At 38.6% G+C, this 121816-nt stretch overlaps 2 protein-coding genes and 1 pseudogene across 2 annotated transcripts; 1 reads left to right on the top strand and 2 right to left on the bottom strand.

Annotated features, from left to right (window-relative positions):
• Nucleotides 1-28351: 28351 nt before the first annotated feature.
• LOC141570810 (small nuclear ribonucleoprotein E-like) lies at nucleotides 28352-29181 on the bottom strand. Its single transcript, XM_074329225.1, is given in 2 exon segments — nucleotides 28352-28671; nucleotides 28673-29181. Coding segments are annotated over 2 exon segments (276 nt in total). The 5' UTR covers nucleotides 28720-29181; the 3' UTR covers nucleotides 28352-28442.
• Nucleotides 29182-30756: 1575 nt separating this feature from the next.
• On the bottom strand, nucleotides 30757-95782 carry CATSPERB (cation channel sperm associated auxiliary subunit beta). Its single transcript, XM_074326742.1, is given in 28 exon segments — nucleotides 30757-30839; nucleotides 30938-31055; nucleotides 31410-31589; nucleotides 34019-34093; nucleotides 34805-34905; nucleotides 36600-36735; nucleotides 37989-38099; nucleotides 41462-41572; nucleotides 42339-42536; nucleotides 44914-45053; nucleotides 50899-51237; nucleotides 53097-53284; nucleotides 56737-56891; nucleotides 59143-59297; nucleotides 63287-63431; nucleotides 65597-65749; nucleotides 67130-67282; nucleotides 68299-68345; nucleotides 68614-68680; nucleotides 71304-71336; nucleotides 72444-72562; nucleotides 72673-72768; nucleotides 77119-77268; nucleotides 80696-80791; nucleotides 84320-84380; nucleotides 87131-87271; nucleotides 89602-89690; nucleotides 95704-95782. Coding segments are annotated over 28 exon segments (3519 nt in total).
• On the top strand, nucleotides 81492-82534 carry LOC141570447 (pyruvate dehydrogenase (acetyl-transferring) kinase isozyme 3, mitochondrial pseudogene; annotated as a pseudogene).
• Nucleotides 95783-121816: the final 26034 nt, after the last annotated feature.

The raw sequence follows: 121816 nt of genomic DNA, 5'->3' as shown, positions 1-121816 counted from the left end.
GCGCGGGGCCACCCAGGCAGCAGCTGCAGGGGCGGCCCGTTGGTCCCACCATTTAAAGAGACAGGAGCGAGGCCGGGAGCCTCAATGCATCGAAAGCCTCAGACCGAGGCGGGTGGCGGGCGCCGAGTTGCCAAGGTGGCGGGAGCGCCGGGTGCGAAGGAGGCGGAACGCTGGTCGCACCGGTGACGGCCCGGGGCTCCCTCGCGCTCCCTGCACGCACTGTCGTGCGAGCGCTGGGCGGTGTGTGCGTCCGTCGCACCCTGTGTTCGTCATCAGCTCAGCTTGGGGATTCGGAAGGGGCGTGGAGCCGGCCTGCGGCCGTCTGTGCCGCCTGCTCCTTCCCCGCCGCGCGCTTAGTCTCTCGGGCTCCGAGTCCGCCCGCGACTCCCCGCGGGGCTCACTGTGCAGCCCCCGGCCACTTCGGCCTGGGGCTCCGGCGGCGCTCCCGACACCCGCCTCCCGACTGTCCTCTCCGGGCCACCCAGAGCGCGCAGTCCTGGGGGCGCTGGACTCGCGCTGACTTCAGCCATTTCTCCTTTGGGAATACATTGAAAAGCTTTCGGCAAAGGCCACCGGTTTGGGGAAAGAGATGAGCCACAGGTCTTGGGAGCTGCTTTGGGCTCGTGCTGGTGTAGCGAGCGAGTCTAGAAACGTGGGACGCTGCATTTTCTGGGCCTGGGACCAAACCTAGGAAGTGCCAAGTCTAAAACCAAGCACCGTACAATCCAGCTGCTACCTCCATTTCTTTATCCTTTTACAGAAGGTATCTTCCAGCTCTCCGTGTTACAAAAAGAACTTGAGGGTCTTACAAAAAACATACGATACTGTAAAATCACGATGAGTAATTCTCGACATTACATGTTAAGCACTGCTAATCTTCAAAAATCACGTTCTCATTCCTCTCATGCAGATAATAGCCACCATTTTGGGGGCTTTTTCCATTTACCAGGCTATCTAGGTCATTGCTGTCCACTAGAAATAAAATTTGAGCCATATATGTAATTTTAAATTTTACAGTAGCCACTTAAAAAAAAAGTATGAAGAAATTTCTGAAATGCAATAACATTTTATTGAATGCAATCTCAATGTAATAAATAAAATATTAAGTATTTTACATTCTTTTTTTTCGTACTAAGTTCAAAATGGGGTATGTGTTTTACCCTTAGTGTAAATTTCTATTTGGATACTAAATTTTCGTTGGAAATACCCGATGTGTAATGAGATTTCATTAAAATTTACTATTGAACAAGTAGATTCACATACTCAAATTATTTCAAACATACTTAAAATGTTTCCAAAAATGAATCAAGTATCAGTTTTTTCCCCATTTAATTAAAATTAAGTAAAGTATAAAATTCATTCCTGTAGCCACATTTCAAGCACTCCACAGCCATGTGTGGCTGGTGGCCACTGTTATGGCATGTTCAGGTGCTTAAGGTTACCAGGAATTTCATATTCAAACTTGCCACGTAGTTGGAGTCATACCCATCTATTCTGAAAGAGGCCTGGATGGCATGACCAGGGCTGAGTGGTTTTCTAGGATGTGGGATTTCAGTTTTAAAGTCAGAAGTTGGGACTTTCCTCCCCTACCATGTCAAATACAAAGAAGTGCTTGAAAGAGCAGCCTGAGACGTTCATCATTTATAAGCAAAATTAGAAATTGTGGGGAAAAAAAGCAATTGTTTTCTTCTAAAAAGTAAAATGCAATAATTTCAAGCATGAGGAGGTAGCAACAATTTTGTACATTTTTGACACAGTAAGACATCATTAAATTTATTCACGTTATTACTTTATTTGATCCCCAAACCAAAAATGAAATAATTTGTGGAAAGATCATGTTTCCTTATAATATACTTTTAAGGTAAATTAAATAGGAATTATTTATTACATGAAAAAAAGATTTAAAATTATATGTAACAAGTAATATTGACAATTATGTTTAAATGAACTGTTTAATATAATTTTAAATAACAGTTGAGTTGTATTAGTCAGGGTTCTACCAGAGAAACAACCAGCAGGATACATCTACCCAGATTTCATGGAATTGTTTATGTGATAGTGGGGTATGGTGAGGCAAATCAGAAATACACAGGCAGGTCAGCAGCAGGGTAGAAACTCTTGGGCAGGAGCTGACACTACAGTCCACAGACAGAATTTCTTCCTCAGGGAAACCTAAGTTTTGATCTGAAGGTCTTTCCACTAAATAGATGAGGCCCGCCCAGATCACCTAGGATAATCTTTACTTAATATCAAAGATGTGAATCACATCTACAAAATACCCTCCCTGCAACACCTAGGTTACTGTTTGAGTAACTGGATACTATTGCCTAGCCAAATTGACACAAAACTATCACAGTGGCAAATAAATTGTTTAAAACCACTTAATCCTATACCATGCACAAATACTGATACAATTTAAGAAAATTCCGAATGGAGTTCAATAATGGGGGTTGCAAAACACAAAAGATTGAGATACACTGTCAGTGGTCAAGTGTGGGTGTTGTATTTTGAGTCTAGATCCTGTCTCTTAGTAGCTGTGTGACATTTGCAAGTTTCTTAACCTTTCCATAAGACAGGAATAATAATAACTTCTAAGGTTGTTGTAAGGATTAAATAAGATCCTGATTCCTCCTGTGCTCTAAACATAAAGCTTTTCCCCTGAACCCTTCATGCAGAACATAAACTTGTAAGGTACGCAGTGGAGCCAATTCATTATGCAATACTTACACCTACTCTTTGTTACTTACCTTTGTCCATGTTGCATTTATCCTTTTATAGTGTTGCCTGCTTTACACTAAAAACCCTGGAAAGGACAGGGACAATGCTGCTGGACTCCTGAATGCCCATCCATACAGATGACCAACGTGTTGGATGTGAAGATAATGGTATGTGTGTGAGGGGAAGGGCATGGCACCAACCGTTAGAAGAGTCGAGCCCTAATAAGAGTTCAGCCACTAAACTGGTGACCTCGTATAAAACACTTAACCCCTTTGGGCCTCAGTTTTCTAATCCCAATGAGATGATCTTTAATGACACTTCTAGCTTTCACATTCTGTAAGTGTGCAGCAGTGAATGTAAGAATAACAGAATCATTAAATTCTCTTCGTAAAGACAGATGCCAATATGATCACACCTTAGCATTTTCATGACATTTGTAAGCATTTTATTACATAGCACTCTGCTATTTTTAAGACACATTTTAAATATTTGCTTAACAGTATCCAAAGCACTCCGTACAAGTTGCTCTACTTACGGATTCTGGCCACTATTGTGCAGCGTATTACTACATATAATGGCAGGGATATCTATTTGTTTAAAAGCCCACGGGGTAGATTTCAATTATTGTGCTGAAGAGTAACTGTTTTCCTGAAAATTATAAAAACATTCTACATTCTAAGAAATGGCTATTATGAATGGGATGAAAAGATGTCGGGCATGTATTTAACCATTTGTATTACACCAACCAGATTCTGATTATGGGTATAATTATCTAATTTCTTTGTGAGCTATGAAGAATTTTGAAACCATGGAGAGGAAAGGAATGGTACTCTCCATAAAAAGAAAAGGGAGTTTTGTCTAACACACTTAACATTATTTGAAGTGAGACCTGGGATGCTGGAATTCACACACTGATGAACTCGGTCAGAAAATTTCATGGTAATTGGGGGATAAAGAATGGCATCTGGGAAGATATAATTTTGGTTCACAGCCTCTCTAGGACTTAGGTTGACTTGAAGTTCAATGTGCTGGTTATTCTCCATTTGGCTGCCCCTCCCAGGCCACATCCATGTTTTGCCCTTCCCTGCCCTGCTGTGGGCCTGGGGACTGATCCCCACGGAGTGTGTTACCGAGGCCCTCTTGCCCTGTGGCTTATGTTTCTGGTCGGGCTCAGTCAGTAAGAGGAATGGCATGAGATTGTTGATGGGGAGGACATGGAAGGAAAAAGTGATTTTCGTTTTTTTGTGGTATTTTTTTGTGTGGTATTTTTTTTCTCTTATTCTCTTTTTGCCTCAGGGCCTCAGTTCTGTCAGGGCCTGACATGCAGGACAAGTAGTTTGATGTGGCTGGAATGCAGGGGTCGGTAGTGGAGTGAGACGGTGCTGGAATTTGGTAGGTGCTGGAATTTGGTAGGAAACGAATCCTGAAAGCCTTTCATTGTTTTGGATTTTATTCTGGAGGGTACAGGGATTCATGACAGGATTTTAAGTAGGGAATGTGATGCCTAGATTTGTTTTTAAAAGCTCACTCTGGGAGCATTATGGAGGAAGGATGGGGAAGAGGTGATATCCAAGTAAGGGAGTCTATTTATGAATTAACTGTCCCAAACCATGCAAGAAATAACTACATTTTGAATTAAAGCAGTTCTATTGAATGTAGAGGAGGAATGGGTTTCAAGTACTCCTGCCCCTCCCAGACAGAAAGGTATCAGTGGAGGCCCACTGGGATGCTGGGACCCCCACCTTCACCCAGCAGTAATGAGCATCCCAGCTTGGATGGCAGAGGAGGCCAAGTGTAAACCTAGACTTTTACCCTCACCTGACAGTAATGAGGCAATGCTCCCTTCCCTGCTGGAGTGGTATCAGAAAAAGCCAGACAAAAAGAGGGTTTCATTAAGATCCAGAGTCTCATAACATATTACCCACAATATCCCAGATTCAACAGAAAAATTATTGTGATTTCAAGAACCGGGTAGAGCTCATATTTAAAGAAAATAAATACAATAAATGGATGCCGACACTGAGATGACAGAGATGTTAGAATTATCTGACAGAGATTACAAAACAATCATCATAAAAATGTTTCAACTAACAACTGTCTTTCCCCAAAAATAAGACATAGCCAGACAATCAGCTCTAATGCGTCTTTTGGAGCATAAATTAATATAAGACCTGGTATCACATTATATTATATTATATTATATCATATTACCCAGTCTTACAGTAAAATAAGACCGGGTCTTATATTAACTTTTGCTCCAAAAGATTCATTAGAGCTGATTGTCCAGCTAGGTCTTATTTTCAGGGAAACACGGAATTATGAATACACTTGAAACAAGTGAAAAAAATAGAAAATCTCAGCAAAGAAATAAAAGCTATAAAGAAGAATCAAACAGAAATTTTTAGAAATGGAAAATACAGTAACTGAAATAAAATAAAATTAAAAAACCCTCAATGGGGGAGCTCTATAGCAGAATCTAGGACCAGCGAACTTGAACATAGAATAGTAAAAATTACCCAATCTGAACAACAGACAAAAATAGGCTGGAAAAAAATGAACAGAGTCTATGAGACCTGTGGGTTTATAACAAAAGATCTAACATTTATATTATTGGAGGCCTAAAAGGAGGGTAGAAAGAAAGCATGGCTGAAAAAGAAATAATGGTTGAAAACTCCCCCAATATGGCAAAATGCACAAAACTTCAGATTCAAGAAGCTGAGTGTATCCAAATAGGATAAATATAAAGAAATCCACACCATTTACATTATAGTCAAACTTCTGAAAACTGAAAACAAGGAAAATGTCTTGAAAGCAGGCAGAGAGAAATACCAGCTTAACTACAGAGGAAAAACAATTTGCATGACAGCAAATTTCTCATCACAAACCACAGAGGCCAGAAGGAAGTGGCAAAACAAATTGCCCACAAAACATACACTAAGATAGACCATATCCTGGGCCATAAAACAAACCTCAACAAGTTTAAAAGAATTGAAATCATACAGAGTGTGTTCTCCAATCACAATAAAATCAAACTAGAAATCAATGACAGAAAGATTTAACAGTGAAGCTTCCAACACTTGGGAAATTATGCAACACATTTATAAATAACCCGTGTGTTAAAGAGGAAGTTCCAAGGGAAATTTTAAAATATTGAACTGAATGAAAATTCAAGCACAAATTTTAATTGTGCATGAAAATTTGTAGGACACAGCTAAGGCGGCACCAAGGGGAAATTTATAGCGACTTAACGCATACATTAGAAAAGAGGTAAAGTCTCATATCAATCATCCAGCCTCTAACCTTTGGGCCTAGAAAAAGAAGAACAAAATAAACCCACAGCATGAAAGAAAGAGGAAATAATAAAGATTAGAGAAGACGTCAATGAAATTGAAAACAGAAAAATAATAGAGAAAAATCAATGAAAAAAAGAGGTGATTTTTTTTTAAAAGATCGATAAAATTGAGAAACCTCTAAAAGGACTTTGAGTATTGCCCTCTGCCCTCTAACCCTCCCCTTGGGGGACGACATCTAATTGTATTTTGATTTTCTTCTTGCCTCTTCTAAGTCTACCATGACTTCTGTATTTCCCATCTTTCTGTCTCTCTAATCTCGTTGACATTCTTTGTTCTTTAACTGGATTGCTTAATTATAACAACCTATGGTCCAATGAACTAACTTTCTCTTTTCCTAGAGAGATTGTCAAACTTGTTTCTTATTTGCTTAAACTTAGTTCTCACAGCTGTTTTATAGCATGTACCTGGTAAATCCAATGCCTGAAGTCTTTGTGGGTCTGTTTCTGCTTGTTATTTCTGCTTCTTCTTGCTCAGAGTCTGATTTGGGGGGCAGGGGAGGGAGTTCCTGATATTCTTTGGCTGCGGTTTGGGCACTGTATTTGAAAAATTATTTGTAGAGATAACTTGAGATCAAGAATGAGAGAAGAGCTGCATTTGCCTCTGCCAGGTTCCTGGGTTCCTACCAATTCAGAATCACTTGAAAGCAAGTTGAAGGCTTGAGATACTCTTGTCAACCTCTGTGATCTGAACACGCTGTGTAATCCGTGAGGGCTGTTCCACCTTTAATCCATCCTGTCCTATTAGACTTCGTCCTAATATCTTGGGAGTCTGTCCTTCTCTCCTATTGGATAATTGGCTCCTCTTCACTTTTGGATTTATAATTTCTTACTGTATTATCATTTTGAAATGCTATTCATATTTTTACAAATGTTTTACTCACCAATGTTACTTGTTTTCACCATATAAATTAGCCTGCCATGATAGAATGACACACGGTATCTTCTTTTATTAGTAGCTACAAAGTTCTACGTAGTCAATGTGATCTGATAAAACAATCCACAACTAAAACCTCATTTGAGAATCCCTGGAAATATTATCACGTGTCATCACAGATTAAAACATCGTTGAATCCAAAATATAATAATCCTTCCTGAAGTGCTCTTTCAAGTTTCTATTCTTAGAACAAATAAATATATGCAACTATGGAAGACCAGAAAATTTTGAAGCAATTGGTGTTCTAGAAATACATCAGAAAGTGGTGTAACTAAGATAATATATTAATTTCCTAGAGGTGCAGTAACAAATTAGCACCAACTGGGTTGCTGAGAACAGATATCCATCTCTGACAGTTCCAGAGGCCAGAAGTGCCACACCGAGGTGTCAGCAGAATCACACTTCCTCCAGAGGCCCCAGGGGAAAGAATTCGTTCCTGGCCTTTTCTATCCCAGCGGCTGCAGTCTACCCCCGCTTGTGGCTACATGCTGCCCTGTCTTCCTCCTCTATTCTGTCTTCTCTTCTGTGTGTCTATCAAATCTCCCTCCGCTTTTCTTTTGCTGATTTACCCAAGTAAATGATTTACCAAGTAAAATGATTTACCCAAGTGAATCATTTTTTCACTTTTATTTCAAGCACATTTGAATTTCCAACTAACATTTGAATAAATGGTACATATAACACAACAGCAGCTGCGGTGGAACTAAGAACAACTATTAACATTTACATGGTAAGATAATGAAAAAGTAACTATACTGAAAAAAAGTTAACATTATACTCAGTGGCAAAATTCTAGAGCAGCGGCCATAAACTGGAAGAACACTTGTGACGACATTTACGGCGCCTTCATATAATCCAGAACAATCCCCTCACCTCAACATCCCTAACTTAACTGCATCTATAAAGGCCATTTTTTCCCCAATAAGGTCACATTTACAGGTTCCAGGGATTAGGACATGGATCTATTTTTTTAAGGGCCACCATGGACCCCATAGAGGTGACGTGATGCAGAACAAAATTAAATAGAACTATTCTTGTGATAATATCTTAAGATGAATAATAACCATTAGAAAATCAATTTGAATATTGTTCTATTATTTTCTGTCTAGTTAAACTGAAAGTCTTAAAAAGTTTCTCTCTGTCCCTGTCTCTCTCTCTCTCTCTCTCTCTCTCTCTCTAATATTATATAATAGTCATAAGGGTTTTAAATATCTGAAAGAAAAGAAACTAAATTAGAGTAGCCTGGCATTTACATCACTAATTTACCTGAATCAAATTTACTTAGATTTCTTGCTAGCAATGTTTTGATCATGTTGAAACCATTAGAGTTTCAGTGTACACCCCAAACCCAATCACTTAAAGGAATAAAATATCTGGGAATGAAATGTCAGGTTTTAATGTAACTACAATGCTTTTCAAGTTTGAGGCAATTGTTGATACAAAGCATTTAGATGATAACATCATGCCACCAAGGCAAGTGATGTTAAATTCTGGGAAATAGTCATAATTGAATTACATTTAATGCCAACTAAGGAAGAGAAAGTTTAATATAAAAAATTTGATTGCAAGGATATCTTTAGGACTGTTTATTATGAAAAAGGTAAGGTCATTCTTTTTTTTTTAGGAAAAAGGATATTGAGTATTAAACATTAGCAAATTGTAAGATAGCAAATTGTAAGATATAGAATATCGATTAACTAGAAACAGGATGCTAAACATTAATTAACTGCTATGATTAAATAGAATCCTGTTTTTATAAACACCATTTTAGAAATCATCTGTTAAACAATGTCATGTCTTTAGCAGTCTAAATTATATAGCCATAGTAATATAAAAACACTAATCCACTGAGAGACCTAATGAAAAACAAAACAAATATAGTGAACAAATGTGTTCAGAAGTTGTCATCCTTTCAGTAGCCTATGAATGACAGAAATTTATATTCAGCAGCTATTTGAATATCTGAAGTTTTTCATATTTAATTTTAAATTGCGCTGTTAATGTGGAGATATTTTACTTAAGAAAAGACCCCTGGAAATATTGTAACTTCTGATGAAGAATTTAATTGATATGTAAAGTTCATAGGATTCTTCCTGTGATGATTGTACTTACATTCTCCGGAGAGATGATGGCTCAGAGGATAAAAAGGTTTTCACAACTTCATATCCCATAGGTCTTCTGCGGAAAAAAAAGATTGGTACTTTATTCTTTTACAGTTTTTATCAATTAGTCTAGCAATATCTAGGAAGCACTCTTAAGAATAAAAATAAATACAAACATATGTAATTACAGTGGGATAGCAACTCAGAAGTCATGAAATGCAAGTGTCTCATTTTACTGATGAAGAAGAGATGGAGAGAAGGTCAGGACTTACCCAAAATTCTTATAGCTGGCAAGACAGAAGGTGAAACTTGAAGGCAGGGCTCTGGACCCCAAATTCAGTGTTCTTTCTACCATGGAAACTGCCTCATCAAAAAGATTTATAGCCTTTCCTCTTCAAATAATAACTACAATATGTCTAAAGTAGCCATTTTGTTCAGAGCATATAATATTACACACAGGAGTGCTAAGTACATTCTGTTTCTTAATTTTTAAAAAGCCATAGTTTGTTATTGCTTGTTAATATGATGTATAAATAGAGGGAATGTGAAAGCTCTATTTTAAAAGTAAAAAAAAAAAAAAAATGTTTGTATCATCCTACCATAGTTTAGCAACAGATTTACACCTTAACAGAATATGGATTCAACACGACAATTTTGCTATCGACCAAGTGTTTAATATTGGGATTCTCCTCGTAGTAGATAAGTAAAAGCTAAAACCTCCCAAAGAGTTCTAAAGAATGCAATTTAAAATTGAAAAAAATCACAGGATTACAAGCATGGCATACTAGTACTTGGGTATCCTTTACTTTACCTTTCTGTCTGGTTTATAATAGAGATTGACAACTAATGGAACACATGCTTAAAAGATTCACAAGATAATTTGCATGACATGGTCCGCGCTGCTCTAGGTCCAATTGGAAAGTGTCCAAGTTATTCTTTACACTTTTTCATTCTTCCATTTTCCCTCCGGGTCTTTTACTTAAACCACGAGTGTTATACCTTCCTTTCAGAACAAGTCACCAAAGAGAGTGATTACATGGTTATTATGTCTGCATGGAAATGGGGCATGTTTTCTCTGAAATGTGAGCGATAATTTCGCTGGGGAGAACTGGATATCCATTCAGAATATGTCGAGGACCCTCCTGTATAGGTTGCCAGAGTGAATCAAATGTCAGTGTCCATCCTCAGAACTTTCTATGTAAGCAGTTAGTCAAAATGTATATGTACTTAACTTCCAACTTTATACTAATTTCGAAAGAATTTCAATCTTTGTTCTGCACCAAGTGGCTCCCTGTACTCTTTCTGTTGCATTTCCTATCTGAGCCAGAAGGTGGCGGTGTTGCTCACTAGAATCGTCCTCCCTCAATACCTACCCTCTGACAACTCCTGACGGAGGAAACTCAACCTTCTCTTTTCCAAATTGGGAGTCACCTTTCTGAAAATTCATAATGAGTTTTAAAACGTTAGATAACAGGAAAATACACTTAAATAGTGTTAGCTCTTTCGATAAACTCTATGTGAAAATGCTTTGCCTAGAGCTGCATTTTTAAGATTTGAAATTGAGAATGTTTCTAAATGTGGAGAAGGGAAGAAAAAAGAACAGTTTATGGGCCAATGCACCACTGGGCCACTAATGTCACTTAAAATTTAATAGTCAACATACTTCTGATTCCTGCGTGCCTAACCGCTTACGTCCGTTACCAAGAGAACCTTTTCATCCTCTGACTAGAGATTGCAAACTACTAATCTGATGGTCAAACCTATCAAATTTGCCTGCGTAGTTTAACAATTGGGAAATTTTATATAAAAGTCTGGATTTCTGACTTCCCTTGAGGGCTTGGGAAATCTGGCCACTTTGCCCATATTCCCACCGGATAACAGTGGGCTGGTGATACAGTAGAAACACTTTGGAAAGGGTATGCCACACCTGTCAGGTTTCACTTGTCCTGTTTCTTTTTTTTTTTTTTTTTTAGAGAATTTTTATAAGAGTTTATTTGAGCCAAAACTGATGATATATGCTGGGGAGCAAGATCTCAAATGCTCTCCTGTTTCCTTATTGATGCCAGGCCCCTGTAGACCTTAAGTTTCTGACTATTCTTAGGAGAATCAGTAAGTGCCTTGCTGCCAAGATGGAAAACTACATTTTAGAGGAGTCAACAGAACACTTTAAAAAAAAAAAATTTTTTTTTTTTTGGTATATCTGCAAGAAAGTAGGTTTCAAAAATTCAGCAAACTCCAAAAGAATGAAAATTTCTTAGGTTGTGTAATTTATATCACTTTCGAAGTTCCTTAATTGTTTTCCTTAATTCATTCATCTATCTGTTTTTCCTTTGCTAAAACCATGAGAAAATCTAACTAAAACTAAGAATCAGACCAAAGTAATCCAAAATCTTTACCAAGGCCATTTTATTCTTTCTAAAGTGATCAATAATCTTTAAAAAAAAAAAAGTTGAACGGTGGTATACCAGATAGATGCATTGCCTGATGGTGGAGTTTACTGGAAGCTATTCTTTCCACTATGTAGCTGTCCATATCATCCAAATCATTTTTTTACTTTTATTTCAAGCACATTTGGATTTCCAACTAACACTTGAATAAATGGTACATATAACACAACAGCAGCTGCGGTGGAACTAAGAACAACTATTACCATTTACATGGTAAGATAATGAAAAAGTAACTATACTAAAAAAAAGTTAATATTATACTCAGTGGCAAAATTCTAGAGCAGAGGCCATAAACTGGCAACCCTATTATTTAAAAAATTCTGGATTAGTTGTAAACAATGATAATTACAGTGTCCCTGGGAGCAGGATGTCTACATTTTAGAAGGGCTGCCAGGGCGGGGAGGAGGGTGTCTTTAGAATCTTTGTTCCACAAATGTTTGTTCATGTTCCTGATTTGCATGGATGTGGCTTCAGTGTTTTGCCATTTAAAGAAATAATATGCTACCAATTTTTCCATAACTATTCCTATTTTTAAAGGAAGAACTCCCAAATTTTATCAGATGCCTTTTAAGGATTAAATATGATTATTTAATTTTTCTTTTTTTAATTAAATTTATTGGAGTGACAATGGGTAGTCAAATTACATAGGTTTCAAGTGTCCATTTCTATAATACATCATCTATATATCCCGTTGTAGGCTCACCACCCAGAGTCAGTTCTCCTTCCATCACCATAATTTTTCTCTTTTAACTTGGTGATGCAATTGTAATGAAATAGCTTCCTGATACTGAATTATTCTTGCATTTCTGGAATCTACTATTGGACCATGTTGCGTTAGTCATTTGTTACACTGATTGATTGTATTTACTAATATTTTATTTGGAATTTTTGCAATTAGTTTCAAAAGTGAATTTGCTCATTTTTATTATTAAAGTTTCAAAAGTTTTATCAAAGGAACTGGGCAGTTTCCACTTTTTTCTATGGTGTGCAAATAACATTGGAATGATCTATTCCTATAAGCTTAAGTAAATCTCAGCTGTTAACCCCTCTTATTTCAGTGGTAGTTGTTTAACATTCTTTCCATTATCTTTTATGATCATTGGTTTATCCAAAGGATCTTTCTTTCTTAGTGCATAGACAATTCTATACAAAGGGTCTATTTTGGTAATTTAAAACTTGTTAGGAAAGTATGCATTTCCTCCAGCTTTAAAATTTTCTTTTTCCATTGAGTTGAACATGAAGTTTCTCACTTAAAAAAAGTATCTTGGTAGTATTTGTGCTTATGTCTTCTTTCACATTTTCATTCTTTATTTTTATCAGCTTTATTGAGGTATAATTGAAAGGTAATATAATGCACATATATAAAGTGTATAATTTGCTAAGTTTTGACAAGTGTACACACCGGTAAAGCATCACCACAATCAAGATCATGAAAACAGCCATTAGCCTTCTGCTGGGGTCCATGGCCTAGTAAACCTTCTGGGAAGATATTTAGTCTCCAATTGGAATTTCAGAATTCTTTGCTCTCCTGAGGGCCTCACCCTCAAGGTCCTTGACTCTGTGCCCGGTACCTTTGCCCTTTAATGACTTTCATTGACCATCTAACTTATTTGTACCAAAACTCCTTTGGCCCCCTTCAGTACAGCTATAGACTGAATGTTTCTATCCCCTCAACATTTATATGTGGAAAATTAACTCCCAATGGGATTTGGGAGTGGGGCCTTTGGGAGGTGATTAGATCATGAGGGCTTTGCTGGGGTCAAAAAGACCCCAGCAAACTCCCTCATCCCTGCCACCATGTTAGGACACAGCCAAAAGATGGCCATCTATGAACCAGCAAGCAGGCTCTCACTAGATACCAAATATGCGCCCACCTTGAGCTTGGCCTTCTCGGCCTGCAGAACTGTGAAAAATAAGCCACCCATCTATGGTACTCCGTTATAGCAGCCCAAATAGAGTAAGGCAAGTACCAACTACGTTAACTAAGATACCTGATTCCCTTTGGACTTGCTCACTCCACTTACAGGCCAAATCTGGGAGGCTGGATCTCTCAGAGTAGAATTAAACCCTTCCATGTCACTTCTAAGATGACCACAGTATCCTTTAAAAGCAGAAGCCCTCCATGGCTTTTAATCTATCACTTCGGGCCGCTTAGTCCCCACCAGCCAGTCCCTGCACTAGCTCCTACTCCCGGTAAAGAAGCTTACCACCATGAGATCCTGGCCAGTGCAAGGCGTATGGACAAGAAACAGACTGTCGAACCCAGGTGTCCTTTAGTTCCTGCCCCATGCCATTCTGGCCTCTATACCACGCACCTACTTCATAGTCACCGACTTATATTCTGCTTTTATCAATATACCTCTTCACCCCAACTCACGATACCTTTTTGCCTTTACATGTGCAAACCAACAATATGCATGGACTGTCTGTCATGCCTCAAGGGTTTACCGATGCCCCGCCTTATTTCTCTAGGACTCTAAGTGAAAACCCATTACCCTTTTCCCTTTATAAACATGAAAGGGAAGGACAGGCTTCAGGCATCCTTACTCAAGAACACAAGCCACCGGCCTGTTGATACTTTATCCTCACTTTAGACCCAGTGGCTCAGGCACTTCCCTTTTATTTATAGTGACCAAAATGATCCACAGCCTGCGTAAGATTACGATGGAGGAAATCTTAAAGGTGTCCTCCATAAATATTGGCAGGAACTCTTCAGCCCTCATATTGAACAGGTAACCGCAATATGTCTCATCTGCCAGAAACATCATCCTGGTAAAAATGTCAAGGAAGAGCCAGGATGACAGCCAGCTCCTTCAGGTCCCTTTCTCGTCTGGCAAATGGATTCAATTAAATTCCTAAAGTCTCATGGGTACACATGTGCTCTAACCATAGTCTCCATTCTAAAAACAGTGGTTGGGAGCTCTTTCCTGCAAACAGGCCATTGCCCTGCTCTCGCTAAGTGGCTGCTAGAAGGAACTGTCCCCACTTGGGAGATAGGTCCCTTTGGTCCTCTCTAGTGATGGAGGAGCTCACTTTCTTGCTAAACTTATTCTAGATACTCAGTGAGCACATCCACTCTCACAAAACTGTGCTGTCCTCACCAACCTCAATTCTCAAAAAATAGAATGGGCCAGCGGTGCTCGTACATCCAAACTAGCCAAGCTCTGAGAAACTCAACCTGCTTTGGCCCAACGTCTTACCATTGACCCTGATGATCCTTCGATCCTCACTGTCCTCTGAATATTTATTATCCCTTTATGGAATAATTGCTATCAGGCCAATGAGGGTGCCATTCTCTTGTTGGGCCATGGGAGATTCAAATCTGATCCAGCCTGATACTCGTAAACACTACCACGATCTTATTCGGTACCACATACTTGTTACCAATAGTTCAAATCTGCCTCTCCCGCAGACATTCCACCTCAGCCGTTATCTTCAGGTTGAAGACCTAGTCTTCTAGAAAAGATACCACCAAAAGACCGATCTTGGACCCAGGTGGGAGGTACCTTTATACTGTCTTTCTAACCACTTACACTGTTGCAAAACAAGAAATACAACCTGTGTTCGTGTTTCACAATTTTAAAAATGGTCTTATTTTGAATTTGGGGAAATTCACCCCAACAGGAGACCTTAAACTGCGACTCTTTTGAGAGCTTCCAGAAGCAGATTATGACAGGAGACAGACTGTTTTCTCATTAATTTTGGAACAAGCAGGTGACATCACAAGAGAGTCAGCTTCTACCCATGACGCTGGAACATAATTCCCTAGGATTCTCTCATCTAGTCTCCTCCATACGCTCCTTTCTGTCCTTTTCATCATTATTTCATTTTTCTGTTGTTCATTAGTTTCAGGACTTTCTTGAGCCACACCTTCCCTTTTCCTTTTTATTTTTGCTCTCCTTATCATGTCCTTCTCTATTTCTCATTTACCTACACACATTCAGGGCCCTCAATTTTTGCATATTTGTTCCCCTAAACTTCTCTGACCTCTACATCATAATCAAGGGCATTTGGGATGCTAACCAAGAAAGTCACTGCCTTGCGACCACAGTCCTAACCCCATCATCAAAGGACTTCTCCACACTAATTTCCTGGAATCCACCTGACGGGTTCCCGCTGGAACCTTGGTTTTACTACTTAATACAACATGTAATCATCATTTTTCTGCTTTATCTTATAAGTATCCTCCTAATTAAATGCTTTGTCTCCAGAACCCTTTCTCAGCTGCTACAGACCACCATCAGAGCTTAACAGATGGTTTAGCTATTGCTTCAGAAGAATGCCAATGAGAAACTGCTAACTCCATGGACAATTTCACTGAGCATTGACCAAAGCCCCACAGAAATTACTCGAATCCCTAAGATTGTTCTAAGACAGATGATGTTTGTCTGGAACAAGAGGGGACACTGACAAGGCCAAACGCAGAACTTTCTGCCTTTGCCGGAACCTACTCACAAGGCCAAACACTGACCTTCCAACTTCCCATTCTTTGTCTCATGATTGATTTGCTCAGATTAAAACTGTTTGTCCCCTGAAACTAGCTAACCACAGAGAAAAAACATTTCCTGTTCACATAACTGACTGAGACTCCTCCTGCTTAAAAAAACAACCCCAACTATAAATCACCCCATCTGCAATTGTTTACTCCTCCCTTTAAAAATCTAAGGCAAAACTACCCTCCTGAGACTCTCTGATATTTGGATCTTGGATGTTCTCCTGATTGCCTGAAAAAAAAAAAAATCAATCTCTTTACTTGTGTAATTTTTATCTTTGATATAAGTCACATGAGAAAGTGACCAAACAATAGAGTACTTGTGCAAAACCAACCAATGGACCAAAAAACAGAAATAAACCTATGTTTTGTGGGAATTTGATATATGATTAATAAGGTACCACAAAGGATGGCAAAAAAAAAAAAAAAGTTGATGGTACTGGGCTAATTGGTTCACTCTACGGAGAAAAATAAAGAAAATAAAATTGAATCCCCACCTTATATTAAATTAAAAAGGTGGGTTTCAACCTGAAGCCCTAAATTCAAAGTTTTGAATTGAATTGAAGAAAATGTAAGAGAATACCTATGTGAACTAGAAGTGGAGGGAAATTTCCTAATCAAGATGTAAATAATGGATGAATTTCAGTACATCAAAATTAAAGATTTCCGATAAACAATGTATCTGTTGGCAAAATTAACAAAGACATGGCAGACTGGGAGATGCCTGCATATCTGTAACTGATCAGGGATTAGATCAAGGACGATCGATTTTAGACTATGATTTGTAGACCATTGTTGGGTGACAAATTCAATTTATTGGATTGCAATCAACATTTAAAAATATAAAGCAGAATGGAATAGTGCATAATAAGTACTCGGGGAATATGCTCATCAACCTTTTGTTTATATAATGTAAATTAAAAATTAAAAATATACATATATACATCCAGTGTATATTGGTTGGAAATATATACATATGTTTAATTATGCATGTAGAATATATAAATACATATTAACATATAATTATATATTTAATTATACAGATGTAATATACATTTAATATATATAATTTATATATTAATATATAATATATATTTTATTTAATATTTATATATTTAACTATATATAATATACAATTACCTATATTTAATATATATAATTAAATATTATTGATATAATCACTACATACATAATTAGTAATCTGTTCAAGTTTAATTTTTATATATTAATGTATTATATAAAGTATATGTTTTGGTTGTGATGTAAAATATATTTCTTACTGTTGATTATGATCAAAACAGTGGAAACCATTCAATATTTAAGAGGCTCAAGCAAATCACTAAGAAATAATGATACTCAGTAGAAACCTGGGCAGGGGACAATAAACACAGAGGGAAGCCTGAATAGCTAACAAGTATATGAAGAAGGGTCTAACTTACGAGTCATCAGGGAGATACATATGAAAACTTTAGGTACCATGTTACCCTCACCAGAACGACAAAAATTTTAAAAAGATGTACGCTGCTAAATGTTGGCGAAGATGGGGTACATGGGAACTCACTTAGTTTTGATGACAACATAAACTGGTAAGGACACTCTAGAAACAATCACTTGGAGATACTTAACAAAATTAAGAATGTGAATTCTCTTTGACCCAGCAACTCCACTTCTAGGTGTATATATCAGGAAAATTTCTACTCTTGCTCTGAAGGTGACATGTACTGAGATGCTTGTGGTAGTGGTGTTTATGGTTGGGGAAATTGGAGGCAATCTAAGTTTTACCATTAGGGAAATAAATGTGGTAAATGTATATTTATAATATGAATTATTATGTATTCGTTAAAAGCAACAGACTAGATGTACACAAAGCCGAATGTTGAATGATAAGAGAAGAAACAGAATAAAATGTATAGTATAATCCTATATAAATTAAGTTAAATATATACACATATATATGCACATACTGCATATTTTAACTGTTAAAAGCAGTTGTCTTTAGGTAGTAGCAATGTGGATTTTTTTCTCTTCTATATTCCCATTTGTATTTTTTTATGTTGTCCACAAGTTTACATTGTTTAATAATAGAGACATGTATAATCAACTTTACTATTAAAAAGTCAACTATGTGAAAGAATGGTCTTTTAACAAATAGACATTTTCCCAAAGAAGATTATCAAAGTGGCCAAAAAGACATGATAAAATTTTCAACATCATAGTCATTAAGGAAATGAAAATGAAAATTACACTGAGATACCAGTTCACACCCACCAGGATGTTTATAATAAAAAAGACAGACAATATAAAGTGTTGGCAAGGATGTGGGGTAACTGGAACTCTGCACTACTGGTGAGAATGTATTAGGTTGGTGCAAAAGTAGTTGCGGTTTAAAAGGTTAAAAATAATTGCAAAAACCGCAATGACTTTTGTACCAACCTAATAAAACAGTGCAACCACTTTGAAAAACAAGTCATCAGATCCTCAAAATGTTAAACCTAGAGTCACTACGTGACTCAGCAATCCTGCTCCCAGGTATCTTCCAAAAAGAAATGAAAGCATATCACCACGAAAAGAATTGGATGTGAATGTTTACAGTCGCATTACTCATTAATAGCCTAAACATTGAAACAACCCAAATATCCAGATGTATGTAATAGAATACTATATGGCATATGTATGTAATAGAATACTATAAAAATAAACGAAGTACTGACTCATGATACAACATGGATGCTAAGTGAAAGAAGCAGGTCTCAAAAGGTTGCATCCTCTGTGACTCAATTTATATGAAATGTCCAGAAATAGCAACTCTACAGAGACAGAAAGTAGAATAGTGGTTGCCTAGGGCAGGAAGTACAAAACGGGGAGCTACTGCCAACGGGCATGAGGTTTCTTTTTGAGGTGATGATATATTCTAAAATTAGATCATGGTGATAGTTGCCTAACTCTCTAAATATGCTAAAAATAATTGAACTATATGCTTTAACAGGTCAATTTTATGGGATATAAATTATATTTTAATAAAGCTGTTTTTCAAATGTCACCTATATATGGAAATAATACTAGCACTTTGATATGAAAAAAAATTTGAAAATTCAAGAGACTAAGAAAAATGTCCTTTCAGAAGGAATTATAACTGCTAGAACTAATCTAAGATCAACTGAATTTCATTGTGTACCTCATAAACATAGTAAATATAATTTTTGGATAAAGTTGGGGTAGGTGTGAAAGATAGGTGACAGGTATCAAGCTCACCTTTAGCAGCTGGGATGGTCTTAAAATCCTGAAATGACTCCAAATCAATATATTTAAGACCACTGCATTCTGTAGAAGATTCTTTTGAATCCAATGCTGACATTTGCTGGAATAAACCAGCTATTTAGTGTCATTTTTACATCCAAAGTCATATAAGAGTCAAGTCTTTGGTGGAAAGCTCTTTGCGTTTGGCACTTTTTAAAGCATTGTGGCAAGTTCCAAAGCTTTCTGCTTACCCTTAATTTCAGTAATAAGGAAACACTGTAATCAGGAATCACCACAATTTCTTTCATCATCAGTGTCTTCAAATAAAGTCTGATTCCCTAAAGAAAAACCAAAACATGAAAAACATCTTTTGTCATAATATTGTTAAATACATTTATCTTTTATAAAATTAAACTAGTTTATTGTAGAAGTCTACAAAACATAAAAAATTAAAAGCAGCTCTTATTCTCTTACCCAGCACGTAACCGCAGGTAATTTTGCAGTATTTTCTTAGTTTGTATATTTTAAATAAAAGTTGGATTGTATTGTATATTTGGATCACACAGTATACAGTATTTTATAATTATTTTATTCCTTAACTTTGCATTAAGACAAGTTTATTATGTCATTTTTTCCTTAAAAACCTAACTTCATTATATTCTACCATAAATCAAAACTAATTTAACTGATTTCCTATTGCTATACATTTGGTTTCTAATTGACTGCTATTATAAACACTCCTGCGGGGTGTTTATACATTTGACTCAGATGTGTTGGTACAAAAAATGGTTAGATAGGTGTTCACACTGATTAGTTGATCCTATGCCATAGTGGTTGTTTAAATTTTTGAATATCAGCCCTTCTTATCCCTAATTTTTATGTTTAGTTCAGGTTGTTTCATTATGATAAATTCATTGAGGTGGGGCCACTTGGACAAATGGTATGAATATATCCAAAGCTTTTGAAATACATGTATATTACCAATTACCTTCCTATAAGGTTCAACCAACCTACATTCAAACAACTATTCTCATGAACACTAGGTATTATTATGTTTTCAATCTTTGCCAATTCTTGTTAGATTTTAATGTTAACATCCTATACATCTCAGAACTTCAGTAACTCCAAATGATTATTTCCTCAAGTGACAAATTCCATATTACTCTTCTTTGCCCCATTGTCTTTCGTTCTGAATAAAATTCTGACAAGTTAAACACCTTACATTCAAAGTTTTGTGTTCTCTATTGCTCCTTTATATTAATAACTAAATGAGCTTTTCAAACTATCATCACTTCCTTTAGCATTTAAAAGATTATTTAATTTTACTTTTATTAACACAAATTTTTATTGAAATTAGTCTCTTTATCGGTCCATACAGAATTGTTGGATTAAAAACCTTTGAGAACAAATGGAAATATTTATAGTACTAGGAAGTTAGGTTATATGACACTTTTTTGGTAGACATACTCATGAAAGTATTTAGTCTGAATTTTTGTAAATTTAGCATTGAAAGATGATTAAAACAAATTACTAACCTTTTTATCAAGTTCAAAATTTGGTTCAAAATAGTTCAATGCACAAATAAGTCTCCATACATGTATTATTAACATTTAAACTATAATCTACTTGTAAGAGAAGTAACACAAATAATTTTTACCTGTATTATCATTGACGTTTTCCCTTGGAACACCAATCAACGATGTAAGCTCACCAGTTTCTTTAACAATGAGCACAGTATAAAAAGCGTTTCTAATCTTAATGGCACTTGTTTGAAGAAAATGTTAAAAAGTAAAAAAATCAGATTTCAAGCACTACTCTTTTGTTCTGTATAAATTGAGTTGGGGGAGACATTTTTTGATAAAGAATGACCAAGATGGCCATGATGATGGTCAACATTACCATGAATGGGGGTTGGGGGGTGTCTTATGAACCTGTGAGTCTCTTTACTTCTAGGAAAGTGAACAAGGCCCAGACATTATTTAACGTGTAACCATAATCTGGGAAAAAAAAATACCATCAGGAAAAAGCAAAAACAATGACGATAATGACTTACTCTTCCCACATGTCACTACCCTTCCTTCTTCATATTCAAGACCCCCCTCATTTGCACACCATTCCCTGAATTATAGATAGAGTAAGCCTTTCCCCCTACACAAACTCTTCGCTAATTTTATTGCTTTTAGGTCCTCCTTTCCTTTAAGTTAATTATCTTGATAATCACTTCTTTGTGATGGCACCACACCTGAATGTATTTGGTTAAACTTGTATGTTCTTTCCATCTGGTAGATCCCAGATTGTACAAGGGAAGAGGATGTGCTCTCTGCATCTTTATAGTCCCAACACCTAGCAGGTGGCCTGGGACACAGAACATGTTAAATAAATAAACCACTACAGAAACAAACAACAAATATTATATATTTACTTATTAAATGAATGAACGAATGTGTGTGAATAAAGAGATATTAATGTGCTCAAGCTAGAAAAGAAAACAGAGAGGAAATTATCTCTACCAAATTAAAACAAACTATTAGAATCCAAAAGTTTTGTTGCTTCATGATGTATATGCTATTTCTAAACTCTAAAGTGAAAGAAAACAAGCACCTCAAAGCTGAAATATATTTTACAGTATTAGAAAAAACGAGAGGTAGCTTCAGTATAGGATAAAAATAAAAGACCAAAGTACCACAAATAAACATATCTATCCTAATATAAAACAGAGGGTCAACTAAAGAACAAAATGTCTCTTCCATCACTGAGGGTCAAAAGACCGATTGGAAGAGGGAGAAAATCTGCTCCTTATCCCTTATAAAGGTTTATACAGATAAGTGGGTGCCCAGAACAGAACAGTGCCTGACACTTAATAAATATTCGTCCAATAAATGAATAATATCAAATCAAGAAACTCAATATATGGGAATAAATGGTCAAATGGATAGCTTAGAAGAACATAGTAAGCTGGAAAACCAAGAGATGTTTTTAGAAGGCATTGGAGTAGAAAATGGGGATGAAATGTCAGTATTCAGTAAAATTAAAAATAAATCAATCCAGGAGGTTGTATAAAGTAGAAAAACGTCAATGATAATACAGGTAAAAATTGAGTAAAACTTAACTTGAGTGAGGCCTACCGTTGATAGTTTTATTAGTGAGTTAATAAAACCTTTATGGAACAGAAAATCCTTACCTTCAGTGAACAACACTTCCATAAAAGAGAAGAGGAAAGCTGCCAAATTCATTTTATGACTGAACGACTTTTATGCCCAAACCAGATACAGACAGTACCAGAAAGAAAGTTATAGGCTCATTTCCCTTACATTTACAGTCATAAATGTCCAGAATAAAATATTAGCTAGCCAGACTCAAGAGGGTATTAGAAAAATAAAGCATCCTGATCAAGTAAGGTTTAGTCTAGGAATGCAAGAATGGTTCAAGCAAGGTCAAATTATGAGTCTAGAAGGCATACAGACTGTGGTTATAACGTTCCTCTGCCAGAAAAGAACTTTGCCATCAGAAAAAGAAAGCTTTACTTCAACGTGCTCAATAGCTGACAGTCAGCATAACTAACTAGTAACCTTTCCAAGGTCAGAGGAGATGCCTCCCTCACTACGGACACTGAAAGAATGTAGCAGGACTCAGCTGAGGTCCACCAGCTGCTGAGCTGATTCCTGAACACACCAGGGTCATCGATGGCTCTTGAATGAAGAGGGGGAAATGTTTGCCATTTCAGAAAGGAGAGGACTGGTGAGTACTGGTTGCCACAAATGGAATAAGGTTAGCCGTCATTCAAATAAAAGGGCTTTATAGCATTACTGTAATTACCCTAAAGAGCCTCAAGTTTTATCATTATGCTAAAAATGGAAATGTCTCTAAATACTAGATATTTGTCTGTGTTTCCCATGGTTTTAAAGGTGTTCCCGTGATGTCACTCTTTTACCAAGAGTGACATAAAAAAAAATATCATACATGAGAATAGTTTTGAATATGGAATGAACCAAAATTTATTCGTAAAACTTAACTTAGAAACTCCTCACAGGCAATGACTGTTGCCCAACTTTGATTTTCCCTATAGATACCAAACCAGTGCTGGATGCACGAGAGCCTGATAAGCACTTGTTAAAATTGACTTGACTTTGAGGGTAAATTTGACCATTTTCTATGAGTAGGACAGCAGCCACTTTATTGGGAGGTTTAAATGTACAGGTCCTACTAAATATATTGGACTCCAGGTCTTTGACCCCAAGTGAACGCTTGAAGATTTAGGGTCCATCTGACAGTTGTTGAGGTATAAATTTTTCGTTCTCATGGAAAAAGTACCAGATCATTGAGAACAGAGCCTGCAATCCTTTACATCCTCACTTCCAGAACCACTCTTTTAATACCCATTCTGCCAATTTATAATGGGGGATGGGGTGGGGTGGGGACAACTATATATGAACAGAAAGAAAGGTATAGAAGGATCTTCACAAGGTTGTTTCCATTTATCATAGGAGCAGGGGAGAGCAGGAAGAAAACAAAACGCCTGGATTTTTAATAAATCACATTATTTTCATTGTTAGAAAACCTTACAACTTTTTGTGTTGCTTTCTTCTTTTAGTCATGCAAACTGAACGTAAATAATGTCTTTAACCGACTCAAATCCATAGACAACGTGAAATGGTTCGCACACATCCTACCATGTTCTCCTGTACTATACGAAGCTACGCAACGTTCCTTTACTTCCCTGAAATTTTTTCTTCAACTTCTTTGTTATTGATGTATCTTCTGCCCAAATTCTACTTTCTTTTTGACCTCTCGAAACTTTTATCATCCTTCAAGATCCAATTTAAAAAAAAGTCACCCAACTATTTCCTCCTCTATGCCCCAATAATACCTCCTGCTTACTCTGTTACTATGCTTTAGAACTGTCTTACATGAAATTATGTTTGTGCGTCTTAGGCTCCCACTATGTTGTGAGCTCCTGAAGACAAAGCATCCTGGTTTGTTTATAGTTGCATCTAAGCATCTCAGTACAAGGTTTCGTGTTCCTCACCAATCAGAGGCATTGCCAAGCTAAAACATGATGTATTTTTCTTCTCTGGGGACTGCCCCAATGAGCAGAAGGGCTACGACAGGTTGTGTGACCCTTTCCCTGGCCACAGCTGACTGATCTACGGATAACCATCTGACTTAGACTCCTTCAGCCAGCTTCTTGCTGAGGACTGTTAACTTCAATCAGAGCCGCAGAGATGGAAGTGGTGGTGGTGATGGTGGCTGGGAGCTTAGTCACGCGACGACAGTGTGTGAAAAAGGTCTGGCCAGGAACTCCTGTTGCTGCAGCCTGGAGCTGCCTGGGTTAGTGCAGGGTCCTGGACTAATTGGGTATGACAGGCCATGGGGTCGGGCAGGGAGGAAGGGCTGGATATGAATTGACTACTGAAAGAGGAGTGCTGGTACCAGCTTCAGGTCTGGATGGTTCTTTCTGATGATACTGACTCAAGTTCCAAAATTACTGGTCTAGACAAAACAGCCTTGGTCAGAACTATTTTGTGACCCTTCTGAATGAAGCTTTCATTGCCTGTGGCCGAAAGCTGAGATGATGATAAGTTGGTTCACAACTGATTTTGTGGATTTCTGAAGTAGACTGCCAGTTGAGTTCACAGCCCAAGTAGATTTCTTAGCTGAACATCAAAGTGGCAGATTATATGACTGCAAGAATTCCTCCCAAAGCATAGGCTCTTTTGCAATATCACCTTGCTACTCAAAGGAGGTGGAGTCTCTTTCTCCTTTCTTTGAATCTGGGCTGGCCTTGGGACTATCTTGACCAAGAGAATGAAGCAGAACTGACAGTATGAGAATTCAAAGTCCAGGTATTAAAATCTGGCATCTCCTGTTTTTGTGTTCTGGGGGAAGCCAATTGCCGTGTAAGAAGTCCACCTACCAATGTACTAAGGTCTGTGGCTAAGCCTAAGCTAGTTCCATGGAGAGGCCACGTGGGGAGACAGATGCCTGGCCAGTCCCCCGCTGTTCCAGCCAACCCAGCTGAGGAGCTAGGCCTGGGAGTTAGGAAGTCATCTTGGATGTTCTAGCCCCAGCATACAAAGGAGGGTGGTTTGCTGAGGAGGGCGGTTTCTGGTAGTCAGCTGCATTGGTGGCCTTCAGTGAACCTCACCTGCCAATATTCATGAGTGTGCATAGACCTCTTCTCTTGAATCTGGGCGAGGTTGGTGACTTGCTTTAGCCAACAGAATGTGGATGATGTTGTGTCAGTACCAGGCGAAAGTGTGGCAGCTCCCTCTTTTGCATTTTAGGAGCCCTAAGCTGATCTGGCTGCCCTGGTAGAGAAGCCATATAGAGACGCCATGTGGAGAGATTTCTTGAAAAGTAGAGGCCCTGAGACTACATGGAGAGAGAAAGCTCGGACATCAGGTACATGGCTGAGCCCTGCCCCCAGCCAACCTACCAGCTGAAGGCTGTGCATGAATGACCACTGAGAAGACCAGTAGAACCACCCAGCTAAGTTCAGCCCAGACCACACCATCGTGAGCAAGAAGCATGGTTGTTGTCTTAAGTCACTAAATTGTGGAGCAGTAGATAACAAAGCAACTGGGTAAAAGTGGGATCTTCAACATTTACAATGAGAGCAGTGCATATTCCTGGCCTATAGGTGTGTTGGGCTTGGTCACGTGACTTGGTCTGGCTAATGGAAAATGAGCTGACACAATGAGCATCCCTTGCTTTAGACAGTTCAGATGGTTTGGCTGCGTCTCTCCTGTCCAGTCCTTTGCCATGAAAAGAGCTGCGAGGGTGACTCCTGCCCTTCAGCCTGTGTTCCAGAGGGCAGACATGTGGGGCACACCTGCCTGGAGCAGAACCACCACAGCCAATCCACAGACCAGTGAGCTTATTGTCATGAGCCACTGAGAGCTGAGATTTGAGGGTTGCTGCTGCTAAAAAAACTGACTAAATGCTCATCAACCAAGTATCATCTCAGTTCTTCCTTTAGTGAAATCGTTGCCATTTCCTGATGTGCCTCCCTTGAGGGCTAAATCGTAACATCCCTCCAGTCGGTGGCACTCTCTGCCGAATGGTGGGTTCTGACTCCGAGTAAATGGGAGAGAGCATAATCAGAACTGAAAAGAGGTACACCATAGACTTGCAAATTGTAGAAATGTGTTCCTTTTATTGTCAAAACTCGGGGGAAGCTTTTACGGGCCAGAAGTTTTGAGATGTGTGATCAAAGATTGAAGAACATAACATGTGCTCAAGTCTTAATTCATTATCATACTGAGACTGTATTCAATATGCGAGCTAAGGCTGAAAGCTGGGCTTCCAAGGGACTGGACTGATTATTGCAAACCCTGCCTGATATCTGCACCATGCTGGGGGGCCCTGGAAGGCCAGGAGGCACCTGACCCAGTGGAGAGAGAAGTCAAAGACTGACAACATGCAGAAGTCTCTCTCCCCTTCTCGTCACTAGGAGCAGATTGATAAAGGCAGCCTCTGAACCTTTTACAACGTGCTCCTGACCTCCCCTGCACACAGCTAACTCAGCTATAGCACTTTCTAGGTGCCAGGCTCTGTGCTGAGCACTTTATGTGTATTAACTCCTTCAATTCCCCAGTAGTCCAATCATCATTAGATGGACCAAGAAATTGAGCCACGGGGAAGTTAAATAACTTTCCCAAGATGACACAACTAGAATGTGGCAAAGGCGGCATTCCATTCCAGATGTCCTTACCCTGGACCCCAAGCTCTTACATATTACACTGTATGGTAGGACCAGGTGACGGTGGGGAGCGCTGTGGTTAAAATCGGATCCCTGATGTCGCTGGAAATGAGCGGTGCCTCGGATGGCCCGGCCTGGTGTGGTCACTATGATGACGGCAGAGTGGACACAGCCATCGTGGTACAGACAAGCCATGAAGCCTGTGGCGTATTGCTCCATTTCAAGCACAGGCCTTGCCCTGGCTGGGCAGCCATATACTTCCCACTTCTGGCTCTGGCCCCAGTCTAGTGGGGTGGGGTCTAGTGGGGTGTGACCACCTCACTTTGCTATAGAACACTCTGTTGCCAGGGCCTGAAGAGCATGAAGAAGCAACTTCTTAAGCTGTCTTGGTAAGATACAGGAGTGATGGAGTAGAAGGTCAAACTCAGCAAGAATACACTGTAGCAAAGTTTGGGTTAATGCATTATCATGGAGCCCATGGGGATCTCCCACTCCAAAGGCCAGGCCAGGTCAGAGCACCTTGCATTCTCTACCACTGAGGAAGAGGAAGAATACCTGGTAGACCATTAGGGCACGTGGTCATTTAAAATATTCTGCTTGAATGCATGCTGGCGGAAAAGTAGGCAGCTTTGAGTGGGGCCTAGCCCAGGTCAGATTGCGGTAAATATATGGTCACTCTTCTCTGGTGACCCAGAAGATTTGTCAACACATTTGTCTTATTTTGTAAACAACTGTGAAGGGTCTGCGATTTTAACCTCTTTGCAAACTAACAAGGTGGTTTCCTGGATGCTGGTTGAAGACAGACTCCTGGGACAAAACAGCAGATTCTTTGTTACTTTCAGCAACAGCAGCAGCTAGAGTAACAGCATTTTTGCACCCCACCCTGCACCTGCGCCCCAGGTTGATACAAAGAGGGCCAGAGGACAGGTGCACAGATGGTGTGCTGTGTCATCTGAAAGGAACTCTGAGCTGAGGGAATCCCAATCTTTTATGATGGGCCCCACGCATGTTGCCTTTTGCTCCAGAAAAGAGACATTATCTTTATTATACAGAAAGCGCGCCTGCACATTTGCTCTGAATGCCTTATAGGTTGCTATGGTAATTCTTCATCTCCGCTACTTTCTGTACCAACATAAGGAATGGGGTAACCGAAAAAAGAAAAAAGAAAGAAAGAAAAGAAGACATGAGAATAGTAAAACTCTGATGAATTTATTTAGACTTTTCCAATCAGAAGATCTATAAAGAAGCTATTCTAACTTTGACGTACACTTAAGTTTTGTGTTATATCAGTTTTTAAAAATAAAACCAATCCCACAGCAATTACTGTTATCTGGTAATAACATAAGGGTAATCAAAACAATGTGAATAAATGTTGTAGGACTACACTCCCAACAAAGGACAACAAAAAAGCACACACTGTATTGCCTTCTCAACAATTTCTCACTTCATGAATCATTTCTAGTGGGAGACACTTTGGAGCAGAGTCATATTATCTCTTTTCAGCAGGACGCGACCCAGCTGTTTTCTTGACTTTGTTTCAGAATGACACTGTTGTACACCATCTAATACGAGGTATATGTACCCATTGAAACCACCCATACAACCCTCTATCCGCATATTCACGAGCTCATAAAGCCACACCTGACTCCAAGATCTATTTTGCAAGCATCTGAAGGTGAGATTGACGGCTGCACCATCACCTTCGCACTGTTTGGCCCTGGCCACGGTACGCCATGGTGGAAACCAATGAATTTTTAATTTAAATTACACATGGTGAGATGCCATAATCTTTTCAGTGCTTTGGGACTCTGAATGTTTTAATCCCTCACAATGTGCCTCTGACCCAATCCTCAATCACTTCACAAAAAGAACAGAGGCAAGAGGTTGATGTCTTGGGGGATTTGTCACATTATTGTGGACTCTATCACCCAGAAACAGGTGATCTTCATACCTGGTGATACAAGAAGGCCCCTTGAAAGTTCGTGCACAGTGGCCCGTTGGACACTGGTGATCTCTCCAGCTGGATGAAATATATGTTCCATGTCAGTAGTACCCAATATCCAGAGATGCTTCCTACGGCTAGAGCACATTAATTTGGGGAACATGGGGGTAGAGAGTGAATGGTTCTTTTTAATATTTCACTTAATAAACCTCTACCAAGAAGTCTGGCTTTTTGTGCTCCCAACTTTGGGCTCAGATAGTCACGTGGTCTATCTAACCAGTGTAGAAATGCTTCTCCCAGCGAACGCAATAATGATGCCACTAACCTGGAAACCGAGACGGCCTGGTAGCCATGTGTGATTCTTGGCGTATTAAACAAACAGGCAAAAGAGAAGATAATGGATCTTATTGGGGAAAATAAAGATGCTATAGTACAATGAGGACCAAGGTCAGTTTTGTGGGTTCTGGGCCACATACCCAAGGATAAAGGTCAGTGGAAAACAGCATACACAGTGATAGATAACCATTACCAGAGACCAGGTTTACCAAAGGCTCAGCCCCCTCAGGAATGAGACGGTTGTGTTCCTGGCCAAAGGCTCCTAATCAGCTGAGCTGCCGTTCGCAGGCCGGGGAGCACATGGGACGTGGGACGGAGACAGAAATCTAACATCGCCCTCGGTATTAGCTACGGAAACAAGGGCCGCGGACTCTATTCACATTTCTTTTTTTCTAATAGTATAATTATCACCATTTTTTCCCCGTTGGGGTAGAAACTAAGAGAAATTCATAGCACCTACAGATGGTAGACTCCAAGAACAGTGGCTGTACAACATTACCTCTAAACCCCATAGTTATACGTCTTTGGATCTTCTTTTTTGGGGGGTGCGGGGGGAATAGGTGAACGAATTTGTGGTTGTATGTAGAATGGCTGGGTTATCTTTGCATGTACAGGAAGACAGATGTGTGCCCAGCACGGGCCTGTGTGCTGAAAGTCTGACTGGCCAAAGGGTGACATGTAGTTGACCACAGGATAGAACCTTAGGCTAAATAACTTCCCCAAGGTCGCACAGCTAGTGAGTGATGGAGCCAGAGAAAAATCAGGCTGTAGGGTGTTCCCATCAGGGGCAGCTGAGCGTGGCTTACATAGGGACCCTCTGCACTATCTTCAAAATGTTTCTGTAAATCTAAAACTATTCTAAAATTTTTGAAAGTTTATTGAAAGAAAAAAAACCACACAGGCTGTTAGATTCTGGAGCTTGCACTTTTAACCACTATGCCATGTTTTATCACTAGACCCCTGGCCCAAGTTACTCTCTGAAGACTTGACAAACTCCTGTTTCCTAGGTTTCACTCCTGCCTGTGACAAGAACTGATTGTCCAGATTTTGTGTTGATTATCTGACTTTCTGTACTATCCTTGCAATAAATTTCCTTTTTTTATTATAATCAGAATCACTTTCTATTACTTGCAACCTAACAACACCTAAAACAGCTAATATTTATAGTATTCACAGAGCTGGGCATTGTTCTAAGTCCTTTACGTGTATTTATTCGTTTTGACCCTCTCAGTAACCCTATTAGGTAGGTATTATTATCCCCACTCTACAGGTGGAAAAATTCAGGCACAAAGAAGTTAAGTATCTAACTTGCCCAGGTCACACACAACTAGGAAGTGGTGGCGAACCTGAGGTGTCTGGCTCCTGAGTCTGCTTCTTATATCCACCTTTCCCCCAGCCATCTCAGAGCAACTTCCATGATATACTGCACGGCCTTGCTTTACAGCTCTCATAAGCGGGCTCTTTGGACCAGACGCCTGGCCTCTCCATATGCTGTCAAAGCAGCGTGCTTCTCCGCCTGAGCTTGTCCAGGAGACTGACGGTCTGATCTCTGAATGCCTTGCCCATTTCCTGACTACCTGGGAACAGGTGCGCGGCGTCAGCACGCAGAGGGGCACAGCTTTTGGAATCCTACGCGCTGCATGGAGGCTTGTAAACCAATACCTTGCCCAGTCACCCTGTTCTTGCGACACCTCCATGACGGGAGTCACATTTCCCTCTCCTTGGGGACCACAGTCCAGTTTGAAGTTACTTTGAGAAACTCGGATGATTTTATCTATAAAGGCCGAGAGGCTCTGAACACACAGAATGGGCTCCAGTTAATAAAAGCTGAAAAACGGAAAACCCAGTTCACACACAAACATGGTCATCGTTTTTTATTTTTCTAAATATCTTAAGGAAAATCCTCTATGTAAGTGCTGACCTAAGACATTTTCTGCATATTTAGAATTAGAGCAGGGAAGGGTAAACATATTGACAAATAGCAATTTGAGTTATAATGGTAATTCTGTAGTATTTTATCTAGTTTTTATAATAACACTTAAATATAGTATCCTAAAAATTGTCTAATAAAACTAGAAAATAAAGAGAAAATTGTGATAATCATATGTTCACTATTCAGATGTTCATCTATAAGCCAGCTGTCTGACGTTGACATTTGATTACTTCACTTTGCTTCTTCTAACCAAGTTTCTGCACTTATCCCATGGGTGGATGTTACGTATTTGAAGCATAAATGTTAGAAAAATTAATCCCCCTAGCATTACAGCGGCTGCGATGGCAATAAGTGGGTGACCCGGAAATGGCAATGGCACTTCATCAACGTAAATCTGCAACAGGAAAAGCAAAGTCTTTAAGCTTTCTGAGTCTAGTTATTCCAAAACATTGAGCTTTACGTGATTCCCACATTGTGCAGACACTATTAATCATTTAGTAAAATTCTGCCCAGACTTATATGATATTCAGCATTCACAAAGCTTGGAAATAGTCTCTTGACAATTTGGAAAGTAACGCAATACATAGAGAAAAGAAGTCTATGTGTTACCCTATGCCTTTAGCCTATGTCTTTCATGGCAGAGGTAAACAGATAGGACACTTCGATGGCAGGAAAGCATTGCATTTCAGTGCCGGAGGAGTGGGCCAAGTGCTGTGGGAACATGGTAAGGGTATGCCCACCGGCTTCAGATAGGCATGGAAGGCCCTTCCTGAGCTGGATCATAAAAAATAAGTGGGTTCACAGAAGAGAAGAAAAAGGGACATTCCAGGTGGAGGGAATAAGCATGTGCTCTTTCAAACGATCTTCTCTTTAGAAAAGCCTCTATATAAATTCGGACATAGGGAAATTTCTGGGTGTTCAAAATCGTTCCTCTGCCTGAATGGATAATTAGTAAAACAAGTTCCTAGAGGAGAGCTAAGATTATTGTGTTTCTCTCTGAGAGTTCACGCAAGGTGGGGTGCCATTATGTTACATGTGGAAGGTGGTTCAAGCCCAGTGGCTTACGTTTTCTCTGTGAAATAGGAAGCAAGATCACCTTTTGAGGTAGATGGAAGCTGAGATGAGTGGAAATAGGACAATGGGGGATGTGGAAAAATGCTGAGGACAAGAAAAAGGACTGATCAACTGCTTTACGGTAAAGCTCAAGTTAAATGTACCGCCATCTTCCCAGTGACCCAAGGACGTATCTGTTTTCTTAGAAACAATCCCCACATGCTATCCGTTCTTATCCATTTAGTTCTTCTTTATATAGCTTCTGTTTCTCTGCTGAAAATGTCTCCCTTTCCATTCATTTGAAAATGGCACGTGGTTATAATAGCTTGTTTAAAAGATCTGCCTGATAATTTCATTGGTTGCCATTTGCTCACTGTCTTTTCTCTTCAGAATTGATTATATGTATTTTCTTAGTTCTTGGTATATTGAGTAATTTTGAATTGTATCCTAGATACTTAAGATATTTTGGTGTGAGACTCCAGTTTCTGTTAAAAAGTCTCCGGAAACTGTTGATTTTTTTGTTTGTTTTAGTGGTTGATCACACTGATTGAATTGAGATCACACCTTATGCTTCTTTCTCTGTGGGTGGTGGCTCTACTGTCGGCTGAGTGTTCAAAGCCTCTGCTATGCTATTGTGTCTTCCTGGTGCCTGTGCCACTCGTGCTATTCTGGAACTTACATGGTGTTTATAATACAGTTTTATTTGTTTGCTATGCTTCTTTAAGTGTGTTCTGCTCATGTGCTGCTTGGTACTTGTGCTAGTTCATATACAGACTTAGGAATCTCCTTTGCCCATTCTCTTCTCTTAGGGGTATTCCCCACACTCTCTACTCCCAGACGTGCTTTTTCCTAATCCTCTGGAAAGAAAGCTGAGAGTCCAGGAGAATTTTAGCTCCCTGCATTATTGTGCGAGTCCCTGAAACTGAGGGTGCCTTTGGGACCAAGAGGTGAGAAAAGAGAGAAAAATAATGGGAATTTCGTCTCACGCTCTTCATATGACAGGTGCCTCTTTTCCTGATTCCTCTATCTAGTGAGATGGATTTTCTCTCATGGTCTTAGGTGTCTGCACTGCTGCCAGGGCTGCCCAGTCTCGTAGTTGTGCAGATCCATTACCGGGGCTGGCCTTGGGACAGGGCCAGGATAGAAAAAGGAAAAGAGGGGTGGGATTGATTTCGTTGTTGATAATGTGGTACCGGTAGTTGACAATGAATGAGTCAGCAATCAATTTAATCAAATCCTTATTCCTTTCCAGCCTTCACAGGCAGCAGATGTCATTATGTGAATAAGCAAAAATGTGTCACTGCATATCATGGGGTGATTCGGGGAGACTGATTTTGGTTCCAAATTCTTTTGCATCTTGATAGCTTTGGGAGTATTTAAGACTCTACTATTATAATGCAAATAAACAAAGGGAGGCTAACACTGGAAACTACAATGTGACATATATGTCTCTGTGGGAAGGTCAGGGTGAGGGGAAGGGCATCAAAAGTCAGAAAACCAAGCTAAATGTGGGAGGTGGAAAGGGAGCAACAACAAATACAGGCACTTAGTAGAATTTCCCCAGCATCGATCAGCCCTGCCACCTGCCACCTGTCACGTGCTCTAATTGCATCATTACTGATGTCACCACTATTCTCCAGGATCCCGTCTCCAAGCATTGTCCGTCACACCAATTCTGCCATTTTTTAATCTTCAGTGTCTCCTGGACTGACACTGGTCATGTTATATCCCCAGCCATCACCCCATTTGATACCTGTGTAGTCACTGTACCTGAAATTCTTCAACTAAGTTACAAAAAGTGACCCCTGGGACAACGGACACTCTGAAGTGAAAAAGCTCAGAGCCCTGTGGAAAAAGCACACCCGGTCATTAGCGGTGTCAACATGCATGTGCCCGTAAGTCAAACGATGGTCACTTTCCCTAGAGATGTTGCATGAAAAAATTCCAATCCCCCAAAGGCTCTTGGGCATATACTTTAGTTTTCAAAATAAAAATGGAGGGAGAAGGACAAAAATTGGAAACAGAAGGATTCGATAGCTGATGCTGCACTTTATATTTAGAATGAAGACACAGCAATATAAAACCTAACATGGCCTTGATGTATACGTTGGGCTAATCCTCATCTTCATGACTTTGATATGTCCCTTAACTTTGATTGGCTTTCTCAGCAATTACCTAGGTTATATCCACCTCACATGTTCTTAAGGACAGCAGGAACCGGAAGACGTGTCGGTGTACATCCAGGTGAAGAATACTGAGCCCATTTCCCCCTCACTTTTAGAAACACCCTTTCTGCTTTACCTTAGTAGGTCATGTATTCATGATGTCTATCAGCTCAAAACATAGTAAGTCAATGTTCACTTCAACTTTCAGATACCTTTGGAAATAGTGACATCGAGGGAAATGGAGGAAACACAAACACTCTCCATATACTTTAAAGATGCTGTTTCCCCCATTCATGGAAACCTACACTTTAAAATTAAAACCAATCTTAGTTTAGGCATATGTATTTGATCTAAACTCGAAACAGGAAAAACAAAAATGCTGCCAACTTACCCTTATACTTAAGTTGAGGCCCGAAGGATTATACACCGGAGCATGAAGAATAGGTTCTAAGTAATCTTTCAATTTTTTTACATTTTCTGGTACAGTGTGTGCTAAAAGTACATAAGGATATTTTAAGCACATGTCTGCTCTTTTCTCATTTTGCATACATGTTACATACATGAAGGTACCGTGAAAGATTCCATTCCATAACATAACTGAGTTATCCCATGCTTTTAATTCTGCTAGACTTTGTGGAAGATATATTTAGGGGTGATTAAGCCTTGTATCTCTCATTGCATCTGCTCAGAGGTGTCAAGAAGGAAAGCATCTTAATTCAGGCTGACCTTTCCTTGCAGCTCCATGCTCATGACCAGTTCTGACCTGCACATACTTTGTGTCTTTGGCAATAAGATAATTTCAGGACCACCTTAGTGGTTGGTAAGTGATTTTACATGAGGTGGCAGAAAAGTTTCACAATAGGATCACTGAAATCTTTTCCCCAAAAAAGTGATCAGTTACTCCTGCCTTTCCTATAATTCTTTCTAAAACCAGGTATGTTGTGTTGGATTTAGAAATTGCAGTGGTGTAATGGAATATGGGATGTAAAAGGGAAAAAAAACCCCAAATCTCTGATTGCAGCATTTGCCAATTCCCATGGTATAAATATTCTCACCATGGCTAATTTCAAGCTACCCGCATTTTAACAACCAGTGTGCAAAATGCTTGCATATTTAACAATCAGTGCTCAAAAGTTAGTAACAACAGGCTCCAGCACACCACAGAAAATGGGGATGTTATGATAGTTAAAGCAAAATGTTTAGTAGTTTTTTTTACTGCATTTTTCATTCCAAAAACGCCTGTGTTTGGCATAGTAAGACTCACTGAATATCAAATATCGGCATATTTGATAACGTTAATGACTGATCAAAATTTTGTTTAATTATATAGCTCTATTACCTTGAAGTATTCACACATAAACAAACACAAAACGTATGATAAAAGATTATATTAGGTTGGTGCAAACATAATTGCGGTTTTTGCAATTATTTTAACTTTTTAAACCGCAATTACTTTTGTACCAACCTAATATAAATAAGGTAGGGTAAATTTCAATTTTCTTATTTAAAAATATTTCTGCATCTCTTCAATTATCTTACCGTAAAATCTTTAAGAAATTTACTCATATAATTAGACGACAGATACCCTGTTTCCCCGAAAATAAGACCTAGCCAGACAATCATCTCTAATGCATCTTTTGGAGCAAAAATTAATATGAGATCCAGTATTATATTATATTACATTACATTACATTACATTATGTAAGACCAGGTCTTATATTATAGTAAAATAAGACTGGGTCTTATATTAATTTTTGCTCCAAAAGACGCACTAGAGCTGATTGTCTGGCTAGGTCTTATTTTTGGGGAAACTTAGTACTATAAAAGGCAGTATCTTTCATAACCTCCTCTGTAACACTGCATAACCGGTGAAAGGAGACACTAGACTAACATGTAGCACAAATTCAATCATTTTTGCTGCATCTACAAAATGGCTTCCAAATGTTTTACAGCTCAAATTCTTCAAAAATGCTTTTATGCCATAAAATCCAGGTCACTGGAAGTGATGAAATAAGAGGGAGACAATAGAAGCAGAATGAAGAGCAATGTGCCAACTGATTCAAATTCTTCTCCAAAGAACCCCTGGCTACATATCTCTGGTGCAAACAGTTTCTGTAAAACACTTATCTAAGTAATAACAACATTGTTTACAAGATAAAATAATTATGGAAGAAAGCAAATCCTACTTAGTTCCCAGTTTTCCCTCCTATTCACTTCCATCACAGTAACCAGATACGGAGTTTCCACTGGCATATGTCCATCCTCACTGTGAATTTCCAAGGAAATTGGGTACTGTGTAACCGGAAACTTAAAACGAGGAACCTAAAATGCAAATTCCAAGAATGAATGTAACTTTGGAACATCAATACTAATTTGATTTCCTGGTAAAGAATGAATAGATATATTCCCAAGAATTTGGCTCTTCCAAATGAAATGGGCTTCTTGAGCTTTCTGCCTTCTCAGGGCATGAAAAAAAAAAAAATGTCTTACAGAAGAATCAATGTGCACTCCAAAAGTAATATACAAACATTGTGGTAACAAAACTCGTGACTTCCCATGGGCCTTTTTCACAGGCCTTTTACTATGAGGTTGTGCAAACTTTGTTGGCTATTCCCTAAGGCACGGCATGAACTGCATCTTGCCGTCTCCCTTATCACCTGTCTCCCAGCCAGTCATGATCTTTCAGCCACGCTCCTTAAACTGAGGCTCTGGAGTCAGAGTTCAAATCTAGCTCCATCGCATATTATGATGTGATCTTTGGCAAATTGCCTGGCTTCTCTGTGCCTCAAACAAAATGAGACAAGTCATTGAGAAGGCGTAGAGCAGTGTTTAGCAGGTAGTAAATGCTCAAGAAATATTATTGTAATTCAGCAAGGGGGGAGTTGCAGAGGTATATAATAACAACCCTCATAGTTTATTGAATGTGACTCTGTGCTCCATATTGATTAATATAATGCTATCTATAGTCTTACAAGGCCTTTGAAATAGATGTACTTGAAAGTTATACCAAGTACACACTCAGCTTGACTAATGCAAATACCAATATTAACTTGATATACCTTTGAATGTGTCGAGACTAACAGAATGAAATATTTGACACAGGACCCATTGTCTTCACCAACATGTTACACTGTCTTCTATTTTGTCACTACTAGCAGCCTGAGCTCCTGATTATAAGGATTTCACCTTCTGTTATCCCAGGACCCAATGTATATTAGATACTAAATTTTTTTTAATGAATCAATATGCCCCATAATTTAGTGGAGTGTTTGCCAAGTAACAAATTGTTTATCTATAGATGTGTATGTGTGTATGTGTGTGTATGTGTGTATCTTTATAAGAACCTGTGAAATGGACAGAGCAGTGCAAGTATTATTCTCTTTTACAGATGATATTAATTAACTTGTCTGGGGACATTTAAATCCAGATCTTTTCAGCTCTGTGTCGTATTTAGTTCTATGTCATAATAAAATATTATTTCTATGTTTTAGTTTTCATGTTTAACCAAAATGCACATTTCATCATCTTATTAACATGAAAGTATTCTGTCTTCAGGTAATTAAAAATGATCTTACCTTTTCTCTGCAATCCGAGAAAGCAACAGCATGTGAAAACTTCTGATCATTTGTGCAATTACATTCCTCCCGAGTAGACTTATTAGCACACTGTTTGAATTGACCAGATTTCTGCAAATAGAATTAATATAGGTTGACTTTTTTTGTTTGGCTGGATTTCTGCAAAGTGAGTAAATCTTCAGTAAATATTTGTTCCCTGAGTGAATAAAATCCTCAAGAAAGGGGAAAAAAATCCATTAATAACAAATGTATATTATTTCTGAATTTTGTCTCCTCGCTTGGTAATTTGAACGCAAGTATCACTCAGCTGCCTACCAGTTTGTGTCAGGGTGGCTGATGGTTAAGATGTATGGACCTAGAAAGCCTGTGTCATTCTGAATGCTGCGTCTCTGGACCGCCAAACTCCCTGCTCTTGGCCCTTCCCGTCGTGGGCATGAAAACAGGCCTAAGAGAAAAGAACTTGATATTACAGTTTGCAGACGCTGTGGAACACTCTCCATACCTACTATTTCATACTTGTCTTTCCTCATAACATTCACTAATGCTATTTAAACTCTACTATAACTGCCCATTTGTCATTTGATTTTCACTTGATCACTCTTGCTAGAGATCGGTTTACTTCGTTCATTTTTTTCAAAGAACAGGCTTTGGATTTTGATCATCAACTCTATTTTTTAAAACATTATCTTTCCCTCTACTTTTATTATTATTATTTTTTAGGATTGCCATTCCCCGTCCCTCCCAGCTACTTTTTTTCTTCTGCTTATTGAGACAAAATTCACCATTTTAACCATTTTCAAGTATACAATGCAGCGGGTTTTAGTATGTTCACAATAGTACTCAATCATCACCACTAGCTAATTCCAGAACATTTTCATCACGCCGAAAACAAACTCTGGGTACATTAATAGTTACTCCCCTTTACCCCCTCTCCCAGCCCATGTCTATTCATTCTACTTTCCATCTCTACGAATTTTCCTATTGTGGGCATTTCGTACAAATGGAAATATACACTATGTGGTCTTCTGTGACTGCTTTCTTTCACTTAGCATATTTTTTTGAGGTTTCATCCATGTCGTAGCATGAATCAATACTTCATTCCTTATGGCTAAATAATATTCTATTGTATTGATATAGCATATTCTGTTTATCCATTCATCAGCTAACAAATATTTGATTGTTTCCCCTTTTGGGCTATTATGAATAAGGTTGCTAAGAAGTTTTGGTTTGAACATACATTTTCAATTGTTTTGGATATATATTGAGGGGTGGGTCATATAGTCATTCCACATGTTTACATTTTTGAAGAACTGCCACACTGTTTTCCACAACAGCTGCACCATTTCACATTCCCATCAGCAATGTATGAGGGTCCTGATTTCTCCACATCCTCGTCAACATTTGTCATTTTCCATTAAAAAAGGTATTATAGCTATCTTAATGGGTAAGAAGTGGTATCTCACTGTGGTTTGATTTGCACTTCCCTAATAATTAATAATATTGAGCAGTCACTGAGCCCTTTCCCATCTCTGTCCTTTCTGCATATTTCCTCAGCCTTTGTCTCCCTTTTCCCTTGTGTATACTCTTCCTTTGTTTGGTTAACCTCTACTCATCTTTCCGACTAAGTTAGTTAGGCATCCCTGATCCAAGTCATATTGTGTGTTTTATATCTGTCTCTATTATTTGTCTATATCTTAAACTTCAGGGTAAATTTTAAAAGGTGCATTAAAAATGTCTTATTTACTTAGGTGTAAATTAGATACATTTCCTATTTAACGCCAAAGAAAATCCTGAAAAAAAAACCCTAAAACTAAGGATTTTCATACAAATATAGAAAAGCCATACTTCAATAGAAGAGGCTTGGTTCTAGTGACACAACAGGGTATATCTTTGGGACAAACTGAAGCTAAAGAAGAACTCAGTATTCTAATTCTAGTTGCTCGAAGGAGCAGAGCTTCTTACCCTGAAATCCAAGATTCAACAAGAAGTCAACCTTCTCGTGTGTGTGTGTGTGTGTGTGTGTGTGTGTGTGTGTGTAACAATATGAGTGTAAATATGTATTATTACTTTGTTCAACAATTGTTAGGCCCTCCATATATCTGACACTGTTCTGTGTACCAAAGATACAATGGAGAACAAAATAGATTTGCAAAAAAAGAAACAAAACCCTGCCTTACGTAGCTTACCTGTTTATGAAATACAATAAATGAATGAGTAAAATGTGTAAAATTGTATTAAGTGTAATGAGGAAAAATAAGGCAGGGAAGGGGGATAGGGAGTGGGTAACAGTGGAGATGGGAATTACAGTTCTAAATAGAGTGGTTAAGAAAGGCCCCCGATGACGCTGACATTTAAGCAAAAATCGAAAGACGGTGACAGAGTGCGCCATGTGACAAAAGGCAGAAGAGCACCCCAGACAGGAAGTTTTTTGAAACCGCAAATGCCCTGAGGTGGAAACACGTCTGGAATATTTCAAGAATATGCTGTCACTGTTGACAAAGTGGCCAATGTGGCTAGAGCAACTTGACCTGGGGGAAACTAGGTCAGATGCAATGCCAAGGCCAAATCACAGAGGGCCTCATAACCCATTGTAAGAATTTGGCTTTTACTCTGAGTGAGATGGGAAGGCAATGGAGAGCCTTGAACAAAAGAAACAATTTTATGTCATTGTGTGTGTGCATGCTCATGAATGGATATGAAAGTCTCTCTGTGCAGGTATATGGGCAGGTAGGTATGGTTATCTGGAGAGAGATTCCACAGGCATCTATGAGGTTTCCTTGAGCAGCTACCCCATGATGTACTTTTCTGCTGAAGCTAATGGTGACAGTCTGTTCTCTCTACCTTGCTTACTCCACGCTCCAGAGAGGCAGAGCTCTGCTGGGGTTGAGTTATTTTCTAGGCAGAAGCTTGGCAGGAATTTAAACATGCCGATTTTGGAACAAGTGCCCTTCTTTTCTTTTGGGCACCATTCTTTTCACAGAGCTGGAGATGTGAGATGGGCCTGGGGGCCATTTTCATTTGACAAAAGATGCTTTGACCCTATCTATCCCCTTTGAAATCCAAATGGGAGCCAGAGAGAGGTCAGGGGGAAAAGTCCATTTAGACACCGTCATCCCAAAACCATATTCAGGAGTAGCAGTAAGAGGAGAGAGGACTACAGTCATAGTAGGAAGAACGGGCAACAGTAGTAGTAATCTTCCTCAGTATCATCACCTTTATCACCATCATCACCATCATCACCTTTATCACCATCATCACCATCATCACCATCATCACCATCATCACCTTTATCACCATCATCACCATCATCACCATTATCACCATCATCATCATCGCTGAAATATCGGGCAGATGGAGCAAGGTACCGAATGTACCTTCTCATTTAATCCCCCCAGCTACATCCATCTGTAATTGTACTGAATGATTTCTTGAATTCAAATAAATACTAGTTTATTTGTAGAAAAATGATTTACCTTTGACTTGTGAAATAGATTTCTTGGTATAGGTTTGCTGGGATCTGCATGATAGAAATTATCTGTAAGTGGAATGGCGATTCCCATATTAGATGGAGGCCTGTAGTTTATCTGCAAGTGATTAAGCAAAGAAAATGTATAATTCATTATTATTTATTATGTCTTCAATTTAAATATCTTGATTTTCCAGAAAAGCATTAAAATCAAATATTTTGTTCTTAGTTCCAGGTATTAAAATAAATTTCTATTCACCCTACGTTCCCTACTCAGTATTTTCTGGAATTTCAACAACCTCAACCCATGGTGATACAACTTGGACTTTGTAAATAAGTGAAAAACTTTTTAGTACCTAAAATAGTATCATAAAGTCAATGAAATAAAGTTTCAAAACTTCATAAAGAGTCCTAGTGATGTATTTGTAAATAATTTTTCAAGTTGGGTTATTTGCTTTTTTGTCACAAGGAAAATTATATGTTAGCAGAGTAATAATTTATATTTTAAAAAGATTCTCATAAGGCAAAAATTAAAATTGTTACTACATTGAAATGGGGCCAGTAAGATATATTAGCTCAGGACAGGACAACACAGGCCAAATAACTTCATATATGGCAAAAGCCCAAGATTATGCCACCAAAATATAGCATAAATGATATTAATAATGGTAAGACCAAGTTCCCAAGAGCAATCATTATTTCAGAAAGTTTCACATTTTAGAAATAAATCATCATCATATCCTTGAAATGACATGAGGACTGAAAAGTAACTAGAATGTTTTGAGCACATCATGGAAGAAATGTTAAGACTGAATGGCCAGCCAGTCACACAAAAGTAATGTTATCACTGGTACCCTTAAAACAATCTGCTTAGGTTTTTTTACCGGCAAAGTTTTGATCATATTAAAACCCTGACTGTCTTTGTGGACTCCTCTGATCCAGTCTTCCAATGGGATATATTGACTAGGAATGTGATGCATAGATTTGAGATAACTACAGCTGCTTTTCAGTGTTGGCACGAATGTTGTAACAAAGCAGTCCACTGATGCTCCCCAGACAATAAATGCCAGTGAAGTTGAACCCTGAAAATAGCCAAATAAAATGAAGATTATTTAAAGTAACTGTTATAGGGTGCACTGTATCCACTCAAAATTCATATGTTGATGTCTTAACCCCTAGGATCTCAGAATGTGACTGTATTGGGAGGTAGGGCCTGTAGTGAGGTAACTGATTTAAAATGAGGTCAGTAGGGTGGGCCCTAATTTAATATGATGGGTGCCGTTATAACAAGAGGAAATTTGAACATAGACTCACACAGAGAGGGGACAATGTGAAGACACAGGGAAGAGACAGCCATCTAAAAACTGAAGAAAGAGGCCTCAGAAGAAGTCAACCCTGCTGACACCTTCATCTTGGACTTCTAACCTCGAGGACTATCGCAAAATAAATTTCTGTTATTTAAAGCCACTCGGTCTGTGGTGTTTTGTTATGATGTCCATAGCAAACTAATATAATAACCAACTAATGACAGAAAAAAGAAAAGAAATAGAAAAAGAGTGATGACAGAAAATAGAGATAGAGTGATAAGTTTGACATGAAGATCTGTTTGAGAATAACTCATAACAGAAAACACATTCTTTTTCAGGAAGAAAAACATTCCAATCTCATTGGATATGGGCAACATGTGGAAATGAACAGGAGTCAAGAAGGCCTTATTAAATAAACACCATCGTTACATCCAACTCACATCCATGAGGCTTCTCCCAGTCACTGATGGACATTTGCTTTGATGATATGAATAAAATAATTCCTATCTGGATACATTTTGAAAGGAAATTATTCACTTAGCAATTACTGTAGTTCACCAAGATACGTTCTTCGTAGGAATTTGTGCATAATAAATGTATTTGAATCTTGAACAATATTAAAGGTTCAACAAAATCTGATAAATTCTGTTTGGCATTGAATTTTAAAAATGAAGAAATACTAATAACTATAGTGGTGTAGTAGACTCTGGTAGTGGTAGTTTTACCCCATCCCCATGTTCTGTAGCCACTACAAATGATATGTTTTTTCATGAATTTTAGCCAAAACACATTGAACCAGAATCCAACCAGGGTTATATTATTAAAGTAAATTTGGGGATGGGGTTGGGGGTGGGAGGCACAATTACGTAAAAGACAAGGAAGCAAACAGAAAAAGTCAGAATGCTGGATATTCTATAACACAACTGACCCAATTTCTACAATTCAATGGCAGGGGAAGAAAATGGAGTAGTACCTTTCAATTAAAAGAGACTTAAAAGATAAAAAAGAAAATCCACATACTGTGTGAATCTTGTTTGGATCCCAATTCAAACAAACCAACCATACGTTTTTTTGAGAAAATTGAAGAAATTTGATTATAGACTAATTTTTATTGAATTTATAGGTTTTAAACCAAAAATTTAGTTTAAAAGTTTTAGGAATGATAATGGTGTTGTGGTTATGTGAGAGATGATACACATGTTTTTAGAGATGTGTATGGAAGCGTATAGGAGTGAAATGACACAATGTCTGCTGTTCATTTAAAAATATGTCAGAATATAAACAAAATTAAATAGGGATGATAAAATGAAAGTACCAAAATCTTGACTATTGTTTAATTTGAATTTACATAGAGAGCTAGATGGAAATTCTACTTTTCTCTATATCTTAAAGTTTTTATGATAATTTTTTTTTAGAATATGTAGAAAAGTATTTATTCAGAGGGTAAGGGGGGCGGGGGGTGGGGGGTGGGAGATGAGGGTAAGGGGGATCGAATATATGGTGATGGAAGGAGAAATGACTCTGGGTGATGAACACACAATGGGATCTATAGATAATGTAATACAGAATTGTACACCTGAAATCTATGTAATTTTACTAACAAATGTCACCCCAATAAATTTAATTAAAAAAAAAGAAAAAAAAAAGTATTTATTGAGTCAAAGGGATTAAAACGTGTAGTTAAGTGAAAGGAGGACATTTTTTATAGTGTATATACACTGCCCTCCCAGTTTTAGGGGGGAAAAAAGAAGAAAATACTGTACGTTTATACTGAATGAGCATTTCCTACGTGCCAGGCAATGTTTTAGACGCCCTATTTGAATTATCCCATTTAATTCTCAGAACAACATTATGAAGTAGGTGTTATTACTGTCTTCTCCATTTTATAGATGAGGAAACTTAGCCTCTGTAAATAACCTTGCCAAGTTCACACAGACAGTACCAGAAGTGAGATCTAACTCAAATAGTCCTTTCCAGAGCTCACCCTTTTAACCTCTATTCAGTTCTGTCACACTGCCTTTCTGGAATACCTAAAAGTACTGAGTCATCCTTCATAGGTAGGATGATGTGTAATTTTTCCTTCTTTTCCTCAGCTTACATTCTAAATGTTCTATAATTCATACTATTTTTTTGTAATTAAAGAAAATCTTACTTGACGTAAAGTTTTGCTAGCTATGGAAATTTCCATTACATAACTATCAGTATCATCAAAAGCGCCTTCAGCTTCAATTTCCAACAGATTTGGGTTTCCAACAACGACTTTCAGTAGTGGTATTTCAAATGTTCGAACACCTACAGAAACAAGGCCAACGGTTAATATTAAATCATGAAAAATTTAAACAATTTAACAATGATGGGCTAATCAGGATTCCAGAATATCTACAGAACCTCTTATGAAGGTTGCATAATGGCTGCAAAAGTATAGTTAGGAATTTATATAGCATTAACTTTAATAGTTCTTAGAAAAATTTAACGTCGCAAATATTTTCTCCTATTTTCTCACAGAAATATTGCTGCCCACCACCCTTCATCCCTCAGCCAGGTTCTCAAATGGTCAGTTGGTTAGGTCACACTGAGTTGGATAACTCGGTAGAGAAACTGAAGAGTGTACGCTCAATTTAAAGGGTGGTCAGTCCATTGTTACCATGAGAAAACTCCTAGGCAGTTAACACAATGTCACCAGGGCAATTTCTGCTTGCAAGTTACCCGTTTGCAGTCTCTCCATACTGAGCAATTAATGGAAAAAGAGATTTGAAAGACCATGTAGTCTAAGTGCCATCTTTACTAATCAGTAAATCAGGGATGAGAAATAGTAAATGATTTGCCTGAGTCTCACCTGCCGCCGTTGTTGTTAAACCAATGATCTGGCCAGTGCTTCCTAAGCTATAACTGCGGATTTTAAAAAAATGCAGATTCTGATTTAGCAGGTCTGAGGTGGGGGCTGAGATTCCAAGCTGTACATCTCCAGAACTTATTCATTTTTTAACTAGAAGTTTGTACCCAGACCAACATCTGGCCATTTCCCCCACCACCCCCAGCCCCTGGCAACCAGCATTCTACCCTCTATTTCTATGAGTTAGACTTTCTTTTAGATCCCACATGAGTGACATCATGCAGTGTTTGCTTTCTCTGTCTGCTTATTTCACTTAGCATAATGTCCTCCAGGTTCAGCCATGTTGTTGTAAGTGGCAGGATTTCCTTGTTTTTTTTTTATGGCTGAATAATATTCCATTGTGTACCTATGCCACATTTTCTTTATTCATTCATCTATTGATGCATGCCTATGTTATTTCCATCTCTTGGCTATTGTGAGGAATGCTGCAATGAACATGGGAGGGCAGGTATCTTTTCGCTATACTGATTTCGTTTTTTCAGATACATACCCAGAAGTGGGTTTACTGGATCATATGGTGGTTCTACTTTTAATTTTTGGAGGAACTTCCATACATTCCATAGTGGTTCCACCAATTTACATTCCTACCAACAGTGCACAAGGGTTCCCTTTTCTCCACATCCCCACCAACACTTATCTCATCTTTTTGATAATAGCCATTCTAACAGTGATGAGGTGATGTCTCATTGTGACTTTGATCTGCGTTTCTCCAATGGCTAGAAATGTGGAACACCTTTTCATGTACCTGTTGGCCATTTGTGTCTTCTTTGGGAAAAATCCTATTGAGATCCTTTGCCAGTTAATTGGATTATTGGGGGGGGGGGTTGTTATTGAGTTGTATGAGTTTCTTCTATATATTAACCCCTTATCAGATATGTGGGTTGCAAATATTTTCTCCCATTCCATAGATTGCCCATTCATGTTTTTGATTGGTGGGTTTTTATGTGTATTTTGCTGTGCAGAAGCTTTTTAGTTTGATGTCATCCCACTTGTTTATTTTTGCTTTTGTTGCCTTTGCTTTAAGTACCATTTCCAAAAAAATCATTACCAAGACCGAGGTCAAGAGCTTTTCCCCCATGTTTTCTTCTAGGAATTTTATGGTTTCAGGTCTTACCTTTAGTTTTTATCCATTTCGAGTTAATTTTTGTGAGTGGTATAAAATTGGGGTCTTATTTCATTCACGTGAATAATCTAATTTTCCCAACACCATTTATTAAAGAGACTGTCCTTTCCACATTATATGTTCTTGGCTCCCTTGTCAAAGATTAGCTGACTGGATATGCATGGGTTTACTTCTGGGCTCTCTATTCTGTCCCGTTGGTCTGCGTGTCTGTTTTTTATGCCAGTACCATAATGTTTTAATTATCATAACTTCGTAATATAGTTTGAAATCCGGGAGTGTGATGCCTCCAGCTTTTTTCTTTCTCAAGATTGCTTTGGATATTCAGAGTCTTTATTGTGATACACCACATTGACAAAATGAAGAATAAAAAATCATTTATCATCCCAATAGATACAGAAAAAGCGTCTGACAAAATACAATGTCCATTAACAATAAAAACTCTCCACAAATTAGGCATACAAGAAATGCACCTCAACACAATAAAGGCAACATATGACAAGCTTCTAGCTAACATCATACTCGTATTTATCATACTCAAAGCTTAAATCTTGTCTTCTAAGATCAGGAACAAGAGAAGGATGATCATTCTTGCCACTTCTATTCAACATAGTACTGGAAGTCTTACCCAGAGCAACTGGTCAAGAGAAAGAAATAAAGGTCATCCAAACCAGAAAGGAAGAAGTGAAAATGCCTATGTTTGCAGATGACAGGATCTTATATATAGGAAACCCTAAAGACTTCACAAAAAAACTTACAACTAATAGACAAGTTCCATAAAGTTCCACGATACAAAATCGAAATACCAAAATCAGTTGCATTTCTACACACTAACAATGAACTCTCTGAAAGAGAAAAATTAAGAAAAATATCCCATTTACAATAAAATAAAAAAGAATAAACTACCGACGAATAAATTTAACCAAGGAGGTAAAAGACCTGTACACTGAAAACTATGAGACGTCAGTGAAAGACGAAGAAGACACACTAAATGGAAAGATACCCAATGTGATATTGTGCTTTCTAATAAGAAATACATAGTTGGTCTTCTGTCCCATTTCTGGCACAGAGCTCCTAAACCCTTGGAATTTCCTAAGTGAAGAGAGCAATAAAGCTGTCTTTTGTTAGGTCAGTAAGGTAACTTTTGGACCACACCTAAGGATGGGGGCCAGTTGCCAGGAGAACCAACCACCTAATCAGAAGGTTGGGGTAAACAGGTCCCCCCCAGCCCCACACTCAGGTTGGCTCAATTGCCAATGGGGAATGATTTAATCAGTTATGTCTATGTAATGAGGCCTCTGTAAAACCCTAAAAGGACGAGGTTCGAAGAGTTTCCAGGTTGGTGAATACACGCAGGTGCTAGGAGAGTGGCGTGTCTGTGCCACTCTGTGCTCTCCCCCCATACTTTGGCCTACGTATCTCTTCCATCTGGGTGTTCATCTGTAACTGTTATGACATGCTTGTATAATAAACTGGAAATCCAGTAAGTAAAATGTTTCTTTGAGTTCTGTGAGCTGCTCTAGCAAATTAACGGACCCTGAGGAGGGGGTCACGGAAACCTGCAGCCTGTAGCCAATCAGTCAGACGCACAGGAAACAATCTGGGTTTACCATTGGAAACCCAAGTGGGGGTGGGGGTGGGGGCGGAGGCAGTTTTGTGGGACTGAACCGTTAACCTGTGGAATCTGATCCTATCTCTGGATAGACAGTGTCGGAACTGAGTGAAATTGTAGAATAGCCAGCTGGTGCCTGGAGCATTGTTTACTGTGTGGGGAATTCCGACCTCATTGAAGTCAGGTCTAAAAACCCCTTTACCTGGGTTTACAGATTGTAAGAATTAATATTAATGTCCATACTACCGAAAGTGGTCTACAGATTCAATGCAATCCCTATCAAAATCCCAATGGGATTTTCCATAAAAACAGAAAAAGAAAAACACCAAAAATTCATAAAGAACTACAAAAAAACTGCATTTCTAATAAGCACCCAGGCTTTGCAGATGTGGCTGGACCAGGGACATTCCTTTAGCAGCGTGAACTAGACTTTTCTTCACAAGAAGGTGATTGAGTTAATTTGCTGATTACCTTTTGGTTCCATCAGAGTCAATGAGTAAAACTGATTGCACCACTGAACAATTAATTTGGTACATTTTAAAGCTGAACTAATTAGAACATTGTGGGATTTGGACTGGAATATAAAGAGATAATAAAGGAACAGAATTCTAAAATCCAGAGATGGTAAAAATAACAGGTAAATTGTCATATTTTGACATAAGATAAAGTCATGTTTTGAAATCAGTGAAGAAAGGATACACTATGCAATAAGTGATGTTGGAACAACTAGTAAACCATCTACAATACACCAAAACAAAATCTAGATAAATTAAAGAATTAAGTGGAAAGTTAAACCCATAAAATTAAACCTCTAAAATTACTTGAAAGGAATAGGGACAAATAGTATTATAATCAGTGAGAAAGAGTTCTAAGGGTTTCAGAAAGAAGTTTTTCAGGATATTTAGTTCACAGTATGATGGAAATAGAAATAGATGTCTTCCCTTTTTTTTTTTCAAAGCCTATGATTTTCATTTATATAAATTGTATTTGATTCTGTTTTTCAAATAAGCCCCCTTTAAAAATAGTGTTTTGTCCTTTCATTATGGTTCATGTATCTTCTTTTCTCTCTTTAAGAGTTTTACATGGGGTGGCCAGATGGCTCAGTTGGTTAGAGTGAGAGCTCTCAACAACAAGGTTGCCGGTTCAATTCCCGCATGGGATGGTGGGCTGCGCCCCCTGCAACTAAAGATTGAAAACAGTGACTGGACTTGGAGCTGAGCTGCGCCCTCCACAACTAGATTGAAGGACAACGACTTGGAGCTGATGGGCCCTGGAGAAACACAATGTTCCCCAATATTATACAATTAATAAAATAAAAAGAGTTTTACATATGCTTATTTTATAGTGTCCTCCTGATTTTTCTATTATCTCAACCTCTTGAAGATTAAATGTCCTATGCCTGTTGGGTCATTTCCTTACATAGCTTTAAAATTCTTTTCCTTGATTCATGCTCAATGATTTCTTTTTTCATGGAATTCTACATAACTTGGGTTATGAAAATATTCCTACAGAGGGTTTTGTGCTGACTTATGCTGGTGCCCAGGGATTATAATTACTTCTCAGCTTAAGATTCCTGCATCTGGTGGGTACCCTCTGGTGTTACACAGTCTTGGAGTTTGGGGTTTTTATAGGAGATTCTTTTTCTCCACTTTGAGCCCCAGGGAGATGATAATCTCCCTAGCTCCTTTTTTTGGGTTGGTATGTAGTTTTCCTGGTCCTCTCTTCATGGTTTAACACTACCACCTTTATGTGATGGTCTCAGTTCCAATTTGCTATCACAAAGTAGAAAGGCCCAAAGCCACATCTCTGCCAAGGCTGGGGCATTAAAATCCATCACTGCCTATGTAGTCTACATCTGAGCCTCGTGTCTTTCAGGCAGCCGCACAGTAGCTAATTTTTTTGCCTTGTCACCTCTTCATTTCTGGTGACAACATTTTTTTTCTCTTTCCCTCCCTTCCTTCCATCTTTCCCTCCTCTTTTTCTATTATAGCTCAGTTATTTACTAAAACTTTTTGTTGTATTTTTTTCACTATGCCGTTTCTCCATCCTTGTTAATAAGTTCTTTACTTTGCTAATAAATAAATACCTGGAAAAATGGGAAAAGTATAGAATTTTACTTAAAAGCCATTATTTAGCTAGCAATCAACACTTGAAATAATTATGATAATTCAAGATGTTTAAAAGGTTTTCTTTTCAGAGGAAAGCAAAAATCCAAACTAAAATCCCCTGTAAACTTGGGCTGCTAACTTAATCTTATTTTCCTCATTTGTAAAATGGGGATTATAGTCTAGCCTTTTAGAGTTGTTACAAACATTAAAAGATGTATAAAAAAAATCACTTAATACAGACCTTCACGCATAGTAAGTGCCCAATAATTAGGAGCTAATACTGGTATTAGTAGAATACTATGGAAACCAAAGATAAAAATATATATATATCACAAAGAGTATTATTTCACATTCAAGGAAAGCAAAACATCTCCTTTTGATGTTTCCCAAGACAAATACCTTACCTTTTGTATTAGGTATGACCTTGACTTTTAAAGACTGAGATTTCCCCAGATCAATGTATTTCAGGACATTGAGAGATAGTGAATCATCATGTTGCTGAAACCAATAATTGCACGGTTTTTCATATATAGTCCACGTTCGGCCATTCCTCTGCCCAAAGTTGTATAAGAACCAGGAGTCTTTTACAAAAGTCATACCGTTGGGTACCCTTCCAGGCATGGTAGCAATAGCTAAAGCATTCTTAGCATCTACAATTCTTGTGATGAGGAAGCTGCTGTAACCGGGAATCACCACAGTCTTCTCTACGTCCAAATCTTGAAATGAGGAAGTAACACCTGGAGCTAAAACAGGAATGACTTGATATAAAATAAAAGAGCCAATGTTCTCCAAACATCCTGGAGGACAAAACTGATGAGATGCACTACTTCAGTTTTTAAACTGTGGTCTGAACCATAGAACACAATTGCCAGATTTCAGGTGATACTTCAAATTATTTTATAGAAAAGATATCATGAATATGTCAAGCACAGACCTATATTTTACCCTTTACTATGAAACAGATTCTATAAAATTCCCAGCAGAAAAAAAAAGCCATGTAGGACTAAGCAATTATAAGAAACCCGATTTCTTTACTATAAAACTGCCAAGAGGCTTAATAACCTAAAATCTTTATTGTGATTCTACAAGAGAAGGATAATGTATCCCCAGCACCTAAAGATCTGCCTATTACATAGAGGCTGCTCAATAAATATTTGCTGAATGGATGAATAATTGATTGTTTAAGGAGAGCAAGAAGATTTGGATGAAAAGAGGCTCTAGGGCATAAGGAACATTGTCATTTAAGGAATGGAAGGGGAAAAGATGCCACAAAGCAGACAAAGGAGAAATGATTAGAAAAAATCCATGACAGAGAATATGAGGGAAGCCAACAGAAGGGGGTTTCAAGGAGAGGGAGGGCATCATTATCACATGTTTCTATTTTTTTTCATTATCACATGTTTTTGATAGGTCTTGGAACACATCAACAATACTCACCTCATTCTGAAAAAATAAATAGAACTAGTCAAGAGATCCTCCAATTCCCTTTATGACTCACACATGCTCTAATCTCTCCCATTCTAGACAAAAATCCTTTTTTACAATTCCTCCAACTGCCACATAATTTCCTCCTCTTTGTAGTGAAATTCCTTGAGTTGCCTTAATTCACATCTTCATTCCTCTCCTCTCTAAGTTTTTGAACCTAATCCAATCAGACTTTGGTCTACAATACTCTACCCAACAACAGCTTTTGTCAAGCTTCCCAACAACAGCTCCCCTGGCCAATTTTCTTTTCTCGTCTTATTTGACTCACTGATGGCATCTAACACAGGAGTATTCCCTCCTTCTGGAAACATCTTCACTCAGTTCTCAGAGCAGACTATCCAATCTCCTTTACTGATTCTTTCTCATCTCCTGGCTGGTGTCATAGCACTATCATATATATGCAGACCACTCAAATTTCTCTCTCCAGTCCAGATGTCTTTATTGAACTCCAGATTTGTCTTTCCAAATAGCCACCTTATTTCTCTACTTAGATGAGTAACAGCATCTTAAACTTAATATGATCCCTCACCCAATTATCATAACAGCCTCCTGATTTCTCTGCTTTCCTTCTTGCCCTCTCTCCATCACCTGCCCAGTCTACTCTCAACACAGCACCTAAAGTGATCTTGTTAAAACCTAAGTCCTATCATGTCACTTTCTGCTCAAAACCCTCCAGTGGCTTCCCATTTACTCAGAATAAAACGCAAATTCTTATAATGAACTATACTAGCTTTTACTGTGTACGCATATCTATCACATAATCCTTTGAAATGGCAATATCCTACACAACAGTGATTCAAAATTATTTTATTATGGAGGGCAAAATCTGCATGGACTTCCCATTTTCTTTCATTTCTCCTGAATACTGGTTAATACAAAAAAGTGGGAATAAATAATAGGTCCTAGTATTGATGAAATGTCAATGAACTTATAGCTAGGTTTAATTGTATCAGAAATAAAAAATTCCTCTAGACTTTAGTAGATGTGGACTTAGGCAGATTACCAGTTGGACTAAATTTTAAAATCTACTGCTCTATAAATGAGCATGGACAGTCTTCTCAAATGAGAACTTTTTATTTTTACTAGCCATAAGAAATATGTTATGTTATATACTTACTTTGCATTTGAAGAGTAAGTTTATAGAAGTTTCCATCTTGATTGATGGAAAGGGAACTAGACAAACAAGAGCTCTCACTCACGTCTTCTACTCCAAAAGGGTCTGTCATTTCTGCAATAACTGAGGACAAAAATCCTTTAGGAGTGTCATGTTTCAGTATCTTTCTTATGTGAGCTGTTCCGGTTTTCCTAAACAAACAAATAGACAGTAAGGAATTTGGATAAAACTGTGGCATCAATGAGCAAGTTTATGAATATATAATTTACAAACAAAATATGCCACAAATGGCTGACAAATGAATATTTGATTAATGGTTCTTCAACCTCATTAGTTAACCAATGAAATGCCAATTACAGTAATGGGATACAACTTTCCACCTATCAAATTAGCAAAGACTTTTAAATGATAGGGTTCAGGAGTGGCAAGAATTGAGTGGAGAAAGGCATTCATCCACTACTGATGGGAGTTAAGTTGGTGCATACTTCCCAGAAAGCAATTTGAAAGTATTCATTAAGAGTGATAGCATTATTTGTTTTCCCTCTGATTCCATAAGTCTACCAGTAGGGCTCTATCCTAAGGAAATCACTTGAAACACAGGTGATAAAAATCTTTCCACACAAAGGTGTCCATCACAGCATTATGATAAAAGGTGGAAATAAGAGATGCCAACAATGGGAAAATTAAGTAAATGTTAATACGTGATTTACTTAGACAAAATGCAACTATTAAAATATTTACAGCGTTTTCAATTATATAAGGAAAACGGTCATATATAATGTCTAAATGAAAGAAGCAAGGTGAAGAATGTTAAAATGCATATTAAAAGAGCTAATCAGTAATTCATCAAAGTGTTAACAGTCATGATTTCAATTTTCTTCTTTAAATTTAGCTGTGTTTTAAGAAATTTCTACAATGGACATGTACTTTATAATCAAGAAAAACATCTATATTTAAAATGTTAACCTAGGACATCCACATGCAAAAGAAAAAATCTAGACACAGACCTTCACAAAAATTAACTCAAAATAAATTACATATTTCAACTCTCCAGTCATTTAGGAAGCATCTGAGGTCATCATAAAAGCATAATGTTGTATGAAAAAGGCAAATTCCAGGAGAAGGCATGCGTAGCTATGTAACACATCTAGTAACACTAAGCAATACATTTTGATACATATGCATGTGTTAAAGTCATAAAGAAAAAAATATCTTTAATGTTCGCCCAAAATTCAAGACAATGCTTATCTCTAGAGGATGGGGTAGATAGCATTGGGTTTGGGGGAAAAAGGCAGGAGGAAAAAAAAAAGAAATGCTGCCCAGAAGGATTGTGGAAAGGGCAAAGGGACCCCAGGAGAGTAGCAGACTTCCAGAGGCGTGGAGGTGATGGGGGCAGTTGTCACCAATTAGAAGAATGGCACTTCCCCCTTTAAAGGACTCTGGGGTCTCCATCAGGAGGACCTCTCATCCCTTTTTTCTCACCTCCCTTCTTTCACCCAAACTCTAGAAGGGCTATAAATTGTAAGCGAGAAGGGAGGAGGCTACGAACAAGAAAACAATGAGAACGAGAAACACTCTCTCTCCCCACACCCCAGGGTTCCCAGTTTGGGTCAGGTTCCAATCAGAGTTTGGGAAACAAATTTAAATTGGATGAGAGTTTGACATTTTTTTTTAAACACTAGACAGGAACAGAGTCAGGTGATTATTAAGTCATGTGATTATTACTTTTCTTAAGCCAAGGAAATATTTACTTACTCTCTAAGGGAAAAGCTATGGGGCTTGCCTGATATTTCATCTAGAGGTAGGAAAGAAAGTAAGCCCCCAAAGGGGATTTGAAGAGACACAGTAGGAAGAAAAATAAAGTTGGTTTCTCTAGCTTCTTTAGTAGACAAATTACACATAAATCAATCCAGTTTTTCACCTAATTAGAAGCCTTCGGTGCCTCCTGCTTTCATGGAATAACATCCAAATTCCTTACTAGGACTCAGAGTCCCTGTCTGACCTGGCTCCACTCTCTTGAATGACTTTCCTCCTTTGTTCATGACACTGAAATCACTCTGGGTTTCTTTTGGTTTCTCAAACACACACCATGCTTTTTGGCCTGGGGGCCTTATACATGCTGTTCTCTCAGTCTGGAACCTTTCCTCGACCCCCATCCCTTCCTTCATCCTCAGCCTTCCGATCTCGTCATAAGCATCACTGCCTCTGAGAAACTTTCCAAGATCCTCCAAACAAAGGCTCATCAACCCCCAGGAAAACACTCTCTCAATGCTCCACTCTTTTCCGCTGTAGACTTATGTCAGCTGTAAGTACATACTTGCCTACGTCCAGTGCTAGCGTACAACAAGGAATGTCTTCCCCCCCGTTCTACCACAGCAGCAACCACAGAGCTTTGCACACACATACGTGCTAAGTAATTGTTTGTGGAAGAGCTGAATGAAAGGCACCCCCCACCCCCAATATCTAGATATCTGCCTTTGGCCTACTGCTCACCTCATAACTCTGGGCTCCCAAACCCTCAACTGCCCCAGTCGAAGTTCCACTTGCCTCCAGTTCTCTGATCCTGGCTCTTTGCTCCCATTTCCTGCCTGGGGTTTGCCTGTTCCCTAGTTTCTGAGCAAAGTGACTACATCTGATCACAGAATGTGTTGGTCTGGTTCTCACATATTCTGATCCTTAAGAGAATCTGCTTTTAAAAATAATTAGGTGATAAGAAATGATTAACATTAGGGTGGTATGAAGATGTTAATTTTTTAAAAAGTGATTCTATATGTTTTCTATAAGGCCGTACCTATAGCATAAACATGAAGCGAGTGACCTGGAATGGCACACATACACAAGCTGTTGAAAATAAAAATCATGGGTACTTTTCTTAGAGACAGAAAGTTCTACAGTCCTCATGGAAAAAAAACAAAACAAAACAAAACTACTGCCAGCATTTGTTAAGTCTGATTCCAGTCTTCATGCCCACCTCCAAGTGAGCTGCCCGGGGGTGCATGGGGTTGCTGGTTATGGGACAGGGTATGTCCCGACAGCCCCATACATGTGTAAGAAACAGATTTCACCCGGGTGGAATAGGGCCTACCATATTTGGGATAGGGTGAGTTTCTAGTAATCTGAAGTTGTTCCTTTTCTGGTTATTAGATTTTGAGGTGTTGTAGAACTCATAATGTTCTTCAAAGAGACTATTTAGACCTTGAAGATAGCTTCAAGGGTCACTGGCTCTTGCCAATGTCTTAGAAGTAAGCGTTCCTGAGAATTCTGCATACCTGTCACACAGTATTTCATGCAAGATGGCCTTCACTACATTAGATGTGTTTGTTGTTTGGACATACGAGAAGTGCCATGTGAGTGAACACTGGATAAGCAGTATCCAGTGTAGCCCAGAACGTTTTCACACTCAAGATGGCAAATGTACATTACTATAGCTTGGCCTCATGGTGCTGATATGCCTGGCCCTGAGTTCCTGAGATTGTGGCATCATGTAAGTCACCTTGGCATCTCCAAACACATTTGGCCTCATGAGGTGTCAAAAAAACTTACTCTATTTGACCAAGAAAAGTACTCAAAAAAGTAGGCTCAAAATTTAGAATCTAGAAACCAGTGTGCAATCTAAATAAATGTGAGGCAAATCAGTACCTACCCGGAGTGTATCACTTTTCCCAAGTGAATGTTGTTGAATTGCTTGGTGTATCTGCTTTTCTCAGGTTCATTCTCGGGTACATATGCATAAAAGATCATTTCATCTAAGGTGATATACTGCAGAGCAAGTGCGGTCTCAAAGCCCATATCAGGAGCCTGGAGTACGAAAAAAATAGATTGCATTTACATGTACTTTTTATATTTCAATTATGACAGAATGCAAATAACACATTTATTTCCAGTTCACATCAAAATAATACTGGTTGTGTATCAGTAGGAGTAATATCTCTACATGCTCTATTTGAATATCCATGTGTATGCAAGGGACAATGCATTTTTCTGTTGAGGAGAAAAAGAAATTCTGAGGAGTGAGATTCACTTTAAGATTCCTGTGCCCTTTATGGGATGCTGAGGTGGAAGGGTGTATGGAGACTTGTGTGTCTTCTGCTGTGTGTGTGTGTGTGGGGGGTGGAATCTGGAGGTGCAGATTTTAAACTCAGTTCTCATTTAGAGTTTTATTTAGGAAAGGAGCTGTGAAGTACGTCTCTTCATTGGAAAGCTGCTACTCCCAGTCCCCTGAGAGTGACTGCACAGCTACTGTCTGTGTCCCCAACTCTGGTAGCTCCTGCTCATCTCATTTCCTCCAGTTCACAAGGCTTTCCCTGGCAGCCAACATGGCATCTGTGGTTCAGTTTTCTGGGCCGTAGCTCTTCTTTCTAACACATCCTTCTCCCATCCTGATCCTGTCGCTTTGGGAACTTTTAGGGGGCGAGAAGAGAGGTGAAGACCAGGCCCCAAGGGCATGTTGGAGCTAAGCTTGTTTCTATGAGGTGAGGAGGGAGGGGTAGGTAGTGCAGGCGGGTGGCAGCATAGTCATCACAGAATGGGCTCCAAGACCCATTTTCTGTTATGCCTTTTTCCCTAGTTTCTTAAATTTGGGAACCCACTGAGAAGGGGAGAGAGTGGGAAACAGATGCAAGGAGAATAAAAGTGGGACTGAACAGATGGCTTCAGGACTCTGAAAAGGCAGCAAATGCTTTAGAATTCTGTATGACAGTCTAGCCTGGGGGTGCCAAGAATATCCCATGAAAAGTGTGTGCAAGTCCAGTGAAAGGTAACATAGTGACTAAAAAGTACAGTTGAGGCCCTGGGACCTGTGGCCTGGTTAGATGTCTGAGTCCAATAACTATCATGTGATAGAGGTAATTTGGGGTAAATTATTTGGCTTTCCTCTGCCTCACTTCCTTATCGGTAAAATGAGGATACATGGTTGTCACAAAGAGTAAGAGCTCACAACAGTGCCTGGCAGACTCAGGGTCAAATAAAGGCTAGTGATTCTTTTTATCCAGACGGAACGCAGAACGCATAGTTTGTTTGGGGGAAGGGAGATGATAGTATTGAGTGTGAGTTCCTTGAACCCATCCTGAGTATAAACCTCTCTCGGCTGTTGATTTTCATAATTTAAACTTTCATCTAAGAGAGCTCAGCTATGTCATACACATTGTGACATGGGTGAAAAATGACGGCGACTGCTTTTTTGGTTAGTTCTATCCTCCCATTCATGTCATTGGATTGACATCTCTGCAGAGCTCACACCACAGACTGGCAAATACACAGGGAGTCACGTGGTGGCATCTTACTGTCACAAGGAAGTCCCACGTCACCCTCTCTGACTACCTCAGACAAAAGAAATGAAAACACCACCCTCTCAGCCGCTTTGACCTGGTCATTGGGAATGTTTTATTACCACTAGTCATCCTTTTTTCTATTTCCTTTAGGCCGAAGGGCAGGTTTTATTAAACCCTAGTCGAAACATCTGTTTGATTCTATATCGGTGTATCGATGAGAGTCCATTTGCATGACCGTCCACACAAGGGTGAGTTCGTAGGCAGATGTGCCTTCACAAGTAGCATACTATACATGAAAATTATTAGAAAAATCTGCATGTAGTATCATCTATAACTCCTTCCCACGTTACCATTCGAAAAGGAATAAATGAGGGGGGCAGGGTTAATATAAAAGAGAAGGGTAAACCAGTATGAAAAACAGAACTCGAGTTTCTTGCGGTCAATCTTGGGAGGTAGAAGATCAAACCTGCCAGGTACCTGGGTTGGCAGGAATGGGTCTAGCTTGGAATAGCTGGTTGGGTTTTGCTGTGTAGATATTTGTCTGAAGATACCCTGGGTGGAGTTACATCTGTATAACCCGGTATGGGACTTGGAAGGTTTGGGAGATGCTCTCTGGTATACGAGTATGGCGGTTTTTCCTTTAGTTAAATAGAGCAAAGTGCCTTAATAAGCGTTTGTCCCAAGGAATCTGCTTTCCTAGTTTCCCATTATTCTGTGTATATAATGTGGCATCTATTCATAAAACAGGGCGAACTATTTCAATGCATTATATCACTGACCTGTCCAAAAATACCTTTAGAATTTCCTAAGGCTGCAAGTGACCTGCCAGCTTCAAAACGATCTGGAGTCAGTTTATGTATGACTCCCACGTGGTCATAGTATAATGTGAAAATTTTATCAGTAATAGATCCAATTTCAGTATATCTTTCCAATCCTATCAGGAAAGAAACAGAGGTCTCTTGATAATTGATACAACACAACTAGAGAACGTTTAATACGATCCTTTGTAAAAACTCCTCATTTAAACTAAGGGGTGGGAGTAGGTCTCTGAGATGCCAGAAGTAGCAATATAGAGGTTCGTCTCTGTTGAGTCCCTGAAAGTCTTTTCCAGGCTCCAATTCATTACAGAACCTGGTCGCTGAAGTAGGTGAAGGATCGATAGAGTGAGCGGATGTTAAAGACGTCTGGAAGGAAAGAAGTCAGCTCCCCGGTAGTGGAGTCTCTCCCTAATGCCGAAGTCAGGTTCCTGATAGGTAGAAGGCAATGAGAAAACAACCCTCAGGGCAGCAAGGGGAATTAGTGGTAGAGACCCCTGAATCATAAACTACAGGAAGACTAATATGTTGATCCAAATTTGGTGTCCTGTGCTTCTCTCATGCCTTAGGGCAGCACGGTGGAGTTCTGGGAGTCATGTGCTAAGACAGCAGCAGCATTCACTTAACCAAACAAACACAGATCCAGAGAAAGAGAAAGCCCCCTGAATGGAGGATGGAGCCCGAGTGAAAGCTCAGGTCTCAGGACGGAAAAGGCTGATTTCTACACACGACCTGCCCACCTAACATGCCCTAGCTCAGCCCGGCTCTCCCAAGAGGTCCATTGTCCCCTCCCTGACCCCTAAACGCTGGAGTACCCCAGCACTCTGTTCTTATATTTCTTCTCTCATTATCTCTGGAGGTCCCGTCCAGTTTTAGGATTTAAAATTCCTCTTTATGTGGATGATTCCCAATTTCAACATCCCACCTCATTCTCTTCCCTGCGCTCCAGACTTACATATCCAACTGCCTATTGGCAGCTCCAGGTCCATGTCCGCTAGGCATCCCAAACCGAGCTCGTCCTAATGCTCACTCACATCCTTAGCCTCCTCCATCCTTGGCCTTCCTCACCCGCATCAACGCCACTGCCTCATCCCTGCTGCTCAGTCCAATCACCTTGGTTTCATTCTTAATTCCTCCCTCTCTCACACACTACACCTAACCCATCAGCAAGTCCTATTGGGTTTAACCTCAGAATACACATAGAACCCAACCACTTGTACCACTAGCACCCTCTACGAGCCAGTGCGGGCTATAGGAAGAGATTTATTATGGGGAATTAGCTCATGCAGTTATGGAGGCTGAGAAGTCCTACCATCTGCCATCTGGAAGCCAGGGGACCTGATGATGTAACTCCCAGTCAGAGGCCAAAGGCCTGAGAACTGGGGGACCACTCATGTAAGTCCCCATCCAAGGGCAGAAGATGACCAATGTCCCAGCTCAAGGAGACAGGTGGGAAGCCACAGGGTGAATCCCTCCTTCCTCCACCTTTTTGTTCTACTCAGGTCCTCAAAGGACTGGATGATGCCGACCCGCATTGGGGAGGGCAGTCTCCTTTACTGTGTCCACGATTCAAAAATTAATCTCATCCAGAAACATCCTGACAGACACACCCAGAAATACTGTTTAATCTGGGTACCCCTTGGCCCAGTCAAGTTGACACGTAAAATTAACCATTACAATTGCTAAGGTTCGATATGCCCTATTTCACCTATAAACATAAGGTATCTTTTTTTCACATTTTAACATCTTGTAAATTGAGACTCATTTTATATCTGAAGTGTCTTACAATCATTGTCCGCCAGGTGGCACTCACGCCATTGTGTCAATTGGCTACAACCGCATGTATGTCATCTCAGCTCTTTATATTGCCATGACTTTGAGTTTCCTGAATCACTGGTGTAGGACATACTGAGTTTTGTTGCTGCTTAAAATGCTTTAAAAAATGTTACATTATAATTAGGCATTGAAACAGTTATGGTGGGTGCAGCAAGAGAGGAAAACAGTGGGGCTCATATTTCTCAATAAAGCAAAATGGGACCGGAAGAATTATCACAATTCCAAATTTTCTTGTATGATCACTACTGACTACTTTCCAGGACATTAGGAAGGAAGAAATCCACAAGTAGATGAAATTGCATTATGTTTTGTTACTGAGATAACATGCACAATTTGTCTTATCACACACCAACCAGTGCAACTACAGGCATGGGAAATAATGTCAGAGAAATCCAAGCATCACCCACCAGGATCACTGTTCAGACGCTGTGTTAAAGTTCAATTGGAAGAGTTTTTCTTTTTTTGTGTTAATAGAACAAGGTGCATCTTATAATCAACGAACCTCCGATTTGATGAACTACAGTGTTTATAACATTCTTCTATTGGCTTTGCCTATGAATAACTGGGTGAGTTGCCTCCAAATTTTTAGGCAATATTATTTTTCTCTTAAGGTTCTTCAGAGGAATATGTGATATTATTCATTGTTGCAGCAGAGAAATCCAAGGCTGGCTTGATTTTTTGTGCCTTTAAAATTGATTTACGTTCTCTGTTTCAAATAATTCAGAAGTGTTTTTGCTTTTATTATTGGGTTTGATTTTGGTTTAAAAAAATTAATGTCTAATAAGACATTAGACATTAATTTTAGACATTACCAATTCTTGGCTTCCTTTATTCCCCTTCTCTTCAGTATTTATCCATTCATCCATATCAAAATGCTATAGTGTGCCAGGAAGTTTCGGTAACAGAGAAACACAGAGCCACCACCCGTGTTCATGACTGGAAATTCCTACGACTTGCAGCTTCTCAATCATCAGCATCTATATTTGTCATTTTTTATTCTTTCCACTTACTTATTCATTCTACACATGGACATGTTTCTACAGTTTGTATCTATAATTTGTAAGAGTTTAGAATGTATATTGCCAACTTAGTTCAGTTTTCTTAGGTGTTATTATTTTTCTCTTTCCAAAGTCATCTTGCTTAGTCTATTTTGATTTTGTTTCACAGTATGTGCTGTCTATTCTCTATTTGCCAATTCCTTCAGAGCCATTCTCAGGCTTTCTCTTTCATGACTGGTGCACTGGAAGGCTAACTAACCTCTATGAATTGCAGTACTTTCCAGCTGGCTTCTGATTGGGTTTGGCCAATGAAAGGCACTAACAGGAGATAAGAAAGGAAGGAGAGAGAAGTCTGTCTGTCTACTATCTATCTATCTATCTATCTATCTATCTATCTATCTATCTATCTATCTATCATCTATCCATCTATCTATCTCTCATCTATCTATCTATCTATCTATCTATCTATCTATCTATCTATCTATCTATCATCATCTATTTATTTGTATTACCCCTTTAATCAAAGGGATTGTAATCACTTTCTCCCATTGGTAGTCTCTGGATATTTTAATATTATTGTTGGTTCCTTTAACTCTGTCCACTGCTCTATAAATAGTGCCCTCTCAGGTGAAACACTTGAGTGGAATAATGTTTCCTGCCAGGACCATAACTAATAAGGTATTTTTTACCAGAAATGTCCCTAGAAACCGGAATATCCGGGTGGGAGTCTGGGACTCTAATTTACCAAAAAAGATATAAAATTGGCCAATGATCATATAAAAGTGTGCTCAACATTATTTTTCATGCAAACTGAATGTTCAATGAGATAACATTACATACTCAGCATGACGGCTTCCTATTTAAAAGACTAACAATACTAATTGCTGGGAAGGGGGAGCAACTGGAATTCCTTCATATTACTGGTAGGACAGTAAATTGATAAAATTACTTTCAGAAGAGTTGTTTAAAGGGTATAGAATTTCAGTTTTACAAGATAGAAAGAGTTCTGGCGATGGATAGTGGTAAGGGTTACAGAACATTTTGAATATATATAATACCACTGAGCCATACACTTTAAAATGGTTAAGATGGTAAATTTTCTGTTATGTGTATTTTACCACAATTAAAAAAATATTTTTTAAAAATCTATCACCCCTAATAAGTTTGAGATGTTAGGATTAGTTGATTAATATGGCAGATTTTTTTTTTTTTTCATGTATCTTCTAATTCCTGGCTCACAATAGTGCTTACACCAAGAAAAGTGAATTCCTCACCAGCTTTCGTCGAGTAAACCTTTCCACTCTGGGAAACAAAAGTAATATCGGAAGTATAAAAACTATGATAAGTATTCTTTATGATATCATCATGAAAGTCAGCCAATAATTCGAAAGTGTTGCCACCATCCATTGAGAGCCATACCTAAGGGAATAAAAACATAACAACTCATTAAACAGCAGCCATGTAACAGCAATTACCTACCAGCCTAATCTTCCTACGTAAGAAAATTCATGCAGCATGGTTTTTCCCATATGCCCACATCTGTATTTCTCTTTCTTTCTCTCTCTCTCTCTCTCTCTCTCTCTCTCTCTCTCTCTCTCTCTCTCTCTCTCACACACACACACACACACACACAGACTCTTCACTTACTTGGTCCACTCTCATTTCCCTCCTAGAGTTTGTACGACAGCGTATATGGTAGTCTCAGGTCTACACAGTATGCATGGTGAATGTAAAAAATAACGAAGTTATTCTCATCATCTTCCAAATGGGGTTCCCTTGTTCCTACAAGGATGAGGTACTGTGTGTATTTGAATATGGGGGAGAGAGTTTACCCCATCCTGACAGGAGACTTCAAGTTTTAGGCATCTGGCAAATATGTATGTAAACATGTTTTGTGGGGAAAAGCCCCTTGACAGTTGCAAGGGTGTGTCCTGGGAACCCTCTAAATACTCAAATGTTCTCTACCGTGGTATGTAAGTTTCTCCAGTGCCTCATCTTTTGGTAAGAGTTGTTTGAAGATAAGTCACATCTTATATTGGATGAATCCTGCTTAGGACACCTTTTAATAGTCTCAGTTTTATTCAAATGAAGATTTCTGGTTTTTAAATTTCTTTTTAAAAATTAATTTCAATGACAAGTTATATCTGAAAATAGGCTTTTCTTAAATTTAAAACATTATAATGTGGCTGAAATTTCTTTGACCACCATCCCCTTCCCAGAGGCAACCACCATAATTAGTTTGAAAACTCTACACATTTACATTCATATATACAGAGGGTGCCAAAAAGAAAAAAAATGCATACAAACTTTAAGAAAGAAAAAGTGTATTAAAATTGTAATACTCAATATGTACTGATAACAAAAGATGACTACAAGTCACGTCGGACTTCTGCAATTACAAGAGGTGCTCAAAGTGGTTACCTTCAGCGTAATTTCAATACAGTTTTTTGTCAATTTAGCTATTGGGTTGTCTTTTTTGTGTTGCTTTGTAGGAATTCTTTATATCCTTACATTTCATTCTTTGTCAGTTAAATGTGTTACATGTCATCTCCCAATTTGTATTTTCACTCCTTACAATGTCTTTAATGAACAGAATTCTCCTCCTCCTCCTCCTTCTCCTCCTTTTCCTTCTTTTTTGTTTCTTTTTAGTAAATTGTATGTATCTTTTAGATTTTCTATATAGACAATCAAATATTATTTACAAGTAAATAGTTTGCTACTTTTTAATATTCGTGACTTTAATTTCTTACTTTTTTTCTTTGTCTTATTGCATTTCCTTCTGTATACTCTTTTACCTCTTAATAATTCCTTGGTAGAATTCCAACTGTGGTTAAATACAACTCTCTGTCTTCTACATTACGTGTGAACCCCCACAGTTGAATGTGGAGAAGAACATTCAATAATGACGAACTGGTCAGACTTTGAATTCCTGAGGACGAAGCTCAAGCAATCATTCTTCATTCCCTTAGTCAGCTCACTCTCCTCGCAACTGTATCACTCTGTTTTCCCTTCCCTCAAATCCCCAACATTCTTCCTCCATCCTCACTCTCAAATAATAACTTTTACTTTTTGTTGAGAAAATAGGAGATACATTTCCACATCCTCCCATTACGGCATCTACCCCTAGACTCTTCCTTCCCTCCGGGTACTGTATGATAATTGTCCTCCGAAGGACAATTTCTCCACCAGGGCATGACTCTCATCTCCTCTCACCTATTTAGAAACATCACTCCCGAAATGTTTCCCCTCTCTCTCTTTCCTGCATCATCAGTTTCCCCCTCCTACTGAATAATTTCCATCAGCACACAGCGTAACGCCTCCTATCTTTTTAAAAAATACCCCTCTTGACCACCCTTCCTTCTTCAACATTGCCCCATTGCATTGCTCCACTTTTCAGCAAAACTTTCCAAAAGATTTGTTTGCGTTCCTTGCCTCTAATTCCTCTCCTCTCATTCTCTCTTCATCGGGCTTTCCACCTCTCTGATCATCACAGTGACTGTTCTTTACTTGATGTAGAACCACGCGGCATACAGGAAGTGAATGAGCCACTCGACCCCAGCATGTGAAATTTCATGTGTACTCACCTGATTACCATAAGCATATAGAAAATGGCTTCGGGGATGGAATATCATTCCAACAGGAGAAGAGAATGATGCAGGAAATGTGAAAGATGGATATTTTAGTTTTAATCTTGGTTTGTTATTTCTTAGGATGTGTATAGCGACAGTGATCTCTTTCTAGAAACACATAAAGCATGAGCAAGTCATAAGAATTTTTCTATGAATAATACTAGTCTATCTTCCAATTTTTAGATGGGGACACATGCATTGACACAGCCTAGAACAGGAAGGGTTAGTAACCATCGAGATCTCTTTACACTTTCTCCTCCACCATATACATCCATTTTACAGCTGTCAAATACGAAGTTTGGAAGATTAAATAATTTGTCCAAGATTCAATAATAAATAACAGAAAAATTGAACTCGGCAGAAAGACTCCAGTGCCCACACGCATAGCTATCATGTCAAACTTAAAAAAGTGTGGAGACTTGGGCCACACTTCTATTGGATCATGACCTTAAAGGGGACAATAACATGCACCCCAAGATATGCCACTTTGGTATAAAGATTATTTTAAGCTGAAGACATTTGAGATCCAACAGATGCAGAAAAAAGCCTTTCCTTATCTGACTAGAAGAAGCAACTTCTAGAAAATAAGACTGTCATAAATTCTTCTTCAGGGCAGATCTACTGCCAGAAGGGAGAATGTGAATAAAACCTACCCCGATTCCCCCTTCATGGAAGTTTTATCATCCCAAAGGAGACAGAGAGACCACTCATACCTGTATAAACAAACATGATCATAAACTTTTTTATTTCCTCTTTGTTCTTCCATAAACCCATTATCTTTTCATCTGTTTTTCCTTCAGTGCCTTTCTCATCCCCCCTTAACCTATTAAGATGGTATATAACCCCCAAATTTTCATCATCTATTTGAGTTACTCATCACTGACTTTCACCCGCCTGTATCTGCACTTTGTGCATAAATAAACTGAAAGAAAAGAAAAATAAACTGTTTTCTTTTCTCCTGTTATGCTGTCTTCCGCCAGATTAATTTGTAGGGCCCCAATTACTGAACCTAAGAGGGTAGAGACAAATTAATTTTTCTTCTAGAACCATAAGGGAAGCGCTGAACTTACATATATTTTTAATGGCTCTAAGAAAATTTCGAATTCACAGCTGGTGTTGAGACCCTTTGGAATAGAAAATACAGATCTGCGGCAATTTAATGTTTTTGTTCCTCTAAAGTAACCACTTTTACGAAACCTTAAATTTACACAGACCTAACTCAGCTTATATTCTCTGGGAGAAAAGCAAAGAAGAAATCACTATGCAAATAGCACCATAGTCTTCATTTTCATCAAACTGAATGACAAGCAGAGGCAAGAAATCTTTACAGCATCTTAGTCTGTATTCTTAACCATAAATAATTTTGCTGTGGCTAATTTTGTCAACCTCTACTGCCAAAGATCACATGAATTTTGAAATAAGTGTTGCTTCAGTCAATTTTCATTATTGTCATGCCAACAGCATTCACCTCCGGGCTGTAAGGCCTACCTGGTAACTTAAGAGGTAGACTCCACAACTGTGGTCTTGGTCAACGAGAAAGGTGATGACAGTCAAGAGACCAGCTTTCATTCCGTGTGGAATGTGAGGTAAGCAAGGTAACCATTCAAGAAATGGCTCATTACTATAAAAACAAGAGCTTGCCTACAAAAAGAGAAAAGTTGATGCCGTTCTTTTTTATTTTTATTTTTTTTGCAAACAATTTACTGCTAGATTTCTCAGGTATTTTGATATACTTAAGTGCATAGTGCATTTTATTATTATTATTATTATTATTAGTTTCAGGTGTACAAAACAATGTAATAGCTAGACATTTATACCCCTCACAAAGTGAGAACCCCCTTCCCCCAATCTACTATCCCTCTGACATCGCACACAGCCGTTACATTTCCACTGTCTCTATTCCTTGTGAATACATATATATATATATATATATATATATTTATATATATATATATATATGTATATATATATACACACACATATATACATATATACATATATATATTGATATATATCTATATATATTAAATTATAGTTGACATTCATTAATGCCGCTTTTGACATATAAGTTCTAGTGAGTTCTCTTAAGCAATGAACCACTGGGGTTGCCCTGACTGACTACAAATAACAGTGGTAAATGTTTCATGTCTGTGGTTCTCTTCTGGGGGATGTGAGTCTAGAAGACACTGCAAAGCATCACTTTCCCGCATGGACTGTTTTTCTAGAACCACTGTGTAGGTCTAGATTCAACATAATTAGGTAATTACCATTAAACCCAAGTAGAGACAACACTGGGAGCAGAGTCGTTGTTAAGCCTTTCAGTCTGCAGAACAGCCTTTTTTTCTTTCTTTCTTTATTTTATTTTATTAATTTTATTGGCTAACAATGTGTTTTTCCCAGAACCCATTAGCTCCAAGTCAAGTTGTTATCCCTCAATCTAGTTGTGGAGGGTGCAGCTCAGCTCCAAGTCCAGTTGCTTGGACAGCCCACCATCCCATGCGGGAATGGAACCAGCAACCTTGTTGGTAAGAGCTCGTGAGCGCTCTAACCAACTTAGCCATCTGGCCGCCCCAGAACTGCCATTTTTTAGATTAACAACAATCCATGAAATCATGGACGATAAAATTTCTTACCTTTTAAAATATTCAATGCCATACCTCACTTAAGGTCCTGTTTCTCTCAAAGGTGATGGTAACATAGTCAACTATAAAATATAAAGGTATGGGAATTACAAGCGGCACCTCCATTTCTCAGCACCCCCTTAAGTGTACGCGGATCAGTTTCCTTGCCCTTGCATCAGGTCATGCCTGTTGTCTCAGATTTACATTTATTTTTTCCCCTTAGTTTTAGGCCAATAACTTATACAGAACAAAATCTACCTCTACATTTTATTCTATTTTTATTTTATGTCATTTTATTTCATCTATAGATGCTGAAAAAAGCCTGTTAATATTTCTTTAACTAAAATTTACCTTCAAAGCGTTCTCTGTTTGCAAAGCATCTTTCACTATACCACAATTTTCCTTTGACATAGTCAACCTACACAAATAAATAATAAATAAATAAATAAAAAAATACATACATAAATAGTTAATTAATTGGTTTAGGTAATGTGTGGACTTAATTAAGGCTTAAAATAGGAAAATCATTTAAAATGTAAAAGTTTGATAGTTCAGGAATGTGAGGCAAATGAAGAGAGAAACATGATATGCAAATAAAATAAAAGGTTGTAGAATGAAGACAATACACAAGAATAGGCTTTTTGAACAACAGACCAAAAAAAGAATAAAAAGTTTTTTTCACATAAATTAGCATGTGTTAATGAAAGACATTGAACTGTCTTTTGAACTGTCTTTTTGAAGCTAGCAGAAATGATTAACCTTTCATCACAGTCAAAATGGATCACATGTTTATCTTTTATTCTTCGTTAGGTGCAGCTAGGCTTAAGGAGTCTTCACAGAAGCCGGATAGCAGCAAGGAGCAGTAAGAACAAAGCCACAAAAATACAAGTTTTGAAAAACTGGTCATAAGAGAGAAGCTTCCAAGAAAGGGAGATTGTGTATGTTGGATATTAATGATATGCAAGAGCTTGAGATAGTTTTGTTATAGGAAGATTCTGACTTTCAAATTATTAGTGAAACGAAAGGGAGACCTTCTTACATTTTTATAGGTCAGTAATAAAATCTATATAATCTGTACATTATAATCCTTTTAAACATTCTAAAATTGATAGTGGTGATAGCTGGACAACTGTGAATACACGACAGGCCAAGAACTGTACTCCTTAAATGAATGAATTTTATGCTATATGAATTATATGTTGATAAAACAGCTAAACGAACAAACAAAAAAAAGCTTTTTAAAACAGAATGGACAACAATTTATTTGAATGGTGTGGTATCTTCAAGCTAAGGTGTTAGATTGAATGAAACTTGTGCATTCTTATATAAATCTTCAGGTCTGCAGGATACCATAATTACCATTTTTAATATCTGGGCCATTAATAAAGAATCTTTATTGGGCCCTGACTTTTCTTTCTCATGCTTTGTTCCTACCTGGAATCAAACTGGTAACAGCCCAGTCAATATATCTGAGGATAAGTTAATCTGATCAGGTTGACCTCATTTTTAGGATGAGCTCATGACCCAGGTCCGACTCAGAGCCACAAAGATTGGTCAGGAATGAACACGTGATCCAAGCCAGGTCAATGAACTGGCCCTGCGGCTTGCTGGAACTACTGGAAAAGGGATACCGTATTCCTATCGGGAATGCTAAACTGATTGCTTATTAACATGGCGGCTATTCTTACTAACAATTGGAGAAAACCAACTGTTTACTGAGAATGAAGCTAAGAGCTAGAAAAGATGGTTGAGGTGACGGGCAGGCCTGACAAGGATGAAAAAGGTAGTGAAGGACCTGACTGTTATAAGTGTCACAAAAGTAGAATTTTATCCTTGAAGAAACAACCCAAAGTCCCTGCTATTTCCACTAAACAGATTTTGGCAGCTAACGAACAGATTTTTCCTCATGCCAATTTCCCAATGCAGCATCTTTGTATTTACTATTACCTCTGTCTGAACATGCTTGGTCAGAATCATTTCTTCAAGTCATTCACGTTTCTGCTTAAATTTCACCTCCTTGGAGAGGCCTGCTATAACCACCATACTTAAAATATAATATTGCCTTCCCTTCGTTCCCTGCGTCCCTTACCTGCTTTAATCTCAGTAAGCCCTGTGTGCTGTCTACAATCATGTTATGTATTTATCTGTAACGGTCCATGCCCCTCAATAGAATAGTAAGCTACGTGAGAGTAGGGGCCGTGTCTTGTTCACTATGGAATTTTCCTTGTCTAAACAAGCATGGACTCTAGAAGGCACTCAACAAATAGTACATGAAGAAACCATCAAGTAGTAACTCCTTCAACTACCTGTCCAAACAGCCACATACATCCCATTCTTACCATCCTTCTTTGATTATAAAAAAGCTCTTATCTAAAGGTAAATCCCTATATGTTAAAGAATCATCTCACTTTTGAGTATGCACGTGTGTGCCCACAGCCTGTATGGGGAAGGGACATGGCAAAAGGCTAGGAATACTCGAATTTTTTGTTGTGGTTTCTGAACGAAAGCATTCTTATATGTTGGTGGAAACGACCTACTGAATCACGAAACGTGACCTTGTCACAGAGAGAGGAAATAACTGATGGAACAAAATCCCCTCCCCCCCCCAAAAGCGAGAAGCAGAGGAGTGGCTGGCTTGTATGGCATTTTGGTGCAAATTCGAAAGAGTTACTTTCTCCAGGTAGGCACAGATCTGTGCGGGAACAGATGGAAGGAAAGCATTAGCCAGATTTCAGCCCCTACTCTCCTTTCAACAGGCCACCCTGTACAGACTTACAGCTGAACACGCACAACAATCCTGGACAAAACATATAAAGAAGGGGTGGGGGCAGCCTTTGAAACAAGGAGGGGCAATTTGTCCTTGAAACAGAAGAGAAGATCATTGCTTAATGCTTGGTAGAAATACATTTTTTAAAGTTCAAATTGTAAATAATATTGTAGTAACAGCGATCATCTATATGGGAAGCTCTTGTCTTGCCTCTCATCTTAAGTCACCAAGGAAACAGCTTCTAACCAACCCTTGGAAATTTAAACCTTCTTACCCTTTCAAAACCACAAAAGTCTGCCCTTGAAAACTAGAAGGAAAAGAAAAACAGAAACTTTAATTTTTGTTTGTCTATGAGAAGGCATAACAACACAGCAGTTTGAATTATGCTATTTGATACCGCAGCAGTTAGGGGTGTCACACTAGAACCAGCTTAAGTCGTTTATACAATATCCTGGAGATTACCCCTCAGGCTTTGCCTTGTTTCACCATTTGATGAATTTATTTATGCTTTCCCTTAAGGACTTGAGTAGAGGAGTTAAGAAGTGTGGAGAAACACACTGGGTCTGCCACCCCCTGGGGATTAGGGAGACACACCCCAGCCTATCAGTTTCTCTATGGCCTCTCTGTTCCTTCTGCCCAGCCCAGGCCAGCCTTTACGTCAGGGCCTAGAGTGTACAGCGCTGTGTACTTTGAACCTAAGTCACTGTTCCTGGCTTCTTCAACTCCCTGCTTTAGCAATCACATGCTAAACACACAGAAGGCCAGATCTATTAGTTGTCGTAGTAACAAACAGTATTTCTCAGACATAGTGAGGAAGGAGGTGAGGCTGAGAATATCCGTGTACCTGAAGTAAGGTACTAACTACCATGTATACGAAATACCTCTTTCTCAGCCAATACCATTGCCCTTTCATACTTCCCTTTATCTTTTCTCCTACTGTTCCTAAGTCTTTGTTAGAACTCTTACTTCTGTTGGGGTAGTTTTTGAGAGGTATTTATTAACATGCTTAAGAATTTCATTGCATGTATATTATGTATCATTACCAAAATGTATATTCCCCTTCGCTCAATCCCAAAAGTTACTTTATGTCACATTAGAATACTATATTTAGCTTTATAAATGACCCTACAATATTTTGGGAACGTATATCACTAAGATAGATAGTTTTCTACTTGTACATATTTAAAAGTTACTGTAAATTTGTATAGCAATAAAACTAGCACTATTTCTAAAGAATATATTCAACACTATAAGGCAAAGGGAGAGGTTACTATGCTATACTTTTACATTTTTTAAAAGGAAGAAGCATTTCAATTCTAAGACATATCACACACAATTCAAGTATCTAATGTTTCTCCTTTGTGTCACAGAAGGTATTTAAGGTTAACTATTAATTACAAAGCAGTTTACATACCATTAGGACAGGGGCTGATGGGTAACGAAGATCCCTGCTTATGAAGAGACCCAAAGAGGTGAGGATAACTAAGAAATGATTTGTTAAAACCATATCCACCATTGACAGCTCTCGGTGTTCTAAAGAAAGAAATCATACCATGAGTTATAAAGTAAGGAGAAGGTGAACTAGTCATCAAACGTTGATATAAATGAAATATTGAAGATAAAGACACCGTTAGAACAATTACCTTCTCCAATTTGGGAATAGATCATATCTGTCAAGTTATACCACGTAGTATCATCATAATTCCAAAATCCAGAAAAGCTGAGGCCCAGGTAAACACCTACCATGAGAGAAAAGGAAAATCAAGGCCAGACAACTTTGCAAAGTGAGTAACTCCCTTCTGTGATGCTGGGTCTTTAGGTCTTCAAACCCATTCTATGCTCCACCTCAACTCCACTCCCCTCAGTCTGAATCTCACTTCCACAAGCACTGGAAAAATGAAGTAACTTCACGTTACACCACAGGATTTTAGCTAATCATCTGATTTAATTATTAAGTATTTTGTTTTATATTGAAGGGTTTCAGGATACGCCACCCCAGCATAAGGATTATTTTGAGCTGGAGGCAATTAAGAATCAACAGATACAAGAAGAATTCTCTGTCTTCCCCTTACCTGCCTAAAAGCAGGGCATAAATTTCCCCTTGAGAAAGGTGCCCCCATGCTAACAGGAAGAGATAAGCACTCTTCCCACCAGAGATGTGGGTCGATATTGAGACACGGTGGTATAAGCAAACCTTACAAACTAACTTATCTTCCCAGTCCCCCCACTTATTTACTAGTCACTTCCCCACAATTTATCTTCCCCTAAAGCCAGACCCCTTTCCTTTGTTAAAGTGGTATATAAACTCCCAAGTTTAATTACTTCTTTGAGTTTCACTTCTTTTCTGTGAATTCTCATGAATGTAAATGTTAATAAAAACTGCATGCCTTTTCTCCTGGTAATCTTTGATAGTTTAATTCACAGACTGAACCTAAGAAAGTAGGTGAAGAATTTTTCCTCCCTAACAGTACCCTTCTAAGCATAAATATGTTCCTATATCAGGAATACAATTTACTTTAATATTTGTGATTTTAAACATAGGAAAAAAATTCCTAATGCCTCATGAGAACCTATTAAAAAGACTGAACATATTGCAAATACTTTGTTCCCTGCTCCCACCTTCCCTTGGCCACAGCTGGGAATGTTGAGCTTTTTTTGTGTTTTAAATATGGAATGTTAATTTTAAGTCTGGTCAACAGTCATAACTACTGGGGCTTGGGGGTGGAGTGGGAGTGGGAGCCCTGAAGCCAGTTGATAATCTACTGCATATATTTTGTTTCCAAAAGATGAATGTAGGATCAGTCATGTTGTAAAGGAGGTATTTCAATTCCCAGCTCTTTTCTGTGTAGGGAAAGAGGTGGAAAGAAGTGTTATTACCTACTTTTTCCAGGAAGCTATAGATAAGCCTTGCCTTTCTCAGCACTAAGTATAGTTCTACTCTAGTTAGCAGGAGGCTGTATTCTAAGTGGGGTGAGGATAGGTGGCCAGGAAGAGATCATGTGACCAGACTCCAGCAAAGTTCGGAAATGGAGGAGCAAGCATGGAAATTAATGCTTCATTCTGGTTAATACTTTAGACTGAAACGAAGTTACAGGCCATTCTCTACGACCAACTGGCCACAATTGTATCCTAGGGTTACAGAAGCTGACATAGACGGTTGTGAAGAGTTTGGATTTTATCCTAATGGGCAAAGGGAAGCCACTGGAGTGTTTAAAGTTGCTGAGTGATGTGATTTGACTTACACCTGAGAAGATCACTCTGGTGGCCGTATGGAGAGTGAGTTATAGCAGGAAAAGACTAGAAACAGGGAGGCCACTTCTGAGGCGTCAATTAGTCGTGTGGAAAAACAATGTTGACTTGACATAAGATTTTTAGCAGAGGTAAGAAGTGGTCACCATGGGGATAGATGCTGGGGATAGTACCATCCTGGAATGTCATGAGAGTTAAGAGAGGTCAAGAGTGTGTCCTAGAGTTTAGTTTTGAGTAATTGCATATTAATTGGGAAGAGGAATGAATACTAGAGAAGAACAGATTTTAGAGGGGGATGAATCAAGAGTTCTGGATTAGACTTGTTACATTGGAGATGCTCATTAGACGTCAAGAGGAAACGTAAAACAGACAATTGAACATAGGAGTTTGGTGTCAAAGGAGCAGTCAGCACCAGAAATGTAGGTTTGGGAATGATCAGCCTGAAAATGGCATTACCGCCATGAGACTGGATTAGGTTTGCCAGGGAGAGAAAGTAGTTACATAAGGAAGGAGTGTCAAGGACAAAGCCCTGGGTTCATCAACATTTTAGGGTCACATTGAAAGAAGCCAACCTAGAAAACTAAGAAGTGACCAAGAGGCAAGACCAATGCAATGGAAGGTTGTATCAAGAAAGCCAAGAGAATAAATGTTTTGAGAAGAGAGTGGTCAACTGTGCCTAATGTGGCTGACAGGGAAAGCAGGACAGAGAATTGGCTGCTGGAACTGGCAATACGGAGATCATGGGTGATCTCGGGAAGAACCGTCTCCGTAGAGTGGTGGGAACACGTCTCATGTGTAGTGGAATGAAGACAAAATGGGAGCTGGAAAATGTAGCACTACCTACAATAAACTCTTTCCAGAAATTTTTATTTGAGGGAAAACAGAGAAATGCAGGATGGAAGTAAAGTGAGATAAATGAAGATTTTGTTTAAGCTGGGGGATGTTAGGGTACGTTTCTGTGCTAATGATCCGATCGGATAGGAGGACGTGCAGACATGAGTGAAAGGTGAGATTTTTCAGGATAGATACAAGGAGCAAGATTCTTCAGATGGCTGGGGGAATGGGATCCATGGCACAAGGGGTCAGGGTGGTCTTTGACAGCAGGAGACACTTCTCACAAAGCCACAGGCAAAGGACAAAGCATGAGAGCACAAATGCAAGCGGAACAGCAGATGTGCAGGTGCCATGTTGGAGTTCCAAGTGATCGATCCTGATCGCCTACATCAAGTGTTAGAAGCGCATCTGAGAGTGAAAAGAAAACAAAGGTGATGTCGAGTGTTTGAGGAATGGGAAGAAGTGTGATAAGGGCATTTTGCAGAGTGGGAAAATAAATATACCAGGGAAGATGGGAAAATAAATATACCAGGGAAGACGGGAAAATAAATATACCAGGGAAGACAGAGGATTTCTGGGCGGTGCTGAGTACCCACTTGAGATCTGTGGTCATGAATTTACAGGGACACAACTCGGTAAAATTTGAAAGTGACACTAGTGAGCCTTTTTTTTTCCCAGTAATATCCTGCTATTCCAGTACAGGAGGGGAGGTGGTTTTAACCAGAGCTGGGGTTGTGCAGGTAAGGAAGATGGAGAAGGGCAAGGAAGTCAGAGAAGGACTTATAAGGATGGACTATGGAAATTATGGCGGAAAAAGAAGAAAGTGAAAATCCTGGGTAGTGAAAAAAGTGGTAGAGAACCACAGTGAAGTCGCAATGGAATCACAGAAACGTTGGCGTGTGAGGACTACGGAGACTGAGAGAATAGGAGGCAGTGGACCAGGCATGAGATGCTTGTAGTAATGACGTCATTAGAGACAATGAGGTCAAGAATATGAAGAAAGATGGGGGAAAGGTCATTGCAGGAGAGGAAGCCTGAAACTGAGTGCTGCATGGCTCGTCCACATGGAAGAGGAAGTCACCGAAAATGGTGACAAAAATGGTGGAGAAGCAGGCAGGGGTCCAGGGCCTAAACTCCTCAGTGCGTGAGTGAGAGTGATGGAAAGGTCACTGTAGGCTGGCCATCAAGAAGACAAAGTCTGAGTTCAAAGGAGCCGGGCATTTTGAAGGAGAAGACAGGACTAAGTTAAGAAGTAGTCCTAAGGAGCCAGGACGATAACCCTGCCCTTGGGCTCTGAGACATGTGACACGTGAGCGGGCTGCAGGGGAAAGAATGTTAACTGGGAGTGGCCAGGTTACTCTCTAGGGAAGGGAAGTGAAGGGGCCATTCAGAGAAAAGATAAATAGTATGGGGAGTTTGCTGATGACAGAGCACACATTCTAATGAGAGGACTGGGTGGATGGAGAAGGACAGAAGTTTGGGTGAAATGAACGGAAGTCAGAACAGTTTGTGGGTTAGGGTCACCATAGGTGACCCAGGAGGCTTAGGTTTCTGGTGGTGACTGATCAAATCAGGATGATTTTATATATTACAGTAGCAATGGGGAAACACGGACAAAATAAATACAATAATACTGTGATATCTTAGAATCACAGTACCTATTTATACGTGGCAGGAACAGCCATGTACAAATACATGTACAGGTTAGAATCATAATGAATAATCTCTGGGAGAAAGTAATGTATTTATTAGTGGAGGGCAGAGGATCAAGGAAATTAGGAAAGACACTAACGCCACTATTAATATGACAAAAAGTCACAAAGAAAAAAATAGTGCATCATACTTGTAAGTAGACAAGGTGAAGTGACAACAAGTAAATTCTTAGGTATTTTTAGGAAACATTTTTACTTCATTATGTCTAAGCATTTAGCATGTACGACCAGTTAAATGGCACTTATAAAACACAAAACGCCATGTCCAACATTCCAGAGAGCCATTAAACTTACCATCAAGTGTCGAATTCAAAAGGAAGCCAAGTAATGCCACATCATTGGCGCAGGGGCATTTTGTCACTTTTAGATCTATCACATATGGATATAATTTACTGACGATGTTTTTTGTCATTTTAGTCCCAAGATTCCACTGAAGAATTGGTTCTGTGGAAATCAAGTTTCGGTGTTTAAATTGTGGCAGTACTCATGAAAATGGAACATGACTGCTTTCCATTGAGGGTTTTAAAGGAACTATTCCAGTGTTCCAAAGGGGGTATTACTTCACTCTCCATGGGTTAAAAATAGGTCAATTCTGTTTTCCAGAGTAGTAGGAGGAATGAAGCCTAATTGTCCTTGATGGGGGCTGGCAAGGTCACACTGCAGAAGAGCATGTGGGATGGAATATACTGCTTTCGCCATCTTTGGAAAATATAATTGGCCACAGGATCTACCCCTAGAAATGGAATTACTAGATCACAGGCTATGCAGATTTATAATTTAGAGCACAACTTCTGCCTCAAGAGTCCACACATTTACTTTCTGTTCTCTTCCCCCAATCCCATCTAAACAGCAGTAGATAATAATGAAAATAAATCCAGAATAACAGCGGAGAACAGGGAAAGTTATCATTAGTGGCCAAGACACTTAGAGGGATTTCTGGAAGATATAAAGGAGTTGGAGTAGAACTAACAGGAAAAGCCAATCAGAGGTCAGACATCTTCAACCCAGCCATCTATTCTTGGCTATGTGAAGGATTGGGCTGGATAAAGTCAAACTTTAATGCATAAGAAGATGGGAGGATTTCTTTTCTTCTGAAAAAAATGAGAAAAGAGAGTACCAAAAGTAAGCCAGGGAAATTTGATAGAATACCACTGTCTGAATTTCAAAAATAGTTAAAGGACTTTAAGGAACAGAGATAGCTAGTAATCAATTCTTTAGCTGTTTATGTAAATTCCTACATCTCCCCAAACTTTTCATAAAATCTGCTACAAAACCAAAAACCGTATGTGACATATTTTTCACTTTGTACAAAGCCAGGAAAGGAGCTAGATTTCCATCTGGGTTGATACAGTGTAGGGACAGCCAAGAAAAGAAAGAGACACAAATTATAACCAAACTAATCTGCTATAAAAGTTAAAGAAATTTGGGGCAAGGCAGCTGACTTTCCAGGGCATTGCATGTGTGTGCAGGCAATTAATAACCAAATCTTAGAGGACAAGGAGATTTGAACTTGCATCTGGGACGTGACTGCATTGAATTGAAAGCACCTCTTACGTACAATCTCCTTCAAGTCAGATGTTGTATTTTAAATGTTTTAAGAAGGAGGGAGTGATTAAAAATCTTAACTGCCACTGAGAAGCTAAAAGGGAGACAGGAAAGTGACAAACATGAAGGTGACTGGTGAACTAGTCTGGGGTATGGACCAGAGATTTAGAAGTAGGGACATTTTGAAATATCTCTGAGTCAGTAGTGAATAAAGATTTGCAACTGTTAACCTAATCTTAACCTTGATTGACACTCCCCACTGTTTTCTCCCCATGTCTTCAGCATTTCAGTAAATGATACCATCATCCACTTGATTGCCCAGGTAAGAAATCTAAGATTCATCCTTGATACGTGTTTCCCTCACCTGCCAAGTCCACCAGGAAGTCCTATCAGCACATCCTGAAGACGTGCACTTCTCATCACCTGCACTGCCCCTCCACCGCCCAAGGACGTCCAGAGTATCTCTTCAGTGGACGGACTATGGCAACAGCTGCTAACCAATTTCCTGTATTCCATTCTGGCCATCGTTCCCCAAGAGTCAATTCTCTACACAGCAAGGAGTCAAAGTGATCTTTTTATGAAGCATAAATCAGAATTTATCACTCTCCTGCTCAAAACACTCCAGCGGCCTTAAGTAGAATAAAATCCACACTTTTACCATGATCTCTGCCAGCCTCTCCAAGCTCATCATACACCAGTCTGCCTGTCGTTTACTTCTACAACACTGCTTGCCTTTCAGTTCTTCTAACAGATGAATCTCATTGCTACCTTTGGAACCTTTAAGAACTACTAATTTGGGAAGCTCCTTGCTGCCACAGTAGCTCCATACATTCTAAATAAGTGTACATTAAAATTTTAACGCAGTATATGATATTCTGAATACATCTTGATTTGTAAATAATTCACATTGTTTTTAAAAATTGAAAATTTTATAATGTTATTTTAGTACTTCAAAGTAGCACAGGACATCAAAATACCAGAGTCTCAAAAGCTTGCAACAACAATTGAATAATTAACTTTTTAAAAAAATTTTGGATACTATGAAAAAATAGGAAAGGCTAACATTTTATCATTTTTGTTTCAGATAGGATAATTTTGGTTAAAGAAATAAAATAAAATAGACATGATTGAAGACACCTCGGCTCCCCTCCGCAGTCCCATTCCCAAATTTTCCCTGCATGCGACCATTATCATGAAATTGCTGGGTATATTTCTAGCCCATGGTTTCGTGTTCTTACTACAATATATACATACCTATGAACAGTAGATAGCATTGCTTTATGCATTTTCTGAGCTTTAGATAAATGCTCTTCTACTCTGAAACTTGATTTTTCACTCAATGTTTTTGAGTTCTGTTCTTGATGGTATATATGGGTCTATTTCCTTTATTTTAACAGAATACCATAACATGTGCTTGTCTTTTCTCCTGTTGGTGGACATTTATGTTGTTTTCTGTTTTCTCTTTTTCTAAACAATGCTGCATTACATAGATTTGAATGTGTCTCTTGGCACATGTGTCTTTTTCTCCAGACCAGTTCTCGATCCTCTACACATCAGGTTCACATGGGAAGACTTATATTTAACTACAGCTGCCTGGCCTCATTTATACAGATCAGATTTTAATTGGTGTATGATGGTGTCGAGACATCATTACTTCCCTAAAAGTTACCCAGGTGATTCTTTCCATAAAACATAATATTTATTTTTACTCTGGAGTCTACACAGCACTATATCAAAGTGGAAGTAAAAGATTAAAAGTAAAAGGGAAGGTGAGAAAAGTGAAGATAAATATAAGATCCAGGACTGAGGAGATTAAAAAATGTTTTTTATACTATAGTGCTGTAGATGATTCAAAAATTGGGCTATAAATCAGACAACTGGAAAAGAGAAGCTTAGTTAGTTATATTACCCAGTGTTGATAACTTTAAAACAACCAATTTTTCATGACAAAATACAAATGCTCTTCTCACTGTGACTGAACAAGAATTTTTGCTGATGGTCCTCATAAAGAAAACTGTGATGCAATAAACAGTATCTTCTATAACATCTCCATAAAAGATGCAAAAACAAACTTTATAAAGCCATTGTTTATTATGCCCCACAATGTGGCTAAAGAAAAACAAATATTTTTCATATTTCTATAGCAGACCTCCATTAAAATCACCCACAATTCTTGGTTTGCCTCATCAAATTGTGAGCCCCTCAAGGTTCACAATCAGCTCTTATTTATCTCCAGTACTTAGCACAGAGTCGGGCATATAGTAGCTTATAAGGTTTGTTGAGAGAAAATTATAATCCCATTTTACTTTTATCTGTTGGCATTTACCTCGAACACTATCCAATAGTGTTCCTTCAGTAGTATAAGTATTTAATCCGTGCTGTAACGTAATCCTTACTAACCATTCTTCTACAGCCGCAATATCTGAAAACAAAAGGCAAATAAGCAACTATTCTTTAGTATGTCATGTCGGTGAAATCTAAGACTATATGAACATTACCAACAACAATTACCTTTCATTTCCCAATTATTTTGATTGCATTTATGGGTGAGGTTTCCCATGTTCTTCCGATAAACATTTTGGTAATACAATAAGGAAAAGGAATTATGAAGTGATCTTATGCCACAGCAATGAATCCAGATAATAATGTTAGATAATAATTTTTCTCTGAGAACAATTATGGCTTGGTAAAAAGCATATTATGTACTTCACGTGAAGTGGTATAATATTATCTGAAAGTAAACTGTGATTAACTAAAATATATAGTGTAAATCCTAGGGCCAACACTAAGAACATTTTAAAACATAAATAATACATCAATAGTGGAAAAAAATGGAATCATAAAACTAATTAACATGAATGAAGACAAAAAGAGAAGAGAAAAGTAAAACAGAAGAGATAGAGCAAATCAAAAACAACCTGATGGTAGATTTCAGTACAACTATATCAACAATTACATTAAATATAAATGGTCTAAAAATACCAATTAAAAGTCAGATTTCCAGATCAGATGTAAAAATCAAGACTGAACTACATGTTAATTCTAAGAAACCCACTTTAAATATAAAAGCACAGATGAGTGAAAAGTGAAAGCATGTGTGGGATCTGGGGGAGCTGTGGATGATGAACTCAGCCTGGGAGCTGCTGCAGCAGTTGCACCCACAAGCCAAGACTGAGACCGAGGCTGAAACCAGGGTGCACTCATGAAGAATATGCCTGACCCAAACAGCTAAGCTGCACAAGCTCTCAGGTCCACCTAGGCCTTCATTCAGGTGGATTTATGCACCATCTCAGCAAGGATATGGCTCTTCTGGTACCTGCTGAAGCACCTGGTACCCAAGTAGATCAAGTGCTATTTGGCCATCTTGCTGTCACTGCTCTCTATCAAGCAGTTGCTGGACTTTGGGGGAAACATGGTGTGAGAAACATCATATATGTTTCCTCAAAAGGAGCTTCATGCATAACTGGCTAGCGTAATGAGAAGTCAATCTTCTGATAGATAACTGCCCTTCAATGAAACTGGATAAAAGTTGGAATATGTACAACTTTCTTGAACTTTCAAAACATGAAAACAAGAGTTTTGAGGATCCATGGGTCTCGGATAACTTTTTACAAGTCTTGATGAAAGTCAAAAATAAAAACAATGATGTGGTTCCTATAATGGTACATGGAGTGACTGAATATAAGGAAAAGTATGGGTTTGGTAATTTCATTGGGAGTGACATCCAGTATTTTCTGGATTAGTTTTATACCAACTGCATCTCTTTCCACATGCTTATTAACCACCAAACACTGTTTGGTGGTAATACTAATCCTGCTCATCCGAAACACATAGGAAGTATGAATCTCACCTGTAATGTGGCTAAGGTAGTGAAAGGTGTATATGAAACAGCCAAGAGACTGTGTGAACAGCATTCACTGGTAGACCTGGAAGTTGAAGAGTTCAATGCCAAAACTCCAGACAAATATATTCAGGTAGTTCATATGCCCTCACGTGTTTTACATGCTAGCCAAGAACTCAGTGAGAAACAACAGAACTGCATGAAGAGTTATAGAAAAGAGGGCTGACTGGCTGTTAAAATCCTTGTTACTTTGGGTAAAGAAGACTTATCCGTTAGATAAGTGACCAAGGATATGGTGTCCCACTCTGTAAAATAGCACCATAGTTATTCCACTGCTTGAATGTTTTTTTCCTCTATACTAGGTGAACATTTTATAAAGCTAAAATAATCAAGACACTGTGGTATTGGTGAAAGAAATGGAGAGCCCAGAAACTGCAATTCAATGAAGACAAAATAGTTTTTACAACAATAGTGCTGGAATAACTGCATATCCATATTCGCCCAAAATTAACCTCAGTCCATATACATACAAAAATTAACTCAAATCAAACCATTAACTGAGTCATTAACCTAAATATAAAACCTAGAGCCATAAACTTAGGATAGGCAAAGATTTCTTAGCTATGATGTCAAAAGTACATCCCATTAAATAAAATAAAAAACTGACAAATTAGACTTCATCAAAATTTAAAACTCTTATCTTTAAGAAACATTCTTAAGAGATGAAAAGTACAAGCCATAGACTGGGAGAAAATATTTGCAAATCATATATCTGATAAAGGACTTGTATCCAGAATGTGTAACAAACTTGCAAAAGATTTGAATAGGTAATTTACCAAATGGCAAATAAACACAAAAAACATGCCCAATGTCAATTATTAGGAAATTGAAAACTAAAACCATGTCACTAAAAGTTCTAATAGATTGATTTGAAATAATTGAGATGAATAAAGGGTAAAATGTAAAACATAGTAGCTGTTACAGCACTGAGGCTTCTTTAATAGACTTTTATCTTTGGCACTTCTTTATATAGAGCTTTTCTGTCATTTCTGCCTTACTCTAACCTTCCCCTCATCCTTTACTCTGTAGGACACATGATTTTGTATGTCTTTTAATTACTCCCAAACCTCAAGGAGTTGGCCTGTACGATTCTTCTGTCTCACTGCCCCAATTCCTCAGTGCCTGCAATATTTGACTGATACACAAGTGTAAGCTAGATGAACACTACGCCAAGGTATCCTGGAAATTTGGAATTGGGCTGGCCCCTAGGAAATATATGTAAAAATTTGATGGCAGTGATGCAGCTTTAGGAAGCTGGTGTGCAAAGAAAGGAAAATAAATGTAGATTAAAAGGAAATATAGAAGAGAGAAAAAGGGTGAAAGCGTTCCCTGGGTTCCTCTTGTTTTTCCATTTCTTATTTCTAATTCCTTTCTATAACCTGGTTGCATTTTTATCTTTGGGTTCCATGACAAAAATAAATTTCTTCTTTTCCTTAGTGCAGTCAGGTAGGTTTCTGTTCCTTGCACCTACCATATTAAAATAATACGAGTATAACTTCTATCATCTTTAAACTATGGGAATGTATCTCATGGCTGAAGATTTATTAGCTCAGTCCACTAGCTCAATACTCACAGCTCCTGGAATTTGACTTTCTTCCTCTTTCCATCTGGATATTTATAGCAGCATGTAAAGCTAGGCTGCCACATAACACTTAATAGTAGATTCCATAGTAAAAGAATGTATTACATATTATAATCTATAACATTTTAAGATTAATGATTCAGTTTCAGTAAAATTAATTGGGAACTGAATTTCTCGATACTCCAATTTTCAAGTTCTAGAAAATGAGTTTACTTTAAATAAAGAATAATATAAATGTTATATATGTCAGAACAATCTATAATAGTTTCCAGATAAAATACAGAAACCTCAATTAAATTTGAATTTCAGATTAACCACAAATAATGTTTACTAAGTATGTCCCAAATGCTATATATGAGACATTTACATGGGGTAGTAAATAATTTTTTAATATAATAAATATTTTTATTTGCTAAATCTGGCAATCCAGGTCCATGGGTAAAAGAATTAATTCAGATCACTCTTACCTGTATTTTTTGTAATGTTTTCTCTGGGAATATGAATCAACCAGTAAACCCGGTCACTGAACTTGAATGAAGAAGACATCATAAAACAGTGTTTTAAATGTTAATACCAACACTTACTTTAGCATATTCTACCCTATCTTTTAAAAACAAAAACACCCAATGCATATATACTTTACCCAGTAATTTTATTCTTAGATATTTATCCTACATTATACTCACATATGTGTGGGGGAAAAAATGTGCTCGAGAATATTTTTCATCATTATTTGTAATAGTAGAAAATTGAAAATAACTTAAATGTTCATCAGTTATGTATAATACTATAGCCACAAAGTGTAATAGCATACAGTCAAATTCAGGTAGCACAAAGCTGAAACATTACTGGTTTGATGTATCAGAGGACAGAGCTTGGTATTGACAGAGAATTTGGGAATTTGAGAGGACAATCCAGGAGCAAAAAAATTGCAAGAATGGTGATCTAAGAGTTAAATATAAACCCTTCCCAAATCCTTGGGTTACACAGGTACAGAGGAAATCCATAGAAGCCATGCTAAAAAATCAGCAGTGGAAGATAAAAGAACTGAACAGAGATATCAGAGGCCGAAACCATAGGTAAGACAGTTTGTAGTTCCTGTCAAAGCAAGTAATAACCTTTTAGACCACCACCAAGAATAGCAGCAAATTCTCATAAGAATATAACAGAATCCAGAGTTGCTACAACTTATTATCTTTAATGTCCAGTTTTCAACCAAAAATGAGAAGATATGAAAAGAAATAGGAACATGTAACTGATATTTGGGGGGGAAATAGTAGATGATAAACTGACTCAGAGTGAGTCCAGATAACAGATGTAGACTTCAAAGCAGCAGTTACAAATATGTGCACAGATTTAAGGAAAATGTCCTAATGAGGGAATAGATAGGGAATCCCAGCACATATGTGAAAAATATAACAATAAAATCAAATGGAAATAATGAGGCTGAAAAGTGAAATAATTGAAATAAAATATTTATCAGATGAGTTCCGTGGAAGATTGGTGATGGCAAAAGAAGGAACAGGTGAACTTAGAGACATAGCAATTGAAATTATCCATTCTGAAAGGTGGAGAGGATGATTTGTAAAAAATGAACAGAGACTTAGATATCCGTGGAACAATATCACAGTTTCCAAAATGTGCATAAGTAGAGTCCCAGGCAGGAAAAGAGACAGAGAAAGGGACAGAACATTTTGGGGGAGAAGCAATGGTAGAAGACTTTACAAATTTGGCAAACTTACAATCCAAGAAGCCCAGAGAAACCCAATTAGGGTAAATACAAATAGACAATCTTAAAAGCATTCAGAAAAAAGTGACATATAACATATAGGGGAAAATAATAAAATTAACAGATGACTTCTCATTCAGAAACAATAGTGTCAGGTGGCATATTTAAAATGCAGAATGACATATTCAAAATGCTAGAAGGAAATGAAGTCAACTAGCAATTCTACATCTGACAAAACTATCATTCAAAAATTAAGATGACCACTAAAAACCTATTAGAATTTATAAACGAGTTCAGCAAGGTTGCAGGATACAAGATCAATATACAAAAATTAATTGGCATTTCCACACAATAGCAAAGAAAAATCTGAAAATGCCATTAAGAAAATGTGTTTGTTTACAATAGCATCAAAAAGAATAAAATATTAGGAATAAATTTAACAAAAAAGTATGTCACTTAGACTCTGAAAAATACAAAATGTTATTGCAAGAAATTGAAGAAAATCTAAATAAATAGAAAGACATTCCATATTCATAGAGTGAAAGACTTATTATTATTAAAATGGCAATAATCTTCAAATTGATCTACAGATTCAACACAATCTTTATCAGAATTCCAGCTGGCTTCTTTGCAAAAATCGACAAACTTATCCTAAAATTCATACAAAAACTAGCAAAATTAATGTGGGGAATAGCAAAAACAATTTTGAAAAAGAACAAAGTTGGAAGACTCATGCTTCCTGATTTCTAAACTCATGACAAAGCAACTCACTACAATTTCAAAACTCACATCAAGGCAACATGGTACTGGCATACAAATAGATGTATAGAGCAATGTAGTATAATTGAGAATCCACAAATAAGCCATCACATTTACAGTCATTTGATTTCAACAAAGGTGACACAACATGTCAGTAGGGAAAGAATAATAGTAATTTCAACAAACAGTGCCAGGACAGCTGGATATCCCCATATGAAAGCATGACTGTGGACACTGATCTCACACCACGCACAAAAATAAACTCAATGGATCAATCAATAACCTAAATGTAAAAGGTAAAACTAGGAACTTTTTAGAAGAGTAGGGTTTACACACTCTATGGATATACTAAAAACCATTTAATTGTACACTTTAAGTAGGTAAATTGTATGGTATGCAAATTACGTCTTAATGAAGTTGTTACCAAAAAATGAAGGTGAAATAAAGACATTTTCAAGGAGAAAAACTCCCAGAGAATTGTTGCCAACAGACCTGCGCTGTAAGAAATGCTAAAAGAAGTTCTTCAAGCTGAAAGGATATGACACCAGATGGCAACTTATGTCTACAGGAAAGAATGAAGAGGAGTGGAAATAGTACATATGTAGGTAAATAATAATGTGTGTGTGTGTGTGTGTGTATGAGTTTTCTTCTCTTAATTTCTTTAAAACATATTTGATTATTTAAAGCAAAAAGTATAACACTTTATTATTGGGTTTAAAACATATACAGATGTAATGTTACTGGACTAGTTATTTTTTTAAAAAACAAGAATAAAATAAAATGTAATTACCAAAGTTAAATTAAAGTGGAAGATGCCACTATATGTACTATTTATGATCCCCAAACTGGGAGCAAGTCCTCCTGATGTGAACACATTTAGAAAGTCCTTTGAAGATTCCTTACTTTCAGATTGGAAAAAACACTGGATCTTCTTTAGGAAAGAGGGAAAACAAAAAACACAAGTCATGACAAGTCAATGGAAAGAAACATATCACATTAATTTAAAAGTGAGGAGAAATCTACGGAAAGTAGATATTGCTAAAGACCTCTATCTTTAGTAGTTCCAGGCTCTTAGTAGGAAAAAAGTCCATTTTAAAAAGTACACTTTCAGAACTCAGTAACCTATTATGCTGGTGTCATGATCGGTTTCAATTCATCCTTATAATAATCTTTCCTGTCATAGAAATGGTGATAAAATTATTACACTTAATAAACAGAGAATCAAAGCCACATGCTATCTCATGTAGAAATCCCTGTTTTATTAAAATTATTGTTTTGTGTCTAAATAAAAAAGAAACAAATGTACAAAGCAAAACTTACTTTTACTGCATTATATCGGATATTTGGCTATTTCCTGGTTTTGGGAAGGTATATGAAAATGTGGCAATCACAAATGGTGGATTTTACCAAAGCCCAACATGAGATAGATACTAAGAGTTTTAACTCATTTAGTTGTCTTACCATGTTTCCTTGAAAAGAAGACCTAGCCAGACAATCAGCTCTGATGTGTTTTTTGGAGCAAAAAATTAATGTAAGACCCGGTTTTAAATTATATAAGACCCAGTACTATATTATATTACATTATATTACATTACATTACATTACATCACATTACATTACATTATATTATATTATGTATTATAAAGACCCGGTCTTATATTACAGTAAAATAAGACCGGGTCTTATGTTAATTTTTACTCCAAAAGGCGCATGAGAGCTGATTGTCCAGCTAGGTCTTATTTTTGGGGAAACAAGGTAGTACGTAAGAGCACTTTGGGTAAGTGACCTGCCTAAGTTTCAGTTTCCCTATCTGTGAAATGAGGAAACATATTGATTCCAAAAATATATACTCAGCCCTTTCTAGAAATGAGGCAGTGACGTAGGCACTGGGGAAACAGAAGGGAACAAAACAAACCAAAATCCCTGACTTCGAAGAACTTACCTTTTAATGAGGATTAGCAGGAAGATGAACCCAAACACTTTTTCCTTTGACTTGTCACTCTCCACCATTTATTACCTTTGTGAAGATGGTATATAAGCCCCAATTCTCAACACCTCTTTGAGCTACTCATCACTAGGTCTCCCATGGGTTTATACGTTGCCTGTGTAAATAAACTCTGTTTTTCCCTCCTGTTAATCTGTCTTTTGTCAGTTTATTTTACAGGCCGCAGCCAATGAACCTGAGAGGACAGGTTCAGTACTTCCCTACAGTACTTATCTTATAGAAGATTAAATGTCATAATGAACATAAAACACGTTGAAAAATGCCTGACACACATAAACACTTTATAAATGTTAGCTATTATTTCTACTAATACCACTTCTAGACCTACTACATCACAACTATCTGAAAAGTAGGTTATAATTCCCTTTTTAAGAGGACAAAACTGAGGATCAGAGAGGTTAGGTAACTTGCCCCAGGGCACACAGACCATACCTGGAATGATCAAGATTTGACTCCACATCCGTCGTTCTCTCTACTTCCAAAGCCCATTCTCTTTCCCCATAATATATAATGACAAACAGGAAAGGCATTTTTGACTCAAAGGGCATGTACTTTACAATAGTTGAAAATAAAAAGTCAAATATATATTTGGCATATCAAAAAGGAACTGGGAACTAAGTCAAAACAGACTTTGGGATAAATACATTTGTTCTCATGGGGTGTTTCTTTGTTTTTATTACATTTATCATAGAGTTTCAGACGATCTATACATTTTGTATTAACATGTTTTTGTTAGCATTTGCTGCATAGCTATCGTATTAGTACGTTTTATTTTACTTTGGAGTGTTTTTTAAAAGTCTGCCATTATTTGAATCAAAGGAATCAAATCAACCCTCACCCAAACTGACAACTGCAATGTGGAAGTTGTTATAAAAGGGAAAGATTCTTTCTCAAGGTCATGTGAGATACATTTCTTCCTCTAACAGGCTACATCTGTCAAACTTCAAAAGGACAAGTGAGATCCATAAAAAGTGAAGATCGTTACAGACGATCTTTTAAAAAGGGGAGGAGGAGGCATCTTAAAACCAACGACAAAAAAGCAAAAGCAAAAGCATACAGGGCATTCAATGGCTAAATGAAATATTTTACCTAATCCAAGTGGAATGGAATAGAAAGGATTATTATTTATATAGAATGTCACCTCCCCAAGTCTGAGCATAGTAGAAAGTATTGGAAAAGAATACAATGCTACTGATTTTTACACGTGAAGTTAAAAGAAATGTGAAAGGTTGTAACATGTTGTTAGTAGACCTTACCAAGTCACCAGAGGTAAGATACAACTTGATTATTTCATTTGTTTTGGGGATCCCTTGGCTAGCACAAGCAAAGTGTTGCTCCATATCACCTAAATAATACAAAAAATATATATCGTAGGTCACTGAACTTCCATGAAAAGAACCATATTTTTAAAACTGATAAAATGTTTTTTAAAATATAAATTATAATTGTATACCCTAGATAAAATTAAAATTTTCCACCATTTTTCATTGTAAAGATACAAAATCCAGACATTAAAAAGGAAGGTCTGACTGAACACTAAAACAAAATGTGCCACATGCTAGGCTATGATGCAAGTATTTTAGAGGTGGTCAAACAGCAGTTCTTGACTCAGGATCAGGCTGAGGTATAAAGGTAAGTAAGGTCTTCTCGGGTCTTTTCTGATCCTGCATGTTTCCCTGGGCATGCACGGTCACTTTCTAGTTTGCCCCCATACATGCAGTTTGTGTGTATGTGTGTTTTTGTTTTTTGAATATGCTAGTCTTTGATGTTTGGCTCCCAGAAGGGGAAAAAAAAAAGTGAAAAATGAAGGTGGGGGCAAAAGAGTGCTGGCCCTTTAAGTACCCCCTTAATCATTTCAGCCAGAGGGGGAGGGTCTTGCAACAATGGGGCTGGGGGCTAATGACAATGGCTGCCTGCCTCTTCGCGGGCACCTCTTGATCAGCAGCAGCAGCAATCACCCAGATGCCCAGTATTTGGAAGACAGGGTCCTTTATGCTCACTGTGGTTTCTGCAAGCTGTGTGCCACTGCTCTAGAAACACACGCACAGCTGCCTGCCCTGGGGGATGCATAGCTTCTACTGTGATAAGAGTTGATAATGACTAAAATGAACTGCGATTGACTGTCCAAGCCTTCCTCTGGAAGCAGCAAGCCTTCAATAGATTTCAGAGTGCCAAGATACCGGAGTTACATCAGACAGATTCTGCCAGTGCAATTTTTGTCTAGGTGGGGAGACAGATTCTACTTTCTCCTCCACCACCCACCCAGACTCCTCTATCACTTCTCCTTATCCTGAGTCTGAGGAAAATGGCTTTGATGGGACCACTCAACAATGTATTCATGTAGAGGAATAACATGTATTCCTCTAATTGGGGGTAAAAACTCAGACTCCTGCTTAGAAAAAGGCAAGAAATGATTTGGTGGAGAGGATGTGAGATGATTTGAGGGGAGGGAGGTGGCTATGCCAGGGGGCTATGTTGGGAGTCCAAATCTTCTCGAGCAAAAGATGTGTGAATGCTTCCTGTGGGCCACTTAGGAGAAATAACTACCGTGTTTCCCCAAAAACACGACCTAGCTGGACCATCAGCTCTAATGCATCTTTTGGAGCAAAAAATAATATAAGACCCAGTATTATATTATATTATATTATATTATATTATATTATATTATATTATATTATATTATATTATATTATATTATTATATTATATACCTGGTGTTATATTATAGTAAAATGAGACTGGGGCTTATATTAATTTTTGCTCCAAAACACGCATTAGAGCTGAGGCTAGGTCTTATCTTCGGGGAAAAACGGTAGCACTGAGTTCCCTGGGGTCCTGTTCGCAAAGGTCTCTGGGTGGCAGCGGGATCTCAGCAGAAAGAATTTGAAGGCACAGCTGGATTTTAAGAGCTAGAAGAGGAATCAATGACCAATCGGAATAGAGAATATTTTGTCCTTGTTAGAACTGTAGATAAGAGATTCCCCGCAATCTAATGGAAGGGACAGGGCACTGAAGGACCTGGGCAAGTGTCCAGATTGAGGCTCAAATTTACACATCTAGTGGATCCAGAGAGGGCTGATGTTGGGCAGTCACCTTAGAATCAGGTAAGAACTACCTCTGTACCCTCCCTCACACCCCCCCAACCCCGACACACTCTTCTCTTCTCTCTCCCTGCCTACAGCCTTGTAGAAATAAGGGTCAAAACTCAAAGTTAGCAGGAGGGTGACAAGGAACCTAAACTCCCGGAGGAGAAAAAGGAAAGTGACTTGAACCCTTCTTCCCTAACTACAGGTCTCCCATCTGCTCTGACCCAATCGGGAATAAGGCAAGAAGCTTCAATTAGAAAACAAGAGTTCAGTTATGATTGTTACATGGGCTTAGGTATTTCAATTAGAATGAAAATCTGTGTTTTGTAATTTGAAATCACTGGAGAACTGTTTGAACCAGCTAATTGTAATATACACTGGGGGTGCCAAAAAATGTATACAAGTGGACATTTTGGTCAACGTTGCTCAAGCAGGAGTTCACCGTAATCAGAAGTGTCTGGACGCTGATGGTAGCTAACCACTTTGAGCACTTCTTGTAATTGCAGAAGTCAAACGTGACTTGTATTCATCTTTTGTTATTGGTATATATTGAGTATTACAATTTTAATACAGTTTTCCTTTCTGAAAATGTATATACATTTTTTGGGGGGGCACTGTGTGTGTGTGTGTGTGTGTGTGTGTGTGTCTTCCCAAACATGCATCCAAGGACAAAGGAGGAACTAGCCCCATGGAGTGGGAGGTGAAAATAAGTTTCCTTTATGATTGCATGTTATTCATCTTATTTGTACAATATAACAGTTCAATGCTATTCTGAAACACATTAATGCAGGTATCACTAATGCAGCTTAAAATACGTTTTGACGTTACGTTTTGACGTTATAATGTTTAACAGTTTTCAAAGTACTCTTCAATCCATACATTTATGTTGCCCACACCTGACAACGCTGCCAGATCTATTTTTTAAAGCTATAATTTGATTCTAAAGTCCAAATCACTCCTCTGTTTAAAAGTTTTTACTGGGCTGGCCCGGTGGCTCAGGCGGTTAGAGCTCCATGCTCCTAACTCCGAAGGCTTTCGGTTCGATTCCCACATGGGCCAGTGGGCTCTCAAACACAAGGTTGCCAGTTCAATTCCTCGACTCCCGCAAGGGATGGTGGGCTCTGCCCCCTGCAACTAAGATTGAACACAGCACCTTGAGCTGAGCTGCCGCTGAGCTCCTGGATGGCTCAGTTGGTTGGAGCACGTCCTTTCAACCACAAGGTTGCCGGTTCGACTCCCGCAGGGGATGGTGGGCTGCGCCCCCTGCCCCCCACAACTAGCAACGGCAACTGGACCTAGAGCTGAGCTGTGCCCTCCACAACTAAGACTGAAAGAACAACTTGAAGCTGAATGGCACCCTTCACAACTAAGATTGAAAGGACAACAACTTGACTTGGAAAAAAGTCCTGGACATACACACTGTTCCCCAATAAAGTCCTGGTCCCCTAAAAAGTTTTTACTGTCATTCATTGTCTAATGAATAAACTCCTTAAAGGAAGAGAAGCTAAGCAGAAGTAAATTCACCCCTTTTGAGTAACATACTTTGAGTCAGACTCTGTGTTTATATGTCACCTTGTGCCATATGCATTATTGTTTCCTCTTTAAAGAAGATGGGACCAATACTCAGAAACACTGCTATTGCTCAGAGGTCACCCAGCTCACAACAGTGTGTCAGATTGGAACCAGATTGGAACCTCTTCACCTTGTGAGACAATTTGTGAACAACCAAGCCCCTCTTTCAGACGTCCCTGCATACGACCTACACTCCAGCACTCCTGGAGTGCACATGGGTTCTCACTGTTTCCATGCTCGGCCTTGAATTTTAACACATTTTAAGATCCGGTTCAAATAGAAGCTTTTTCTAACACTTCTCTCAGCAAGACTAGTCAATTTTTCCTCTGCATTTTGGTAGCGTTTTGTGAATTATTTCCTTGAGTTAACAGGGTCTTTTGAGCTTGACTTGTGAAAGAGGATGGCAGGGGAAAACATAAGAGATGCTGAGGTGAGAGACAGAAGCAATTCCCAACCCTCTCACCTTTGCCTAGAAATTCTCAGATTATAGTGTTTTCTAGATTCTGCTTTAATAATGTAATACAAAAAGAACTACTTTTTTCTGAGCTTCTAACGGAAAGATAAGCCAGAGGAGTTACATTCTTAACAGTGTGTGACTTTCATAAGAATCATGATATAAAGGGAAACTGTGTAATCCCTGATTGGATGTCTGTTCTGACTAGAGTAAGAAAATCACTCTGGGACAAAGGAAGAGACCTGCTATTTATGACATTCATTCACTGCTCTGTTTATAGTTACACAATTCCAGCAACTGACAAAGACTGTCCTAGAGAAACTTCAGCCAGGCGCTCCAAGCCCTCTTCTTAACCAGGCCCCATCCTTGCTCGATCTGCATAACCATGTTTGCAAGAATCCTGTTGGTCAGTTTAGCAAGAATCCATCCTATCTTTGATGTCTCCTCTTAGTAATTTTCCATCCACCCATCTCGCCTCCCCAACCGGCTCCTTGGCTATAAATCCCCACTCCTCCATGATGTATTTGGAATTGAGCCCAAGTCTACACCAAGGTCTCTTTTTCCCAGTTGCAATATTTCCCGAATAAAGTCTGTTCTTTCAGCCTTAACTACTGTCCGGCTCTGGTTTTCTTTGATGCAGTGACATTGAAGCCAGAAGCAGCAAAATACTACAGGACATCATAAGTGAGACTGGAGGGTGACTACGAACACCTTTGGAAGCAAACATGATGTCGATGGTACTCAATGGCAAATTACTTTTAAAAAATGGTCCAATTTAAAGCCGAGTTTGAGATTTTTTGCATTGCTGAAAAATGAAGAAAGGGTTCTGAATTTTCTGAGATGGCAAATGGCTGTCAGGAATAAGTTGCCTGGCAGCTATTTTCAAAAAAGTAAATCAGGACTTAATCTGTCCTTTCAAATTAAAGGTGACATTTGAACAATGAACATGAAATTAAGTATTTTTAAAAAACGTATGCTATGGAGAAAGCATTTTGAAGGTAGACAGCTGGAATATTTCTATTCCATTGCAGTCAATAAGTTTTTTTATTGAGCATCTACTATATTCTAGTATCTATCCAGTCCAAGATGCTACAGAATCTAAACAATCTACCCCAATGAAGGTGGATTTGTCTTATTCCTTTTGCACAGTTTTCCCACCGCACAAGTCCTATTGGCTAATTTAATCCATGTACAGTTGACCCTTAAACAACACATGTTTGAACTGCATGGTCCACTTATACATGGATTTTCTTTTTAACAAACATGCAGTCGGCCCTCTGTTTCCCTAAGTTTCGCACTCAGGGAGTCAACCAACTGCAGGTCAAAAATAGTATTTTCTGTCTGTTGTTCGGAATCTGCAGATGCGGTAGCCAACTGTATACTTAAGGGATTTGAGCACGCACAGATTTTCATACTTATAGAGGGTACTGGAACCAATCCCCTGTAGATACTGAGGGACCACAGTAGTTAAATTTGAAAGGAGTCAAAAGTTACACACAGATGTTTGTACTGCAGAGGCTCAGCACCCCTAACTCCCGTATTGTTTAAGGGTCAACTATATTACTTACAGAAAATTCTCTTCAGTCTCAATCTACTAGCCTTATAATTCAGCTTATAATTCATACTATATGCAACTATTCATGGAGGAAAAATGAAAAATATCTATTCAAACAAAGTTTTGCAAATATAAAATTCTCCTTAAACATGAAGAGACTCTATGACTTATAAGTAGTGAAATACTGTAACAAAAGTCTCTATGTACCCAACTTAGTAACAATAGATACCCAATGATATTATTAGAAACCTCTGAACCAAAGATAGATAAATCTGGGGAAATTGAAAGATAAGTAGAAGTACTACCGTGTTTCCCCGAAAATAAGACCTAACTGGACCATCAGCTCTAATGTGTCTTTTGGAGCAAAAATTAATATAAGACCCGGTATTATATTATATATTTTATTATATTATATAAGACCTGGTATATTATATTATATTATACCCAGTATTATATTATATTATATTATATTATATTATATTATATTATATTATATTATATTATATTATACCCAGTCTTATATTAAAATAAGACCGGGTCTTATAGTAATTTTTGCTCCAAAAGATGCATTAGAGCTGATCTTATTTTTGGGGAAACACGGTAAAAGAAACATATTTTAACTGTTAGCGAGGAATTGATATAAAAGAGGACTCCTTAGAAGAAAAGAGAGAGTAAGAGAGTCTGAAACTTACCTTTATTATATATTATTCCTGATGAAAAATCAAACATGTTCAAAAGGAGAATTATAACATGCAAAAGCAGCACTTCCATCTGTTGCAAGAAATAAGAATCATTTCCATTCAACGACTCTGAACACATTTTTGAGTTCCTTTGCTAGAAACAACTACAAATTAAAAAAATAATAATCTCTTCCTTTAAAACTATTTCTCATTATGTGACAAAAGCTGACAATATCACAGTTGGCTAAGCTCTACATTTACTCCCTAATTGGTATGGGAGGTATTTATAAATACCATTAGCGCCAACTAAAGAGCTGTGGCTCAGGCTTTTCTTCAATGTAGATAATGGCTGGAGAGTTGTGAGCAATTCTGCAGCTGTGCCCAGCAGAACCCGACTTGCTAAAGAGGCTGAGGACAGTACAGCTGTACCTTAGCCTGAGATTTTGACTGCATTGCTCTTGAGAGAGACAATCACGTGGCTTCTGAGCATCCTGGCCCATTCTTGCTGTGTGCCCAGAAGGCAAGGTCATGACCATTCTCCCCAGTTTTGTCTGCAGCGAGAAACCTTGACGGGTGATGAGGTTTTCTCCCCTGATAAAGAGCAGGCTTGTCTCCGTGGTGAATTCCCCAAGCTCTCTGTTCCTCTCCTCCCACTATGTGAGTTAGCAAACATCGGTTATGGGCTGAATTGTGCCCCCTCAAAAAATTCATGTGTTGATGTCCTAAAGCTCTACCCTTGAGAATGCGGCTTTATTTAGAGATGGGGTTTGTATAGAAGCAATTACATTAGAATGAGGTCATTAGGGTTGGTCCTAACTCCATCTGACTGGTGTCCTCACAAGAAGGGGAAGTTTGGACATGTGCTCCGACAGTGGAAGATGATGTGAAGACACGGGGAGAGGGTTTCCATCTACAAGCCAAGGAGACAGGCCTGGGACAGATCCTTCCCCCATGTCCCTCAGAAAGAACCAACCCTGCCAATACTTTGATCTCAGACTTGGAGCCGCCAGAACTGGGAGACTATACATTTCTGTTGCGGAAGCCCTCCTTGTCTATGGGATTTTGCTATAGTGGCCCTCGTAAATTAATGCAGCATCCATAAGAGACATCTACCCCATGGGATTTGGAGGCGTGGGGAACTGCGGTGAGCCTCGCCCTGGCTACGGCTCTGGTGTGAGTGATAAAGTCCTTGTTTCTGGCTGAGGAGTCTTCTGTCTGTTGCCAGCCTCCACGAAACAGTGACAAACGGACTTACCCGCTGCAGCTAGAGTAAAAACCAGATCTTGTGTGGCTCCAGACAGCGGCTGAGTAAATTAAATTTAACCAATGTTTTTCCTCCCTCAACATCGGTTTGCTTGATTCAACACAGTTAATTGACAAAAGACAGCTCACACATCTGTTGCATTTTTAAATTTACCATCCTTATCACATGGTTAGGGGAGAGTTTTTTTAAGTGCAATTTTTCTTGTCATCTGAGAGAACAACTTGTTTCCGCAAGGCCAGAGGAAGCAAGTGGTTCATCAGCATTCTATCTGCATTGCTGCTGTGCTCAATTATATTTGGGGTGTAAGAATGAATTTCGCAACAAATAGAGAAGTTATCACAGTCCAACTTTGAAAATAGTGCCCTTACCAGGAAATATCTTGTATTATTTTGCTAAACATTCAAATTCAGTGACATAACACCATGATTAGAAGCCATCAGTGTGTGGTCATCGCTGAATGACTGACTGCAATGTGTTGTGTTCCAGGCCCACATCTGGATGAGTTGTTATTAAGTTATCCTCACCGTTATTTCAATTCAGTTCTCTCAAATAAATACGAAACGATCTCTAATTTCATTTGCATGGATTTGGTTGTATCTATCTTTAACTAAAGAACGAAAAACTTACTTTGAAAGGCCTTGCAATGCTTTCATTAAGGAAAGGAAACCTGAGAGGGCATAATTCAAGGGAGAGGCAACTAAGGAGCGACGTTTGGGCTTTGCTACTAGCTGCATGTCCCCTTGTTCTAGCAATTCAGCCTATGTGTGTGAGTGTGAGTGTGTGTGTGTGTGTGTGTGTGTGTAATTTTGAGATGAAATGTACTTTAGAGTCGATATCTGAGGCATTAAGTAACATATATTCAAAGTCTGTTACTAGCTAGTGACAAAGTTGGCCTAGAACCAAACTCTCCAGATTGAACAGACCTAGTCAGCATCCAAAGACACCACAAATGAAAATTTTAAAACGTGAAGATATTAAGTATCTAATTAGATTTGAACTGTCACCCAAACTGCTAAATTTGTCCACCATCATTCTGCTCCACACATTACATTAGTCTCACTCTTTAGTATTACAACTTTTCTCAGTTCAGTCCTACCTTCTTTCAACCACTATGTGGTGGGTAGAGGAAAGGCAGACACTTTGGCCTAAGATCGGCCCTGCCCATTGGGATGTTTAATCTTTGGAAAGTTACTTAATTTCTTCGAGCTCATTTTCTATTCTGTAAAATAGGGAGAGTGCTTCACAGGGTTGTTGTGGGAATTAAATGAGTTACATTTAAAATACTACTAGCTACTTACACAAAATAAGCCCGTAATAAATACTAGCTCTGAATCCATATCTTTATATACGGAAGCAACTTCTTACCCTCAGCACTCTCCCCTACAAGCCCTCTTAAGCAGTTAAATTACCCCCAGTTCTCATTCCCATTTAATTATTGAGTTTTACATAATTGTCAGATGTGTCACATATCTGGACACATCTGGCACCAAATGAATGTTGGGACTTGCCCCCAAAGAACGAGCCTACCTCCTCCACCATCTGGCTCATTTGCAGTTACTCCATTAGCATGGAATTGTTACACATTGTAAATTCGTACGATAGTAGGGTCCTTCTTTTTCTGTCCCTCCTAATGGGATGCCCGACTGGCTGCACTTTTATTTTTTGTGTGTTTTCTCCCACATGGGCTGAGAAAGAAGACCCCAAATCAGGAGATGAGTTTTCAGTTTACTGGTTTCGTAGTCCCCTTAACTCTGGGAACAGCCAATCAGCTGCTACCAAGGACAGAAGCCGCTTAGAAAATCTAAAGGACAGGCAGTTGGAATTTCCAATTAACTGCCTCCTTCAGAGCACCAGGGGTCATTTCCTTTAAAAAACTACAAGCAGTGGAGTTTCTCAAAACCTACCGTCTTTAACATCCACCTAGGAAGGCTCAGAAACCTATGTGAGACCGTCTATAAAATACTTCAGTCGTCGCGGGATTATAGGATGCCCAAGGACAAACCTACGTGCTGAAAGAGCATGCCAACCATGTGCAGTGAGGTTTAAGAGAAGAAAATCTGTCAAAAAGAGCTTCATCACTGTGTGTTGTAGGAAGAGTGGGACTTAAAAAAATAGAAAAGACCTTACTGACAAACAAGATAATACACAAAGCACAAAGACAGGAGAGGAGTAAGCTGTGTGCGTGGGACTCAGTAGGACCGAATGACACGCCATCTGTTCTCCAGATTCATTGCTGTGGGAATGTCCTTTGTGGCAGTCTTTGGCTAGTGAGCCGAGGCTGAATCCTACTAACTTACTCAGTACCCTGGCTAGTCATGGATGGTCACAGAGGCCACCGAATAGCTTTAAATCATGATGATAAAACTGTTTTACACTCATGTTCTCCTTCCAATGTTCCTTCACATAGCCACGTATAACTTACTTTACACTCAGGTCATGAAAGCTGGTATCTGGATTTAATCTATTCCTGGGAGAGTGTGTGTAAGAAATACCTTTCTCTCACCTTTTTTGGTGACTTTGACCTAAAGAAGAGAGTTACTCCTCAATCTGAAATAATGTACAGAACTCAACAAAATTTCTCTCCTAATAAAGAATCGGTTTCCGGGAACCTGGGGCTCTCTCTTTTGTTGCTGGTTCCCACTAGAGAAGATGATGAGGCTTTTGAATGGAAGCGAGGTGTAGTTTTCAGTCATTGTAGCAACACTGTTATAAGCTGTTTTCCAACAATGCATCAAAATGGAAATATCTGTGCAATACTAAAGGTAAGTGTTGATGGTCTACACAGTGTCTAACTGATGCAACTAGAAACTGGAAATTTACATGCCACGAATCATTCTTTGGAAGTTACTTGAGGATGTACTCAAACAAAACAAAAGACATGGGATCCAGAAAGAATTTGAGTCAATTCGGGAGACTGAAAAGTGATGACAAGTGAGCAGCAAGCCTAGAAAGTAAGCAGGCCAGATGGGAACAGGGTGATAGAGGGTTCCTGCCGAATAAATAAATAAATAAATAAATAAGAAAAAAAGGAAGGGAGGCAGGGAGGGAGGGAGGGAGGGAGGGAGGAACGGAGGGAAAGAGGGCCAGAGGGAGGGAGGGAGGGACGGAGGGAGGGAGGGAGGGGGGGAGAGAGAGAGAGAGAGAGAGAGAGAGAGAGAGAGAGAGAGAGAGAGAGAGAGAGGAACCCCATGCCGTATGCCGTATGAAGTTATGACAAAGCAGACTGGAAAACTTGAAGATACTAAAGGCACATTATTCTCTCGTCAATAATGAAAAATGAAATGAATAAAAAACTCTAGGAAAAACAAAATGCTCTATAATGAAGTAATGCTATAAATCATAATAAAAGCTGGCACTTTTTAAAGAAACTGTTTTACTTTTTTATCAGTTATATATGCACATAGTTTAAAGAACCGAATCATTCTACGAGCCTTGCTGCAAAAAATAGCAATGTCTTGCATTCTTCCCCCCACTTTTCCTTCCCAGAGACAATCACTTTCAGTCTTTAGTTATTCTGTTTTGTTTTTGGTTTAGGCATTATCTATTGACTTTCCACTCTGCAAGAAGAGGATTTCACTCCCCTTTTCTCCACTCTGCCAACACACATGCACTCTTTCCATTCCTCTATTAACCAACAGTCTTTGGGTCTGTTTTTGGTCTACTTTTCTTTCCACTCCTATTTTCTATCTTTTTGTCATTATGTTTAATTTTCTAAGAGTTTTCTCAATTTTGTCTTCCAAACCCTCTATATTTTTACAATTTCTGTAAGACTTTTATTTTTAACATTTTTGTTTTAGTTTCAGAATGTTCCTTTTTATAGAATCTATTTTTTTTTATTTCACTTACGCAACATTCTCCCTTTTCTGAGACTATTAATGACAGGGTGCTGTGGTTTTTCTTTTCTTTTTTATAAATCTCCTTGCCCAGTTTGATTCCTCCAAGTCATTTTTCCTTTTTGTTTTTGTTTTATTCTGGTCTCAGTATTTCAATTTTGAAACTTTCCCAATATTTTTCATGATCCTTGGTTGTTTTGTCAGATTTTAAATCATATGCTAATAAGCATATTTGAAGCTCTGCATTCAAGAGAATGGTCTATGTATCAACTGTGAAAAGGGGTAAGAAACAGTAGCATATCCTGTAGGCGTTGTTTCATTGAGGAACAATCTCAGTGTTTTTAGGTCTTTTCTTTTCAGCTTCTCAAACTTCCCTAGGTCTTCCAAGCACCTTCCTCAGAGCACAGGCCTGGCTGCTAGCATTCTGGGTTGTCAGTATTTATGGTAGCAGGTAAGCATTCATCCTCTCCCTGTTTTCAGTATGGTAATCGTTTCTCAAATGTGTTGATTTCCACCATTCCAAAGATCCTCTGTTTCACTCTCCAACAAAAATAAACGTCCAGGCTCTGTCTGGGTGGGGGAAGGGCAGCAGCTAGGTGCAGGGTGTAGGGGAGAGGATCTAAAAATGTCTTCCACGGGTATTCAAACGATCCCACTTTTCGCCCCACTTTCATCTCCACTTCCAGAGTGCTGCCAAGCCCTGAGCTCTTTGGGGCTCTGCAATATAAATCCCATTGCTTCCGCTCTGTCCCCAGTGCCAGTTTAGGACTCAGCTTTCCTAGGTCTGCTAATTCACTTACCACTTACCCATCTGCTTTGCAGCTTTCTAAATTTGTTTCTGTCACTTCTCCAGGTTTCTCTGTCCTTATGGGTTTATGCCACTTTGAAAATCCCTGTAGGGTTTAGTTCAGTAGGAATGAGAGTAAACATGGGAGCTCAAAAACCAATAAACAGAAATCCTAACTGCATCATGAATTTAAATATCATGAAATTGATGGAGGGTAGTACAAAAGAAATCCATTTGATTTGAGTGCTAGGAACATTCTCTTTTTTTAATTTAGATATAATTGACATATAACACTATGTTAGTTTCAGGTGTACAATATGACTCAATATTTATATACATTGCGAAATGATCACCACACTAAATCTGGCTATCATCCATCTAGGAACATCCCCTTTTTGATGGTCTAGATAGCATGTCATTAAAACCATAAAAGAGAAGATACAATCCTGGCACACTCTTCGGCCTGGAAGTGAACAGTATTTACACACTGTGGCGGATATAAACTAAGGTGACCCACAATGGTCCATATTCTCGTAGAAGCCCCTCCCCCTGAGTGTGGGTGGGACCTGTGAAATGCTTCTAACCAATAGGATATGGCAAAGACGATGAGCTGTCACTCCTTCATTTAGGTGACATTATAGGACAAAGGTGATGGGATGTCACTCCCATGATTCTGTTTCATTATATAAGAAAACTGAGACATTGGATAAGAAGAGGGATCCTCCAACTGGCTTTGAAGAAGCAAACAGCCATGTTGGGAACTGCCTGTGGAGAGGGTCACGTGGCAGGGAAAGGCAGGCAAGCCATTAGGGTGGCCTCCAGCTAATAAGAAGCAAGGGCCCTCCCTTACACAGCCACAAGGACGAAAATCCTGCCAACAATCTGAGTTTAGAAGTAAGTTCTCCCCCAGTTGAGCCTCCAGATGAAAAACCAGCCCAGCCAACAGCTCGATTGCAGTGCTGTGGGATTATGAACAAAGAACCAGAAGTCTGGACTCCTGTCCCATGGAAACCATGAGATAATAAATATGTGTTGCTTTAGGCCACTAAGTCCTTGTGACTTGCTATGCAGCAATGGAGAGCTAGTACAGATCACAATAATGATCTCCGAGACCTGCAGATTGAGACCACTCCCTGCCATGCTGGCCTCTCGTGCCTCTGAATCGAGAGGTGGAGGAGGTTCCTCTGCTGACTGGGGTGATTGACCTTGACTACCAGCAGGACACTGGGTGGGTACTACACAAGGAGGGGAGGGTAAGCAGGAGTATATGTGGCTTACAGGAGACTCCCCCAGGGCATCCTTAGGAATCCCTGTCCTGTGATTAAAGTCCATAGAAAACTACCACCCAATTCAGGTAGGACTGCTAATAGGTCAGACCCTTCAAGAATGAAGGTGAGGTTACCCCACTAGTAAAAATAAAAACTATAGACAGCTGAGGTGCTTGCTGAGGGCAAAGAAAATATGGAATGGGTAGCAGAAGAAAGTAGCTCTACATAATGATTAGATGACCAGTGGTAGAAGTGAAGACGTGAATAGTCATGAGTATTTCCTCCTTATTGTAATATGAACGTTTGCACATATATTAACCAAATATTTTTGTGGCTTTCTCTCTCTCATCCTCTTATCTCCTAACATGTGCCAATCATAGTTAATTTTATGTCTCCGTATTTAAGTTACAGGATGTCAAAGGAGAAGACCGCACATCGCCCGACTACTGTTCTCCTTCGAGGAAAAGGTCAGCGTTCAGTCGTGCGCAGGACAGTGGTATCATGTTAGGCCGAAGTATGATTTTGTTACTGCCTTTCTTGGACATTAAGTGTGATTTAAATAGATGTGTATGGGTTCCAGGTTGATGGTGTGGACTGTGATAACTTTGTGATGTGTCAGTTTGGCTGTATTCCCCAAAATTCCCTTTCTAGCATGTTTCTCATTAGGTTGGGCTTACAAGGGATATTCTCTCTCAAGCTAGAGGACAAAAGGGGAGGCAGCAGCCATTTTGTAGGATCCACATACCTTCTCCCAGTTACTCAATCAATCACTAATCTAGGTGTTGCTGTGAAAGGATTTTGCAGGTTCTAAGACTCTAGACTTTAAATAAATGAAACGGAGATGATCCTGGGTGGACGTAGCTTCATCAGCTCAGTTCAAGCTTCAGCTTGTGCTCATGGGTGCCTGTCCACTTGTGATCTTCCCTTTCTCATCGCCTGCCCTACAGACTCAGGCTCATTTATCCAGCCCCCACTACTGCATGAGCAACTTCCTTACAGCAAACGAGTGTCTGCGTGTGTGTGTCTTCGTGTGTGCGTGCGTGTGTGCGTGTGTGTCTGCGTGCGTGTGCGTGTGCATGCGTGTGTGTGTGTGTGCGTGCGTGTGTGTAGGTCGACAGATGATAGAGATGTAGATGTATAATCTCCTACAGGTCCTGCTTCTCTCATTGAACTCTGACAGACATAATAATATAAATGACATTTATCGAGTTCCAACATTTAAACTGAGCTTATTGACAAAGCATAGTCTGGCAAATCAAGAAATAGAGGAATTGATGGGTGTAAATGTCTAGTCATTATGTTGTTTTGTACCCCTTAAACTAATAAAAAACGAAATAGAGAGATCACCACATTCATAAAGTCATGGGGGGGAATCACTGCAAGGACACAGAAACTTTCCTCTGGAGAGGAGGGCTAAAGCGAGAACTGAGTGGAGCCTTCAACAACTGCTTTTCATCAGTGTTTTGGTGCCACTTTGTTACCAGGTGTTTGTATGTCTCCAAAGAAAGCAAACATTTGGGCCGCTTTTGGAAAATAAACATTCTCCTTCCCACCGGAGACAATGCAGATTAGTAAAGAGTAGGGACTCTGCAGTTAGATTTCCTGGGTTCCTATTGTTGTGGTCTTTGTTAACTGTGTTACTTTGGAAACGTTACATGGCCTCTCTAATCCTCCGTTTCCTTATCTGAAAAAATGGGACTATACTATTGCTTATTCCACACAGTGTGTGTGTGTGTGTGTGTGTGTGTGTGTACGTGTGTATACATATATACACTTTTGCTTTCTCTTACTTACAGTAGCTTACTGCACACACCCTGTTACGCTCCATACTTTTGAACTAACAATACATCTTATCCAGGAGCTCTTTCCTTACAGCTGCGCCATTCTTTTTTAGTGGCTGCCTCTTATTCCATTGTGTGGATGTACCATGACTTACATAACCAGCCACCTATTGGTAAGACATTTAAGTCATTTCCAGTCTTTTTCTATTACAAAGAATATTCTCAACCATGTCATTTCACAGGGTAAATATAGCTGTAAGATAAATTTCTGGGAATGAAATTGCTGGGTTAAAAAGTGCTTTTTATCACATTGCTCATCACTGCTGTGGTAGAAATGTGCACACCTGCCACCAGCATGCGAGTACGTTTCTCCACATCATCACCAACGAAATGCTGTTGTGTCCTGGGAAGTATCACATTGTTATTGCACTTGCAGCTCTCATGTTATATACGTCCTTTTCCCCGAAGTGTTTATTCATAGGTTTTGCCCATTTTTCTGGACTGTTGATCTTTTTGTAAGCATTTTTTTGTTAAGGAAAGTAGTAGCCCTTTGTGAGGTGAATTACAAAAAAAAAATATCCTCCATCTATCTTTTGCCTTTTTTTTGTAATTAAATGAATGAATTTTCTCTTATCATCTGGTAACTTACGGTTTCATTTTTTTAAATGTGACATCTTTGATTCATCTGGAAATCATTTTGGTATAATCTGTGAAGTAGAGATCCAATTTTTTATTTCCAGGTGGCCACTCAGTTTTCCCAACACCATTTATTAAATAATCCTTCCTTTCTCCACTGTTTTGAAATAAAACCTTTATTTAATTGCTGTCTATATCTGGATCTGTTTCTGGGTTTTCTAGTCTGTTCTTTTGAATTGTTGAACCACTCGTGTTCCAGTATCTCATTATTTTCATTACTGCAGAATAAGTTTTTATATTTAGCATAATTAGTAGCCTTTCATTTTATACATTTAGTATAGTTAGTACCCTCTTTTCAGAATTTTCCTGGTAATTATTTCTTTCTTTGTCCACATGATTTTAGAATCAGCTTGTCCAATTCCAATCAAAAACCAAAAATACCCTGTTGGGGTCAGTTCGAGTAACTTAAAGAAAATTGATATTATAACAATGTTGAATTATCCTATCTAAATGCGACAATAGCTTTACATTTCTTTGAGTCTTTTTTGTTTTCTCCATGGTGTTTTACAATTTTCTTCATACGAGTATAGATTCTGCATGTTTCATGCTGTCTATTCCTTTATTTTCGTCTTCTCAAAGCTATGCAATGGGATCTTTCTTCCATCTCTACTTCTAACTGGTTGCTGTTTGAATATATGAAGTTCTGTTTCTGTGCTCGCAGCCTCAGTGATCTTATTGAATTCTCCTACCAAGCACACTTTCAGTTGCTTCCTGCGGTCTGCAAATATTGGTTTAATCCCCTTCTTTTAAAATTTTTATTGTTCACTGTTCATTTCTACTTCAGTCTAATTGCAATGGCCAATAAATCCAGAACAAAGATAATTATAATGAATTTATCTTTATCTCATGCCTGACTTTAAGGGAAGTGCTTCCAATGATTCTTCATTAAGAATGATGCATCGTTAGTCTTCTGCAGCTTATGGTTTTTTGATTCTACAGTTGCTGGTCTACAAATATCATTTACCTGGAATAGGCTCAGTTCATCTCAGTTCATTACACCCTAACCTACTGATTTTGAATCTAGACTCAGAGGGGGAAAGGCCAAATGGAGAATCAGCAGCTATGTGATGCTTGTGGTAGTATAAGATTTCTGAGAGTAGACACAAATGTAGATGACTGTTTGAAAAATGGAATACAAAAATGGCATCAGGGTGAAGGAGTGATAGAGAGAACAATAATAAAATAAAAATTGAACCAGTTTTTACATATGAGGCAGGATTCCTTGGATACGGGGGTTAGTAATCAAACTAAAACAAGATGGCTATTAGGAAAATTACTGGGCAATATGTTTCTAATAATTTCTAGAGCCTCTCAATCAATTTGATCTTCAGTTCTTAAAAAGAAGACAACTGCCTTTTCTTTAGTGATAATTAAGGCCAGCATGTAATAGGAAAAGAACTTCAAAGTGCAGAGGAAAATGCCAACCTATAATTGCATACCCAGCAAAATTATCTTTCAAGAATGAGAGTGAAATAGTCTTTTGCAGATAAAAACAGAGAGTTCACTATGAAGAGTTCCACACTCTGGGCACTGCTAAAGTACGTACTTCACGAAAGAAAAGGTCCTCAGAAAGACGACTGTAAGTACAAGAAGGAATGATGCTACCAGGGGAATAAGAGAATAGGAGTCAACTGGAAGGATATTGTTTGCCCCACAGAATTGCTGGACAGGCTCACAGGAGCCAACATCATGGCTAAACACCAGGTCATAGAAGAGACCATGAGTACATTGATGCTGCCACAACCAGAACCACCAAACCCCTACTACTTACCCCGTGAACGTGACCTCCACTGGGACTGATGCTGGGTATGACCTCTGGAAACGATGTCGCCGAGATTCTCTCCTCCCCCTGCTTCTTATCATCAAAGTCCATGTGGGTGGACATGACTGATCAAACCTAGGTCCTATGCCTGGGCCCGTGTTGCCAACAAGGCTGAGATACCAACTATGTGGCATTTGGGGTTCCATTTCACACCAAGACTCTTATGTAAGGATGTCCCAAAGATAGGGGGTGCTGAACAACACAATACACCTAGCAAATCTGCTACAGGCAGAAACTTAAAAATCATATCAGACCATAATAATAAAAAATAAAACCCAACAAGATAAAACCATAACGAAGGCAGAATGTTTTTAAATTTTTTTAAATAACTAAGATTGTATTGAGTAGAGTCAGAGATAATTCAAGCAAAATAGCTTACTGGAAAAAATCACAGCTGAAGGCCCCCCAAGAGTGAAAAAACCTTGGGCAGACATCCAGAGTGAAGTTCCAGGGCAAATCCCTCTGTTTATGCCAAAGTACGATGCCTAACCAGGCTCTTAGCCTTAAACATCACATGTATGCCAATGACTCCAAAACTCCCATTTCCCACCCAGACCTTGTCTGGAATCCCTTTATGAATGGCTCAGTCTTTGTCCTGTACCCCACTGCCCCCCGCATTCCCACCATCTCCTTACCTACCTAGTAACATAAGTAAAAAACTTCAGTCATCCTTTATTCTCTTTCTCACCCCGCCATCCTGTTGGCTGACTTGTCCAGTGGATTGTGCCTCCAAAATTGATCTTAGTTCTCTCCACTCCTTTCCACTTAAATTGCTGTTACCTTATCCAATGGTATCACCCTCTCAAATAGACGACTACATCAATTTCCTGACTTTGCACCCATTCTAAACCATTCTTTATATATGAACAACACTTATCTTTTAAAAACCTAAGTCAGTAGCTTCCCATTGTACTTTGGATAAAACAAGAATTCCTAACCATGGCCAATGAGGCCATTTATTACGACCTAGTCCCTACTGTATTTTGTACTTCTCCAATTTCGTTTCATGCCATGTTCATTCTCTCCCTCCCTCAATCACAATGCTCCAGCCACCCAAATCAGCCTTCTTTCAATTCCTCAAACACATTGAGCTCTTCTCCACTTCTGGGGCTTTCCATCTTCAATCTCTGCCTAGAAGGCTCTTCCCTTAGGTCTTCACAGGATTTACTGTCTTGAACGCAATAAAAACAACAATGAGATATCACTTTACACCTGTCAGAATGGCCATCATCAATAAATCAACAAACAACAAGTGCTGGTGAGGATGTGGAGAAAAGGGAACCCTGGTGCACTGTGGGATTGCAAATGGGTGCAGCCACTATGGAAATCAGTATGGAAGTTCCTAAAAAATAAAAATAAAAATAAAAATAAAGAATTACCATAATATCCAGCAATTCCATTTCTGGGGATTTATCCGAAGAAATCCAAAACATTCATTGAAAAAGATACAGACACTCCTATGTTTACTACAGTGCTATTCACAACAGTCATAATGTGGAAACAACCGAAATATCCATCAATAGACAATTAGATAAGGAAATTATGGTACATATATACAATAGGGTATTACTCCACCTTAAAATGAAATTTTACCATTTCCAACAACATGGATGGACCTAGACGGCATTATGCTAAGCGAAATAAGTCAGACTGAGAAAGAAAAATACCACATGATCTCACTTATATGTGGAATCTAAAGAACAGAATAAATGAACAAACAAAACAGAAATAAACTCATGGATACAGAGAACAAACTGATGGTTGCTAGAAGGGAGGGGGGTTGGGAGATGGGTGAGAAAGATGAAGGGATTGGGAAGGACAAATTGGTCACAAAATAGTCATAGGGATGCGAAATACAGTGTGGGGAATACAGTCAATAAAATTATAAAAGCTATAGTGTCAGATGGGCACTAGACTAGACTTATCGGGGGATCACTGCACAAATTATATAAATGTCTAACCACTACGCTGCACACCTGAAACTAACATAATACTGAATGTCAACTATAATTTAAAAAACATAGTCATGGAATGTAAAGTACAGCATAGGGAATATAGTGAATGGTATTGTGATAACTATGTGCAGTGTCAGATGGGTAATAGACTTGTTGGGGTTATCACTTTGGGAGGTATATAAATTTCTAATCACTGTCATTTTATACACCTGAAAGTAATAAAAATAAACAAGTCATCACCTACCTATTCTAAAAAAAAAAAGTCACTTTCTCGAACAGGACGTTGTGATCACTCTAATAATCCAAAGCACGCAGCAGCATCTCCTTTAAATCTGCTTTATTTCCTTTATAATTCTCGTTAGGTAGGTTTTAAGACAAATTCCACATTGAATATCATGGGTAAAAGACAGGCTTCGTTGGGGAAATAGAAAACTTACAAGTAAAAGGCCATGACTAATGAGAGAAGAAAAGATATGGTATCACATCCCCCTCCAAAAACCACCATTCTGCTGGGCTTTGTATCTAGTAGAGAGACAGCGAGCCCCTGCTATTCTGTTTCTAGAGCCTTCACTTTAGAGCAATGCATAAACTACCCGGTTCCAGGCAGTCTGACTTGGTAGCCAGGCAGGTTGTTCACTGGAGTTGTCCAGGAATGCCAGCCTCCCTGCAAACTTACTATCGCTGCTCCTGGGAAGACAGGGTCACCAGGCCAATAAGAATTGGGTACAGACACTCCTACCGGAAGAAGGAGCCCACCGTTCTGGCGTCCAGGAAACCCCGAGTGAGAACCCACGGTCATTTTCAGACCATTCTGCTCCTTGGATGACAACTTATTATCTTTCTCCCCTTCAAGACAAAGCACAATGAACAGAGGGACCATATCTCTTTCACCTCCTCTTGTACTCCTAGCACCTAGGAAGCAAAGTGCTGGGCATATATTAAGCACTCAATAAACAGGTGTTGAATGAATGGATGGGTAGAGATAAGTAAATGGTAGGAGGGAAAGTAGAGAAAAAATAGGCCCAAGACTAGAAAAATGCAGTCAAACCGTGGTGATTTTCTGTCGCCTCCACAACTAGATTGAAGGACAACAACTTGGAGCTGATGGGCCCTGGAGAAACACACTGTTCCCAATTAAAAAAAAAAAAAAAAAGCAGCATAGACTATAGGGCTTATTGGAAGGGCTTATTCTAAACAGATCTCAAAGTATTATGTGGCAGAACCAAGCACATATCCACGAGGAGAGCAGGGGCCCGGAATCTTGGCAAACTGGACACTATTCTGAAGATTCAACTCGCAGCCACATATTGGGATTGAAATATTCTGAGTACACATCCCTCCCCCTTGCAGTTACGGAAGAAACCTCCCTCACCTGTCCATTAACCTGTGGATACAACTTTGAAGGCCAAGTTTTGTCCTCTAAATATTTTCCTGGAGCAAACAAGAAAAAGTTTCTCCAAATCAGGTAAACGCTAGAGAAAACTACTTCTAGCTGGCTTATCTGAGTTGATAAAAAAATTTAAATGTACAGCATATTTGCTTATGAATCCGGGTTTATTCATGTGACAGGTGGCAAGATGACGCCATACTTAACTTGGGACTTCACATTCCAGTTTCGCCCAAACCGCTCACACCCTTATTAAACAAAGAGCTGGCAGTAAAACCCAACACTTTGCAGAACTAACCAACAGTTGTTCAGAAAACTCAACACTCCCAACAGGAAATTCCAGGAATGAATGGGTTTCCTCAGTTTCATTATCATAAAAGTGCCCTGTTCCAGGGAGCACAGTAGGTAGTCTAAAAGGAAAACATTCATTCCTGGACTGTTGGTTTCTTTCAAAGTGATTTAAGAACAAGCATCGATTTTTGAAGATGGCCTTGACATAATGAATTCTCTCTCATCTTGGATAACGATATGTTGAAATGTGCATCGGAAAATCTAAGGTGCTTAAACTTTTGAAAGGCTAGCTGCCGTCAATAAAGGTAGTGTGACAGCTGAGATGGAACCCAAAGTTTTCACTGGGCCCCTGAGATGCACGACCTGTGCTTTGCCTTCACCCAAGTCTTGCTCGGCAGCAAACAGGCAAGGAGAGGCGTCTTCTCCCCTCTGGTACCTTTGGTAGTCCCCATCATGGGGGGGGGGGCGGGGGGCTAGACACCATCTACCCAATCAACACCACCAGGCACTTTGACTATTGGTTATCAACTGACAAACCACTACGTTTAACAGACATGCGGAGATTTGGTTTTTCAGCTCCAAGGTCTCAAAGCGGAGTATTTGCTCTCAATAATACAACTGCTCATGTTTCAATCAGCAGCAGACATTTTAAGCTGTGATTCACGCTGCTTACAGTTACTAAATGCAAAATTTTAAAACTAAATAGCAATGATTTTTTAAACCCATATTATCACACCATTCATCACATGGGAACACTGTATATCATCAAAGAGAACTGAATTAACATTTATTAAGATTCAACTCCAATATTCCAACATGTTTAAGTAAAATGCACTTATTTTTGAAGGGGTAAGGGCAACTGAGGGTACTGATTCAAACGAAGGCTATTTTACTCTCAGTTGTAGCCTGTAAGAAATAATAATAAAACTACTAAAAACAAGATTTCATGTCTTCACAGTTTGACATGTCAAACATTATCTGACTTAGAAATAACAAAAAGTCAAGGCAAGGTATACCCTCATAGTAAGATATGTTTCTTTTCCAGTCATAACAAAAGTCACCTTATTTCATTACTCAAAAAGACACAGGGCAGGGAATGAAAGCAATTTAACTAGGTAGATCTCTAATTGGTTAAATAAATGAAACATACTGTGCTTTCCCAAAAATAAGACCTAGCCGGACAATCATCTCTAATGTGTCTTTTGGAGCAAAAATTAATATAAGACCTGGTATTATATTGTATTATATTATATTATATATTATTAATGACCAGGTCTTATATTATAGTAAAATAAGACCGGGTCTTACATTAATTTTTGCTCCAAAAGATGCATTAGAGCTGATTATCCAGCTAAGTCTTATTTTCGGGGAAACACGGCTACTTATTAAAGGGACAGCTTCTGATAGCAGACAGTAGAGCAATATCTCTAACTTGGCTGCTTTAAGAATATTATCAATCACTATGACAAAATGACAAATTTTGAATTATAGAAACACATAGGTCTATTACCTGGATAACATTTGATATCCAGTATTTCCTCTTTTACAACTGAAATTGGCAGTAACTTATAAAGTTTTTATACACTCTAAAATTATTTTAACCAAAATACAGCATTTAACACATTACCTGGAGATATAACACGTAATTGAAGTCTGTTGAGTCAAAGATCACTAGACTAAAACACCTGGAAACATGAATCCTTGATTCAGTTCTGTCACTAATTAGCTAATAAATTTATGCAACATTTACTTTGGGCTCAGTTTTTGTTAAAAAAATGTGCATTTTGCCTCTAAGTTTTTATAGTTCTAAGATCAATCAGATGGGCTAAATAATATTTTAAAATAGAGATTATAATGTGAAAATTTATAATTATGAAAATTTAAATGTCATCAATCATTGAAAAAAGGATTGGAGGAAGGAAATCGTCCTAACAATAGTTCACATAGAGAAAAAGACAGTGGTTTAATTGCAAATTGAAAGAGTGATAAAATGGGTTAAAATGAAAGATAGCTTGGGTCACATTAGTAGAAGTACAGCAGCTAGATCACAGAAAAGAATAATCTGATTCCAAAGGCTATGAGCTGGTCAGATCACACCTAAGACAGTCAGTATAACTGCAAACCAGAAATGCTGCCATTTCTTAATTTTATAAAATAAGCTATTTCTAATGTTTCTTCAAAAGCAAAAGTGGTACAGCATTGACAATATTAATTCAGGCATCCAGGGCCCTAAACCCAAACTTGGCTTAGGATGAGAAGAGGGATGGTGTGATAGGGAATTTATATGTCTACCTGGAAGGTATTTTTTGATAAAATTAACATTTATTTATTTATTTATTTTAAAAAGATTCTGATTTTCAAATGTGATACATATTTTTTAAAATTTTATTGGGGAAGGGGAACAGGACTTTATTGGGGAACAGTGTGTACTTCCAGGCCTTTTTTCCAAGTCAAGTTGTTGCCCTTTCAATCTTAGTTGTGGGGGCGCAGCTCAGCTCCAGGTCCAGTTGCCATTGCTAGTTGCAGGGGACGCAGCCCACCATCCTTTGTGGGAGTCGAGGAATCGAACTGGCAACCTCGTGGTTGAGAGCCCGCGCTCCAACCAACTGAGCCATTCGGGAGGCAGCTCAGCTCAAGGTGCTGTGTTCAATCTTAGTTGCAGGGGAGAGCCCACCATCCCTTGCAGGACTCGAGGAGTTGAACCAGCAACCTTGTGGTTGAGAGCCCACTGGCCCATGTGGGAATCGAACCGGCAGCCTTTGGAGTTAGGAGCATGGAGCTCTAACCGCCTGAGCCACCCGGCCGGCCCAAAATTAACATTTAAATTGGCAGACTTTGGGTAAAGCAGAGTGCCTTCCATAATGTGGGTGGGCCTCATCTAATCAGGTGAAGGCCTGATTGGGGGGGGGGGAAAGTAGAGCCTCTCTGAGCAAGAGGAAATTCTCCAGCAAACTGCCTTCAGACTTCATCTGGAGCATCGGCTCTCCTGGGTCTTTGCCCACTGGCCTTTGGGTTGGAACTGCACCATCTGCTCTCATGGGTCTCAAGGCTGCCACCCCACACTGCAGATGTTAGACTTCCAGGCTCCATAATCATGTGAGCCAATTCTTTATAATTTATACATACATATTTATATATCATAAATTATTTTCATTATAAATTAAAGCATTTTTATTAAATATAGTGATGAAATATTTTAATTATATTGGACATATAATTAAAATATTTTATTATAAACTAATATAATTTATAATAATAATTATTATATATGTATATATATATTATATATCTCCCATTGGTTCTGTTTCTCTAGAGAACCCTATACAGAAGGCTTCCTGGAGAAAATGATTCTAAGCTGAATCTTACAATACCAATTAGTCAGCTGAAGTGGGGCAAGAAAGAGGAAGGTACTAACTGGTGTTTTAGTCATTGGAAAACAACATAAGCGTAGGTCGGTAGGACAAGAATGTATCTGAGGCACCCACATATAAAACCCAAGACCTAAGCTAATGAGACCAGGTATTGAGATTTTTATCAGAGTCTGTCTCTTATTCTGTATCCTGAGAAAAGGAGAAACAAGCATTCCCAAAAACATGGATTTACATATCATCAAATTACTTCTCTTTTTCTCAGGACACACTATTTCAAGAACCTTATGGTATGTAATTAATCTCTCTTAGTTAATATTAACTACTGCTATTTAAGTTGAGTCAGATGAAATTGGAAGACATCCAACCACTAATGGTCATTCTGTTACACAAAAGTCAGCTCAGCACTTCTTCGCACCAGTTTCTCCTACCGTGTTTCCCCAAAAATAAGCTAGCTGGACCATCAGTTTTAATGCATCATTTGGAGCAAAAATTAATATAAGACCGGTTTTATTTTACTATAAGACCGGGTCTTTATAATATAATGTAATACCCGGTCTTATATAAAACCATGTCTATTGCTGATGGTCCGGCTAGGTCCTATTTTCGGGAAACACGGTAGACATGCACATGAGGCAGCATACAAATACGTTCCAAATAAATGAAAAATTGCGAATTTTAAAAGACTGGCACATAGATTTAATTATAAAACAGAAACAAAAACCCAGAAATACAGTCTTCTCTGAATCCCACATATAATAGACACCCAGTATACATTAGTTGATTTGAAAGCTACGTTTACCTGGATGAATTTTAAGACCTTCATCTATGTAAGATAAACCATTTCTCAAGGGTTTATAATTTTCTTTGGGTATGGGCACTCAACTCTTCAAATGGACATAATTATACTTAGGACCAACTGACTGGTAATGGTAAGTGATGTTTTACTCCTGTTTTTTCTCCATGCCTGGAAGCTAGAACTTTGTGTTTCCTCATTAAAACTCCACCTCATGATGAAATTATTTGAAATTTTAACAGATACAGCCTTTTCCATAAATGTAAGCTTCCAGCTGTTTTTTATAGGTATGCTTCTCCCCCCATCAAAAAGTAAAATTATTGATGGTTTCTGTAATTGCAACCATGTCCTAAAGACAATAAGCTAAAAGGTTAATAATCTCTGATTAAGTAGCTTTCCTCAGTAGCTTTAGCTCTAAGAATTGTAACTTCTCTAGCAAACACTGCGGTAATATGAAACTTGCAGAAAATATTCTGACAGAACAGAAAATATCAGTAAATTTTAAAAATATAATACCAATTGTGGGGACAGAGCCCCAGAGAGTAGTTTACAGGCTCTCGGCCTCACGTGGAAAGGTGCTGGCTCGGCTGTGGCTGATTGGCTGTCGGCTGTGGCTGGTTAGCCGATTGGCCGCTGGTATAACTGCTGCGGCTACGGAGGAGAGCTGAGGACTGCCGAGGATTGCCGAGGATTGCTGAAGAGCCAAGCAGAGCTGAGGAGAGCGGAAGAGGAGAGCCGAAGAGAGTGGAAGAGAGGAGAGGAACAGAGTCGAGAGAGTGGAGGAGAGTCGTCGGTTGGTCGGTTGGCGGAAAGGCGGACGGCAGGTCGCGCGTCCGGTGAACCCAGCCTCCAGTGAGACCATAGTGGTATGACTCCCTTACCTATGACTCCGTGGGTGTTCCTTTTTGGCCTCACCATATCCTGCGTTCTTGTGTGGGGAGAGGGAGCAGAGACCCCACAGGCCGCCCCGCCATTTGAAAAATGGCACGGCGAGCCGGCCTCCTCGCACGACAAATGGCGCAACAAGCAGGGTCTCCCGCACGACACCAATATAAGAGTATTTTTTTCAAAACAGTTGTACATCATAATTGGAATGAAAAAGCTGTTTCTCATTATTTTCTCCCTAAGGCAGAAAAATGACAGAACATTGCCACTTTCAGATAAGTAGAGGCCATATAGTACCAATAGTACACTTCTAATGCTTTCAAATGACCCTGCATTTGAAAATTCCATTCCATTTCCAAAAATGGAAATCTTGCTAGAGAACTGAGGGGCACACAAAGACAGAGACAGGTGTTTTGTAACGACAATCTCCCTTCATCTTTGGGAAACAGATCACTATTTGGAAACTTGAGAGCTCCAGTCATCCAAATCCCAAACCAACCAATATTCTTGGGATACAGATTCACATGAGGATGACAATGACCCGAGATGTTTTTGACAAGTCGGAGAGGAATGCTGCACTGCTCATTTTCTCTTACCTTCGGGGTGCTATGTAGCCGCCCAACCAAGCCCAATACATATACACCCTGTTAGGGTTTCCTTACCCTTTGAATGACAGTGCTATATTTTCCTTCGTATCTCCTACAGTACTTAAAGCTACCCCAGCTAATACAGTAATAAATGAATCAAAAAGTTTTTCAAAAATGAAGGCAATTGTTTTTAAAAGGAGTAAATCAACTGTGTCAAATACTTCAAATGCTATTGACTGACAACTACAAACCTAGAGACTTCATTTACATATTACCAAACATACATCTATATGTTACCAAAGAGTGGGGGAAACCCCTAAAACTGCACTTCAGATGACCTGGGTACATCTGGGAGACATCATAAAATGTGATTCTAACTTAGCAAGCTGAAACTTCATCAATTCAATGATAACTTGCCAGGCCAAAGACTGCATATTAGATGGGGATGATTAGAATGAAACACAGCAAACGCGAAAGCCGAAGAGGCTGCATAGACTGGGCTGGGCATCAGACAGTAAGGCTCTCCTGTTTGGGGCAGGACGTTAACATGGTCATACGACAGCCTGGATAATACCGCTGTCTACAACCCACTTTCCTTGGCTTTGATTTCATGCTCTTCAAATAATTATTTGCCTCCGACATTTCAATTCTGTAGGTGCCTTGACACAAAACAGAGTTTGATTGTGGAGGTAGACAAATATTTCTGCCATTGGAAGGGACTATCCTCCCTTTATAAACGTAGTAAATAGGTAATGTAGTGAAGCGGTATTGTAGTTTGTTAGCAAACTAACAAAGTTTGTTAGCAAACAAACTTTCTACAAAACTTTGTTGGAAAGTTTTGTTAGCAAAGCCGATTCCTCTAATTTATTAGTGTTCTGACAGAATGGAAATTCAAGCCCCAAACTGTGGGCCCAGACGCTGCACTCAGCGACTTCACTCCTGTGGAGCCGTCCTGGGCATCCCTGGTCTCCCCAAGTTATTCCCACCTCGATTCTCCAACAACAACCAAGTTTATCTACTGTCTTATGGCAAGCAGCAATAACCATACAAGGTCCTGAAAAGAGTTATTTCTATTATACTCGACAATGGAATAATTTGAGTGATTAAATCAGTATTTTCTAAATGTGGCCCAAAGACCAAAAGATTAACCTTTCCAACATCCTATTTTAAAAATAAAATATATGTACCTAGTTTATTTTCCTCACTCCTAGGATATGAAACAATCTACACAATAATATTAGTAAGGAACAAGCACTCCAGAAATTCAAAAGGACAAATTACATTTTAATGTGTGAACTGCCTGAAGATAAAACTACATAGCCTAGGATGTGGCAATGTTCCTTGGATATGACACCAAAAGCACAGTTAACAAAAGTAAAAACAGACAAATTGGACTTCACAAAAATTTTAAAAATCAAGACAAAATCAACAGAGTAAAGGCAGCCCACAGAACGAGAATATACTTGCAAATCATACATCTGACAGGAGATTAATATCCAAAATCTATGGAGAACTCCTACAACTCAACAACAAAACCCAATTCAAAAAAGGACAAAGGACTTGAGGACAAATTTGTCCAAAGAAGACATACAAATGGCCAATAAGCACATGAAAAGATGCTGAACATTACTACTCATTAGGGAAATGTAAATCAAAAGTACAGTGAGATACCACCTCACACCCATTAGGATAGCTATTACCACTAAATCAATCAATCAATCAATCAATCAATCAATCAAACACTTGTTGGTGAGGATGTGGAGAAACTGGAACCCCTGTTCCCACCCTGTTGTTGGGAACGTAAAGTGTTATGGCAACTGTGGAAAACAGTATGGTGGTTCCTCAAAAAATTAAAAATGGAATTACCATATGATCCAGAATTCCGCTTCTGAGTATATACACAAAGAATTATAGGCAGAGTCTCAAAGAGATATTTGTGCACCCATGCTTGTAGCAGCATTACTCACAACAGCTAAAATATGGAAGCAACCTAAGGGTCCAATGTCAGATGAACGGATAAGCAAACGTGGTACATACATACAATGGAATATTATTCAACCTTAAAAAGGAAAAAAAATTCTGACACATGCTATAACATGGATCAACCTTGAGGACATACCATCCCCAAAGATAAATACTATATGATTCCACTTACATGATAGACCTAGAGTAGTCAAAATCATAGAGACGGAAAGTAGAATGATGGTTGCCAGGGGTTGGGGGCTGGGGCAGGGAGGAATGGGGAGTTATTGTTTAATGGGTATAGAGTTTGGGTTTTATGAGATGAAGTTATGGAGATGGATGGTGGTGATGTTTGCAGAACTTTGAGTATATTTAATATCACTGAACTATATACTTAAAAATGGATAAGATGGTAAATTTCGTTATGTGTATTTTACCGTAATTAAAAAAAATTGAACCCCCACCCCCCACAAACAATACTACATAGCGTAGGTATGTATATGAATTTCACTGTGGTCTACCGACTTCATTAATTCTACAAAGGGTATTAACAAAGTCACCTAAATGGCCTTTTTCAAGATTCACAACCTGGGTGCAAATTATTGCCACCGTGACTCACTGTTAGTGATGAAAATGTGTCATCACTCTCAGGTCTATGTTGGAGAAGAAAAACAGTTGAAACGATTACCTTGTTTCATATACCCAAGTAATATTAGGAAAAAAGGGTTTTCTTTTCTTTTTAACTCTTTCAGCTTTCAAGAGGGAACCAGGACTAGAAGCCCCTAGAGCACTTATTATTATCTCCACAGCAGAGATAGAATGCCAGGCACAATGAGCAACTCCTGCCCACGCAACTATATACTCTAAGCCAAGAAAAACACAGCCATTATTACAAACATTTTCCTGTTTTGTTGTTTCTGCAACTTACTTTCTTTTTTCTGGACTAGGAAAAGGAAAACTTTTCCCCTTTGTTATTTCTCAAGGTTAGTTTTTTTTTCCCCCTAGACTGGGAAAAGAAACAAACTTGACTGTGATCAAATCTGTCATAATGTTTCCATCACTCTTCCAACACTGTTGGAATCATTTATTCCCCACACTTTCAAGAAAACAGATGTTATTTTTCTAATTCTACAAGATAAAGGACATGTGTGTTGAGAGCATGGGCGGGCGGACACACGGACACACACACACTATAAGCCATATCCAACCACTTAATGTGAATTTCTTGACCCCTGATGTGACCATTTCCCTGCAAAAGCCCACTGTCTTTAGCCCACCCACCCTTCCTTTTGCCTTACCCATATGCTTCAAAAAAAAAAAGTATCTTTAAGAAAAAAACTGAAACGATTTTAGAAAAAGACTCAAGTAGTACTTTTTCAGTATCCCAGAGAAGAAACTATACTTAGTTAATAAACAATCTAGTTTTAGCATTTTAAGAAAATGTTTTTGATGCCTTTTACCTTTCCTTCCTTTCTTTCCCCAGCCTTAAAAGATAGAAAAAGGTTTATCATATGTGACTACACTGAGGACGAGGAGTATAAACATCAATCTACACACATGAAGAAAGTAAATGCAGAAAGCAGAGCCTATTTTCTCTTTGGCCTTCCCAAACACTCTAGAAATAATCCACTACAGTACAAATATGTCCATTGTCTTTTTTTATCTAAAGTCAATAAAAACAAAATCACATTTAGAAAATCAATGTTATCTCTTATCTTTTAAAGCCAGATAAAAATTGATTTACAAGTGGGTTGTTCTTAAAACAATCAGTTATTTTCCCCCAGAATTCTCCCCAGGTTAAGTATTCTGAGGTGGTTCTTTTCAAATGGTCACTGTAGCTGAAGGGAAATCTTTAAATGTACCTTAAAAAACAAAACAAAAAAAACAAAAACCCTAGGCAGTTCATCAGTATAATATGAACATGAGTATTTGAACATACTCACCAATGTTCACACAATGACAATTAGTATAGGAAACAGTCACACAGACGACCAGGAACAGATTTTCTGATCTTCCATTTGCTCATTCATTACGTGAATCCATCAAATTGTATTAGGAAATCTTCTGTGCGTTCTGATATGTTCCCTATAAGCTCTATGAGGGCAGAGTTTTTGCTAATTAGGTGTACTCCCCGCACCTCAAACGAGTGGCACACAGTAGCTACCCAATAAATATTTGTTGAATAAACACCCCTATGTTCTCGGCAGATGGGCATTTACTAGAAGACTCTTCAGGTCTTTTCCAGACATAAGAGTCAATGACTTTATGATCACAGACCAAACTAGTTTCCAGATTTTCTATAAAGAAAGTAAAACTTGAGCACAAGTTTTAGTAAACAGCAGGGAAGGTGAAGAGAGGGAGGAAGGAGGAAATGGAGGAAGGATGGAAGGAAGGAGGAGAGGGAGGGATAGTATAAGAATTTTGTATACATTCTCCTGAAGGAAATCTGAATTACGACAAGGTGACTTATGTAAAAAATATGCAGTATTAGGAAAGCATATAGGCAACTCACTGAGTTCACTATACAATGGTACCTTACCTTGCTACATATCCATCCTTAACTGTTCTCCATAAGCTTTTCTTCCTCTTATAGGCCTCTGGTCTTTCTGGGGCTGCCAATCTGTTCTTCTTCCCAGGGTTCCTTTTTCATGATGAGTACGAAAACATGACTCAGCAATCCTCCCCACCTTCCTTATCTCCAGACTTACTATTTGCGAGGACATGTGCTTAGTACTGAGACATATATGGGGTTAGGCTTGTTTCTCTTAGAGCCTCTCCCGAGTCTCTTTCTTAAATTCTATCAGAAAAGGTCTCCATAATTCTCATTCTATCCTTCCCGACAGAACTGTCACCTAACCAACCTTCTTCTCATCTTCTTCTCCCATTTAGGCTGGTAAATAACTTAAATAGGTTATTTACATCTTAAATGAAATTTTCAAAGCTGGACACAATTTAAATATCCTTCCAATTTTATACGGGAATCAAACTTACCTGGTTCCCTGCAAAAAAACCCCACAAATGTTTTAAATAAAGTAATACAATTTTTGTGCTTGGTAATGATACGTATTTAGCTTTTAATATGCAACAATAAGGTAAAATTTAATGAATACCTCAGCAATCTATGAAATTTAGCATTAATTATGTGTTATAAGCACTGCTCAGAATTTCAGAAAAATTTTTTTCTAGGCTTTATTATTCTAGGCTTATTCTTCCTAGGCCATAACTCATAATGTGCGGCTGTCATATTTCTCTTTTCTATAATTAATGTCAATGAATTTTAAAAGTAAATGTACTAACAATGTATAATCCAGCATTAGCTCTCTCAACAAGATACTGGCCTTGAGCTACCACCACTTGACGCAATAAAAAATCATGACACAAAGTGTTCATTCATATCTTTGTTTCTTCACTGCTACTCCTATATCCCTAACACCCCAAACACT

Source organism: Rhinolophus sinicus, linkage group LG03 (genome assembly GCF_036562045.2).
Source record: "Rhinolophus sinicus isolate RSC01 linkage group LG03, ASM3656204v1, whole genome shotgun sequence".
Lineage (NCBI taxonomy): Eukaryota > Metazoa > Chordata > Mammalia > Chiroptera > Rhinolophidae > Rhinolophus > Rhinolophus sinicus.
This window is presented reverse-complemented; position numbering and strand designations above follow the sequence as displayed.